At 36.5% G+C, this 144,179-nt stretch overlaps 3 protein-coding genes across 3 annotated transcripts in view; all 3 read left to right on the plus strand.

The window, feature by feature from the left end:
- The first annotated feature begins 1,342 nt into the window (after positions 1-1,342).
- On the plus strand, positions 1,343-82,187 carry LOC121425285. The gene is made up of 11 exons (XM_041621311.1): positions 1,343-1,675; positions 2,592-2,690; positions 3,937-4,278; positions 6,048-6,146; positions 16,473-16,817; positions 32,229-32,327; positions 57,879-58,247; positions 65,426-65,524; positions 66,920-67,261; positions 72,148-72,246; positions 82,105-82,187. Exons 1-11 carry the CDS (start codon positions 1,345-1,347, stop codon positions 82,185-82,187), a joined length of 2,307 nt encoding a protein of 768 aa, XP_041477245.1. The 5' UTR covers positions 1,343-1,344.
- A 7,161-nt stretch (positions 82,188-89,348) lies between these two features.
- On the plus strand, positions 89,349-130,935 carry LOC121425286 (mucin-like protein). The gene is made up of 24 exons (XM_041621312.1): positions 89,349-89,474; positions 92,365-92,541; positions 94,103-94,288; positions 97,236-97,460; positions 98,179-98,452; positions 99,913-100,122; positions 106,426-106,542; positions 107,010-107,215; positions 109,378-109,462; positions 112,063-112,278; positions 113,644-113,757; positions 114,124-114,372; positions 116,998-117,189; positions 118,472-118,656; positions 118,998-119,184; positions 120,439-120,561; positions 120,979-121,074; positions 121,527-121,655; positions 122,722-122,850; positions 124,027-124,139; positions 124,614-124,833; positions 125,850-125,975; positions 129,966-130,085; positions 130,784-130,935. The coding sequence occupies exons 2-24, from the start codon at positions 92,380-92,382 to the stop codon at positions 130,933-130,935; spliced, it is 3,816 nt and encodes a 1,271-aa protein (XP_041477246.1). The 5' UTR covers positions 89,349-89,474; positions 92,365-92,379.
- Positions 130,936-132,025: 1,090 nt separating this feature from the next.
- The window catches only part of LOC121424726 (neurogenic locus notch homolog protein 1-like), a 15,646-nt gene continuing 3,492 nt past the window's right edge, over positions 132,026-144,179 (plus strand). Inside the window, exons 1-7 of the mRNA XM_041620477.1 lie at positions 132,026-132,117; positions 132,987-133,120; positions 133,806-134,019; positions 134,950-135,063; positions 139,838-139,951; positions 140,945-141,095; positions 141,653-141,767. Of these exons, the coding sequence (XP_041476411.1) occupies positions 133,097-133,120; positions 133,806-134,019; positions 134,950-135,063; positions 139,838-139,951; positions 140,945-141,095; positions 141,653-141,767 (732 nt within the window). The 5' untranslated portion in view covers positions 132,026-132,117; positions 132,987-133,096. The remainder of the gene's footprint in view (positions 132,118-132,986; positions 133,121-133,805; positions 134,020-134,949; positions 135,064-139,837; positions 139,952-140,944; positions 141,096-141,652; positions 141,768-144,179) is intronic.

A 144,179-nucleotide genomic window follows, 5' to 3' on the forward strand; every position in this document is an offset into this window, starting at 1 on the left:
ACTTAACCAAATTTGCATTTTTGAAAGAGAAACTGAAAGTTTCATGCACATTTTCAGTGGATATAAAAGTTTTCAGTAAAATTACATTTAAAAACAAATTCCGGGGGGGGGGGCAACTGCTGCATAGACCATGCTTTTGAACATTTTTGGGGCCGGGATTATATCGTCCCAAGCTGGCCCCCATGTATATTTTCCTTTAATACATTATTGGGGCCGTGGCAAAAAACACCCGACCCCCCCCTGCAGTGCCTGTGTACTATACATGCAATTTTAGCCTGAATGATGAATCGAACATCTTCAAGTCAAGAAATTGAAGCCTATAAATACCACTTAAAACCAAGCTACACACCATCATGACCATGGAAAATAAATATATTTATTTAAAAAAAGTAGAAGGGCAGATCATACGATGTAAAGCTTCATCTAATTTTGTCTGAAGGAGAGCAGCAATAGACATTCTTCTTTGATCGATGAATTAACAGGCTTAGTCCTACAAGTCGTTGGAGTAAACTAAACTCAGCCAAGCTCGGCTCTTTGACTGTACATGCACACTTCCATTGGGGATATCTTCGGGTCTGAAGCGCCCCGGCAGCTACGGGGGCCGAGCTACTAATATTGCGATGAAAAGCACCCGAATCTTTAATCCGTTTTTCGCTACTCACGATCAGAGAGAAAGTTGACAAACCTCAACAAATCAGGCATCTACACTAAGTTTTACTCTTTCTATGAAGAAATTGAGTTGAGGGAATACAAGAGAGTCTATCTTCTGCGACAAAAGTGAAGAAAATAAATTATGATCACAAAATTAAGTCAGTTGTTGAGCGGGGTCCCGGGGCCGAGTCGATCACCAAATACAGTACAGCAGCTAATACATCTGTACCTGGGAATCGCAAGATAATAAGTAGCTAGAAGCGCATAAAATTACACCTTTTTAATTTTTTTATATTTAAACGAAAGAAAGTTGTAGTAATTGAAGAATCAGACCGTATTGCCAGTGCTAGCTGTAGAATGTAAGTTTTCAATGAAACTGAGCATGCTCAGTACGCGCTAAAAAGGGGAAGTCCTGGTTTTAGGTAAAACCCACGGTTTAAACCATGGTTTCATTTGAGTCCACTGTTGAAACCATGGTTTCATTTGAGACCACTGTTGAAACCGTGGGTTTTAGAAACCATCGTTTGTGAATACCAAATTTTGGAAACCATGGTTTTTCAAAAACCATGGTTTCTAAAACCCACGGTTTCTAAAAACCATGGTTTCAAACGAAACCACCTTTGTGAATTCGGGCCATCGAGTCTTTAACAGGTTATTGTTTGTGTTTTTCTCTGCATCTTCTTAGATTATTCAATGACATATCTGCAACCTGGTGAATCCTATTCATTCGACATACCATACAACTACATCAGACGATCTTACCACGCAACCTTGCTACAAACAAATGATACGAATGGATTTCGAATCGTGTTCCAATATTTCTCTCTCGGTTATAGTGATGAAATCCAAATTGGGACAGGTACTGATCCATCTGATCTACAGTCTGTCACCACAACTATCAATGGATCTAGATACCACGCTGATGTCTACGTAGTTACCAATGAGATGTGGATGGCTGCCATAGGAGGACCGGATTACGCCTATTATTACATTAATGCGAACATCGTTGCTATCGACCTTTCAAGTAAGTATGATATTATTACTAAAAATTTCACAGATTTTTTTTGTATATGCAACACTGCTTACGGTTTGAAAGTTACAATAATTTTTAACAGTTTAAAAAACCATGCTGAATTTTTTGAAAAAAAAAAATTAAACCTTGTTGTTAAAGATTAAAATAATGTCCTTAATGGAGCACACCCGTTCGATATTGGGCTAAAGCAGGTACTCGCACCTCCTGACATGCCTGATAGATTACGGGGAAAGCACTCCTCCTGAGAACTGAAGACCTTTCCAAGGTTAGACTTTATCCACTTGAGCACCGGAGAAATGTTCCGTCTCTGGAGCTTCTACTGTCACTTCTTCCTGAAACCATCCCTTGAGTTGTCTGGAACTCCACTTGGCCCCAATGTCTATCTGACACGCTCTACTGCAGCTGCCCACCACTACAAATTCATTGTCCCAGAGTCAAACACTTTTCTTCATCAATATATCAAGGACGGCTCGGCTGAGGAATTCTCTTCCTCCCAACATATTCAGCTCATAACATGGACAGATTTAAGAATAGTATAAATTCATATTTAATTGGCTCGATGTAAAAGTTTGTACTATTAATTTGATTATGGCTTTTAATGTGGCAGTTGTGGGGGCACTAGTCCCAAAGAACAAATTAATATAAAAAAGAAAACTTCTTTAAACAACTATTGTTAAGTTCTTATTGTAAAGGGCGTTGTTACGTTTATATGATGTATAGAATAACAAGGGCTTCCAACTCTCATTTAAAAAATATAAAACCTGTGAGAATAAAGCCTTTCCACGGAGGTATGAGGTTACAGAAAACAAACATGTAGATGCAAGTAGATGTAGTATAATGCAATGTCCGAGTTCTTGTGTTCATATAGCCCTACGATTTTCCTCCTCTCTTTTCTCCTCCCTATCAGCCCTGTTTAATTGCCCAGTGAGCAATAAGAAAGTGTTATCAGATGTCCTGTGTGATGGAGTGTACCATTGCGATCACTATGAAGATGAATCAGCATGCAGTAAGTCAAATAAAGAAGCATTTCTGTCTCTTGTGCACTTTTAATTTTAATTTATTTCTATTTATGTAACAATGATTCAGCAATATTTTGAGTGGCAGATATAGTTGTCATCCGAGATAACATACTAAACAACCACAATGTTTGGTTGCAAACTGCTAATTACCATCATCTGGTAATTTAGAGCCTGACACATATTGTGCATGAGAGCATGGACCTATCGTAGTAGGTCCATGGTGAGAGCAACGTATATAAGACCATCGCTCTGGCTTCTTTCAGCCGGATGTGCAAAATATTGGTTATAATTACAATAGGCAAATACCTACAAATATCAGAAAGGTAAACTCTACTCCGATTATGACACTTGCGTCCTTTGTTTATTTAAATTTTCAACTCTCCACCCAGGTGTAGAAGATGGGTACCCGGTTGAAGATATTCCTTGTATGCTCAAGCACACAATTAGGGTAGCCTTGCTAAATTCGGGGTAATGGTATGCAGAAATTAGAGGCATTTTTGAACGCTATATGAATATAGCACATTATTATTATCATTATCATCATCATCATCATCAACATGATCATCATGACGGTGAAGCAGTTCCGACTCTCGCCTTGTAATCAGAGGGGTCGTGTGTTCGAATCCCACCATGGCCTAGCTCCTTTTGGCAAGGCGTCAATCCACGCATTGCCACTCTCACCCAGGTGCTATTAAAAGTGGTTGGTTTAGCAAGTGTGTGCCTAATAGGCTGCTTGAAATGCTATGAATCCAGTGACCGGTTAATAATAATTGTGAAGCGCTTTGAATAGTCCTAGATTGATAAAGCGCTATATAACTGCCAATTAATATTATTGTCATTATTCATACATGTAACATAAATAATAATAGTAGCTGTGAGTGAGAGGGAAAAAAAACCGGATGAGTGTCCTTTGTAATCGCGTTCTATTTATTTGTGTACAGACATGGTAGACCGGAATCTAGTCTCACAGAATTGCGAAACATTTAAATCAAACTGACATTGCGTTTGATAAAATCACTTCCCTTAATTTCACAGATACTGTATATAACAAAATTTTTAATAAGATGTTAATTTTACTTACAACTACTTGCAAGAGACAATTATTAGCATGTGGTAATAAAAAAATGGCGCGGTCAATAGACGACCAGGCAAACATAAAAAAATAAGAATGAATGTCAGTCGTATCGAGTCTTTAACAGGTTATTGTTTGTGCTTTTCTCTGCATCTTCTTAGATTATTCAATGACATATCTGCAACCTGGTGAATCCTATTCATTCGACATACCATACTACAACATCAGACGATTTTACAACGCAACCTTGCTTCAAACAAATGAAACAAATGGATTTCGAATCGTGTTGCAAGATTTATATATCGGTTATAGTGATGAAATCAAAATAGGGACAGGTACTGATCCATCTGATCTACAGTCTGTCATTACAACTATCTATGGATATAGATACTACGCTCATGATGTCTACGTAGAGACCAACGAGATGTGGATGGCTGCCATAGGAGAACCGGATCAAAACTATCGTGGCGCTTATGCGAACATCGTTGCTTTCGACCTTTCAAGTTAGTATTTTTTTTGAAGAGCAGTCTTATGCAGCAAAAACTCTTTATTACAAAGCTGTTTACGATGCGATCTATACACTAATTACTTACAGTTCAAATAACCATGCTTAACTTATAGATTGAACTTTGTTGGTGAAGGTTCGAAAAACTAAACTATTTAAACAAGTACTACAGGTGTTAAAAACAACATGGTATAATTTCTTTAATCTTTTCACTATTTATATCAAGTATAGAGTAGGGCCTTCCTAGTGTTGTAAAATTCCTGGGAATTCTCGTGGTAAAAATAAACAGGAATTTTGTGGAATATTTGGGAATCGTCAAGAATTTTCAAGATATGTTGGGAATAATAAAAAAAGTCTGAATTTTAGGATTACTGTACATGATTTGGAAAGGATTGACCAGGCGGATAATGCTCTGTTGTGATTTGCCAGCCAGTTTAAAAACATAGTGAAAAGAAAAAAAAGGTAGAAAATGCTGAATTGTAAAAGGATTCCGTGTAAAATTTTATATCAAAAGAAAGAATTATATGGCTTAATGGTTAGTGTGAGTGGAGTTGGTCGCAAGTGTGGAGCTACTTGGTCGCACAGGGAGGAGTGGGGCGATCCACGTAAATCTGTGCTAAGTAGTCCTGTGCAAGTTGTTTATTTGTGTGTATGGTTTGCTGGCGGAGGGGGTCTAGAATTATGGAGCATTGTGGTACAGTGGATAGATTCCAGACTTTGAAATGTAGGGTCGGGGTTTCAAATCCCAGCCAAGTGTAATTTCAATTAATCCATTAATGTGCTACACTCAACCCATGTGAGGTAAATCCGTACCGGTATAGTATAGAAAATAATTCCTTAAAAAGCTGTGAGTACCGGAATTGGTAAACTAGCTTATCCTGGATAATACAAGAGTGCATTGAAGACCTAAAAAAGTGGATATGTGTGCTGTTGAAATGCCAAAAAAATGATTATAGCTATTTTTGTTATGAACTTAATTATTTGTGCAGATTTTATTCCAAACCTGAAAATACAGCTCTCCTCACCATTGTATAATTATACCATCTCTGTTGATTTTTTGCTTGTAAATTGAACATTTTCAGCCTGCGAGCTGTCTGTTTGATTTTTTTTCAATAAACCATACCAATTCAATTCAATTAAATTCCTCCCGTCTCCTAATAATCTTAATGGAAATGATTGGCCAGAAAACTGCTTAACAAAGCCTCATGAAAGACCCTGCACTGTTGCCTCGAAAAGGTGCATTAATTTGACTCTTTTCCCTCACACCACCTTTTCGGGATAGCCCCTTATGTAAACCAATTGACATTTACAAAAACTAAGAAAATGATCATGGATGTGATTGGTTTATTTCATGTTGAATTGTACAAATGTACATGCATTATATAGAATACAGTTTGTTTCTTGGCTCTTTAGCATTTAATGCATGAAGAATAATTGTTCACACGTTGAAAGTATTATTTAGAACAATAGTAATGGTAATTTTGTATTGAAAAAAATATCAGCAGTTCCTATTAAAAAAACAAAATTCCCCAAATTTCGGACAGCTGAAAATTCCCGAAAAATATCCTGAAAGTTTACAGCCCTTTGCAACCCTGGGCTTACTGATTATCATTTAAAACTATAAAATCTTGTCCAATGAGGTAAGAGTAATAACTATATTTAAAAAAAAACAAACAAGACACCAGTAGACCTAGAATAATACTATGTCTGAATTTTTAGCTAATTTAGCCATAAGATTTTCCTTCCAACCTTTCTCTTCCCTATCAGCCCTGTTTAATTGCCCGACGAGCAATAAGAGCGTGTTATTAGATGTTCCGTGTGATGGAGTGTACCATTGCGATCACTATGAAGATGAATCGACATGCAGTAAGTCAATAAAGAAGCATTCCTGACTCTTTTATTTCATTTATATCTATTTAAGTTACAATGATGAAAGTATGATAATTATATTGGTACCTGTAGTTTGATTGCTAGATGTAGTTGTCATCCGAGGTAGCATATTAAACGACCACGATGTCTTGGTTGCAAACCATCACTGATCAGTCTAGTATGTAGAGCTTGACACTTGTCACCTTTCGCAATTCTCACGGACGCTAATATTAGGGTCCCCTAACACAAAAGTTAACGCTTAATCATACACTTGATTTTTAAGATTGATTGTACATTATAGTCAATAGAATCAAACGTAGAAAACTGCTCTACAATCAATGCTAAGATTTGTGTTACAGGGGGGTTACATGCCCTACAGATCTGCTTTTCGTGTCCAAAATTCCTTCCCGTGACACCCGCACCATACATGCATGTATTAGGGCTGATAGTTGGAGATATTCGAAATGCAGGACCTAAAATAGAATATGACATGGATAAGAAAGTGTTTTTTTCAAACAAACCGAGTACATATTGAGTGAGGAAAAACTTAGTGAATTAAGGCTTAGATGTAGATCATTATTCAGTCCATCGAATTGATATTGCATTTAATTAGTCCAGTCATTTTAACTTTTCACTTGGAACAAATTGCAACAGAATTTATTCCAATGCAGAACATTTATTTGAGGTCCAAAGAAGACTATACTAAAAGTCCCAGAAATCCGAAAAGGGGAATGTGTTCTAATTTGCATAAACATAATGGGTAATTTTGGTCATATTTGCTCATTAAGTTTACGTAGAAGACGACGCTAGTGTATACTATGTACTCAGACCCGATTACAAATCATATCAATTCCGGCCTCGATATACTATAAACATTGGCTCCTTCAAACTATTGTTATATCACAAATATCAGTAAGCAAAGATTTTTACTACAAGAAAATTGTTACTATTAACATTGAATGCACACATTCGATTCTGTTTAGACTGTATTAATTGTTTAACATGTAAGGGCCTAGGAATGGAAACTATCATATGCTAGTCACGTGACGTTGTACACCAAAATAATGACATTTGCTGCTTGCTCGATATCAGAGTTCAAGAGAAAAATAAGTTGTAGCTATTAGACCTGCCACATCCTATTGTACTATACTATTTAACTATATACCGAAGTCACACCTTTTCCGTATTTTGCCAATTTATGGGAAAATCTGTGAATTTGGAACCCCTAAAGAGGGAAGGGGACGATGCGTTGATAGACTAAACCTACTCATCTTTAAGTTTAAATAATAAAAGTGACATAACCATATAGCAGAATTCCCTTTTGCTTGAATAGGGGGGGGGGTCAAAAACTGCGATTCGTTTTAAGAAAGAGGGAAAATAAGCAAAAAAGGGTGGAGAGACTTCGGGAACCCCTGAGGGGGTAGGCTTTGCTCGGCCAGCACTTCTTTACTGTAGTTTTTTTAATCTCCAAGTGCCTAGGAAACAATGAAAGAGGTTTGCTATAGAGCAGAAAGAACGTTTTGCCTCAATAGGGACTCAAAATTGGCAGATTTTCCCATAAATTATAAATAAAATAAGGAGGGTAAAATAGGCAAAATGGGTGCGGAGACTTATGGAACCCCTGAGGGGGTAGACTTTGCTGAGCCATCACTTCTTTATATGTAGCTGATAAAAGAAAATCTTCTTTTTATCTCCAAGTGGTTACGAAACAATAAAAGTGGTTTGATATATATATAAAAAACATTTTTGCATCAATGAGGGCTCCGAATTGATAGATTTTTCCATAAATAGGCAAAATATGGAAAGGGGATGGGTGACTTCGCCAAACCCCTGAGAGGTAGGGTTTGTTGTGCCAGCACTTCTTTTTACGTAGCTGATAGAGGAAAATCTAATATTGTTATCTCCAAGTGGTTACAAAGAACAAAAGTGATCTACTGCAAAGGGAAACGCCTTTTACCTCAATGGGGCTCCACAATTTTACAAGAAATGGGCAAAATACGCAAAAGGGGTGTGGTGGTTTTAGCAGCCCCCTAAATGATGTAGGATTGATTTGCCAGCATTTCTTTATACGTAGCAGATAGAGGAAAGGCTACTCTTTTGTTTCCAAGTGGTTTTAAAACAATAAAAGTGGCAGTAGTAGAAACATCTTTTTGCCTCAATGAGGGCTCCGGATTTATCGATTTTTCCATAAATTGGCAAAATATGGAAAAGGGGTGATTGAATTTAGCAAACCCCGTAGTTTATAGATTTTGCTTTGCCAGCACTTATTTAAATTTAGCTGATAGAAGAAAATCTATTTTTTCATCCTCAAGTGCTTAAGAAACAATTAAATCGGTTTACTGCAGAGGAGAAACGCCTATTGCCTCAATCAGAGGCATCGATCCTGGGGGGGGGGGGGGGGGTGGCGATCGCCCCACCAATGAAAATATTGGGGGGAAAACATATCATTTTGCCCCCCCCCCCCCAATAATTCCGGATATGGCAAAAAAAAAAATTGTAATGTTCAGCAAGCGAGAATGAGATACACAACTCGTTCTTAATTTAAAATCGTGCTCAAAATGCCTGCTTTTCTGATTGGAATATGAAAATTTTCAGCTCGCGCTTTGCGCTCGCATCATTTCTGTAGCAAAAACCCATACTTCTCATGATTAAATAGGTGAATGCAAATGTCCCGTTTTCATTTTAAAGCCTCAAAGGAACTACTTCGATTTGCATTCATCTTTTCTTGGATATATATCTTGTTCTTTATTTAAAAAAAGGCCATTAAACTGTCATTTTTTCAGATTGAAAAATCAAAATTTTCAGCTCGCGCTTCGCGCTCGCATCTATTCTTCTTTTAGATACCAATCTTAATCATTGGTACCAAAAATGCTTAGAATATCAAGCTTTCAGATCAGAATATAAAGAAATTTTAGCTCACTCTCTGCACTCGTACTATCTGTGTAATGAGATATGTATCCTCCTCATGAGTTACTACAAACAGTTCTAAACAGGCTGCCAGTATACTAAATAAAAATCAGCTCGCGCTTCGCGCTCGCATTAATTTGTTGGTGAAATAAGTGTCTGTGTCTCATGAGTCATATATATATATATATATATATATATATATATATATATATATATATATATATGTATATATATATGCATGTGATAAATTACTGCTCCAATGGAAGGGACCGTTTAGTGTAGTTCATAAATTAAGTGATCAGGACTATAGGCTAGATGTAAATGGAACAATGAAGACGTTCCATGCCAATATGTTAAAGAAATACATAGAAAGAGAAGTAGATGTAAGTCAGGAAAGGTCTCAGTCAAATATTGAGTGCAATCTAGAAGAAATTGGTGCTCAGGCTACCATTGTAGATGAAAGTGAATTTAGAGTAGGATCAGGACAGGAAATGTCTCATGTCGTAGACTCTGAACCAATATCCCATAAACTCGGTATCCAACTTCCGGTCGTTGAACCTACAGAAACAATTAAGGATGTTTCGTTAAGTGCCGATTTGAATAGGGAAAAATTAGGACAGGTAAAGTCCCTTCTGACTAGCTTTCAAGATGTTCTGACCGATGTCCCAGGGAGGACAAACTTAGGAGAGCATTCGGTGAAGCTCACCTCTCCTGACCAAATTAGGCAGAGACCATATCCTGTGCCTCATTCCATGAAAAATGTAATTTAGGAAGAAACACAAAAAAATGATCAGAATGTGTGTTATAGAACCATCAGACTCGCCCTATTCATCCCCCATAGTTCTAGTTAGGAAGTCTGATGGAAGTAATCGGTTTTGTATTGACTTTCGCCTACTTAACCGTATTACAGTCTTTGATGCTGAACCATTACCAAATCCAGATGAGATATTTGCTAATCTCTCAGGATCGAAGTTCTTCTCCAAGCTGGATTTGTCAAAGGTCTATTGGCAAATACCACTTTCGCAAGAGGCGAAGGAGAAGACTGCATTTCGAAGTCCAAATGGACTTTATCAATTCCGTGTTATGCCATTCGGGCTAGTGAACGCTCCCGCGACTTTTAGTAGGGTCATGCGTGCGCTTTTGCAAGGGATGTCCAATGTTCATAACTATCTTGATGATGTACTTATTCACACAAGTACTTGGGAAGAGCATCTGCAAGTTCTGCATGAACTATTTGCTAGGCTAAGGATTGCAGGTCTTACAGCTAGACCTAGCAAATGTCAGATAGGTTGTAAACAAGTAGAATTTCTGGGACATGTAGTAGAAGAGGCCAAGTTGAAACCTCAACAAGACAAGGTAGAGAAAATTCTTACTGCCCCTAGACCCGAAACCAATAAGGAAATTAGATCCTTCATTGGACTTGCAAGCTACTACCGCAAGTTCATACCTGCGTTTGCATCTATTGCAGCTCCGCTCACAAATCTGACCAAAAATCGTAAGCCAAACCAGCTTACTTGGGGAGAACAGGAGGAAGAAGCCTTCCAGAAGTTAAAGGCGTGCCTTAGTTCAGCCCCTATCCTTAATTTGCCAGATCTAGATAAACCTTTCATTTTGCGTACAGACGCATCATCAACCGGAGTAGGTGCAGTGTTGCTACAAGAATATGATAATGATAAGTAGGGGAAGGCGGGGTAAGTTGAGCATAGGGGCAAGTTGAGCCACCAGCCCCAGGCCAATAATGAATGAGTCAGACATTGTGGTGGTGTCATGTATCGATGACCCATAGCATAACCCCTAACCCCACCATATTGTTTTCAACTTTGAAACAAAAAGTAGTTTTTTAGAGGGAAAAATATGAATTTCAGCCAAAAAAGTAAAAAAGAGTGTGAAATAGATAAGTGCTTTATAAACCCACATGTCTTTAAATATAATAAAGACATGATAATATTATTAGTACAGGTATGGATCTTCTTTCTTGTCATAGTCTTTTATACGATGGATGTATAATAAATGTGTGGATACAAAATTATCGCACTAAGTTCGGACTGGGGTAAGTTGAGCCAAACAGCATGGGGCAAGTTGAGCCATGGTAATTCCTATGGTAATGTATCTTAAAAAAAACAAACAAAACCATAAAAATTGATTGAAATGCTGGCTGAAAGGAGCAAATTTACATGACTGCTCTTTTCCCTTTAAAGGATGTTAGTATTTATAGAGAATTAGCAAGTGAAAAGACTTTAAACAAAAAATTGAAATGCTGGTTCCCCCCTCATACACTTTGTACATAGTTTTTGTGGCTCAACTTACCCCAGAAGGTGGCTCAAACTTACCCCATATATGGGGCAAGTTGAGCCATTTGACATCGTTTTTTTTTCAAAGGTCACGATGACTTTCAGTGTGGGGATAGAAAGTTATATATAGGTGGAAAATATTTCAGAAGAGTTAAATTTCAAGGCAAGGTACTTTTTTCGTCAAGATTATTAATCATATTAATTCTAACATGCAAAAAGCAAAAACTGTCACAACTTACCCCGCCTTCCCCTACCCTCTAGCCTACGAGAGTAGAAAGCTTTTACCCCGTGAACAGGCATATTTTACCATTGAGAGGGAATGTTTAGCTTTAGTTTGGGGAATTGGCAAATTCCAAGTGTATTTAGAAGGCAAGGAGTTTCTTATAGAGACTGATCATCGTCCACTCTCTTATCTCAACCAGGCTAAGTGTACAAATAGTCGAGTAATGAGGTGGGCCTTGTCACTTCAACCATTTAGGTTTAGGATCGAAGCAATCCGAGGCTCAGAAAATGTAGGAGCTGATTTTCTAAGCAGAATAGCCAGATAAATTAAACTGGACAGGCGAAATTTTTTATTTCGTTAGAATTTTCTATCCATATAGGATATATGTAATTTTCTCAACAAGGTGTCGAGAATATATGCTTTAACATGTTTAATGTTCGACTTAATTGGATTGAAAATTATCAAAACTTTAGGCATATATACTGTATAGTAGGTTTTGATTTCTTTAGATAGAAATGACTGTAATTTTGAGAAGAAAAATATGAAATATTTTCTAGAAAGTGGGGGGTCGTGTTACAAGTCATGCCTATCTATGCCAGTGACCCAAATATTTTGTCTTGGTCATGAATCTTTCCCTTTTGTCCATAGCTATGCAGTGCAGTTGGCACATTTTCATTTGTGTGTTTCATACCTTGCATAACTCAGTGTAAGGTAGCTTTAAATAGACTCTCTTCCAAGTTTTAAATTTTAATCCCTATTCACTGCTAGGATGGTTCAGATAGTTTTCTTGCAAGGGTTTTGTTTGTAAGCAGGTGAATGCAATATTTAAGTAGTTTGGGTTTAGATTGGAATTCTTGTATGGGAGGAACCCTACTTAGAATTGATAGTTGTCACTTGAAGCTTAGGAATCGGAGAGGCAAGACCTCTGAGTTCTCTCTAAGAGCAGCCGCAGCAGCTAGCCTGCTAGGGTTTGGTAGCATCAGCTAGGCCGACAGGGTCGGGCGACGACGGCATGTTTAGGCTGTACATCTAGAAACAAGGCGTGGCAGTTTCTTAGTTTTTTAGCTATGTTGCACCACATTTGTCTGTACTGGACATGGGCTGCTCCGGTCTTCCAAGCTTTCTTGTCACCAGTTAAACTGTAAGTGAATTTGGATTGTTACTTCTTTGTAATAGTTTTATTCGGCAAATTGTTGAGATATATTTATGAAGAAGGAAATCAAAGTTTTGGCTACATTACAATCATTCAAATCATTAATGATTGATTCGCATTTGTAGTATTACATAGGTATGCTTTCCAGTGGAATCAAGAGATTATAGATAACTAAAAGGTAATTTAACTTGAAGCTGAGGTATATTATTGTAAACATTTTAAAGAATATATTCTTTTAAGTTCAATTATTATCCCTAATTGTCAAAAATATTAATTGTTCTTTTACACAATGGACGTTGCTTAGTATTAACATTTGCTTGTCATGTTACTAGAAATCAGGAGTTATATGGAAATAGCATGAGGCTGAATATTCTTGATTGTTCCTGCGATTTTAGATATTTTAGTATAAAGGTGAAGCTTATGTCTTGTTAGGGATAGGTAGTTTTTATGCCTTGGTATTTTATTATCTGTAGATGGCGTTAACCCCGTTGATGTTAACCCGTAGACGTTGACCATGTTGACGTTGATGTCGACAGTTTAAGGACGACGTTATGATGTCCAGTGAGTGAAGGCGTTTCTCAAGCACAGAGGTGTAAACCCGATGTAAACTACAGTATGATGTAAAGTCTACACTAGTCAAGTTGAGTCAGTCAGTCAAGGCGAATGTCGGAGGACTTCGGCCATGTTAGACGGTCAGCGATTCAATTCCAATATTCCAAAGAAGTTCTTCAGATCAGGTTCCATAATATAACGAAATTAAGATATAGAAATAAAAGAACTTTTGGACTTTAAGCAGTAACAAAGTAAACCGTTTGGTCATACTTGGATATATTGATCATTTATATGAATTGATCAGGAATAGCTAATTGTTGCATTGCTGGATTGTATTGCAAGGTATGATCTCTGTTGAGTTCGATGATTGCTTTATATCGAATTCTTTACTTTTCCATATTTTATGTTTTGAAGTAACGTAGTTGTTCCAGGAACACTTGAACTTGAAGATTGAAATTAGATTAAATTTAATTTCCTTAAAATATTGTCTCCATTGTTACTTTGTCTGAGTTCTATATTTAAGAAGTTGCCACTGGACCAACAAGTCAATCACACCCTCCCCATGGCTGTGACACTGACACTGGTCGTGATCTTTTTTTTTTTTTGGGGGGGGGCTTTCACAATCTTCTTGTTGCACAATCAATCTCTTGGTGACTGAGCACTCGCAGTTTTTGTAGATGATCCCACGAACTCGAGGTGGTCGCGACTGGTCGCATATGAACCTTGAACATGTTCAAAATCAAAACGCGATCAAATACGATCGAGTCACTCGCATCAGATCGTACCATCGGTCGGGCGATCATCGTGTGAGTGTTGTTCAACGTTGTACGACTTGATGCAAGAGGTGGCACAATTAAGTAGTCGCATTTAGTCGACTGGAGGTCGTACAACACTTGCACAGGTGCTAGCTACCTACAGAGACCAGTCTTGCGACTGGGTGCGATAATATATAGGCCGTAAGACCGTTTTCCAAGACCGATCGCAACACGGCTTACAACATTGCTTTACCGTTGCATTCGCATGTATGCGACCGTTCCTCGGTGTTACAAAATAGGAGTTAAGAATTAATAAAAGAGACGGCAGAAAATATAATGTTATATGCAATATGATCTGCTCGAAATGAAAAGGGCAAAATAAGTTCATAATTATTTTTGTCTTTTAAAACAAAGATAAATCTTTTCCGAAATAAAACGTACTCGTACATTATTTGCTCAAAGAACAATTGTATTCGAAGGACCAAGGCTTTGGAATAATCTTCCAAACGGAATAACTAGCTGTTTATGTAACTAGAAACTAGAATGTTTGAATGTAAACTGAAATAATTTCCTTTGTTCAGTTATGGACACCGTTAAGACACACTGGCTGAATATATATAATGTATTTGATTTGTACCTTTTTAAAGGTATTCTGTGATATAGTTTTTTTTTCATTCTTCGCTCATTCCCCTGCTATACTTCACATTGTCCATTTTTCCTCTAATTCTTAACCCCATTGTTTTGCGCTAATCTATGGCTTTTCCTTTGTAGTCTGATTTTTCTTTAGTGTCCGATCTCCTTACGAACTTCATAATTACTTTAAGGAACCTGCAGACATTACAAGCTATACTTTTTATGCAGGTTCCTTCATATTTCACTTTATTTACTGCCATTATATTTGTATTTTCTATGTAATAAAATGTATTTCTTGTATTATGTTATTATTTTGTTATCTTGTGAAGTATGAGAATAAATTCAATTCAATTCAAAATAGGGTTGAGGGCATTCCTCCTTCAACATATAAGCCCGTATACTGAATACGGATTTAAATCAAATTCTTCGAAGGTTGGATAGCTAATCGTTACATAAATCTGTAATGATTCAGGTTGAATTCATTAGCTCGTTCAAACAAAAGGATATGTAGGCCTACATATGCCACTTAGCTCATTGCAGATTGGCTGACAGCACATTGGAAGCCCCAAGCAATGGCGGCTATATTACATTCCTCTGAGTTCGAATTGGTCTATATACCTCACATCAATCACACGAACACTCGCACTGGTTTCATTCAAACGTACGAGCAATCGCATTGTCTCACGTCGAATCTCAGGACCATACAATCAGTCGTGCAACTATTGAGGCTGTTATGAATCCATTTTCAATCACTTGGGCAACACTCGCATGTGATCACAATACGAGCATATGCGATTTACTCATGCAACAGGGTTGACTCGTTGCTTTTGTTGTACGACAGCTGTTGCATTTGTGAAATCCTCTGTGCGATCTTATGAGATGAATAGCAATAAATACCTGTTGCAGCCTGTAGCGCAGCCAAAAAATCGAAAATGGTCGTACGTCAATTGTGAAAGGCGCTTCAGGTACCAGTGACTTTAAGAACGATTGGTGATCCTTGTGGTAAATGGTATATTTTATTGGCGATGATTTAGTGCGTAAGAAAGGATGACCAGTCGTTCTTAGAGTCACTCCTAACTTGGGAACAGCTTTTTGAAACAACCCCAGAACCTGTAGTCTTACAAAGAGTTGCGAAACATTAAATCAAACTGAAATAGACCAGTTCGTAGTTACTTCATGGGCAATTTTGGTCAAATGACCTTTCATTTCTTTCATCATGATAGGCAGATTTCAAAGCAAGATATTACGTAAGCTTGCCTTACATAGCAGGATGAAGAAATTGAATAGACCAGGTGACTAGAATAGCACACCAATGAACACTGTATGAAGGTATTTGTTGCATTCCTACTTACATGTAGGAATGCATAACTTAGCATGTTGCACAGTGTACTTGACAAACTGTGAAATACCAGTCGTTCGTGGAAGCATTGTTGTTTTTTGTGGATGTAAATGAAAACGACAATTCAAAAGAATGTATGAATAATCAAGACATCAAAGTTGGTGCTTATCTCATCGGATTTTAAAGCACCATGTCACTTTAGTACAAATGACCTTCTTCTGATCATGCGTATAATCTTTTGATTATAGAAAGGAACTACGAACTGGCTATTTGTGTTTGATAAAAATTACTCGCTCAATTTCTTAGATATAAATCAACATTTTGCAATATAAGATTGATAGATACTACAACTCCTTGTAAGTGCTAGCTGGGAATCCATAATGACACAATGGCGTTGATAAATAAGAATGAATGTTAGTCGTAATGAGTCTTTAACAGTTTGTTTGTGTTTTTCCTGTACATCTTCTTAGATTATTCAACGACATATCTGCAATCTGGTGAATCCTATTCATTCTACATATCAAACAACTACATCAGACGATTTTACAACGCAACCTTGCTACAAACAAATACGAATGGATTTCGAATCGTGTTCCAATATCTATATATGGAATATGGTGATGAAATCCAAATAGGGACAGGTAGTGATCCATCTGATCTACAGTCTATCATCAAAACTATCTATGGATATTACTACTACGAATTATACGATGATATCTACATAGAGACCAATGAGATGTGGATTGCTGTCGTAGACAGACCAACTTACACTTATCTCAATATTGATGTGGACATTTTTGTTTTCGACATTTCAAGTGAGTATGATATTATTACTCAAAGTTTTAGGTAGTCTATTTTAACGCCGATTTTGTGAACCTAACAGCAGTTCTTACAGTTTAATTTTTGAATTTATTGAAAGTAAAATACTAAGAATTAAATTTTCTTTTCAAAGATTAAAAGAAAAAACTTATTTGAACAACAAGTGTAAGATTTGTATTGTAAACAGCGTTTTTACTTCTCGAAGTGTTGAAAAATAAGGGCCCACCAACTCTCATTTAAAATACAAGTGGAACGCCTCTGGCAGTCTCGCTTGCATTATGCAATTCCTTAGCAGCATTGATGGCTTTAGAAACGACTACAGAATAATTCATAAAAATCACCATTCATATAGAAATACAATACTATGTAGTATCCCTAAATTAGACCCCAAAATAGCCAATCTGGAAGAAAATTATTGGAAATGGTTTTTCAACTGATTTGAGGAGGTATGGGTGTCAACATTTACCCCCCAAAAAAGTTAGGAGAAATACGGGTTTAATAAGGAAAGTGTTTTTTCAAGGTCATGGTTAATGACATTTTCATGTATACTGTATAATGGTATCTCCGAGATGGAAAGGCGCAAGTTGGTGATAATGGTGTCAAAATGCACAAATTCTTACTCGAATATCAAATCCAATAAAATTAAGTACCTTGAATGCACATTCACCGATAAAATTCAAGGTCAAAGCCTTTCAAAGGTCAATGACCTTTTCACATTATATACCATACTGTATAATGGTATCTCTGAGATGATAGGTACAGGTTATTGATCATGGTGTCAAAATGCACAGATTCTTACAGGAAGATCAAATGAAATAAAATTAAGTACCTAGAATGCACATTCACTTATAAAATTTATGGCCAAAGGTCGATGACCTTTTATACATTTATATACCATATATCATATAATGGTATCTCTGAGATAAAACGGTGCATGTTGGTGTTCTTGGTGTCAAAATACACAGATTCTTAAAATTAAGCATCAAGAATGCACATTCAACCATAAAATTCAAGAAGGACAAAGGTCAATGTCCTTTTTAACATAAGATAATAATAATGGTATCTCTTGAGATAAAACACCGCAGGTTGGTGATCTTGGTGCCAAAATGCAACGATTTGTACAAGAAGATTAAACAACACCAAAATAAGTATAAAGAATAAACTTTCACCCTTGAAATCCAAGATCAGAGGATATTTAAATATATATGCTGCATGAGTTTTATGTCACATTACCAAGATCAAAGGTCATTTAGGGTCAATGAACTTTGGCCGAAGTGGGGGTATCTGTTGAATTCCCATCATAACTTTGAAAGTTTATGGATCTGATTCATGAAACTTGGACATAATAGCAATTAAGCATCACTGAACATTTTTTGCAAGTTTCAGGTCTCATGATTAAGGTTAAAGGTCATTTAGGGTCAATGATTTTTGGCCGAATCGGGGGTATCTGTTGAACTACCATCATAACTTTGAAAGTTTATGGATCTGATTCATGAAACTTGGACATAAGAGTAATCAAGTATCACTGAACATCCTGTGCGAGTTTCAGGTCACATGATCAAGGTCAAAGGTCATGTAAGGTCAATGAACTTTGGCCATGTTGGGGTTTTTTGTTGAATAACCATCATATGTCTGTAAGTTTATTGGTCTAGTTCATAAAAAAGTTATCGACCTACATGTATTTGCTTGAATTCCCTGACGTTATTGACATAGTTGATTGACCTCTACCCCCTAAATATATTTTTCATAGCCATTATTTATCCTTATTTCATAGTGAAATTATTAAATATTCAAGTTTTCATTACAAATAGCTATCTTTCTATTGTTAACAAATAAAATGTGAATATAATGGATTATTTTTATTCGGGGAATCATGCATGGATATATCAATATTTATTAACTTTTGACCTTTGACATTGGATATCAAATGTGAAGGATTATTTTTTACGATTATTTTGTGCCTTTTTATCTTCTTGCAAAAATTGCTTTTTGACACCAAAATCACCAACATGCAGCGTTTCATCTCAGAGATACTATTATACAGTATGATACATAATGTAAAAAAGTTCATAGACCTTTGAAAGGCTTTGACCGTGAATGTTATTGTTTAATGTGCATTCTGGGTACTTAATTTTATTTTATATGATCTTCCTGTAAGAACCTCTGCATTTTGACACCGAGATCACCAACCTGCGCCTTTTTTATCTCAGAGATACCATTATACCGTATACGGTATATAATGTAAAATAGGTCATTGACCTTTGAAAGGCTTTGACCTTGAATTTCATGGATGAATGAGCATTGTAGGTACTTGATTTGATTTGATCTTCCTGTTAGAATTTGTGCATTTTGACACCCTGATCACCAACCTGTAATATTTTAAATGGGAGATAACATGATACAGTATATTAAAAAAAGGTCAATGACCTTTGACCTTGAAAAAAAAACCCACTTTCCCCAACCTGTATTCCTCCTAACTTTTTTTGGTAAATGTTGACACCCATACCTACTCAAATCAGTCAAAAAACTATTTCCTATAATTTTATTCCAGATGGTTACTAATTATGGGATAGTATTGGTAATTGACCCTAAATGAAATTTGACCTTGATCATGCGAATGCGACCGAAGACTTATGCAAGACGATCTGTTGGCGATCCCTGTTTTTGGCTTAATCCAGTCTTGTTATATATGTGAGTTTTGAGTGATTCATCTGGACTAGACTGTGGTGGGCCTTTCTCAACTTGTTCTGGACACAATACTGCCGGGAAGTTTGGAAACCAAGTTTCTTCAGATTTTAGTTGCTGTCATTCCGTCATTTACCTCTTGTCCCGCATTACCTATGTTCGTGTAGGCTCCATCTACACTCTTGACCTACGCAAACATCAAGGTGGTGTACTCGCTTTGATACTTCGAGTGACAAAGGTAGAATTTTATGGGGGGATATAGAACTCATGCATCAACACGATTTTAAAAAGAGAACAAAACTTATCTTCCTACTTTTAATTCTAATTTCGTTCCACATCCATCCTCCGGCTCGTTTAAAAAAATTTGTGATTTAGGGATTTAGAGCCAGTATCGGGTTCCTCTCACGTATCAATTTACTGCCGATTCCAAAACATCGCAAACGCATAGTTATGCTCGAAATCGCACCTCTGATAATTATGAATATTCATGATTTTTTTCTGTCATATAAAGATTTTAATCCATATCAAACACGAAAGTTATTCAATTTACAGAAAAATCATGAAGCGAGCATGTTTACAACATCTGTACATGCGTACTATTCAGTGGTGTACCTGGCATATTTCGTCAGGGGGGGGGGGGGCAAGCGACAAAAATGAGCAAGGGGGGGGTAGTAGGCATGGACGCATAGGCACAATATTTCAAGAGGGGCTGATAATCATTACCCAAATATCAACTTTTTAATTTTCGAGCGAGTGAAGCGAGCGAACATTTGTTTTCAATTTTTATTTAGCCTTTTACATGATATGAAATTGCAGAAATTGTACATCAAATTACCAATACACGATGATATTTGGGCACCTCGTAGTCCTCGTTGCCCTGCATTTTGTAGCCCCCCCCCCCATACACGTTTGGATGTGTAGGTCTGGAAGTGGCACTGAAGGTGGGAAAGGTTACCCAGGGGATGCCTAATAAAACAGTCGGGATCTTGATACTACTGATATTTGCTATCGGGCGATTGCACTTTATTGTCGAAATTATTATTTTTTTTGTATATCATTCCAGAAATCAAATGTATTGGATCGTGATCGATATATTTCTAATCAAGTTGTTATTGCAATGTTTATATTAAAATACTTCTTTTATTCCACTTTGAAGGTGTTTACATTATGTTCCCATTTCTGCTCATTGGAGACGTTATAAAAGAGGTATTTGACATTGAAATCAGTTGTATTCATGTATTGATTTCCATTTGTTTTATTTTCATAAACATAGTTAAAACAAAAAGAAATGCATCCATTCACTCATAAAAAATAGATATGAACGTGAAAATATATGCGACAGTAACATGATATATCACTAGATATGGGGAAAATCACTCACTTACTGGCAGGATCGTCAGAAGGTTGAGGGAATTGAAATTGGAAAAGATAGATAGGCGGACGGAGGGATCAGGTACATAGGTTAGAAGGGGGGGGGGGGACGGTAATAACCAGAGGAATGTGTAAGCAGGGGTATAGCTAGGCCTTTACCAGACAGATATCTACCGACTACTGACGTCCGACGAACAGCACTCATCTATATCCAACCCAGGGGAAGATCCAGGATTTTCAAGGGGGATATTTTGTTTACAAAAATTTGACAAGCCCCACCCCCAAATAGTCTTCCCTTTCAATTGCACGTGACTAACAATTTACACTAAAATTCGTCAATCCGAAAACGAATACTTAACTATGAATAGGATGGGTATCTTCCTTCATAAATTATGCGAGCGCGAAGTGCGAGCTAAAAATTTTGATATTCCTAACTGGACACTAGACATTCTAAGCAGTTTTATCAGATGGAAATCTAAACAGTCGTGGGGGAGCAGAGCGCGAGCTAAAATGTTTGATGTTTGTTCACCCCAATTATGCCATTGAAAAGTTTATATTGAGAGTAGTGGAGTTTTGTTGAAAAAAGGCATTTAAAGGGAATCATATACAATCTATTCAAATTATTTACTGGTTCAATTAAAATGGATGGCCATTTTGTTTGCGAAGTCGGGGACTTTAAGATATTATCAACAGAAATTCTATGGATAAACTTGCATACCTTAAAAACGTTATTTAAATTATACAACAAATCTTTAGTTATTCTACTCTCAACAAGATGTTGACGGAAGTTTTTTCATTCATTGGGCATATATTGCAGAAATCAATAAATATTCAAGAAAATTACGAGTATTTTTTTTGTATAAAAGTTGTATGTGAGAGAAAATTGTCTTGTTCATCCATTAAATGTTTAATACGGATGATCCTATTTTTAAGCCAAAGTCCTTGATTTATAACTTTCCTATCTACCTTGATCAATGGGTCATTCCATAATGCATCGTTCACACAGAGCCAAGCAAGGTTTCAACTTTGGCAAGTTGGAGTTGCGAGTCGTACGCGAGCTGCGCGAGCTCTAATATGGAAGCAGGAGACCGTCAAAAACACGGATATACGTCGTGTCGTAATTCAATTTACTACACGACGTAAATAATTACGTAGTGTAGCAATTCGAATTACTACACGACGTAAATAATTACGTAGTGTAGTAATTCGAATTACTACACGACGCAATTCCGAATTACTGCCCAACGATTTAATGTCATGACGTTAAATGAATTAGTGTCGCTACATCAAATAATTAAGGTCGTGTAGTAATTCGAATTACTACACTACGCAAATAATTACGTAGTGTAGTAATTCCAATTACTACACTACCTAAATAATTACGTCGTGTAGTAAATAATTACTACACGACGTAATTCCGAATTACTGCTCAACGATTTAACGTCATGACGTTAAATGAATTAGTGTAGTGACGTTAAATCAACCAATGAGACCGTTCGTTATATGAGCGCAATGCGAAGAGCTGAGACTACAGAGTATTGTACAGGAACGTACCGGCAGGAAGTTAGTTGGATGTTCGACATTTGTCGAACATCCAACTAAGGCGTTTGAATATCGAACCTGAATATCAAACCAACTTCACAGTTTGAATATCAAATGTCGAACATCCAACTAACTTAGCCGGTACGTACCTGTACAATACTCTGTAGTCTCAGCTCTTCGCATTGCGCTCATATAACGAACGGTCTCATTGGTTGATTTAACGTCACTACACTAATTCATTTAACGTCATGACGTTAAATCGTTGAGCAGTAATTCGGAATTACGTCGTGTAGTAATTATTTACTACACGACGTAATTATTTAGGTCCTGTAGTAAATTGAATTACGACACGACGTATATCCGTGTTTTTGACGGTCTCCTGCTTCCATACTCTAAAGGCCACCGCAAACCTTACGACCCGACTGGTCGGCGACTGGCTTGCGACTGAGTGAGGGGAGATGTGACGTCACAGCTCTTGTCAACTTGATAGTCGCAGACCGGTCAGAGACAAGTCGCAAGGAAAATCGTAAGGATTCGACATGTCGAATCCTTATGACTGAATCGCAAGCTCAATCCAACCTGCAGCCAATCAGACAGCAAAGTTGCACGACGCGTATATGATAAACAACGTGCATACGCAGTAGTAAGTGCATTTTCTCAGTTGCTATGGCAAAAAAAACAAAAAGCACATGCATGAGTCGCAGACAGCGTGGTAGTCGGATCCGGTCGGATCGCAAGGTGTGCGGTGTCGAGGTTTATAACCGCCTTGCGACTCATCTCCCCTCACTCAGTCGTGAGCCAGTCGCAGACCAGTCTGGTCGTAAAGCAAGGTTTCCACTTTGGCGAGTTGAAGTTGCGAGTCATACGCGAGCTGTGCGAGCTCTAACTCGCCTTAGCTCGCACAAGCTCGCGTGAAATTTACATTTTTTCCCTGGAATTTGCTTCAGTGACAAAAGACTCAACATCGAGTTCAATACGCTCGCTGTACGAGTAAACCGAGCGCGAAACGGGTCAGGCTGAGCTTAGTATGAGTTGCGGTGACTTTTATACGACTTAAAGCGAGCTATGAACGAGTTATCAAGATTTTGTTACGAGTGATAAGTTTCATACGACCAAGGGGCGGGATATGCACATTTTTGGCACTCAGAGGTGGATGCCGGCGGCGTCGGCATCAACACCAAATCTTAACCGAAGGTTACGTTTTAAAATGGCATCATAACTTAGAAGGCTTCTGGACCTAGTTCATGAAACTTAGCCGTAAGGACTATCAAGCATTACTAAACATCCTTCTTACGTTTCAGGTCACAAGATCAAGGTCAGAGGTCATTTATGGTCAATGAACTTAGACCATGTTGGGAGATCAAAATCTTAACCATGTTGGGGGAATTTGTTGAATTACCATCATAACTTTGAAACCTTATGGATATGATTTATCAAATTGGATATAAGAGTAATAAAGTGTCACTGAACATCCTGTGCCAGTTTCAGGTCACATGACCAAAGTCAAACGTCATTTACATGTATGGTTATTGAAGTTTGGCCATTTTGGAGATCAATACTATACTGCTGTCATAACTTTCAAAGTTTAGATATAGTTTATAAAATGTGGATATATAGGGGTAATCAAGTATCACGGACAAATCTTTGGTCGCATGATCAAGGTCAAATGTCATGTTTTTTGTCAATGAACGTAGTATTGTATCATTTTATGATTTTTTTTAAATAATTATTTTATAGTAGTTTTCAAAGTCAGCACCTCTGCTATATTGGATAGCGTGATGCAGGTGAGACTGTCACAGGCGCTCCACTTGGACCTTGTCTAGTTTGATGTCTAGTTCTTTTAACTTGGCTCTGCTCGTCATTGACCTCCTCTTCTTTTGGAAACAGTACAGTCCACTGTCTGGTGTATTGTCTTTCGGTTCAATTGTCTCTTCCTGCACTTCTTCTACTTCTACCCTTGTTTGAATGACATCTTCTTTCGCTGTTTCCCTACCTGAATGGCCACAACTCTTGGATCTTTTGGATCGAAGCATATTGCTCTCCTTATTTGTTGAAAGTTGTAATAATGCAGTGGCAATAACTATAGCCTTTTTATAAGTACGTGTACATTGCGTGGGTCAGTTAAAATGTGCTCTCACGTTAAAATAAACTCCACAAAAAAGTTTGGAAATCTGACTTTGATCAAAAATCCCTCCTTGGTTTTAGTAAATTTCAATTGTTATTAATATCAATGAATAGATCACTTAATTTTCTTTAGAATGATACCCTACATGATATGATTATGGTTCACACAGAGGTGCAGTGCCTTGAAATCGCATACATTCGTTATTCCGAAGCTTGGTAATTCCGAAGGTTCGGTTATTCCGAAGGTTCGTATTTCCGAAGGTTCGTAATTCCGAAGGTTCGTAATTCCGAAGGTTCGTCAATCCGAAAACGAAATAAGGTTCGTAATTCCGAAGGTTCGTCAATCCGAAAACGAAATAAGGTTCGTAATTCCGAAGGTTCGTTAATCCGAAAACGAAATAAGGTTCGTAATTCTGAAGGTTCGTTAATCCGAAAACAAAATGAGGTTCGTAATTCCGAAGGTTGGTCAATCCGAAAACGAAATAAGGTTCGTTAATCCGAAAACGAAATAAGGTTCGTTAATCCGAAAATTAAATAAGGTTCGTAATTCCGAAGGTTCGTTTATCCGAAAACGAAATAAGGTTCGTTAATCCGAAAATTAAATAAGGTTCGTATTTCCGAAAATGAAAAATTATTCATTTTGGTAACAAAAACGGTGTTGTCATTACAAGATTACACGATATTATGCAATGACGATCGATGATACATGCATGTGTTGTGGCCAAAAGCATGTATTTCATTAAGAATAGGCGACCTGATCAAGCATAGGCTAATGTCGATTTTATCTGAGAATTGCTGCCTAACCAAAGATGGAGGGGATCAAGTGTGTTGGTCGCGTGCGATTAACCTCTAGATAATAGGATTTGTATTGGAGGGGATGTCATTTTTAATAACAGCTTCTGCTGGTAATAAAAATAAAAATAATGCTATAATAATGATCCATGTGAGATGTTGAAAGCGCGAATCGCAAGCTCAAACTAGTAGACATTTCATGTAACAAGACGCGAACTTAAACATTCTGAGCAGTTTTTTTTTTAATCGTGAGAAAGATGTGTATCTTTCTAAAGAATTAACTCGAGGGCGAGCTGTAATTTGTTTATATACTGACCTGGGGCCCGTTGCATGAAACTTTTTACCTAATAGAATATATATCTCACGAACTAAATAATGAGAGCGCGAACCGCAAGCTTAAAATTTGTGATATTCCACCTGAAAACTGGACATTTTATATTTTTTTGTAACCACGGATAGAATGAGTTCCTCAATAAACAATACCTGATGCGAGCAAGAAACGTGAGCTAAAATTTTCCGATTTTCCAACCTGAAAACTGGACATTTTAAGCATTCTTGTAAAAAAAATAATAGCTGGGAGAACAGTTTTCAAAACTGAAGTGGCTTCCCTGGGTAAATAATATCTATATCATTATTATCATTCTAGGCCTACATGAAATTTCCAAAAGTTTGAGCACGTGATTCGCTCGCAACATCTCACAAGGATGCCCTTTTAACAGTAATTGACCAAAAAGGCGAATTTTACATCTTCAGATTTGATTTCTTCCCCCAAACCGCTTGCTCGCTACGCTCGCAGAAATGAAACGTAAATATATAATTTATCAATCAGTGATCACTTATTTTTTTTGCTCAATTCAATTACTATTACACACAACCTCTTTACACAGATAATAATCTCATGGTGAAAATATACGTTTGCACCAAATTGCCCCTATTGGCCCCTTTTTTGGCTTTGCCCCCCCCAAGGAAAATATATTCCGCCGACACTGGTTGAAACACGCATCGTCTTCATGGCTAACTGCAAAAAGTTCTTTAAATGTCCCCTTTAGATCAGGCCAGAGCTTATATATTTAAAATTTCTGTTTGCGATCTTGCTCGCAGTTATTATCTAAATTTAGTAACATAGGCATTTCGTTTTGAGGATCACAAACATATTGCCCATCATATTAAAAAAAATATATATAGCTCGCGCTCGCATTATTTATGTTATTACATATTTACTTTATTTTATAAGTATAAAGCTAATTATTGACTGTTAGGACTACCCTTTCAAAGAAACAATCAAAAAATGAACTTTAAGCTGCCGATCGAGGAAAATGTGACTGAAAAAAATACCCCCCCCATTTAACGAAAGTTGGATCCGCCGGGGGGGGGGAGGCAGGGGGCACTTGCACCCCAAAAATGAAATAAAAAGCAGGGAAATGAATATTTTCCAAAATGGGAAAGTTCCTTTTTCAAAAATAAATATGCCGTTTTTCGTGTTTTTCGAAATAAAATACTCTTTTTAAAGTATACAAGTTAAGTTTTTTCAGGCTGGAATATTGCAAATTTTCAGCTTGCGCTTCGCACTCTCATTCGATTGGTGACATATGCATCCGAAAGAGGTCACTAAATGCTTTCTTTAACAGGTTCGTTTTCTGGTCAGTATGTTTAAGCTGCGTTTTGCGCTCGTGTTAATTTTTTTAGTTAGATGCACATCTTTTTAATGCAGCAGAAATCTGCTCGGATTTTTAAAAACTTATTTCCATTTTTTATTGAAATACCCTAAAGTTTTAGCTTGTGATCACGCTCGCAACACCCCGCAATTATGCCATTTTAAGAATAATTGACCCCCAAAAACGTTTTACAACTTCACCTTTGAATTCGTTTTACCAAGCCGCTCGCTCATTACACTCTCTCCCGAAAAATAAAGCCTAAATATACGTTTTGCCATAATAAGAAATCACTTCAAAAAAGGTTTTTCTCTACTTAATCACTATCAAACACACAATGACTTCAAGCAGATGATAATCTTAAGGGGGAAATATCACCAAAGTGTCTATTTTGACGTATGAGTTTCATTTTTTGGCTTTACCCCCCAAACGAAAATTCGTTCGGCCGCCCTTCGGAACAACGAACCTCATTTCGTTTTCGGATTATCGAACCTTCGGAACAACGAAACTTATTTCGTTTTCGGATTATCGAACCTTCGGAATAACGCCACAAATGTTCGGATTAACGAACCCTTTTTCGTTTTCAGATTAACGAACATCGAGGTATAGGCAATTTACGTGTTTCGGAAATACGAACCTTCGGAATAAAGAACCTTCGGAATTACGAAGTGTAACCGGTTGAGCTTTTGAAATGTCATCATAACTTAGAAATATGAACTCAGTTCATGAAACTTGGACATAAGGTTATTAAAGTATTACTGAGCATCCTGCTTGAGTTTCAAGTCACATGACCAAGGTCAAAGGTCATTTAAGGTCAATGGGCTTTGGCCAATTGGGGTATTTGTTGAATGCCATTATAACTTTGAAAGTTTATGAATCTGATTCATATAAACTTGGACATAAGAGTGATCAGGTATCACTGAACATCTCCTGCGAGTGTCAGGTCACATGACCAAAATCAAGGGTCATTTAAGGTCAATGAAATTTCGCCATTTTGGAGATTATTATCAGATTGCTGTCACAACTTTCAAAATTTAGAAACAGTTTCAAAAATTTAGATATATGGGTAATCAGGTATAACTGACAAGTCTCATAGGTCACATGATCAAGGTCAAATTCGAAAGTTGCAAAATGACACAATATTGAAAGTCACTGTTCTTTTTTTCCGTGGTGATGAGTGTGTTTCTCAGCGGTTTCTTTTAATTGTTTTCATGCACCTTAACATCAACATTAACATGGAATCAAACAAACCTCTGCACAAGGAAACACATAACAAAAAATCACTACATAAACCACAACAAAACAATAAAAAATGAAGAAGCAGGGGCTTTGGATTTTCATCTCTATTGACACAGACAAAAGAATAATGTTCTGTATTGACCCCTCATGACTATTTCTGCTCAATTTGAAGCTTTCCAATTCAGATTTCATCCAACACTTTGAATCCTTTTCTTTTCGTGATGGCATGATCATAACAAGCATTGTATCATTGTAAAGAGAAATAAATTATCTTTTAATAAACGCTTTTTGGCCTCAATGTTGGGTAAAAAAATTGTGAATTTTCAAATAAATTGGCAATATTAAGCAAAAGCTCCCCCCCCCCCCCGAGAGGGGTAGGCTTCGATGTACCACTTCTTTAGATTTAGCAGGTAGAACAAAGCCTACTCTTTCCCCTCCAAGTGGTTTCAAAGAGATCAAAGTGGCTGTACTTTATAACAGAAATGCCTGTTTTTGCCTCCATGAGTGCTCCAAAAACAGTTATTTTTCTAACAAATAGGCAATATACAACATGTACAATAACATGATATAACAAAGGGCGGGGGGGGGGGGGTGACTTCGAAACCCCCATCCCCATGAGAGGGTCAGGCCTTGATGTGCTGTGCCAACATTTTTTTATGTAGCTGATAAAGAAAAGCCTACTCTTAACTCTACAAGTGGTTTAAAAGCGGAGATAATTGCATTTAATTTTTAACTTACCGGTAAACATTATACATCCATGTATTATACATGTAATACACGTATTAGTCTATGGAAATGCATACAAAAGCAACATTTCTGATATTGAAGAATTCAAGTTTGACACCTTATAAATTCGCTAAACAAAATGATACAGACCTGGAATTTCATACACGTGATAATAGTATATCAGTAAAGTTTTCTGGAACATTTCAAGGTAATTGATTTATTTTTCTTAGAATTATGTAAATTTATGTATTTGCAATATTTTCAATTTTTGGGAAAAAATTACAAAAAATTGAGTTTTCTACTTAAAATCTCAGCCAAATGACCTACTTATCCCCCATAAATAGTATCAAATCGTAGGAAATTTAATTGGCTTTCATATGACACTAATTTCATGGCAATTGGATGCTTGTGTCAAAATCTATGGACGAATATTCAAATTTTATGAAAATCTGGCGGCCATTTTGAAAAAAGTGCCCTCACAGGTTAATTTTCAGGATACAGCCTATTTACCTCATATATTCAATATTCAGCGTAGAAAACTGGTCTAGAGGCACTATATGAAAATTTCTCCTTCTCCAAGTGGCACCTTGCTCAGTTATAACCCGGACTATAAAGATTAACCAGAGCGCAGTACGAGTCACGTAGAGTTATCAACGAGTAGTACCAAGCAATAATAATAAGAATAATATAGGGTATTTATATTGCGCACAAATCCACCTTGTTTAAGGAAAGAATGTTAAACGACTCCGAGCAATTTAAAATTTTTCGAATGAATTGATTTTTTATTTGTAATATTTTGGGATCATCTTATTTTGAATTACATGTCCAAAACAATTATCCAAAGGTGACCATTTTGTGTTCGAAAAAAAAACATTTCCATTTTCCTTTATTTTCTGTGCTCATATAACGTTTGTTTAACCCATGCAATTTTCAAGCCAGAAATTACATAAGGTGCATGTAAATGTAACATTTTCAATCAACCCCGACTTCAGTCTCCAATAAGAGTGGGACAACTGATTTTCTCCGGTTTTTCTTCCAAATTAAGGAGTAAATTAAATGTTCTAATTCTTTCAAAAAATCTTCTGGAGGTTTTGGTAATACAGACAAAAGAAATATAATTTGAGAAAGGCCGAGTGACTTCAAGTAGCGTAGTCCCTATTGGAGTTAAATTTCTCATTTTCCATACTCTTAAAACACATTTTATTTCCTTAAGCTTTGGAATAAAATTTAATTCAAATATTTCATTCATGTCAGGTGAAAAATATACTCCTGAATGGGCCATTAGAAAATCTTAATCTGGAAAAGGATATGTCTGGAGGATGTGCTTTATAATAACAATTTCAGATTTATTTCGATGAATGCAAAGCCCTAAAAATATTAAATTCATCCAAGATATACACAATGATTTTTTGAGACTTGACGTCATTTATATAAAATGTTGTGTCATCTGCATAAGATTTCAGCTTAATTTCTATTCCATTCACTGTTATATCTTTAATATCACTGTTTCCTCCCCCCTTATCCATTAACACATAATTTCATTACAAATGATATAAAGAAAGGGACTCAAGCGCAGCCTTGCCTTGCTCCACATGAAATTTGAAAAAAATTCTGAAGCATGTCCATTACACGGGTCGTGTGGTCCAGTGGTTAGAGCATTGGACTCATAATCGTAAGGTTGTGAGTTCGAATCCCAACTCTGCCATTGTCTCCACTTTGATAAAAAGGCCCGAGAGTGATATCTGTCGTCTATAACGTCAGCCACTATCATGACTATGACTGATTAACCTAGAGTAAAATGTTTCATAGGTAATTGGTTTTATACCAGCTTGGCGTTTACCAGCAAAATGCTGTCCTGCCGAGTTCCTACGGGAGTTACCACAAACAGAAACAGAAACAATTATTCAAAATACAAGAATGTATATCGTTGTACATAACTCTAGTCCATGATATCAAATCTTCCCCGAAATTGAAATATCTCAAAGCTTGAAGTAATAAAGACAATTTTAATTAATCAAATGCCTTTTCTATGTTGGCCATTAACATAAAACCTAGAATATCATGTTCATTTGTAAATCAATCAAATCTCAGGCTAACCGAATATTTTCACCAATATACCGACCATGTAAAAATCCTGTCTGGTCATTATTGATAGTACTACATAACACCTTTTGCAATCTCAAAGCTAATCATTTTGCAAGAAGTTTATAGTCTGTGTTTGAAATAGAGATAGGCCTCTATTTAAAATCAAATGATTTTGGTCCTTTTTAGGATTATCATTTTGTAATTTAGTTATGACTTTCTTTCGTTGATTTTTTTTGCAAGATTTATATAACGTGTACTTCTTTCACCATTTTCGATCAAATTAGCTCTTTCTCTTAATTGCACCTGCTGTCTTTCTCTGACATAATATCTTAAAATCCTGTTTACAAGATATTATCTCATTTCCAACCGATTCAGATTGATTCTGGGAGTAAGTGACTCAAGGGACTTGCGTCTAGCTATATTTTTTTATCGAGCTCTACCTTCCCTGGCTTTCTCTACTGATTAGCCAGTCGTCAATGATCTAATTTGACATTTGAGAAAATCCCAAAACGTATTAGGATTAAAGTTATTCCAAAAATATTCTTGTTTTCTTATACAGTCACGAACCAATATGGTGTATGTTTCATCTTGCAATAATGAAGTATTATATTTCCAAAAACCTCTCCCCCTAGTTTTATTTAGAAAATATAAATTACAAAGTATCGCCGAATGGTCGGTTTTGAAACCAGGTAAGATATCACAATTATCAATTTGTGTAATCAAGTTGTGCGATACTAAGACCTCTAAGCGACAGAATACATTTCTTAAATGCCAAGTAAACTTCTGGACATCAGCATTGTGAAAGCGCCAAATACCTACCAAATTATATTCATCCATTATATCAATTGAATCTAACAATTGCAAATGTGTGGTTTGGCGGCAAACCTTTGTTTACCTTTATTTACATCCAAAACCAGATTAAAATCCCCACCCCAAAGAACTGATTGGCAATCAAATTCTTCTAACTTATGAAGTATTTCATAAAAAAAATATAATTATCATCGTTAGGACCACACATATTTATCAGCGTGATGTTTTGTTGATTTAAATGGTATCTTATATTACAAAACGACCAAACTCATCGTGATATTCTCTTTTAACCATGCCAGTAATTCTATTATAATACAATGTCTGAATTTTGTGCTCATACAGCTGTACGATTTTTCTCCTCTCCTTTCTCCTCCCTATCAGCATTGTTTAATTGCCCAATGAGCAATATGAGCGTGTCATCAGATGTTCTGTGTGATGGAGTGCACCATTGCGATCATTATGAAGATGAATCGGCATGCAGTAAGTCAAATAAAGAATCATTCCTGTTTCTTGTGTACTTTTTATTACATTTCATTTCTATTTAAGTTACAATGACAAAAGTGTAACAATTTCCATATCAATGTTCTTAGTGGTAGGTATAGTTGTCATCCGGAGTAACAAAATGAACGACCGCGACATTTCAGATGCAAACTGGTAGTAAGTTCATCCAGATAAGTAGACATGGTACAGCTTGATGTTTATGATACATGAGTGCTTTTTATATGACTGGCCGTTAAATGTCGTAAGCTGTCAATCATACACTCACTCCAGTGAGTTTCCTTTGTAATGTTTCCTTTATTTGTGTTCTGACACTGGTAGACTGCAACCTAGTCTTACCATGGAACCATCACAGATGGACACTCATCAATCAGTTAATGAATTCACTAACAAGTGTGACCATCATTGTGCTCTGAATAACATTCTCTTCATATTTTTCCACTTTGATCCTACGGTGTTACGCCGTCAATTAGGCCATGAGTTGAAAAAAGCAGTTCATGATTAAACATTGCTTTTGCACAAATTCTATGCGCAGAAGATGATAAATTACTTAAATCATGGAAATTCGATGTGCAGTTCTGGTTTACCTTTGATGATCTTAGTTCCTTGTCTTTTATTTGGGAAAATGTATGCATATTTTAAGATAGAGGCAATATTGTGAGTTATTGTCTTTTATTTATAATCCATTTTTCCAATTTTTCTCCAAATATTCCATGTTGGCTTATATCGTGAAGAGAGCGCTCGTCTCTTGATGTTATTAAGGTCATTATGTGCATGCGAAAGTGTGCGGATCAAATAATTACATATTGTATGCTAACAAATCGTCTGATTCTCAATTTTGCTGCTCCAAATCTAGACTCACGAACTGATTCAAAAGCATGTTCGAACACAGGGCATCAGCCAACAAAACCAAAACCAGGAAAGCTGTGCCATTGCAAATAATCAGATAAGCCTTTATGTCGCTATAAGATTGTCAAACACCTGTATGTTCTCTTATATACGATGCACAAAATCACTAGGCGGCTGATCTCGTCTCGTTTAATCAAAGAAATGATAACGTTGAATGTCCGGAAAGTCCATGGTTCAAAGAGTTGTGAAACATTAAAATCAAACTGAAGTTGCGTTTGATAAAACCCACTTCTCGTATTATCACAAATATAAATCAGTATTTCAATTTCCTAATCGATCTCACTTAAAACTGCACTCGGGGCGAATTCCCGGGGGGGGGGGGGATGCACCCACAAAGGTCTGGAAAAAAGACTTTGGACTTATATTATAATTTCTTAATTAACTGCTTATGGAAAAAAAAGACTTTGCACTTTTGTGCTACATGAAAAACATACTATAGGGTTTTAGTTTTTAGTTTTAAGTAACCAGGTCTGGGGAAAAGGCTATGCTTGATTCTCGATTTACTTTTAGCGCTTATATTCACAATACGCGCATTATAAGTAAAAACAACAAATACATTAATTCTACCAGTTTTAATTAACTGGGTTTCGAGAAAAGACTAAGCTCGATTCTCATTTTATTCCTTGGGAATATCATTATAGTATCTTACTTTGGACTTGTATTATAATATTTGAAATAACCGGGTCTGGAAAAAAAGACTTTGGACTGATATTATAATTTTTGAAACAACCGGGTCTGGGAAAAGGACTTTGGACTTATTATTTTGTAATTAACCGGGTCTGGAAAAAGACTTTGCACTTTTGCGCTATATGAACGTATTACTATAGGATTTTAGTTTAGAACGGATTCGCCAAAAATCCCTTCAAATTTATTACATTTGTGGGTAAAGTCATTATTACATTTGTGGGTGAAATTATTACATTTGTGGGTAAATTGAATTATTACATTTGTGGGTGAAATTATTACATTTGTGGGTAAAGTGTTAATACATTTGTGGGCGTTATTACATTTGTGGGCAAAGTGTTAATACATTTGTGGGCGTTATTACATTTGTAGGTAAAGTGTTATTACATTTGTAGGCGTTGTTACGTTTGTGGGCGATTTTTACATTTGTGGGTGTAACGGGGGGGGGGGGGCATTTCCATTGACGAGTGGATACCATGCGCGACCATGGGGTCTCGAAAAGCACCCTAAACAAGTATTCTGAAAAGGCACCCCTTAACAAGTATTGGCGTGTGAAACCCTACCCTTAACAAGTATTGGAAACAAAACGATACCCTTGGTATAAAAAGTATTCCCTAAATTGAACCCCTAAAGAAGTACAGCTATATTTTAATTCAGTTTTACCTTTACTTACATCATTTGGTTTAGTACGGCCCCAGACCTGGGCCCCACTTCCCACACCTCGTGCAAATCGGACTCCAAACACGTAGTGTTGACTGGGGCAAAAAGTACATCCTTTATAAAGTATTTTATTTTTTCATACCCTCCCAATGTTGACCCTTAACACGTAGCTTTCCTAGCAAAATAGATAACCTTTTTCATTATTTTAGGGTTTTTGCTCCCTTCACTCTAAAAAATGAAGTGCTAATTTAGCTCTTAAAAAGCGTGTATAGTGACTGCACTTCGGAGTGCTGATTTGTCTAGTTCAAATACACTTCATTTTTCAGAGTGTTATTACGTTACGCACGTAACGTGCCCTATCTTGAAAAAAGACGTCCTTTTTACGTATTTTTTTTTTTTTTTTGGGGGGGGGTCGTGCATGGTATCCACTCGTCAATGTAAGTGGCCCCCGGGGGCTAATTACATTAAGCTTTCCTATTCTCGTTGTAGGCCATCGTGATTTAAGGGGCCTTTTTTTCTCAATAGGGTTTTTTTTTTAATATGCTCTATTCGCGTTCCGGTTCTACCCTCGAAAACACCACCCTTTTCCACGTTTTCTTTGTCGCGGATGATCGATGCTGTCCACCGTCCAAGCGGCAGTGACCCCTTCGCCGGGCGTAGAAATTACTTTTCTCACCACAGGTCTGCAAGTCAATATGAAAATTCATGATATGCGTCTTCGTAAGAGTACGCATGCGCGCGGACTTTGGTCGTTAGCATTCACGTTGCCACGAATGAATCAGCACTCTCAAATTACCGGTACCCTAATCGTTTCGTGCAACCCTTGAGGGTGAGTTGCAGGCAGATATTTTGCAGCATGCAACAAATTTTCACAAGTTCTGCGTGTGGGATGCGTACAATCTACTGTCGACTGGCGTGCGTTGCGTGTGACTTGCGGATGTGGTACGTGCAAGCTACGGTTTCAGTTGCGGGCGACATACGTGCCCTGCGTGTTATCTACTTCCAACCTGCGTGTTATTTACCACCATCCTGCGTGTTATCTACCACCATTCAGTGCGTTACTTGCATGTAAGATGCGTGCCTGGAGCAAGCATTGGGCAATCACCATTTCTCAAGTAATTCCTATGCGTTAACATGCCTCTTGCTGAGACCAGTGGCGTAGCTACGGGGGGGACGTGTCCCCCATGTGCCCCCCCCCCTGAAAAAAAATTGGCGGAGCAAAAAAAAAAGAAAGAAAAAAGAGAAAGAAGGGGAAAGACAGAAGGAAAAAAAGGAGAGGAAATAAGAGGACGAAGACGAATGAATAAAATAGAAACAGCTGCAGTACAGTTCCGCATCTATCTGCGAATGGAAAGTTATGAGTGTTCAATAGAACTAGTCTGGAGGTCTTCTCTGCCTTATTGGATAGCGTGAAGGGTTGACGTCTGAGTCACTAGAATCGTCAGGTAATGGAATTCCTGGTTCTACTGTAGTCTCAGTAGAAGCCTGAGTAGGTTTTCCATCATTCAAAACATTTGGTTCACGATCGGTTGTCACTTCGTCTGTTAGGTCGGCTGGCTGAGTCCTCCAGGCCTCCGGTTCATCAGATCATCAGATCTATTGTAGAGCTTCAGACAGTCAAAGTGAACCACTCTCAGTTTGCTCCTGGGGGATCTCTGGATGCGGTATGTCACGTCGGAAAGTCTAGACACCACTTGGTAGGGACCTTGCCATTTGGGTGCCAATTTGGGGCTGACTCCCTTCTTTCTGGCATTGTTGCGGAGCCAAAAAAAACTGTCCAGCTTTATAGAGTTTCCCCATCTGATTTCCGATCATAGCTCCTCTTCTGGTGTCGCAGTTCAACACAGTTACGTTCCTGGGCCCTCTGGTACGGCTCTTCTATTATTTTCCTCAGCTGCCGAGCATAGTCCGTCCACTCAATTCCATCCTGTTGGAGAACTGCAAATCGATAGGCAGTGAAACCTTGCGGCCAAACATCATCATATTTGGAGTCTCCTTGATTGTATCGTGCGTGGAGCTTCTGTATGCAGCTGTGTCGTAGGGTATATACTTGTCCCAGTCCCGTTGGTGTTTCTCTGGATCCAGTAGGGTATCAAGAATGTTAATCAGAGTCCGGTTGAATCTTTCAATCATTCCATCACTCTTTGGGTTGTACGGTGCCGTCCTTGTCAGCTTCCGTGCCACCGTTTCAGCTCTTTCATCTGGTATTGCATATGCCTCGACATACTTGGTATAGTAGTCAGCTACCACAGGAATGTACTCATCAGTAACTGGCAAGGGTCCCATGATGTCCAGGGTGATCCTCTTCATCGGATATCCACTCTGCCTCTGCTGTAGCGGAGCTCTTTTCCATGGTCCTGCCTTCTGTCGGCGAGGACAGTCTGGACATTGCCTAATGAAAGATCTGACATCTTCCTTCATTCCTACCCAGTAGAGACGTTCAGTGGCGTAACTACTGGGGACATGGGGGCGTGCGCCCCCATCGGCTTGCAAAAGAAAAGGGAGGGGGAAGGAGAAAAAAGAGGGAGAGACGTAGCGGGAAAGAAGAAATCATTGTTCATTATAATGATAATTATGTTATGTTATATTACATAAGAAATATTTTTTTTCATAACTTTATGAACCATAATTTGCTCAGGGCCCATGTTTTCATTGTTCCTGGTGCTCGCATTGTCTGTTTAACGAGATATATATTACTGTTGTACTAAGACCTTCCGTTTTCAAGTCAATATACAACAATTTCCTCGCACATCGAGATAAAATTGTTTTATGTAGTGACGTATGATTCTTTTTTATGACTACTTAAAGTGATTGCCCCATTTTAAGGTCTTAACATAAAACATTTCCTGTCAGTACTTACATTTACATTAGTGGATTGGTGATATAATTATGTCTGCTCTTCAAGAATTCATAAAATCAGTCCTTAAAATGTCGCTTTTTCTAATCTGAATATCAAATATTTTCAGCTCGCGCTACGCGCTCGCATTATTTGGTTTATTAAAAACGTATGGTCTTCGCAAATTCCTACAGACAAGCCATAGAATGTCCCTCTTCATATCTGAATTCCCTAAACTTCTAGCTCGCGCTTCGTTCTCGCAATATTTCATTGGTGAAATGTGTATAATAATGATGACTACAATGACTACAAAAAGTGCATCATGTGTTTAGATGTAATTCTAACAAAATCAGTAAGCGCTTGGCACTCGCATTAGATGACTATGATAAGATATGTAGAATCCTAATGGGTTTCTAAAATATATTCCTTAAAATGTCCTTGTTTGGAGTCAATTTATACGAAAATTTCAGCTCGCATTGTATGTTTTAGATAGGTACGTATCATGATTAAAAAATTTGCCTGTAATGTCCCTTTTTAGGTCTGAATTTCAGCTTGCGCTTTGCGCTCGCATTATTTGATCAGTGGCATAAATATCCGTTTAATGGCACTACCCTTATAACTTCTCTATTTCCGCATGCTTATTTTAAGCTGTCAAATAAAAAAACAAACCATAACTTTTAATCATTATTATAAAAACTAAAATATTTTATTTCATAAATCGGCAAAAGGAATTACGACAGGAAGTAATTCATCATAAAGCTGTGATCACAGAAATCGGTAGACCAGCTTTGCTGGAGTAATATAGGAGCCCCTTGAACACCTAAAAATGTGGATACATGCGCCATACACATGTAAATCCTATGTCATTATTATTATTTTTATATCCAATATAATTATTTAAATGGATGGTCCGGGATGAAAGTATTTATAGCTTAATATATAGAGTAGACTTCACTGAACTAAATGCCGAAAATTTCATAAAAAACGGATAACAACAAACTTTAAAATTTAGCAATATTTTGTGAAAACAGTCGTCATGAATATTCATTAGATGGGCTGATGATGTCACATCCCCACTTGTTATTTTGTATTTTAACATATGAAATAAATAGTCATGACAATTGTTTTCACAAAATATTGCTAAACTTTAAAATTCAATAACTGTATGATTTGTTATCCGATTTTGATGAAATTTTCAGCATTTTGCTCAATGAATTCTACTCTATGTATTTAAATATAAATATTTTCAGCCCGGACCATCCCTTTAGGAATGAATGTGTCTAATTCTATTTGAAATTATCGACTTAAATTCAATTTGATTTATTTTTCACTGCATGCTTGTTGGTATTGAGCAGATATCCGTGGGCAGTCTGCGGTCTTCATGGGGGTTAACTGCGAGTGAACTGCGGCCGCTATGGGCCTCCTACTGGTGTTCTTAATCACCCGCAACTCACCCGTAAAAGGTTTTGAGCATTTTCAAAACATTTCTGTGGGAAACTCAGACTCGCGTGCGCTTCTGCAACATCAGTGAGAGATACTTGCGAGATACTGCCAATGCGGCGGGCGATCTGCGGGTAGCAAAAATTGTTACTCGTAAGTCGCCAGCAATTAAGGCTTGCACGGAACGATGTGACAGGGCCTTTACATTTGTTACATAGGCCTTATAGGTTGGATCTATATCTAGATCCAATTTGTAAACACTATCAAACTGTCGTTAATGACAAGACAAAATGTTAGGCTAGGGCTATTTTTATAGCCCTTAGGCTACTGCTTAGGCTAGCGCATTAACTTTCTTTCAAATCTGGACCGGTTAATTCCGAACATTACGTTTATTTAGGTTAGACCAATTAATTTGGTAACCATGGTTTAATAGGTCTAGTCCGTATACAGAACTAGTCCTAGATCTAAATGAATTTTTCCTAGATCTAGTCAAGTCTCTAGATCTTGATAGACTCTGATCTTCGCTGTATCAGCATATGTCAGGCATAAATTGACGTGAGCAGAACATGCACGTAAACTGTCTATGTTTAACGCACACGGCTTGCAGAGTAAGCTCTCGTTCTTGATCCCTGGCCGTCTTGATCAACAAAATATAATAGATCGATCTGCATTTTCTTTACCAATTATTAAGTTTTTAAATTAAGTAATTTGTAATTGTGTTACTAATTCTAAATACTGACTAGACCTATTAAACCAAGGCGACCGAGCTCATTGGTCTAACGTAAGTAAACGTAAAGTTCGGATTCTAAGTTAACCAGATAGTCAGCCGCAGGCATATGTAGACATGCAGGTCCAGATTTGAGATAAAGTTAATGCGCTGGCCTAGGTTAGCCAAAACCATAGCCTAGCATTTTTTCCCGCATTAATGGCAAGTTAAGTGGATCTAGATCTAAGCCAATATTAGGCCAATATAAGGGCACCAGCAAATTTCCATACGCTTGCGTACTCTTATTCCGAAGACGCAAGTCAAGAATATTCAAATTGGCCCGATGGGAAAAATAATTTCGCCCCCCAGGCAGTCATGGATTCAGAGAGATTTCCAAAACATGTCAAAGATTTTATTCTGTATTACTATTCCTTTTGTAATTATTGTTAAAGAAATCATGGGTGTGAGAGTTCAGATTTTTTGTTTTGATTTTCAGCTTAATTTCAGCTTATTTTTGGCCTTCCTCTGTACAAAAAGTATGGGAGCTCTTTCTATTTCAGTCTTTTTCAATACTCTTCAGCTTTTTTCAGATCTTTTTATTTGTGACCACTCACACCCCTGAGAAATATGTACAGATTGATTCGAAGTTTACTTTTGGAATAATCAATTCAAATTGTCTTCTTCTTCATCTGGAAACAGTACAGTCCACCGTCTGGTGTATTGTCGTACTGGTGAAGTGCAGCGTGCAAGTTTATGTACACTATCTGATAAAAAAATTGCTTACAACGTCCAAGTTAAAACAACCACCGTTATTAACGGAGCTGGGTCCTTAGTACCTCTTGTTTAAAGATGTGTAGAGAGGTACAATTAACTTCGCTTTGGGGAAGGGAGTTCCAAAGTCTTATCGAATCTAGGAAGAAGCTCCTCTGGTAGACAAGTGTTCTGCCAAAGGTAACAAAGATCTTCTGAGAATAACCTCTATGCATGAACGTGGATAGAGTGAGGAAAGTAGGTGGGATGTCAATGAGTGAGTTGGTGATACAGTGGATCATCACCACCTTGGCCCTTGCCCTACGCTCTTGTAAAGTTGGCCATTTGAGCTGGTTCAGCCTGGCTGCTACGCTGCTTGCTCTACGGTGATCATTACTGACAACGCGTGCATAGCGTCGCTGCACCATTTCAAGCTTTTTTTTATTTGCTTGCGTGTGAGGGTCCCAAATTATGTTGGCATACCCTATAATTGGTTGCAGGAGAGCTTTGTAGCACAGTTCATTGACCTTTCTTGGCCATGGCCGTATATTTCTCTGGAGGAAGGCACGTGTGGAGTTGGCCTTTTTGGTTACAGCATTTATATGTTGATTCCAGCTGAGGCTCCTCTGCAGCTCAACTCCAAGATACTTTGCTATACTTTTATCAGATATAGTCTGTCCATGGATGAAGTAAGGCTTGATGATAGGTTTGCGCTTATTTGTGACATGGAATACTTGACACTTCTGTGGATTGAATTCCATCAGCTAATCATGCTCCCATCGTTGCACGGAGTCAAGGTCCTCTTGGAGACGAATGGTATCTTCCTCTGTCTTGATGTTGGCATAAACCATTCAATCGTCAGCAAAGATCCTTACCGTTGAGTTGTTGGAGAGATACTCTGGCAGGTCATTGAAGAAGATGAGAAAGAGCATCGGCCCGAGTACACTGCCTTGCGGAACGCCTGATGTTACTTGGCTGGTGTTGGAGATAGATCCGTCCAGTACAATGCGTTGGGTTCTATTACTTAGAAAGTAAGCTATCCAATGGTGAGTGTGATCTCGGATTCCATAAAATTGAAGCTTGTGTAACAGGCGTCCATCCGGTAGTTTGCCAAATGCTTTAGAGAAGTCAAGGAGTATCATATCCAGTTGACCCTTGTCATCAATGGTTCTAGCAAGATCTTGGACGGCAAAACTCAGCTGAGAAACACAGGATCGTTTCTTGCGAAAACCGTGTTGAGCATCAGACAATACATTGTGGTCTTCCAGGTGGGTCATTACGTTACTAAGAACGATGTGCTCTAGAATCTTACAGGTCACAGATGTCAGAGAAATAGGCCTGTAGTTCTCTGGTTTACTATGGTCGCCTTTCTTGAAGATGGGGACAACGTTAGCCGTCTTCCATTCAACAGGGATGATACCTCGATCTAGGGAGGCTTGAAAGAATATGGATAATATTGGTGTCAATTCGTTGGCAACTCCCCTCAAAATTCTGGCAGGAATTTCGTCAGGACCAGATGCCTTATGGATATCAAGCTCAGACAGTATCTTATGGACCCCTGGGGGAGAGATGATTATATGATCCATTGATGGGTAAGGACTAGGCCAGCCATTCTCAATTACATTTTTTGAAGCGCCACATTTCTTGTTGAGAATCTGTAATTCTCCACTATCCATTACGCAAACCAGCATTGTATCAGCGGAGGGGGTCCAGAGGCCCCTTGGTGGCCGGGGGTCGAGGGGGCAGAGTCCCTAGAAGTTTTGGAATATTAGGCCATTTACATTGCCCAGAGGGGGCCGGGCTATAATCAATATCAACAGAAGAAAAACAAATGCCAACAAACTACACAATATTAATATTAAAAGAAAAATGACCAGTGACTTTTGATACCACTAGTTCACACTGTTCTGCAGCAGATCTATTGGCTGAAACAAAAATCTATATTTTGACATAATTAAGAAAGTATACAATGCTCCACTATTTCGCTTTCAATTTTTTTCTTGACCATGAAACACTTGGGGGTCTCCAACCCCCACCCCCATCTGTACGCCAGTGGCTGAAGTTACGTTCCCCAATTTTGCAAGGGCTGAAAATTAGGCGTTGCATTGTACTATCGCCCCAAACTGCCCCCCCCCCCCCTCTCTCTCTACAACTCACATGCGGTATCATTCATTTAGTTCGTGTTAAGCAAGAGTGCATGCAGCTAATACATCTGAGCATGCATGTGTTCCACTTTTACAACTTCGGATTTTAATCGGCTCCCGAAACAAAGTTTCTTCTTGTTATTTCCTAAATTCGTAATCTTTTATGGTCAGGATGTTCTTTGAATATCATATTATTTGATGTTTAACACTTAACGAAAACGTATACTCTGGAAATGCAAAATTTCTCGCCGTTGAAATAGAAATCCTACAAACGGGGTTTTCATATCACTTGTGTGGCACATAAACTTTGTACAGCATAGAATAAATATAAAGGAGAACAGCATCGATCTTCCATAATAGGGGTTATCGAATGCTAAATTGGACAAAATTTTAGGAAATCAATAAGCAAGTAAGTGTAAAGTAAAGAGTTTCTGTTTTCTCTTTGTATCAAAATGATCACCAAATTCTTTTTTTCAAGTTACTGGTAGATTTTTTTTCTCCCCAATTTTTCCTTATTTTACTTTTTTATACCGGTTCCCAAGCGCCACTCCCCAAGGCTCGTTGCGCCACAAGTGGCCCGTGCGCTACCATTTGAGAACCCCTGATCTAGTTGGTGACATCTTTGAAGGTGCATGTACATGCTTATCCAGCAGCTTTGTCAGAGTTGTTTTTATGACAAGCCACATGTCTTGTGCAGAGCTAGAAGTACAGTATTGACCAGTAGAGCTCTTCTGGAATACAAGGCAATCCTTCTTCAGGTTCTCTGAGTCTGCCTGCTTCCAAAGGTAGATCTTTCTCTTCACATGTTAGCGTCTGCTAGCTTTAATAGAGGACACCACAGACATAATATAGTGATCAACAATTCCAGGAAGGGGAGAACAATTGTCATCAAGGGTAGGTCTATTCGTAAGGAAGAGGTAAAGAAAGCAGTTCTGCCTTGCTGAAAAATCTACAATTTGTTCAAGCCAACAGTTATGAAGCATGTCCAAGAATCTCATGTTGACAGCATTTTGATATTGGTTCCTGTCAATATATAGGGTGGTCCAATTGATGTCAGGGAGATTTAAATCTCCTCCAAGCCACAAATTAGCGTTGCGGTGCTCAGCGTTAATATCTTCTATCACTTCACAAAGGTCATTCATGTAAACAGTCGAACTGGATGGTGGGCGATACATAGCACAGATAAGGAAGGAATGTCAAAATGCTGTTCGAACTGGGGGCAGAATTGATGTTTGAACGGGGGGGGGGGGCTAATTAATGTTCGACGTAGGGGCGCCAAATTGATACTCGAGCTAGGGGGGCGAAATTGCATTCGAACTAGGGGCGCCAAATTGATGTTGGACCTACATGTAGGGGCGCCGAATCGATATTCGAACTAGGAGGGCGCCGAAATGATGTTCGAAGGGATGCCAAAATGAGGTTAGAACTCGGGGCCGAATTGATGTTCGAACGGGGGGGGGGGCGAAGTGATGATCGACCTACATGTAGGGGCGCCGAACTGATATTCGAACTAGGAGGGCGCCGAAATGATGTTCGAAGGGATGTTAAAATGATGTTCGAACTGGGGGCGCCAAATCAGTACTCGATCTGGGGAGGGGGGCCGAAACGATGTCCGAGGGCGCAAGATTAATACTCGATCTAGGGGGGGGGGGGGGTGATATTCGAACTAGGGAAGGCAAATTGAATTCGAAGGGATGCCAAAATGATGTTCGAACTTGGGAGGGGGGCCGAATCGATGTTCGAGGTAGAGGGCGCCAAATTGATACTCAAACTAGGGGGCGCCGAATTGATGTTCTAACTAGGGGGGCGCAAAATTAATACTCGAGCTAGGGGGGCGAAATGATATTCTAACTAAGGAAGGCAAATTGAGTTCGAAGGGATGCCAAAATGATGTTCGAAGGGGGGGGGGGCAAATTGATGATCGACCTAGATGTAGGGGCGCCGAACTGATATTCGAACTAGGAGGGCGCCGAACTGATGTTCGAAGTGGGGGCGCCAAATTGATACTCGATCTGGGGAGGGGGGCCGAATCGATGTTCGAGCTAGGGGGGCGCCTATGATACTCAAACTAGGGGGGCGCCGAATTAATGTTCGAACTAGGGGGGCGCAAAATTGATACTCGAGCTGGGGGGGATGATATTCGAACTAGGGAAGGCAAATTGAATTCGAGGGGATGCCAAAATAATGTTCGAACTAGGGGCCGAATTTATGTTCGAACGGGGGGGAGGCGAATTGATGACCGACCTACATGTAGGGGCGCCGAATTGATATTCGAACTAGGAGGGCGCCGAAATGATGTTCGAAGTGGGGGCGCCAAATTGATACTCGAACTAGGGAGAGGGGCCAAATCGATGTTCGAGGTAGGGGGGCGCAAAATTGACACTCGAGCTGGGGGGGGGGATGATATTCGAACTAGGGAAGGCAAATTGAGTTCGAAGGAATGCCGAAATGATGTTCGAACTGGGAACCGAATTGATGTTCGAACGGGGGAGGGGGGCAAATTGATGATCGACCTACATGTAGGGGCGCTGAACTGATATTCGAACTCGGAGGGCGCCGAAATGATGTTCGAAGTGGGGGCGCCAAATTGATACTTGAACTAGGGAGGGGGCCGAATCGATGTTCGAGGTAGGGGGCGCCAAATTGATACTCAAACTAGGGGGCGCCGAATTTATGTTCTAACTAGGGGGGCGAAAAATTGATACTCGAGCTAGGGGGGCGAAATGATATTCGAATAAAGGAAGGCAAATTGAGTTCGAAGGGATGCCAACTACAACACTGATGGACATATTGATAGATATTATTTACAGAAATTTTGAAGTTTACTTGCAAGCACTAAGAAATAAATGTTCAGAATTGAACCCCGAAAGGTTGATGCAAAATCAGCACCCTATGGGTTAAAAAAATTGAACCCTGCGGTTGGGGTTCATTTTTGCACCCTGCAGGTTCAAAATTGCACCCCTGGGGTTCAATTTGAATTTTAGGGGTGCAGTTTGGAACACGCAGTGTGCAAAAATGAACCCCGACCGCAGGGTTCAATTTTTAACCCCAAATCAGGGGTTCAATTTTTGAACCCATAGGGTGCTGATTTTGCAAGAACCTTTCGGGGTTCAATTTTGAACCTTTATTTTTTAGTGTGCAATATGTAAAAGAATAAATGATACTTTCATTGTAATGGTGAAAGTTTCGGATGCGTTTTTTATTTTTTGACGATTCGTCAAATACTCAAATAACTGAAATAACTCTATGGTTTATATCGTTCCTATATTTTTTGTTTCATGCAAACATGTTTGCAAATGAACCTAATCCACAACAAAGAGCTGACGAATTAAACGCATTCTTCGCCCGTTTCGAGAATGAAAACTTCCGTCATATCGCTGATGAACAAGTTGAACGGTTGCGCGCGTCGGATGACAACCCAATTGTCATTGAAGAGCACGAAGTTCGGAGACGTTTAAAGTTGATCAACCCTAGAAAAGCGACTGGGCCCGATGGTGTTAGTGGGCGTGTCCTACGGACATGCGCATCTGAACTCACTGCTCCGTACTGTATGTTATTTCAAAGGTCAATAAATGAGCATATCGTACCAAAATGCTGGAAAGCATCAGTCATTACACCAGTGCCTAAAAATAATCGTCCTAGGTTGAATAATGATTTTAGACCAGTAGCATTAAGTCCTGTTGTCATGAAATGTTTTGAAAGAATTATTTTGGAAAAAGTACTTGTATCAATCCGTCACAAAATTGATCTAAACCAATTTGCATATCAGTCTAAGAGGTCTGTCATAGATGCAGTACTCATGTTAACCCATTCACTCTACCAGCATTTAGATTCTGTTAGTTCTTATGCAAGAGCTACATTTGTGGATTTTTCCTCCGCATTTAATACCATCCAGCCATATAAGTTAATAGAAAAATTAAGCTTCTTGGATGTGAAACCGTCACTGGTTCTCTGGATCTATGACTTCTTACACGGTAGAACCCAGAGGGTTAAGGTTAATGATGTACTCTCCAATGTACTCACAACGAACACAGGGTCTCCTCAGGGGTGTGTTCTCTCACCTGTTCTCTATATATTATATACTAATGACTGTATTTCCAATATTCCGTCGGTTCGTATTTTGAAATATGCCGATGATACTGTCATTGTAGGCCTGATAAAAGAGAGTGAGTTAGAATATAGGGAGAGTATATCCTCTTTTGGTAGGTGGTGCACTGAAAACCATCTGGTGTTGAATTCTAACAAAACTAAAGAAATCATCTTTGACTTCAGGAAGAAGAAATCTTTTGATCCTGTAGAATTCCCTATTCACATCGATGGTCATCCAATTGAAATTGTCCATAGTTATAGGTATCTAGGCACTATTGTTGATGACAAACTTGATTGGTCCGAGCAGACTAAAGCTACCACACTCAAGTGCAACCACAGATTGTTTTTTCTTCGGAAGATGAAACAATTTCATGTAAACGAGAAAATATTGTATTTGTTTTATACATCAGTTATTCAGAGTATCATCACCCATGACTGTGTTGCCTGGTATCACAGTGCCAGACAGAAGGATAAGGATAAATTGTATAGAGTCGTGAAACGGGCTAGTAGGATTACGAAGTGTGTTGTAGATTTGGATAGGATATGTCAAGGAAAGGTAGTTGACAAAGCCCAAGCAATAGTCAGTGATCACTCCCATCCATTAAATAAGAAATACAAACTACTTCGTAGTGGAAGAAGGTGGGAATCAGTTAAGGCCAGAACGAGCCGTTACGGAAATTCTTTTATTCCTTTCTCAATTCGTCTTCTCAACCATTAAATAGAAAACAAGTCACCTTATTGCAGAATTACTCTTACCCTTCAATATTGCCATCTATGTCTCCTCTTTAATACAATACAAAACTGCCACAAATGTAAAGAGTAATGATAGTAGTACTAATAGTAATAATAGTAATGATAATAATGATAATAATAATAATAATAACTGCAACTATAATGATTACAATAATAGTATCGACATCATGGTCAATGTAGAGTTGTGGATTTTTTATATGTGAATTATGCTTCAAGTAATAAATAAATAAATAAAATAAAATGACCCGATACTTTTACTTATTTAACAGTTTTAGAATGATGGTAATGATAATTACACCGAATATGCCTTCTTGTTGTTCTTATTTCAGCAATGATCTCGTTATACTCTTTTAATCGTCTTATGTATAAGAACGAATGTATTACGTGCATGCCAGTATTTTGTATTAATTTTGTCTCTCCTTGATTATGTATATTTGTAATTTGTATGTTTGCATGTAAACAAAATGAATTTCCATTTAGTTGGACAATAAAACATAAAAAAAAACATTAGATATTGAATGTAGTAATGCGTAAAATACAGCTATATACAGTTGATGATACGACACCTTTTCGTTTCCAACCTACAGTGGGAAATCACGTTTTATTTTTTCTTAACGAATTCCACTGAAAATATTACGTGGATTTACTCAGGCCTAAACTGCATTGCTATCATTTACATTTATTGTTACATCTTGAAATAGTTGATGTATACAAGATACATGGGACCTTGGAATTCATGTTTCACTAGTATTGTATGAAAGAGAGAGATAAGAACTTATCGTCCAAAATGATGCGAACTTAAGAGCATTGTTTTCATATTTATAAAGACACTGACAATAAAGTATATTTTTACAGTAATTTATCTTTAGTATCTTATATTCTTTTTATATACACCGTTTACACGCATTTTGTTTCTTTTGAAAATCTATTTGGAGTATATAAAATTTGAGCAAGATTATAAGATGCATAAGCTTTTGATACTTTATATGATTGTTGCAAGAGCGGAAGAGCCAATGTTTGCTGATTAGGATTGACAAGACAACTCACTGTTTTGAATGGAATTCAAGCGAATAACAAAAGATTATATAATATATCCAAACACTTACAGATCAAAGTAGGCAGTGCACTCCCAATCAGTAAATGCTGAGTGCTGACTACTGAATCTACCTCACCTATATAATAAAAAGCATGTAAATTTATATCTTTTTCAAGAATATCTTACCCAAAATAAAATATTAATTTTCTTTCATGCAGAATATACAATTTAGTTATTGCACAACCAGTTTTCATACGCGGCGATACAGGGGCGTCATCCCCGTAAGATTTTTCAACCCCTGAAGCAAAAAGTAGAAAAGAAAAAAATAATGGGAGTACCCATAAGAACGAAGAATGCCTACAATGCAAGAGAGGTTTCTGTGAGAAGTAACTGAACCAGACATTACCCATTCGGCAATGGGAGTCAATATTTCGGAACGATTATTGACTTGATATTAGGACCCCCTAAGAAATCCTGGATCCCGCTCACATAATTCTAGCAGGGCCTACTCTGATGAGAAGTTAAACGAATTGAAAGCATCAAATGGTTAAAATAGAAATCGCTCGAGTTTCCCGCTCGCATCGATTATTTTTTAAAGTGATATTACATTTATTCATGAACACATCATTATAAAACCATTATTCAATTGCCTCTTCTTCATGCATAGGCGGATCCAGGTGGGGACCCGATGGGCCTGGACTCCCTATTGGTAGAGCAAAAAAGGGGGGGGGGAGAAAGAAAAAAGGAAGGAAAAGAAAAGGAGGAAGACGAATGAATAAAATAAGAAGAGAGGAAGACTTGGAAAAAATATTTTATGTCACTATATAAAATTTTCGCTCGCGCTTCGCGCTCGCATTGCCTGTAAAGTGATCCACATATCTTGTTCAACTCGGAGCTTAAATATCAAGTTTAGAAGTCAGTATACAAAACATATTTCTCTTTGGAAATCGAACTTTCATTAATTTTTGTGATTTACATATTGATTTTTAAAAAGTGCTCTGTAAAAATGTCAGTTTTATGGTCTGGATATTAACATTTTCCAATTGCGCTGCGCGTTCCCGAATTTGATTTATCAGGTACCTATTATTTTCATGTATTCCATTAAGTTTTTAAAATAGCCCTTTTCAGGTCTGTTTGTCAAAACGCATCAGCTAGCGCTGCTATGCTTGCATTTTTGATTGGCAGGTTATGTATGTCTCAATATTGATTGTATAACAAACTACTTAAAATCCCCTTTTCATGACAGTTTATCAAAAATTTCGGCTCGCGATTTGCGCTCGCATTAATGGTTAAAAATATGTCAACTAATTAATGATGCATCCTATTCATGAATAAAAAGGTGCTTGAAATGTTCAGTGTTTAGGCCATAATATCATCAGATTCCGCGCCCGCATTATGCATTAATACTAAGATATCAATTTAATAATCAAATTGTCACTTTTGTTTTATCTCGCGCTTAGCAAGATGAATAGGAAGATATATAGTCATCATATTCATATGATAACATGTCCTAAGGATGTCAAGGTCCTATGTCACAAAATTAAAGCAATAATGAAACATATCAGCTCTTTATCAAGTGCGATTTATATCCACCTTACAAGTTTCCTACAAAGTGTTTGAAATATCAGATCGGAATATCAAATGTTTTAAGCTCGCGCTTCGCGCTCGCTTTTATTTTCATGATAAAAGATTGTTTAGAATGCCTAGATTCTAGGTGTAAATCTGAAACACGCGCGCGCATTTTCATTCAGTTATCCAGTTTCAGATCACAATATCAAAAAATTCTGCTCGTCCTTTGTGCTCGTATTAGGAAGATCCCCTTTCTCATCCCTTTCATGATTTACAAAACACGAATAGAGTTGCCCGTTCAAGGTCGAAATCTCGATTTTTTACGCTCGCACTACGCGCTCGGATAATTTGATCGTGAAATATGTAATGTCTTCATGGCTAAATGCAAGCAGTCCTTAACCCTAAATAGACTGGGCTATTTCGACACCTAAAAAGACTGGGGGGGGGGGGGCTGATTCAGCCCCCCCCCCCCTTATGATCTCGGCTGTTGATCGCGCGATCGCAACAAAAATTGGCACACGCGTTACCCATGGCATTATCTACAAAACTATAACATCAAATTTGGCAAAAAATCTCATGTCTCATTAATTATGCTAATTTATGCATGAAATCATAAGTTTGCTCTAATTAATAAAATAATGCCCCTGAAATGCTAATTTTTGTTTCACATACTCTAGATAGGCATCTGATCAAATTGATTTAAAAAAATTTTCAAAATCAAATTTATTTTCTTATGTATTCTATTGTTTTCTAAATTTCTTATGTATTTCTTTGTTTTTCGACTTTTTGTTTTTTATTGTTTTTTCAATGGAAATTGTCGGGGACTTTATTTTGACCATAAACAAGATAAAATTAATTGATTTTGAGCAGTAAAAGGAAAAATAATGATACATTTATGAATTTTGGCTAAGAACACTATTTGCATTGGATTTGTATACAAATTCACGTTTTTGAGTAATTTGGAGTCTGCATGCACTTACGAAATGTTGCGTTATTTTGAAACCGCGTACCCGGGGGTCACAATTTTGGTCTCAAAAGTTGCGCGAGACTTGAAAGTAAAAAGTCAGCGAGCGACGCGGTCAAAAAAATTTACGCTGCGGATTTATCGCGAAAAACGTCGAGGGGGGGGGCTGATTCAGCCCCCCCCCTCGACATTTCAGTCTTTTTAGGGTTAAAAGGCACTTTTCGATCAGTTCAAAACGCACTTCGCGCTCTCTTCAATTGTTTAGTTATATAGCTATCTTGTTGATGATTACAAAAACTGATTAAAGTTTTCCATTCTTTTTGTACAAGTGTCAAAAATTTTGAGCTCGCGCTTCGCGCACGTATTTATTTGATTGTGAAATATGTAATGTCTTCATGGCAAAATGCAAGCAGTCCTTAAAAGGCACTTTTCGATCAATTCAAAACGATCGATCAGTTCAAAAACAAGCATTTTCTGCTTGTAGGAAGATCCCCTCTTACTCATCTTTTTCATGATTTAGGAAACATGAATATAGAGTGTCCCGTTCTAGGTCTAAATCTAGAATTTTTCCGCTCGCACTTCGCGCTCGCATCAATTGATTTGATTTGATTTATTGTTTTCTTCTGCATCCATAACATTCGTATAATACATTTTTCACAACATAAAAAACAAAATATGTTAGCACTTTTGGCATGAATCATAAATAATGAGTACTAAAAAAATAATTCCAGGCAAAAATGATTAACTATATGATATTCACAATTTGCAGGAGGATTGTCATCATAAGCAGATTGCTTGAAAAAATGACAATCCCAAACTTATACTAATTGAATTAATACATTTATAAAGCAGAATTGGCATATATTTTCAAATACGAAACATGAATTCATGCAATATTATAGTATGAAGATGAAAATGATAAAGCTGAGGGTGACGGTGATATGATGATGATGTTGATGATGATTATGATGATGATGGCCATGGCGATGATGGTGGTCATGATGAAGATATTGGTAATGACTAAATCAAAGGAGGAATAAATTCACGATAAAAAGGATATGACACAAAAATTTTACTTCAAATATTCTGATAATAACATAAATTTAACGTTTGCCTTAAATGAGTGAAGAGACGAAGATTGTTTTACAGACTCTGCTGGTAGAGTTACACAAATCTGGACCATGGTGTCTTATGGATTTCTGCGCAATAAGCAGTTTGGGGTTGATTAAATGGAAATTTGAGTTACGGGTAGGGTATGAATGAATAAATGTATTCAAAAAAGAAAAAAAATGTGGAATGAAGGTAGGTGGGGGCATGTTATTTACGTACTTAAACATAAGTAGTAAACTTTGAAGTGTATTTATGTCAAATACTGTTAGAGTCTTTAGTTTATGGAATAATGGATTTGTGTGTGATAAATATTGGGAATCAGTACAGATTCGAATTGTTTTTTCTGTAATTAGGTAAATTGTATTAAAGTTTTCCATTCTTTATGTAGAAATGTCAAAAATGTTCAGCTCGCGCTTCGCGCTCACATTGTTTAATTGATGAAATACGTAATGTCTTCATGGCTAAATGCAAGCAGTACTTAAAAGGCACTTTTCGATCAGTTCAAAACGTATACAAACATTTTCTGCTCGCGCTTTGCACTCGCATTACTCATCTTTTTCATGATTTAGGAAACATGAATAGTGTCCCGTTCTAGGTCTAAAACTAGAATTTTCCGCTCGCACTTCGCGCTCGCATCAATTGTTTAGTTATACTGTATAGCTATCCTGTTCATGATTACAAAAACTGATTATTGATTTTTCCATTCTTTATGTAGAAATGTCAAAAATTTTCAGCTCGCGCTTCGCGCTCGCATTATTTGATTGTTGAAATATATAACGTCTTCATGGCTAACTGTATGCAGTCTTTAACAGGACTGGTAGGCCTACCTTTCCAATCAGTTCAAAAAGTTTACAAACATTTTCTGCTCGCGCTTTGCACTCGCATTACTCATCTTTTTCATGATTTAGGAAACATGAATAGAGTGTCCCGTTCTGGGTCTAAGACTATAATTTTTCCGCTCGCACTTCGCGCTCGCATCAATTGTTTAGTTATACTGTATAGCTATCCTGTTCATGATTACAAAAACTTATTAGAGTTTTCCATTCTTTATGTAGAAATGTCAAAAATTTTCAGCTCGCGCTTCGCGCTCGCATTATTTGATTAATGAAATATGTAATGTCTTCATGTCTAAATGCAAGCAGTCCTTAAAAGGCACTTTTCGATCAGTTCAAAACGTATACAAACATTTTCTGCTCGCGCTTTGCGCTCGCATTATTAATGTAGGAAGATCCCCTCTTACTCATCTTTTTCATGATTTAGGAAACATGAATAGAGTGTCCCGTTCTAGGTCTAAATCTAGAATTTTTCCGCTCGCACTTCGCGCTCGCATCAATTGTTTAGTTATACTGTATAGCTATCCTGTTCATGATTACAAAAACTTATTAAAGTTTTCCATTCTTTATGTAGAAATGTCAAAAATTTTCAGCTCGCGCTTCGCGCTCGCATTATTTGATTGTTGAAATATATAACGTCTTCATGGCTAACTGTATGCAGTCTTTAACAGGACTGGTAGGCCTACCTTTCCAATCAGTTCAAAACGTTTATCAAAAAATTATACTCGCGCTTCGCGTTCGCAGTATTGCAGGCACATCTTTTTTTCAGAATGTTCAAATTTTAGGAAAAAATACATACAATTTCAAAAAAATGCTCGCGCTTCGCGCAGTCATTATAAAAGAAGGATTATGATATTATACATTTATGTTGAATTAAAGAACAAAGCTAAGAGGTGACTTATAGGACTACCCCCTTCAAAGAAACAAACGAAAAAAAACATCTTCGAGCGGCCGATCGGGGAAAATGTGGCTGAAAAAATATTTCCGGGCCCCTTTATTGGCGAAGGCTGAATCCGCCCGTGATTCATGTGCCTATGAAATGATTGCCTGGGGGAGGGAGGGGCCGCCATTGGCGGCGGAAGCCAAAAAATTTAGGGGGTGTGCACCTAAATTTTTGGGATGGACACAGGTAAAACATTGGACAAGCGCCCCAAAAAAAGGTTATCAACCTAAATTTTAGGAGTTGCTAAACCAACAATTTTTGACAAGAAAAAAAAAGGCCATCAACTTAGGGGGGGGGGGGATGTTACACCCACAAATGTAATAATCGCCCACAAATGTAATAACGCCCACAAATGTAATAACACTTTACCCACAAATGTAATAATTTTTGATCGCCCACAAATGTAATAACACTTTACCCACAAATGTAATAATGCACTTTACCCACAAATGTGATAATGACTTTACCTACAAATGTAATAAATTTGAAGTGATTTTTGGCGAATTCGTTCTAAACTAATATCCTATATAGTAATGCGTTCATATAGCACAAAAGTTCAAAGTCTTTTTTCCAGACCCGGTTAATGAAATATTACAGTACAAGTCCAAGTCTTTTTCCAGACCCGGTTTTTCAAAATTATAATATACGTCCAAAGTCTTTTTACCAGACCCGGTTGTTTCAAAATTATAATATACGTCCAAAGTCTTTTTTCCAGACCCGGTTAATTCAAAAATTATAATGCAAGTCCAAAGTCTTTTTTTCAGACCCGGTCGTTTCAAAAGTTATAATATACGTCGGTGAGGGGTAAAGACAACACTCTAAGCCCAAGCATTTTAAGTGGGTTTAATTTTGAAGATTGGTCTCAGCTGTCATTTTTTTCAATATTTCTTTATCTTTTAAAAAACCGGGTCCAGACGAAAGACTAAGCATAATACTCGTGTTATTCCACAAGAATAAGAATATGAGTCTTTTGTTGTTAGGATTGTTTAAATCATTTTTAAATCACCGGGTCTGGAATAAAGACAACGCTCTAAACATGTGCTTTTCTACATGAAGGTTTTAATTTGGAGGATTGTTGGTTCTTAGATTCGTTGTTGGGGTTGAGTTTTATTGATTTTTCATTCCTGAAATAATTGTGTCTGGAGGAAAGTCGATCTTCGACAATCGGTATTCATGTTGTTCCACAGTAATTAGATTACTGGGTATTCGCTTTAGAATATTTGTAAAAACTATTTTATTTTTCAAATAGGAACCAAGTCTGGAGAAAGGATGTCTGCTTTACCCACGCGTTATTACAATGTTTTGTAGGGGTAGTAGTATTATTAAAAAAAGACATATTTTTACTGGGTGAAACTTTGGAAATTTGGTCTTAGATTCGAAGTTTTTCAGTTACTTTTTTTAAATAGCCGGGTCTGGAGGAAAGAGTACGTTTTAAAACTCGTGTTATTCCACGAGAATAAGAATAAAAGGTCTTATGTTAGAAGATTTTTTTTCGTAACTGTTTTAGGTCTGGAATAAAGACAACACTCTAAACCTCTTTTAAAACAGGTTCTTAGGTTGAAGGTTTGTTTGGTCTTAGACTTTGATTTTTTTAATTCTTACTATTAGCGTTTTTTTTTGAAGAAAAAATGGTCGGGCTGAAAGACTACGCTATATCCAGCATTAATAAGATTATGGGGTCTTTATACTGTTTTTGAACTGTTATTCATAATGTTTAAATAACAGGTAACCGGGTCTGGAGAAAAGACTACGCTTGATTCTCAATTTACTCGTAGTGCATATATTCACAATATACACCGTATAAGTTGAAACAACAACAAAGACATTAATTCCACCAGTTTTAATTAACTGCGTCTGGAGAAAAGACTAAGCTCCATTCCCATTTTTTCCACAGGAATATCATTATCGTATATTAGTTTGGACTTATATTATAAATTTTGAAAAAACTAGGTCAGGAAGAAGACTTTGGACTTATTAAAATTCTTGAAACAACCGGGTCTGGAAAAAAGACTTTGGATTTATATTATAATTTTTGAAGCAACCGGGTCTGGAAAAAAAGACTTTCGACTTATATCACATTTTTTTAAACAACCGGGTCTGGAAAAAAGACTTTGGATTTATATTATAATTTTGAAACAACCGGGTCTGGAAGAAAGACTTTGGACTTGTACTTTGATGTTTTATTAACCCAGACTGAAAAAACACTGGACTTTTGTGCAATATGAACGCATTACTATAGGATTTTAGTTTAGAACGGATTCGCCGAAAATCCCTTCAAATTTATTACATTTGTGGGTAAAGTCATTATTACATTTGTGGGTAAAGTGTTATTACATTTGTGGGCGTTATTACATTTGTGGGTAAAGTGTTATTACATTTGTGGGTGTTATTACATTTGTGGGTGCAACAGGGGACAACACACGTTTCAGGGGGAGTCCACGTGAATTTAGGGGGAACCAGGAAAACAAATTGCCCAGCCCCCCCCCACAAAAAAAAAAGTTTATCAGAAACAAATTTAGGGGGGACCGTCCCCCCACCTAAAATTTAGGAGGGGACACGTCCCCCCGCTTCCGCCGCCTATGGGGGCCGCCATTTTTCCGAAAAGTACACAGGGGCGCCAAAATCAGGTCGAATTTGGGCCCCCCTTCCTTCGAAATCCTGGATCCGCGCCTGATTACATCTGCATGTGAAAAAATGCCTAGAAAACCTCCCTGATGATTGGATAATTGATGAGTATGCCACATGTAACTGAATGATGAGGTTTCAAACATGTGTGGGAGAAACTGTTGGGCTATGATGTTTATTACGGAAGAGAGCAGAATGAACAAACACATTTGTTGAACATACATGGTGATGGTCAGTGGTGGTAATGACTCAGCAAAATTACATATTCTAGTTCCTAGCATAAATAAATAATGACAGAAATCCTCATAACTGCAGTAGATCTACAGCAAATACTCACTAAAGAAACTGTTGAAGAAATGATGCACAACTTGAAGAAAAAATGCAAGCTAGGCTCCTAACAATGCTCAAGAAAGGAAGGTACTAACTTACTACTGTAACATGTAGGTTGTAGATTGTAGAATGCAGCACAGAAGTTCACATATGGGACTGAGCTGAGTTGCTGAGTTAAAAACAAGATGACAGCTGGTGAATTTATTCCTCAGAATTATATTGTTATTGCCCACAATTACTATATTAATTATTATTGGCATATGAATGTCAATATTTTTTACTTGAAATTTGCCGGGACCGGCAGGTGCAATACACCGGGTGAACACAGGACCAGCATTTGCATCCTTTCCGATGGACGGAGTGTTTTCCAACTGCATTCACTTCTGCACTAAATACAGTGGTGAGGCACACTAACACACAACGCTATGGTATGATATATATATATATATATATATATATGTATATATATATATATATATATATATATATATATATATATATATATATATATATATATATATATATTGTTAGATGCGTTTCGGCATGAGCGGGACTCGAACCCTTAGGCTAGCCTTCACGTTGAGATCTACGTGAAATCTTATCCGAAACATGCGCTCTAACCGACCGAGCTAAGTTGCCTCCTCCTTATGTATCAATTCTGATTCAATGATATTATCGATTTCATGTTATTCATTAATCAAAGGTAATATACAAAAAAAACACAAATGAATGTATTATATTATTACTATTAATAATTACTATCATTATTTTACTATCATAATCATAGTATTAGAAGTCGTGCATTTGGGAAAGTGGATAAACCGGATGAGTGTGCTTTGTAACTTTAACGTTTCCTTTATAGGTGTACTGACACTGGTATGCCGGAACCTAGCCTGACAAAGAGTCGCGAATCATTGAAATTGCGTGTGAAATTAAGCCCGGAGCAATTGTATCACCAATCAAAATCACTTTTCTCAATTTCTTAGATATAAATCAACATTTCCAGTTTAAGATTGATGAGAATTACAACTCCTTGTAAGGGCTAGCTGGGAAGCCGTAATCTCACAATGGCATTGATAGATAAGAATGAATGTTAGTCGTAACGAGTCTTTAACGGGTTATTGTTTGTGTTTTTTCTGTACATCTTCTTAGATTATTCAACGACATATCTGCAATCTGGTGAATCCTATTCATTCTACATACCACGCAACTACATCAGACGATTTGACCACGCAGACCACGCAATCTTGCTACAAACAAATGATACGAATGGATTTCGAATCGTGTTCCAATACTATATCCGAAATCATGATTATCAAATCCAAATAGGGACAGGTAGTGATCCATCTGATCCACAGTCTATCATCACAACTATCCATAGACATATCTATGAATATTACTACTACGAATCATACGATGATATCTACGTAGAGACCAATGAGATGTGGATTGCTGTCGTAGGCAGACCAACTTACACTTATCTCAATATTAATATGGACATCGTTGCTTTTGCCATTTCAAGTGAGTATGATATTGTAATCAAAGTTTTAGACAGTATCTTCTTTAAATGCACCGCTGGTTTTGTGTGTGAACCTAACATCAGTTGTTAACAGTTTAATCAACCCTTCTAAATTTATTGAAAATAAAATGTTAAGAATTAAATTTTCTTTTCAAAGATTGAAAGAAAACTTGTTTAAACAACTTATGTAACATTTGTATTGTAAACAACGTTGTATAAAATATTGTTAAAAGAGTTTTTACTTCTTGAAGTATATTGAATAACAAGGACCCACCAACTCTCATTTAAAATACAAGTGGAACGCCTCTGGCAGTCTCGCTTGCATTACGCAATTCAATATAGACGCAGTGTTGGCTTTGGAAACGATTACAGAATAATTATTAATAAACAACACCATTCATATAGAAATGCAATACTATGGTAATTGACCCTAAATGAGGTTTGACCTTGATCATGCGACCGAAGACTTATGCAAGACGATCTGTTGACGACCCCTGTTTTTGCCTTAATACAGTCTTGTTGTATATGTGAGTTTTGAGTGATTCATCCGGACTTGACTGTGGAGGAACTTTTTCAACTTGTTCTGGAAATTATACTGCCAGGAAGTTTGGAAACCAAGTTTCTTCAGATTTCAGTTGCTGTCAGTCCGTCATTTCCCTCTTGTCCCACATTACCTCAAGTGATGTTTGTGTAGGCTCCACTACACTACGCTACACTACGCTACACCTACCCGAACATCAAGGTGGTGAACTCGCTCTGATACTTCAAGTGACAAAGGTGCGATTAAAACCTCATGCACCAACACGATTTTGAAAAGAATAAAAAACTTATCTTCCTACTTTTATTTCTAATTTCATTCCATATCCATCCTCCGGTTCGTCTAAAAAAGGGGATTTAGCGCCAGTATCGGGTTCTTCTCGCGTATTAATTCACTGCCGATTCCAAAACATCGCAAACGCGTATATGCACGAAATCGCACCTCTAATTATTATGAATATTCATGAGTTTGTTTCTTTCATAGAAAGACTTTATTCAAAATCAGACACGAAAGTAATTCAATTTACAGAAAAATCATGAAGCGAACATGTTTACAACTGTACCTGTGTACTAATATCTAATGATAAAACAAAATTATGTTTTTGACTGAGAACCCTTTTAATTGCACAATAGCGTTTCAATACGTTCTTAAAACATCTAAAACACAACCGATCACCTAAAAAACGTGTCGAAAAAATATATATTTAGCGTAAAGAATACAACGGTTTACAGTAGAGTATTGAGCGTTAGGGCAACCAAACAAAAATAAATTCTTATTCAAATACGCATCATAGATTCAGACAAGCCAGTATTGTAAAGATGTTTGTTCACCCCAATTATCCGATTGAAAAGTTTATATTCAAAGTAGCGGAGCTTTGTTGAAAGACAGCAATTAAACGGAATCATATAAAATCTATTCCAATTATTAACCGGTTCATTTAAAATGGATGCCCATTTTGTTTGCGAAGTTAGGGACTTTAAGGTTTTATCAACAAAAAATTTATAGATAAACTTGCATACCTCAAAACATTTAAATTATACTACAAATCTTCTTGAGTTCTACTCTCAAACAAGATGTTGATGAAATTATTTCAATTCATTGGGTGTTGCAGAAATCAAGAAACAATTATGTATTTTTGTATAAAAGTTGTATGTGAGAAAAAATTGTTTTGTTCATCCATTAAATGTTCAATACTGATGATCCATTTTTAAGCCGAAGTTCTTTAAATATACCTTTCCCAATTACTTTGATCAATGAGTCATTCCATAATACTTGATTCTTTATATTCAAATCAGATAAATTAGGAGAGAATGTTAAACAACTCCAAGCAATAAGCATTTCTCGAATGAATTGATTTTTTATTTGTAATATTTTGGGATCATCGTTTTTTAAATTACATGTTCAAAACGATTCTCCCACAAAGATGACCAAGTTGTGTTCGAAAAAAATCATTTCCATTTTGCTTTATTTTCTGTGCTCATATAACGTTTAATCCACGCAATTCTCAAGCCAGAAATTACATAAGGTAAATTTAACATTTTGAATTCACCTTGAGTATAGTTTCCAATAATTAGGACAACTGATTTTATCCGGTTTTTATATCCAAATAAAGGAGTAAATAAAATGTTCCAATTTTTTCAAAAAATCTTCTGGAGGTTTTGGTAATACAGACAAAATAAATATACTTTTTTGAGAAAGGCCGAGTCACTTCAAAATAGTTATTTTCCCTATTGGAGTTGAATTTATCATTTTCCATACTCTTAAAACATTCTTTATTTTCTTAAACTTTGGAATAAAATTCATTTCAAATATGTCATTCATGTCAGGTGAAAAATATACTCCCGTCAATCTAAATTGGTGGTGATTTTTTACCTGATTGCTAAGAAAGTATGAATACTTGTAAGGAAGCAACCAGAGGACCGACGGCTTAAGGTCCTCTCCGAATGACCTCGTATTGAGGATTAATGCCTTACCAAAGGGCACTAGCGCACCAAGTGGGAATCGAACTTGGGTCACCAGAATACGAATCCCCGCTCTACCGACTGAGCTATCGCGCCTCCTCAAAATGGGATATGTCTGGAGGATGTCCTTTATAATAACAATTTCAGATTTATTTCGATTCATACAAAGCCCTGAAAAAACCTTAAATTCATCCAATTTACACAATGATTTTAAGAGATTTGACGTCATTTATATAAAATGTTGTTTCATCTGCATAAGAGTTCAGCTTAATTTCTATTCCATTCACTGTTTATCTTTAATATCACTGTTTCCCCTTATCCATAAACACATAATTTCATTACAAATGACATAAAGAAGGGGACTCAAGGACAGCCTTGCCTTACTCCACATGAAATTTGAAAAAAAAATACTGAAGCATGTCCATTACACGGGTCGTGTGGTCCAGTGGTTAGAGCATCCCAACTCTGCCATTGTCTCCACTTTGATAAAAAGGCCCGAGAGTGATATCTGTCGTCTATAACGTCAGCCACTATGACTGATTAACCTAGAGTAAAATGTTTCATAGGTAATTGGTTTTATACCAGCTTGGCGTTTACCAGCAAAATGCTGTCCTGCCGAGTTCCTACGGGAATTACCACAAACAGAAACAGAAACAATTATTCAAAATACAACAATGTATATCATTGTACATAACTCTAATCCATGATATCAAATCTTTCCCGAAATTGAAATATCTCAAAGCTCGAAGTAATAAAGACCATTTTAATTTATCAAATGCCTTTTATATGTTGACCATTAACATAAAACCTAGAATATCATGTTCATTTGTAAATCCAATCATACCTAATTAAGGCAAACCAAATATTTTCACCAATATACCGACCATGTTAAAATCCTGTCTGGTCATTATTAATAATAGTACATAACACCTTTCGCAATTTCAAACCTTAACATTTTGCAAGATGTTTATAGTCGGTGTTTAGAGATAGGCCTCTGTGTAGGTTAGTCAGCTGCGGCGCTCGTATTGGCTGCGTAGAATGGTGCTAAGTCATGTAAGTTGCACGCCCTTGTCGCCATTTTCCGGCAGAGAAATGTTACTTCCTGAACGGAACGCCGCGTTTACTTCATGCATTTATTTTTCTCTTCTTTCTTTTCGTTAGATAATCTATGATAAACATTCTTTCCCTCTCTAACTTTTTTCTCTGCTGCGAAACACTATACCTTATGTATGCAACAACATTTTACCAGTAGATGACGTGGTAGGTTCTTCACTTGAGGGCCGTCCCGATGGGCTCGTTCTATCTGTGGCTGTTCCATACCAAAATACTCAGGAAGAAAATTACTTACAACTTCCATGGGGTTCTCATTGGGATGAAATGGTACTCCAACGATTCTAAAGTTATTTCTCCTTAAGAAACGCTCCAACTTGTTTTCGGCTAGCACTGCCATCTCAAGACGGGATGCATGGGTCGAAATGTGTGATTCTAAATCCTTCACTTTCTTCCCAAGAGGACTAACCTTCTCCATTACCGTTGTTTGAGCATCATGAAAAGCTAGAGACTCCTCAAAACTAGAAAGCATTGCTCCAAATGCCAGAAATCCCTTTTTTAACAAAGTTTTCAAAGTCGGAAGGGGGGGGATTTGGTTGTATCTCGGAAGCTAAATCTTGACGTGGCGCTGCCCCAGCGGGCCGCTACGAAAATTGATAGGCATGGTTTTGCTTTCCATTACTATTACTTAGCATGCGAAAACGAGAGCTCTCAAAATCACGTCACTTCTCGGCGAACATTACAAACAAGAAAATATTCATGATCGGACCACAGATCAAGATCTGTGCAAACGCGAAAAACGATCCTGATTTATAGTCCTATCATGAATATTCATAAATTGAGCTGCAACTTCCGCACATGCGCGAATTGCGTTTGCGATGATTTGGAATAGGCAGTGAATTGATACGTGTGAGGAACACGATACCGGCTCTCTAAATCACCAATTATGAGACTAACCGGAGGATGGATGTTGAATGAAATTAAAATGAAAAGTAGGACGATTACTTTTTTATTCTTTTCATAATCGTGTTGGTGCATGAGTTTTATATCCGCCCCAGATAATCGCACCTTTGTCACTCGGAGTATCAGAGCGAGTTCACCACCTTGATGTTCGTCTAGGTTTCAATTTCAATTTTATTTATTTCATTTCCATCAAACAAAAACAAGTTGTATACCAAAAAAATATATAAACATAAGTATTTGTATCCGTTGCAAAGAAACAAAAATGATACACATGTTGTGAAAAAACACACAATTTGGGCAACAAATTGGAGGTTTTAAATAAGTATACTATTTTCCAATAGAAACTAAATTAAGATGGAAATGGAGGGACCCACTAAAAAGCAATGCTTGTACAATGTGGGCCCCTCAAAAAATAGATAACACAACCAATAACAAAGTACAAAGACAGATATATGTAATCAAATGAGAAAAAATGAATAAATGATAAATAATACTCACAAAATAAATACGAAGTTATCAAAAAAATATAGTTTGTATAGGACAAAACAACCCGTCCTAAAATATCCACACCCTTCCCAAAAGAAAAAAGGGGAGAATGCCCTGATAGGATGGATGGGTGCTGCTGAACGTAGATAAGACACATGCAATCGTGCACTCAAGCAAAGTGGATTCAATGATGTGTATAAAAGGAGAAAAAATATATGACATGACCTGGAAAGAATATAATGCGCAAAAAATGTGATTGATGCCGTAAATAAGTAATTGGTATAGGAAGGCGGATAAGGACAGGGGAGAAAGAGAAAAATAGAGGAGAGGATAGACACAATAATGTACGAGGTTCGATACCGAGCACAACTGAGAAGGACTTGTATCAGATTTGTTTTTCTATTAAAAAAAGATGATTAATTTATGTTTTAATTATAGTCTTCATAGTAATACTGATGACTTGACAGAGAGGATGAATTAGATCTAATTTGAGGGTACATTATAAGATTTTAATAGAGATAGTTTGAATTTAGTCTTAATAGAGTTCAAAGATTTTGCAGTTCTTAAATCATTATGAAGTGAGTTCCATAACTTTTGTCCATCATATATAAATGTGTTCTGAGCCAGCAAAGTTCTTAAAAGTGGTAAATTGAATTCACCCAATCGTCTTGTTGGATAGTTATGAATGGATTGATTTTTTTGAAACATTGAATTGAATACATTTGGGAGGTTGTTGTTATAATTATACATAAACTGACCGAGATTAAACAAATATAAGTCTTTAATTTTCAATAATTTATGTTAAAAATGGGTCCGTATGAGACAAATATGCTGTGTGACATATGATACGAAGAGACTTCTTTTGTAAATAGGAGTAATTTGTCTAAGAGTGTTTGATGTGTGTTGCCCCACGCTAAAATTCCATAATTTAAATAAGGCAATATAAGGGATGAATATAATGTAAGCAGGGACGATAATGGTAAATAAGATTTAAGCTTGTTGATTATACCGATATTGCGTGAAAAAGTTTTACATATGTTATCTTTGTGGAATTTCCATGAGAGCTTATTATCGACTGTTATTCCAAGAAACTTAATATGGGATACATTTTCCAAGGGAGTTCCATCCAAAATAATATCGACAGGAAGTGTATTAATAGAGTTGCTAAACAACATTTATTTTGTTTTTTGAAGATTTATTGACAATTTATTTGCTCTTATCCATTGGGTGACATTTTTTAATTCATAGTTTATTTTATTACCAAGGTGAAGAGGATTTTTATGTGAAAAAAATAAGTTAGAGTCGTCCGCAAAGAGAATGAAAGAAAGCACATCTGATGATCTCCAAAATCATTCATATAAACTATAAACAAAATCGGGCCTAAAAGACTACCCTGTGGAACTCCACAATTATTTTTTTTCATTTGAGAATTGCATCCGTTTAAAAAGACATATTGCTTCCTATTCAAGAGGTAGCTCCTGAACCACTCCAAGGCCTTCCCACGCACTCCATAATGATGTAATTTGTTTAGTAAAATGTCATGATTAATGGTTTCGAAGGCCTTGGAGAAGTCCAGGAACAAACCAATTAAATAAGAAGATTTATCGATTGAATGTGCCGCTTTTTCAATTAAACTCAATAATGCGTGTGTAGTGCTGTGCTTTTCCCTAAATCCAAATTGGGAATTTGAAATTATATTATTTGATTTGAGAAAACTTATAGTTCTTTTATAAATAATCTTTTCTAGTATTTTCGACAATGTAGATAACAAAGAAATTGGGCGGTAATTATTAACATCTAATTGTCACCCTTTTTAAACAAAGGAATGACTTTTGCTATTTCCATGCTCTCGGGAACAATGCGGGAACAAATAGGTGTAGCGTCAAATTATATCGTGGACGAACTACCCTTATTCTTTTGTTAACCCCCCCCCCCCCCTCTGTTTTTGCTTGTCCAATTTTTATTCGGGAAAATGTGCCTCCCCTTTTGGAAAATCCTGGATCCGCTCCAGCCTTAGGTTAAGATTTCAATGTTAACGACGGCCACCGCCGCCAGAAAAGCGGCGACTCTGTCTCGCTCTGCTATCCCTGCGAGACAATAAAACTGTTGAGAATGGTTCTTTTTCCAATGTAGTATGAGGAATATAGCTAAAAAAAAATGATGCCATTCTCCTCCCTATCAGCCCTGTTTAACTGCACAATGAGCAATATGAGCGTGTCATCAGATGTTCTGTGTGATGGAGTGTACCATTGCGATCACTATGAAGATGAATCAGCATGCAGTAAGTCAAATAAAGAAGCATTCCTGTTTCTTGTGTACTTTTTATTTCATTTCATTTCATTTCATTTCTATTTAAGTTACAATGACAAAAGTATAATGATAATAACAATTTCCATGTCATTGTTCTTAGTGGTAGGTGTAGTTGTCATCCGGAGTAGCAAAATGAACGACCGCGATATTTCAGATGCAAACTGGTAGTAAGTTTATCCAGATAAGTAGACATGGTACAGCTTGATGTTTATGATACATGAGTGCTTTTTATATGACTGGCCGTTAAATACCGTAAGCTGTCAATCATATACATTCACTCCAGTGAGTTTCCTTTGTAATGATGTTTCCTTTATTTGTGTTCTGGCACTGGTAGACTCCCGGGGGGGCAACCTAGTCTTACAAACAGTTGCGAAACATTAAAATCAAACTGAAGTTGCGTTTAATAAAACTCGCTTCTTTTAAAATCACAAATCAGTATATTCTAAATCAATCTCACAAACAACTACTTTCAAGGGCCGATTTGCAAGCGGTAGTGAAATCGCACGCGGGGCAAATTACATTAAATTTCTCTATTTCGTTGTAGGCTATCGTGATTTAACAGCCTTCCTTTCTCTCATTACGGGCGTTTTTGACGCTCTATTCCGGTTCTACCCGCGAAAAACACCCCCCTTTTCCGCGTTTTATTTGTCGCGGATGATCGATGCTGTCCACCGTCCAATGGCAGTGACCCCGCGCCGGGCGGGCGTGAACTTATTTCAGAGAGTTTTCCAAAACATGTAAAATATTTTATTCCGTATTATAATTCTTTTTGTAATTATGAATTGTTATGTGCAGATTGACTCTAAGTTTACTTTTGGAATAATGAATTCAAATTGTTCATGCATGAATTCTGATTCAATTATGTTGTCGATTTCATGTTATTCAACAAAAGTAATGCAGGGCTTATAAACATTTTAACGCAATATGAATGTAGCATATTATTATTTTACTATTAAAATTATTATCTTTAATCATGCTAGTATTATAATCACAGTATTAGAAGCTGTAGGGAAGTGGATAAAACGGATATGCTTTGTAATAACGTTTCCTTTATTTGCGCACTGACACTGGTATGCCGGAATCTAGTGACAAAGAGTCGCGAATCATTGAAATGAAACTGAAATTGCGTGTGAAATTAGGCCCAGAGCAACTGTGTCACCAACCAAAAACACTTTTCTTAATTTCACCGAGATAAATCAATATATCAAATTTAAGATTGATTTAACTACTTGAAAAGGCTAATATGCAAACATTAATGAAACATTTGCGTGGTCAATAAACAACCTTATAAAAAATTAGTAGCAAAATTAGTCGTAACGAGTCTTTAACATGTTATTGTTTGCGTTTTTTCTGTGCATCTTCTTAGATCATTCAACGACATATCTGCAATCTGGTCAATCATATTCACTCTACACATCACACAACCACATCAGACGATTTTACAACGTGACCTTGCTTCAAACAAATGAAACGAATGGATTTCGAATCGTGTTCCAATATTTATATATGGTATATGGTGATAAAATCCAAATTGGGACAGGTACTGATCCATCTGATTCACAGTCTGTCATCACAACTATCTATGGATATAGAGACTACGCTGATGATGTCTACGTAGAGACCAATGAGATGTGGATGGCTGTTATAGGAAGGCCGCAAAACACCTATCTTGACATTAGTGCAAACATCGTTGCTTTCGACCTTTCAAGTTAGTATGATTTTTGTTCATAAACAGTTTTATACAGTAAAAACTCTGTTTACTCTTTTATACAAGGCTGTTTACAATGCGATCTTTTGAGCAATTATTTACAGTTCAAACAAACATGCTTAATTGAGAATTAAATATTATAGATTGAACTTTGTTGTTAAAGATTTTTAAAACTAGTACGAGAAGGTGCGTATGGTAAACAACATGGTATAAATATTGTAAACAGTGTTTTTACTATTTATATCAACTATAGAGTGGGGTATACCTATTGTTGCAAAATTCCTGAGAATTTTCGTGGTGGAAATAAAATGGTATTTTGGAGGGATAGTCGGGAATTGTCTGGAATTTTCAAGAACTGTTGGGAATATTAAAAAAGTCACATTATTATTACTGTCCATGGTTCGGAAAGGAGTAGGCCTATACCGAGCTGGATAGTGCTGTATTGAGCTTTACCAGCCAATTTAAAGTCATATTGTCTCCAAAACAGTCAGAACATGCATAAAGGATTCCATGTAAGTTGTAAAATGAGTTCTATGTCTTAATGGTTATTGTGATGGCAGTGTTCTTTACACAGAGTTCAGTTGGTCGCAAGTTTGAAGCTCTTTGGTCGCACGGGGGGGGGGGCGATCCATGTAAGGCTGTGCTGAGTAGTCATGTACAAGTTGTGTGTATAAGTTTGCGGGGGCATTTAGTATGGAGCGTTGTGGCCCAGTGGATTTAAATTCCAGACTCTGGAACTGAGGGTTGAGGGTTAAAATCCTAGCAATTTGTGATTTCAATTGATCCATTAATGTGCTGCACTCAACCCATGTGAGGAAAATGGGTACCGGTAGTATAGGAAATAATTCCTCAAAAGGCCGTAAGTACTGAAATAGGTAGACTAGCTTAGCCTGGATAATACAAGAATGCATTGAAGACCTAAAATGGTGTGGATATGTGTGCTATCAAAATGCCAAATAGGATTGTTAGAGCTATTAATGTTATGAACTTCATTATTTATGCAGATTTTATCCAAAACCTCCTTTAGCCTCATAATAATTTTCATAGAAATGATTGGCCAGACTACTGCTTGACAAAGCCTTTAGTGAAAATCCCTCCATTGTCGCCTCAAAAAGGTGGATTAATTTGACTCCTTTCCCTCTCACCACCTCGGAATAGCCCCTTATGTAAACCCCTTGACATTTACAAAAACTAAGAAGATTATCATTTGAATTTATGTTCATACTTCACATGATAGCATAATAATAACATAATACAAGAAATACATTTGATTACATACAAAATACAAAATAGAATGGCAGTAAATAAGGTGAAATATGAAGGAACCTGCGTAAAAAGCAGAGCTTGTAATGTCTGCAGGTTCCTTAGAGTATATGAAATGAGTAATCAAGGAGATCGGACACTAAAGAAAAAAAATAGACTACCAAGGAAATGCCAAATATTAGCGTATATATATTCAGCCAGTGTGTCTTAACGGGGTCCATAAATGGACAAAAGAAATGATTTCAGTTTACATTTAAGTTTACAATTCAGTTCAGTTTACGTTTCAGTTTACATCATGGATGTCATTGGTTTAGTTCATATTGAATTGTGCAAATGTACTTGCATTATTCAGTGCGTATCAAAAAAAAAAACGGGACAGATTTGAAAAGTCTATAAAATTTTTGTTTCAGCTTATGATGTCTATATTTTGGTGTTAATAGGTGCTCTAAGGTCTTATCTTTGAAATGCAATTAAAATAAAATAATTTTGTTCATGCTTGAGTGAACACGGTACGTTTTTATTGGGGGTTCAAAAAGAGGCTTGCGCCAGAATTGCATAATATGAGTAATATGATGATCAGAATTCTTGCTAATCAGGAGACCTCCTCTTGACCTTTTCATTGTGCCACAAATTTCGAATTATGCTGTCAAATTTTATTTACAAATTTATTTATTTATTTACTTGAATTATTTGTTTTTGTCATTTAAATTTCACTTACCTTTTAATTTTCCTTCATAAGTAACTGAGAAAAGAAGATTTTTTTGTCAACCCAAGCAAGAAGAATTGCATTATTAATTGGGAAAACTTGTGATTATTCAAATGCTTATGTACCTTTAAAAGACATGAATCTATTTTTAAGGGGTCATTAATTCCTTGACAGGAAACACAGGAAGGGATTCATGTCTTTCAATGACAATGGTTTATTGAGTCAATTTGAGGCAGATCGGGTAAAATGTATGAAAAAAGTTGTGAGCGAGAGAAGCGAGCACGCAAATATTCACACTTTTGTACTACAATATCAATTTTTGTGATAGATTTAGACATAATATTCAGAAAATGATATCATAATTTACTTACTATATTTCCTTTTATTTCCTGTCCATTTTTGTCTCACCTGCATAGCAGAGTGAGACTATATAGGCGCCGCTTTTCCGACGGTGGCGGCGTCAACATCAAATCTTAACCTGAGGTTAAGGTTTAGAAATGACATCATAACTTAGAAAGTATATAGACCCAGTTCACATGAAACTTAGCCATAAGGTTAATCAAGTATTACTGAACATCCTTTTTGAGTTTCATGTCACATGAATAAGGTCATAGGTCATTTAGGGTCAATGAACTTAGACCATGTTGGAGGAATCAACATCGAAATCTTAACCTGAGGTTAAGTTTTTGAAATGTCATGATAACTTAGAAAAAATATGGACCTAGTTCAGGAAACTTAAACATGAGGTTAATCAATTATCACTAAATATCCTTCGTGAGTTTTATGTCACATGACCAAGGTCAAAGGTCATTTAGGGTCAATGAACTTTGGCCGAATTTGGATTGAATCTGTTGAATTCCCATCATAACTTTGAAAGTTTATGGATCTGATTCATGAAACATGGACATAATAGTAATCAAGTATCACTGAACATTGTGTGCAAGTTTCAGGTCTCATGGTTAGGGTCAAAGGTCATTTAGGGTCAATGGACTTTGGCCGAATTGGGGGTATCTGTTGAATTACCATCATAACTTTGAAAGTTTATTTGTCTAGTTCGTTAAACTTGGACATTAGAGTAATCAAGTATCACTGAACATCCTGTGCGCATTTCAGGTCACATGACCAAGGTCAAAGGTCAATGAACTTTGGCCGAATTGGGGGTATCTGTTGAATTCCCATCATAACTTTGAAAGTTTATGGATCTGATTCATGAAACATGGACATAATAGTAATCAAGTATCACTGAACATTGTGTGCAAGTTTCAGCTCTCATGATTAAGGTCAAAGGTCATTTAGGGTCAATGAACTTTGGCCGAATTGGGGGTATCTGTTGAATTACCATCATAACTTTGAAAGTTTATGGATCTGATTCATGAAACATGGACATAATAGTAATCAAGCATCACTGAACATTTTGTGCAAGTTTCAGGTCTCATGATTAAGGTCAAAGGTCATTTAGGGTCAATGGACTTTGGCCGAATTGGGGGTATCTGTTGAATTACCATCATAACTTTGAAAGTTTATTTGTCTAGTTCGTTAAACTTGGACATTAGAGTAATCAAGTATCACTGAACATCCTGTGCGCATTTCAGGTCACATGACCAAGGTCAAAGGTCAATGAACTTTGGCCGAATTGGGGGTATCTGTTGAATTCCCATCATAACTTTGAAAGTTTATGGATCTGATTCATGAAACATGGACATAATAGTAATCAAGTATCACTGAACATTGTGTGCAAGTTTCAAGTCACATGATTAAGGTCAAAGGTCATGTAAGGACAATGAACTTTGGCCATGTTGGGTTTTTTGTTGAATAACCATCATGTCTCTGTAAGTTTATTGGTCTAGTTCATAAAAAGTGGACATAAGAGTAACCATGTATCACTGAACATCTTGTGCGAGTTAGAGTAGTTTTCAAAGTCAGCACTGCTGCTATATCGAACCGCGTGATGCAGGTGAGACGGCCAGAGGCATTCCACTTGTTTTTTCTTGGTCATGATTTTTTTAAATGAGGGGGGGGGGCATCCCGAGACCCCGCCCATCTGTGTGGCACTGTTCAAAAGGCACCATAACCTTTGTAGCACACAATGAAAAAGGAATTTTTTTAAATCCACGCTCTCCCGTACTTTGGTTGAAACAAAATTGTTTTAGCTTGAAGAAGGAATATTCAAAGCTACCAGAGAGCATATTAAAAAGAAACAACAGAACAATTCAAGCAAATAAATGGATCTGAAAATGATTTTTGACCGCATCATTTGAAATATATGGCAAAGATAATGAAAAGATTAAGAGGAAGTCTGCTAATTAGTAAGAAGTCCGATCATCATATTTATAATTGTATGTCGTGTTGGCGCAAGCCTCCTTTTTAACCCCAGACAAAAACATTCCGTGTTCGCTTAAGCATGAACAAAACTAATTTTTTTAAATAGTAATTGAAAGAAAAGGTCTTAGAGCATCTACTTACACCAAAATATAGACATCATCATTTGAAACAAAAATTTTACAGATTTTTCAAATCTGTCCCGTTTTTTTTATACGCTCTGTATAGGGTACAGTTTGTTTCTTTGCTCTTTACCATTTAATGCATGAAGAATAACTGTTCACACATGGAACGTATTATTTAGGACAATAGTAATGGTAATTTTGTATTGAAAAAACAATCAGCAGTTCCTATGAAATAACCCCCGAAAATCTCCAAATTTCGGACAGCTGAAAATTCCCGAAAAATATCCTGAAAGTTTACAACCCTTTCAACTGTAGGCTTACCAACTATTATTTAAAACTATTAAATCTTTTCCAATAAGGTATGGGGAATATTAACTAAAACAAACAGATTCCAGTATATATAATTTAATTCAATGTCTGAATTTTGTGCTCATTTAGCCGTACGATTTTCCTCCTTTCCTTCTCCCTATCAGCCCTGTTTAATTGCTCAATGAGCAATATGAGCGTGTCATCAGATGTTCTGTGTGATGGAGTGTACCATTGCGATCACTATGAAGATGAATCAGCTTGCAGTAAGTCAAATAAAGAAGCATTCCTGTCTCTTATGTACTTGTTATTTCATTTTATTTATATTTAAGTTACAAAGATACAAGTATAGTAGTATAATAATATTCATATCAGTATATAGAGTCATTTGTAAATATAGTTGTCATCCGAGGTATCGTACTGAACGACCGCGATATTTTGGTTGAACAATACCGCGGTCACATTTGCTCTAAAACAGCCGTTTTATGCATTTTTATTCAAACCACCTGTGTATAGCTGGTACAAAAATGTTAAAACGGCTGTTTTCGACACTCTGTACGGCCGTCTTATAGTAAATGTGACAGAGGTATTATTGAGAGTGAGAGAAAGTGAAGACCGTAGCTCTGGTTGCTTTCACCCGGATGTGCAAAACATTGGTTATCATTATACTAGGCCCGGGAGTGATTAAAAAAAAATATTTACCTACTGCTGCTCGACACCAAAATAAGGAACACGTAGTTATTAAGATATTATTAAATTTCTTCAATCTTTCTGTTGTTTCCTTTTTATCTGTTCTGCAGAGTTGTACATGAAATATACATGAATATTGATAACAAATAAAATATAACTTGGTCCATAAATTGAATTGAGCCCCCATCATCTCTTTCGGCTTGACATGCCCCACTCGGCCTCTGACCTCCGCAGCTTGCGATGCCTCCGCAGACAGTGTTGCCCCTTGATGAGTAGCCTCCAGATCAGAGAGATGTGGCTTCGACGAACTAGTGGACGAGATCGAGCCACCAATGATGACATGAATTTTGACAATGTCGGTGGAGAACCCGGACCCGGGGGGGGGGGTACTCGACCAAAAACTGGTAGGTATGTGCCGCGGGCGGGACAAAAAAGGGGGCCTTTGAGCGGGCTTATGTAAAAAGGAGGGTCCTCGGAATAGGCTTCGGAACTACAAATGGCTGTGAAAACGGAGGTCCTTGGAACGGGTCGCCTGCGACTGAGTGCTCTGACTCTGAATGGCTCGTGAGGTGGGATCTGCTGGTTTGCGAAGCAATCCAGCCTGAAAGGGCGAGCGAAGCAGCCTCAGTAGACCTAGTCTGCTATGCAGACTCGTTGAATCAGCTGAGGTACACACACTGCAGATGTGGGTCTACATTTGTAGCATACGTGCATGCAGTTGGTCCGGCGGCACAGGCGCCGGGTGCGCTCGTGAAGAGGCGATGGTCGGACATCGCTCTACGGCCGCATTTCACCATAATTGCAGCTCATTTTAGAGTATCAATGCGGCCGGAACGGCGTAACGAAAAATATGCGAAGCATTGGAACGGATTTTTTTCTTTTTTACCTCGATAAGAAGAAATTGCTATGTTTTGGAGCGGCTTTCTCTGTTCTTTTTCTCAATAAGATAAAAAATGCTATGCCTTGGAACGGAAATTTGAGTGTAAAAATTGGGATCCCCTCTGTGGCACATACCCACCACGCATTATACACTGAGTGCCCCCCCCCCCGGCTGGATAACCGGCGGCAGCTTCGGTCGTTATCTCGTCACTCACGTATAGTCCCTCATTTTGAACTTCGACTACCTACACTAATATCTGTGGTCTATTCTAGCTTAGGTGGTTCTCCCTGAGTTACTGAAATTAACCTCCTAATATGCACTACCGTTACTAGGACTAACTGTAAAATTTGTATACAGTAATTCAAAGAATTTCAATAACAGATGAGTGCATAAAGCAACACATTCTTATTAACCAAAAAAATCCTGTGCACTTGCACAAATCTATTTATTGAAGAGAACTGTATGAACTATTTAAAACACAAACAAACAAAATATCAACCTGATACGCTCAAATATATCGAGGGGGGAGGGTTTATTTAACATTTCCAACGCTTGCATACTCTAACTTTAAATATAAATATTCCAAACATGTGTATAAGTATAAACCTTAACCTGAGTCTGATGAATATTTCAAACCCATGTTTAATTCTTGATCTGAAACGCGCCTACAATTAATTGTATTAAATTTCTATCCTGACTGCTATATATATACTGTATGTATATCACAAATGTATGACACTCACGTCCTTTGGTACGGCATTTATTGTCTCACCTGCATAGCCCGGGGGGGCACTTACATTGACAAGTGGATACCATGCGCGACCCCAAACACACGTAAAAAGGGTGTCTTTTTCAAGATAGGGCACGTTACGTACGTAACGTAATAAGGGTGTTAAAACACTAATTAATGAAAAAAGGGTATCTATTTTCGCTAGAAGAGCTACGTGTTTAGGGTCAAATTTGCGAGGGTGTAGAAAACTAGGACTAAAATGTTTGATAAAGGATGTACTTTTTGCCCCAACAGTCAACACTACGTGTTTAGAGTACGATTTACGCGAGGCGTGGGAGGTGGGGCCGTACTAAACCCAGTGATGTAGTTAAAGGTAAAACCGACGACCCGCGTCCGTGACATGACAATCCCGACCTTTCGTTTGAGGACGCGGACGCTTATTTACAACGGTCGTTGACTTTGGAAGGGACTTTTTGGGCCCGTCATCATGGTCGTAAAACTCAGTCCTGCAATGCAAATTGTGTGACATGAGATTTTTTTTTCGTTTCGCATCTGCGACGGAAACATTCAATATGCGTTTCGTGTGCAAAATTCTGGTTGCTACTATGGTAACAGCGATTTATCCGATTGAGGACGACTTTCCAAAGCCACATTTGACTCCTCCTAGAGCTCGAGAGGCCGCCCGGGGGGCCCACTTCCATTGATTAGTGGATACCAGTAGCGACCACCCGTAAAAGGGGACAGAGTGCATGGGCAGGTACGTTACGTATATAGGCCTATGTAACGTTATAAGGGTGTCAAAACGATGTTTAAAATGCTGAAATAAGGGATATATATTCAATACTTGTAGGGTTTCACAAGCCAAATACTTGTTAAGAGATGCATTTTCATAATCTGGAAAAGAATTGCTTCCCTTGTTTAGCATGTTTAGGGTACTTTTCGAAACCCCATGGTCGTGCCTGGTATCCACTCATCAATGGAAGTGGTCCCCCCGGAATTTGAATCTAATCCCATTTCTTGGGAATGTAAAACATAATGCCCCTCACATCGTGTGCGAGAGGCATATCGTTTGTGTATAAGGAGTAAACAAAAGAAACAAAGAAACAAAACAAAAGGAAACGAGTTCAAAGGTATCGCATATGATGTGTACATATCAACGCATGCGAAATGTTCGGCTGGAGAGGTTGATCTTATCCATGAAATCAATTGCCAGTGATCCACCAACAATCCACGTTAAATGTAATATCGATTCGATGGACTGTAATGATCTATATTTAAGCCTTCATTCAGTAAGTTTTTCCTCACTCAATATGTTCTCGATTTGTTTGAAAAACCACTTTCTTCTCCATGTCATAAATCTATTTTAGGTCCTGCATTTTGAATATCTCCAGCCATCAGTCGTAATATACATGCATGTATGCGGTACGGGTGTCGCGGAAAGGGATTTTGCACACGAAAAGCAGATTTGTAGGGCCTGTAACCCCCCTGTTACACAAAGCTTAGCATTGATCGTAGAGCAGTTTTCTGCGTTTGATTCTATTGACTGTAATGCACAATCAATCTTAAAAATCAAGTGTATGATTAAGCGTTAACTTTTGTGCTAGGGGACCCTAATACTAGCGTCCGTGATGATTGCGAAAGGTCCCAAGTAGCTACCTTTCGCAATCCTCACGGACGCTAATATTAGGGTCCCTAACACAAAAGTTAACGCTTAATCATACACTTGATTTTTAAGATTGATTGTACATTATAGTCAATAGAATCAAACGTAGAAAACTGCTCTACAATCAATGCTAAGTTTTGTGTTACAGGCATAGGCGGCGGAAACGGGGGGGGGGGGGGGGTTGAGAACCTTTTTTTTTTAGTTGTCCCCTCCTAAAATTTTTGCCTTCCGCCGCCAATGGTTACAGGGGGGGTTACAGGCCCTACAGATCTGCTTTTCGTGAGCAAAATTCTTTCCCGCGACACCCGCACAATACATGCATGTACCTTACAGCTGATAGCTGGAGACATTCAAAATGCAGATCCTACATGTACAATAGATTATGACATGGATAAGAAAGTGGTTTTCGAACAAATCGAGTACATATTGAGTGAGGACAAAGTAATTTAATGTGGATCTCTGGCAATTGATTCCATGGGTCAAATCACCTCTCCAGCCGAAACAATTTTGCATGCGTTGATTATGTACACAGCATGTATACGTCTGAACATGGACCTATTATAGGTCCATGGTCTGAACACGTACCAGCCGAACATTGCGGGTTTTTTTTCTTTTGTTTACTCCTACACAAACGATATGCCTCCAGCACACAATGTAACGGTCATTATGTTTTACTTTCCCCAGAAATGGGGATTAGATTCGAATTCCCGGGGGACCATTTCCATTGATGAGTGCATACTAGGCACGACCATGCGGTTTCGAAAAGCACCCTTAACAAGGGAAGCAAGGCTTTTCCAGATTATGAAAATGCATCCCTTAAAGGTCAAGTCCACCTCAGAAAAATGTTGATTTGAATCAATAGAGAAAATCAGACATACACAATGCTGAAAATTTCATCAAAATCAGATGTAAAATAAGAAAGTTATGACATTTCAAAGTTTCGCTTATTTTCAACAAAATAGTTATTTGAACGAGCCAGTTACATCCAAATGAGAGAGTCGATGATGTCACTCACTCACTATTTCTTTTGTTTTTTATTGTTTGAATTATATAATATTTCAATTTTTAAGAATTTGACAATTAGGACTTCCTTGCCTGAAGCACAAAATGTTAAAATAATGGAATTCCAGGTGTTTAGGGAGGAATGAAACTTCATTTTACAAGACAATGACGAGAAAATCAAAATATTTTATATATCATATAATAAAATACAAAAGAAATATTGAGTGAGTGATGCCATCAACTCTCTCATTTGGATGTAACTGGCTCGTTCATATAACTATTTTGTTGAAAATAAGCGAAACTTTAAAATGCCATAACTTTCTTATTTTACATCCGATTTTGATGACATTTTCAGTGTTGTGCTTGTTAAATTTTTCTCTTTTTATTCAAATCAAGTTTTTGTTGGAATGGACTTGTCCTTAAACAAGAGTTTAGCTTGTGAACCCTACAAGTATTTAAAACATATCCTCCTTTTCAGTACTTCAAAGATTGTTTTTTACACCCTTATAACGTTACATAGGCGTATACGTAACGTACTTGCCCACTCTTTCCCTTTTTACGCGTGGTCGCGCCTGGTATCGAATCTTCAATGGAGTGGGCCCCTTGGCAGCCTCTCAAGCTCTGGGAGGAACCAAATGTGGCTTTGGAAAGTCGTCCTAAATCGGATATATCGTTGTTACCGTAGAAGCAACCAGAATTTTGCACACGAAACGCAGATTGAATGTTTCCTTTCCAGATGCGAAACGAAAAAAATCTCATGACACATGATTTGGATTGAAGGACATAGTTTTACGACCATGACGACGGGCCCAAAAGTCTCTTCCAAAATCAACTACCGTCGCAAATAAGCGTTCGCGTTCTCCAACGAAAGGTTGGGATTTAAAATATCCCTTTACTTGTTTAGGTGTTAAATTCAGAATATGCTCGCCAAGATTATCGTTTTGTTTCCACTTGTTAAGGGTAGGGTGTCAGGCGCCAATACTTGTTAAGGGGTGCATTTTCAGAGTATGGAAAATACGTGTTAAAGGTTGCTTTTTGAGACCCCATGGTCGCACATGGTATCCAATTGTCAATGGAAGTGCCCCCCCCCTGGGCTGCATAGCAGAGTGACACTATAGGCGCCGCTTTTCTGACGGCGGCGGTGACGGCGGCGTCAACACCGACGTCAACACCAAATCTTAACAGAAGGTTATGGTTTTGAAATGTCACCATAACTTAGAAAATATACGGACCTAGTTCATGAAACTTGAACGTACCATTAATCACACATTACTAAACATCCTGCTTGAGTTTCACGTCACATGACCAAGGTCAAAGGTCATTTAGGGTCAGTGAAATTTGGCAAAATTGGAGGTATCTGTTGAACTACATCATAACTTTGAAAGTTTATAGATCTAATTTATGAAACTTAGACATAAGTAATCAAGTATCCCTAAACATCCTGTGCGAGTTTCAGGTCACATGATCAAGGTCAAAGGTCATGTACGGTCATTGAACTTTGGCCAAGTTGGAAGGTATTTGTTGAATTACCATCATAAACTTTGAAAGTTCATTGGTCTAGTTCATAAAACTTGGAGTCATCAAGAGTAATCAAGTATCACTGAACATCCTTTGCGAATTTCAGGTCACATGACTAACGTCAAAGGTCGATGAACTTTGAACATGTGGAGGTATCTGTTGAATTACCATCATAACTTTGAAAGTATATGAATCTGTTTCATGAAACTTCGATATATGAGAAACCAAGTATTACTGATCATCTTGTGCGAGTGTCAGGTCACATGACCTTTCAAAGTTTATCGATATAGTGTATAAAATGTGGATATAGGGGTAATCAAGTATTACTGACAAGTTTTAGGTCACATGATCAAGGTCAAATGTCAATGAACGTAGTATTTTATCATTATATAAAATGGTGTTTTTTGTGAATAATTATTTTATAGTAGTTTTTGTCTCACCTGCGAAGCAAGTGAGACTATAGGCGCCGCTTTTACGACGGCGACGGCGGCGGCGGCGGCGTCAACATCAAATCTTAACCTGAGGTTAAGTTTTTGAAATGACATCATAACTTAGAAAGTATATGGACCTAGTTAATAAAACTTGGCCATAAGGTTAATCAAGTATTACTGAACATCCTATCAGAGTTTCATGTCACATGACCAAGGTCAAAGGTCATTTAGGGTCAATGAACTTAGACCATGTTGGAGGAATCAACATCGCAATCTTAACCTGAGGTTAAGTTTTTGAAATGCATCATAACTTAGAAAATATATGGACCTAGTTCATGAAACTTGGACATAAGGTTAATCAAGTATCAATGAACATCCTGCATGAGTTTCACGTCACATGACCAAGGTCAAAGGTCATTTAGGGTCAATGAACTTTGGACGAATTGGGTGTATCTGTTGAATTACATCATAACTTTGAAAGTTTATGGATCTGATTCATGAAACTTGTACATAAGAGTAATCAAGTATCACTGAACATCCTGTTCCAGTTTCAGGTCACATGATCAAGGTCAAAGGTCATGTAAGGTCAATGAACTTTGGCCATGTTGGGGTTTTTTGTTGAATAACCATCATATCTCTGTAAGTTTATTGGTCTAGTTCATAAAAAGAGGACATAAGAGTAACCATGTATCACTGAACATCTTGTGCGAGTCAGAGTAGTATGCAAAGTCAGCACTGCTGCTATATTGAACCGCGTGATGCAGGTGAGACGGCCAGAGGCATTCCACTTGTTTAAAGTCAGCACTGCTGCTATATTCAATTGCGTGATGCAGGTGAGACCGCCAGAGGCATTCCACGTGATTACATTTTTAACTCTCCACCCAGGTGTTGCGAATGAGTACCCGGTTGAAGAAATTAATTGTTTGCTTGAGCTCCTGATAAGTGTAACCGCGCTAAAGCCTGACTGATATACAGTATACAGCGCTTAGAAACATTTTTTTTAATCAATGCATAGATGTAGCATTTTTATCATTATTATTGTAATTATTATCATTATGCATACATGTAATAGAAGCATAATATCATGAGTGTCCCTTGTATTAAAATTTCTTATGTGTGTACTGTCACTGGTAGACCGGACCCTAGTTTACAAAGACTTCGACATTTTTTACAAAATCAACAAGTGACTATTTTTCACTATAATCCGAATTTTAATTGTGGAATACTCGCTTGGGGTAGTGCCTACCAAAATCTCACTAACAAAGTACTTATTCTACAAAAGAAGGTTATAAGGATTAAACACAAAACTCCTATTCATTGTCATACGGATGGTTTGTTCTACAAGTCGAATTTCTTCAAATTTCCGTATTTATGTAATTCATGCACAAATTTGACATAAACGAAGCAGGGTCCTGGGAACGATTTTTTCAGTGGGGGTGCTGAAATCTTTCCTCAAAGGTGGGAGGGGGGCACAATCGAGTTGTCCATTGTTCTTTTATATACACACACACACAGACCCTTCCACACACACACGCCCTAATACGTTTCCACACTCACACACACACACACATATATATATATATATATATATATATAAATATTTATTACTTCTAAGCTTTTTTCTCAGGAAAGAACACAGATATATAATTAAATAATTCAAGTGCGAAGCGCGAGCTAACTTCTTTTTTGAAATTTCATGTATTTTATCCTGAAAATTGAACATTTTGAGCAATGTTTCTGGTCCTAAACAAGACGCGTGAAACAAATTGCGAGCGCGATCAGCACAAGCAGATATTTTAATATATACGCTCTGGCCTGATCGAAAGGAACCTGTTATAAGGGATGTTTGCAGTTACCCATGTAGACGATACATATATCAACAATCAAATAATGGAAGCGCGAGCCGAGCTGAAAAAATTGACATTCCGACCTAAATACTGAACATTCCAAGCACTTTTTGTAATCATCGACAGGATAGGTATATTTCAGACCTAAAAACGAGACACTCTAAGCACTTTTCTTATCATGAACATGATAGTTATACTAACTATACAATTGATGCGAGCGCGAAGCGCGAGCGGAATTAAAAATGAGATTAAGACCTAAAAATGGGACATCTTAAGCACTTTTCTAATCATGAACAGGATAGGTATATAACTATACAATTGATGCGAGAGCAAAGAAAAAGATTTCAGATCTAAAAACGGGACATTCTATTCATGTTTTGTAAATCAAGAAAATTATGGGTAATAATGGGTAATTGGATATCTTCCTACATTAATCATGTGAGTGCGAAGGGCGAGCAGAAAATTTTTGATATTCTGATCTGAAACTTTATAATTGAAGCACGTTTAAAGGAGTACTCCAGACTGAATGCAATGGTTTGGATAGATAAAGAAAATTCAGACGATCAAAAGAATGACTATTTGATCAAAATCAGACAAGGAATATCAAAGTTATTGCATCAGTATTATTGCTGTGAAACAGTTTTAGGCATGTCTTCATTGATATTCAATGAGCAAACTGATGATGTCATATCCCCACTTGTTCTTTAATATATATTATATAAAATTAGGTTTATTCAATATTTTCTCTTCAAGGACCAAAATAATTGAATTTGAAACCTGATTTAGTTCATTGAATATTCTTTGCTGCAACTTATTTCAATAGAAAGGAGACATTATCATTCACACTGGTATGAAAAAATGAAACAATTTTGATTCCATGTAATAACATTAGATAAAGGATAGTGGGGATGTGACATCATCAACCCATCTATTACATATTCGTGACGACATGCATATCGCAATTTTTACAAAATATTGCTAAACTTCAAAATCAAATGACTTAACTATTTGTTATCAGCTGATTTTGATGAAATTTGTTTATTTTGAAAAAATTGTATTGATAAAATGTATTTGATATATTTTCAGTACCCCCAAAACAAGCTTCGTCTCTGAACAAACATGCGTGTTTAGATTTAGACCTAGTATATCTGGCCATTCTAAATACATTTTTTTTTTCATAAAATCAAAAATGCGAGCGCGAAGCGAGAGCAGAAAATATTTGCTATTCCGATTAGAAAAAGGGTGAATATAAGCACTATTTCAAGTACCGTGTCTGAAAATTCTGAAGTGGGGGGGGGGGGGAGAGTTCCGACAAAAAGTCATTCATTTTCATTACATTTCTGTCATTTATCATTCCTTCCAGATTTCCAGGAGGTGCTGCCTATGGAAGATAATACACGCAGCACCCCCGTTTCCCAGGTCCATGAAACGAACTGCCAAACATAAAAAAAATCGCTTCAGGAAACCAGCTTGGAAGATCACTTTGCTAGCGTTGTCATTTGATCACCCGAAAGTGGTTTTCAAAATCACCTCACGTAAAGCAATCTTAACGGAAACACTCTCAGTGGGGTGACACGTTTCGCTCGAAATTTGAAACCGCAGCATAGACATTCTACACAGACATGACAGAGTGTGTGGAGTAGAGCGCTCAAAATGTGCAAAGATCTCTTCCCGAAGAACGGTAGTGTCCTCACGCTAAAACCCAGGCGGGACCCACATGGGCCCATATTTCCCATATAAATCCCACAAATAAAACACATGAGTGGGGGCCCATGTGGACAAAACCATAAGGGACCCATGTTGATTTTAACTTTGACCATACACTGTATATCCCAGTTGGGTTACAGATGGTTATTTCAAGATCAAGATGGTTATACGCATAATGGGACCCATGTTGGTTTATCTGTGCTATCCCAGCTGGGTTTATGAGTATGGGCTCAAGATGGCTATATGCATATGGGACCAATGTGGATTTTAACTGTGCCCTTATATCAAGTTGGGTTATAAGTGGGTATTTTTAAATCAGATCAAGTTGGTGATATGCATATGGGACCCATGTGGGAAGATAGATATCCCAGATGGATTTCAGATGGGTATTTCTTAATGGAATCAAGATGGAACTGCACATAATTATGGGACCCATGTGGATTTCATCGGTCACATATATCCCAGCTAGGTTATAGATGTGTATTTCTAAATGGGATCAGGATGGTAGGGACTTCATCGCTTGGTTTGGGAATGGTTGGATCACAGTATATTTAGGAATTATGTTTTATCGGCATCGATATAGCAAGGTCATGATTTTTTTACTGCCTCATACCGCCGATACTGCTGCGCAATTTGCTATCTACTGACAAACTTATTTTGGCCATCTGTTTTCAGTATTTGTTTTAAAAAAGTCATATTGGCGCGTTGCACATAATTCTAAATGTGTGCCAATAAACTGGGTTAAACCCAATTATCTTTTCATAGAGTCGGGCCACACAGAGGCCGCAGAAGCGCAGGAGTGGGGGGGGGGGGCAAAGGGGAGCATTTTAAATGAAAAGTACCCCCTTTTCAAGATGAATTGTGCCTTTTTTCAAAATTATGTACTTTTCTGAACAGATTTTAGGTAAGAAAACCAAAACATTTTGGCTCACGATTCGCATCAAGTGTTTAAGAAGATTATATTATACATATCACACAAAGTGCTAAGAATGCCCAGTTTCCAGATAGGAATATCAACAATTTTCATCATGCGCTTCGCGCTAGCACTAAAACTAAAAGAAGTCATCAAACTGAGATGCCTTTTCAGGTCATTGCGTAGGTATTTTTCATGATAATAAAAACTGCTCAGAATTAGTATGTTTATATAAATTTTAATTTGCCATGTCTAAATACTAGTACATGAAATGTAAAAAAATGATATCAAGCTTAATTTTAATTTGTTCTACCAATACCTATGATATATGTTTGTAAGAAAAAAATAAGATATACTTAAAACTTAAGTCTTTACATGCAGTTTAGGCGGTGGGACTGGCCTTAAAAACAAACAACAATCCACCTTTTAGTGGCCGATCGGGGAAAATTTTTTTCTGCCTGCTCCCCCCCCCCCTTGACAAAAGCTACATCTACCTCCGCATGGTTTATGTTCTCCTAAAGTGATAAAAGAAGTGTCGCCGGTTACTATCTATTAAATCAATCACTTCAAGGGTAATGATGCCCTATTCTCAGTAATTAGCGACAAAAATGTCCACAAAGCGAGATTTGCATCTTTTAAGGTCAAGTCCACCTCAGAAAAATGTTGATTTGATACAATAGAGAAAAATCAGACAAGCACAATGCTGAAGATTTCATCAAAATCGCATGTAAAATAAGAAAGTTTTGACATTTCAAAGTTTCGCTTATTTCAACTACATATTTATATGAACGAGCCAATTCCATCCAACTATGAGAGTCTGTGATGTCACTCACTACTTCTTTTGTTTTTTATTGTTTGAATTATACAATATTTCAATTTTTACGAATTTGACGATTAGGACGTCTTGCCTGAAGCACAAAATGTTAAAATAATGGAATTCCACGTGTTCAGGAGCCATTTCGGTCCCAGATGGGTTTCATATCCCTAAATCTGGACTTCACTCATGAATATTCATTACAAAAATTAATGACTAAAATCTTAGCTCATGTAGCTATAATAATTAAAATAAAAAAATATATATATCGGAAAACTATGTAGTTTATTAATGACATTTTATTGACTATGAATGTTTTAGGGTTAAATAACGAAAACTGTTAACCAATAGATATTTGTCAGGTATATTATTGATGGATAGATGTAGGATAGGATTCGGATTTATTATTAGAATGTATGATTTAAGGACAGAATAAGATGATATGGCTTAGAGTATAGAGTTGTAAAAATGTGCTTCGCGCACCTGAATGACACTAATGATTTTATTTTTTAAATGAACCCACGTGGGGCCCATTTGGGATCTACACAGAACCCATATGTAAACATATACTTGAACCATATATGGGCAGCCCGTATGGTTCCATGCACATGAGCCCAATTTTTGTTTCCATATGACTGATATGGATAAGTTTTTTTTTTTAAATATCATATTCCAGTACTTGTCGTAGTTTATACTATTTGTTACATGTTTACATGCATACTAACTATAGGACCCCATTGGAAATAAGCCTTTCGGCTTTCATGTGCTATCCTGTCAAGGTATTCTTCAATTTCATTGTAATATCCTGTGATATTCTTGACGAATTAAACCAATCAATCAATCAAACCTGCATCTACCCCATATGGGCCCCATATAGTTCATGTGGGGAAGTTGTTGGGTTGATAAAACCCGCTTGGCCAATAGGACCCCCACACGGGGCCTACGGTAAAAGAATATAGGGCACACAAATTATGGGCCATGTAGGGCACATATGGGGCCAATATTTGTGCCCAGAAGAACCCACATGTATGTTGCTGTATGGATAAGGACATTGTATATGCGACCAATGACCAGTTTAAATCCAATTAATGATGTCATTACGACCAAGTCTGCAGTCATGAAATTTATTTCTCTCATCCCCAGACACCGTTGAACAGAAAACAACGACAGCTGCAACCACAACCAATCAACTGTCAATCACTGGTAAGATTGTGAAGAATTACCACAGGGGGGGGGGTACTGCCAGGGAGCTGGACACCATGCTCGTCCAAAAAACAACATCACAGTGCAAAGTACAGTACAGAGGTTGTTTATCATAGCCGGACGATGAACGCGCGTAAATTAATATTTTAAACACTGGATATATTAAAAGTGTGTATTTTTCACCCTATCATGCAAATAAAATATCTAAGACGCTATTATCGGTAGGGAAATACTTGTTACGGGTACTCTGAGATTGACGGAGACTCTTTTATGTAAGGAAGGTGCACGTGTTTTTTCAGGGATGATCCATTCTGAAAATACGTAGGACAAACATGGTGTCCAGCTTCTGATACACGCCACCCCTTCCCCAGCCCCTATAAACTCTAAAAAAATATAAGTATGCCACTCGGGAGCATGTGTGACTATTCTTCATCGGCTGTAAAGAACAAAGTGTGACGAAATGTTATTTAAGTATATGTGGACAATGAGAAAATGTGATCACACTGTCAAATACTCAAATCCATACCCCTAAAGATGATTTTACAGCGTTTTCCAAACTGTGAACACTCTCTGTGAGATATGCTCTATATTTTCCAGCAGGGCGGTAATAGAAGATATTAAACCTTTTCAAAATTCTTCTGAAGGGGAAACTAGCACCGTGCGTGCCTGGGAAAACACATCCTTATAACTTTGATATGTTAAAAATACCCTGATTTTACAAAAAAAAAAGAAAGAAGATTTTGCAAAAAGCAATGACAGAATCATTCCGTAAATTAATAAAACAGGAAACTTTCTGCAATTTAACAGAACAGGTCTGTTTAAAAAGGGGAAAATGGTGTTTTATAAAAGGTAATTTGTAAGGTTCCATACACCAAATACTAATTTCCTGTAAGATTACGCAATCTGGTAAGATTACAGGTGTTCTCGAGACTCTGCTGCAGGAACTTTTTTTATTTTAAGGATAAATTTTCTAACAGTGATATTTACACACATCCATTCTCTGATGTACATGTCTTCCTAGCATCCCTATTTCTTTTTGTTGTTGTATTTTTTTCGATGCTGCTATTGTTTAGAATTGGAATGAACCTTGTTCTTATTTGTTTTTGAACGACCGATCATGCATGTTATAGTACCAGATCCCGGGCATTATTTATCCTGCCATTTGATTTTTCAATGATAACTCGGATTGCTAAATTTAGAGAATATTCAAGATTCCTTGCTTCTATGGTTGAGCAAGATGGAAGCGAATCTCCAACATGTTCAAAGTAGCCTGATTGACAAGTGGGATGTACAACTGTTCAAAGTTATATGGGAGTCATTTTTCATGTGGAATGGACTAATACTTGATGACCCTAGAATTTGTTGACTAGATATTATTGAAAATGCCTGTAATAAATACTTCTTTGGGAAAAAAACTTGGTGTACCAGCAAGAAACTGTGGCTCGTTCATGCTCAGTAAGACCGAACGTCAAAGCCCTGAAATACGAGTCACAGATTTTGGTAGTGAACGAGAGGGCTCTTTGCATATTATTTCATGCATGCACAGAGCTCGGCCTCCAAGAGCCACTGATATCGTACATCGAGTTGAAGCGACGTACGAGTAAATCCAAACTTCCCTGTTTTTCAGCCAAGCTCGGGTCTTCCTCTGGCAGCTGTAAGGCCAGGGAAAGTGACATAGACAATTGCTATTGACACTACATAACGTCTGTTGGTCATAAAACTTCCACACTTAGTGTGACTGGCATCCCAATGGTTTCCTATTTCCCATAAATAATTGACGCCCATATGACTTTAAATGCAACCCCGTAAAAATCAAGAAAGAACCTTTACGTAGATCTAAAGAACTACCTTCATATATCGGCGTTTGATGATACAAATACCTTTTCAACAGTCTCGCTGAATAAAACTAATCTTTGTATTTCATGAAAAATGCAATATTGTATTGATATTTATTTCAAAATCAGACCTGAACGAGTGTGCATCAGGGAGTCATGAGTGTGACATCAACGCATGGTGTATAAACACGGTGGGAAGTTACAGATGTGAATGCCGAGATGGGTTTGAAGGTGATGGGTTCGCCTGTTACGGTAAGCATCAGCTATAAAATCTTAACCCTATTTCGACTCCTAAGCAAACTGGGGGGGGGGCGAATTAGGCCGTCAATTGCGTTGATTGCGAAGAAAATTGGCACATTTGATGCCCATGGCATAATCTACAAAACTGTATGCTAGGCCATTTTTTTTTCGCAAAATCTAACTTCTAATTAATTTTATGCATAAAATCAAAAGTTTGCTCTAATTCACTAAGGCCTATAAAATGTTAATTATTGGTTCACAGACTCTTTATAAAATTATGATTCTAATTAAATTCTAATTAAAAAAAATCAATATCACATTTTCTTGTTTTGTTTGCTTTCTAAATATATTATATATGTCCTTGTTTTTCAACTTTCTGTTTTTTTTAATGGATATTGAAATAAATCGAGTTTTATCAGTAAAAGGAGAAATAATGATACATTTTTAATTGGGCTAAAACACTATTTGCATTGGATTTGTACACGATTTTTTAAAAATGTTTTTGAGCAATTTTTGGTCTGCATGCACTACAAATGTTGATCTTGTTTAATGGGGAGCATTTCAGGAAAGGACTTGTCGGCCGATTAATCTGACAAGTCCTCTTTCATCCGACAGTTACCATAATAATAGTGCTTCTCAGCCAACGAAAATCAGGGACAATCGTCAGATCTGATAGAATTGTTTATAAAATGTTCCCCTGATCTCGAGATAATGAGATCTAAGATCATGTCACTCACCTCTTCTAAAGTAAATAGACATGATAAAATCTGAGACCCTATCGTCTGATAATCTCTTCAGCAGAATGATAAACTGTACCTCTAGAGGAGGAATTTTCATTATTTTCTTAACCAATTCATTTACTAATTTATTTATTTCTCTCTATCACTTTTTAGGCCAAGTTAAAAAATATCGGGACAACGAAATATATCATAGTTTTTCACTTTTTAGTAATTAAGACATTGGTCAACGTTACACGTCGTTCTAATTTCGGGAAATCATGTAGTTTGATGTGTGTTGTGTTTAATATATTTCATTATGGATGAAATACACCAAGGGGGAATCACATTCATGACAAAAATTCAAGGTACCTATGAGTAAACATGATTATTCATTGTTCAATATTCCGGAGAAAAACATGTCCATGATAGTAAAAAAAATAATCCAGTGTATTTATTTTTCAGATTTTTTTAAGCTTTAGACATTTTTCTCGGGTGGATTTTTTCTTCAGGGCTTCAGTTTTACAGCATATCACAGACACAAGTGACAAATAGGATCTTGCACAAATGTTCTCTTTATGTTAAATTAATTGTTAGGGATTTATGTTAAGCGATTAACGGAGGGTGATTTAAGAACAGAGTACACTCTAAAAATGAAGTGCTTATTTAGCTCTTAAAGAGCGTGTATAGTGACTACACTTCGGAGCGCTGATTTGTCTAGTTCAAATTTGAACTAGACAAATCAGCACTCGTAAAGTGCAGTCACTATACACGCTCTTTGAGAGCTAAATTAGCACTTCATTTCTTAGAGTGTAATTGTAAATGTAAACGAGTGAACTGGAACAGCAGTTTTGTTTTTATTTCAAAGCAGCGGAAACAATCCAAATCTGTCATTTATCCAGAATAGATTAAGGACTAAAATGATTATTCGATTCACCTGTTTTCAACAAGGACATCTTTGCTGTGTTTTTGTCATGGCGAGCATTTTACAATACATCTTCCCCGTTCTGGAATCTTCCGTACGTCGCTGAGCAAAATAACTCTGTGTTATAACCAGTGGATCATCCCATGGATATCAATTTAAGAGATTGGTCTGCTATTTAGCAGAAAATTGTTTTTAAACATGTAAAATTGATGATCTAGATGTTTCATCTATTACACTGTTTAGAACGAATCTACATCTTCTATGGTCCTGATATCGATGATGTATTGGAATACTATCAATACGGCTTCCTTGCTTGGTATACGATCAGACTTGAAACCGGTTTCCCTGTCGGATTTAATAAGCTGTATACCTACATCACGGTGAGTGTTAAAATGTGGATGCTGGGGCCTGGGAACAATTATGAAGAAGGGGTGCTGCTTTCAAAAACATAAAATGAGAAGGCAAACAGCTTTTGCTCCAAATGAAGCTGATTTTTGTCAAATTTCTACATTTTAGCATGCCAACCTGATTTCGAGGGGTTGCTGTGGGCAGCAAAAAAAAAACAGCAAGAAAAATCTAAGGGGATGCCTCAGCACCCCGCTTCCCAGTGCCATGTACTGGGAGGTGTATTTTATTTGATTATTTGATTATTTTTTTTTTTTTTTGGGGGGGGGGCACTGCCATAAACAAGTCTTACACCGTGCATGCCCGTTTGCAATAGTATGCAACGGTTGTTTGTCACGGCTGGCCGGTATATGTGCATACAATTAAAATGTATAAAAAGAAAACTTATTCAGAATCTTATAATAATAATATTAATAATATATGTGATTTGTAATGCGCCAAATCCACTCGGCAGAATGCCCAAGGCGCAGTGAAAGAAGAAAGAAATAACGAAAGAGAACAGGTACAAATATAATAGTAATAGATCCAGGAACAATTAAGAGTAAGAGGCATTGAATAGACGAGTCTTAAGGTAACGTTTTAAAGTATCAATGGACGTGCATTCACGGATTGTCAGGGGAAGACCGTTCCATAGAACAGGGCCAGCATGCGCAAAAGCTCGAGCCCCCGAGTCGATTAACGGATTTAGGAATAACGAGGGAACCAGAGTTTGATGAACGTAGGGACCTGACTGGAGTGTATTTGCTGATTAGATTAATATTGTACTGTGGAGCAGACTCGTTAATTGCATGGAATACAAGGAGAAGGATTTTGAAGATGATGCGATCGTTGACCTTTAACCAATATGCTTCCCTACCATGAACACTATGTACGAGAAGCTAGTTGAGAAAACATGACAAAATTCTTGTTTCGGGTCCTCTGATATGTAAAAACTCATTACTCGTTTATTCTTTAATTTTGAAAATCCATGCACGAGACATTATCATATAAAAACAGGAGTAACATATGATATTTTCGAATTGCGTCTTCTTATTCTCTTTGCTCTCTAAGATTTGTGGGTATGATAATAATTCTTATTTACAAAAGGTAGACACTTAAGCTCTGTTCTCTCAGCGGGCTCTGAGACAAGAAGGCAGAATATCCCTTTTTAACCTTAAATTGGTATTACTCGACCGTGGATCGAACCCACGAACTGCCGTTCATGATGCCAGCACTCTACTACTGAGCCACCATCTTCGGGGATGAAGCAACATTACAATGGTTGATAACCAATAGGCCTTGCAATAGATGATAACAAAATGCAAATGTGAAATGATATTACTAGTAGTGGTTCTCTTAAAAACCTATTCAGTTAAAAACGTCAAATGTTATTCTAACGGTACCATGCTTACCTTGCAGATCAGGTTGGTTTCCTTTTTGGGAAATGTAGAGGAAGTCTTTACCATAGCTGCCTCCCAATGGAAAAACGCAATATCTACATTTTGCACAAGTTGAAATATTCAGCATTTTATACTTTCTTCAAAGCCGCTCAAAACTATTTTTTAATTCTCAGTATCCTGTTATCATTAAATATAAGAGTATAAACATGTATATGATTTTTTGAAGGTCCCCAAAATATTGTGGTTGTTGTTGCTGTTTTTGAGATATTGAAGAAAATGTAAATACTTTGGATGTGCGGTTTCCCCCATGCAAAAACGCAGTATCAACAAATGAAAGAGAATTCCATTCAGTTTTATCATCACTTACTCTATCTATGTTGCTTCATTACCATAAAGTAATGTATCACAATATAATTGGAGGGGAAAATATTTTTTAGAAAAAGAGGGCACCCTCTGTGTTTAAGGCTTCAAAACGTAAAAAAAATACAACAAACATACGTTGTAATAAACAATTCTCCCGACTTGCTGTTTTTGTCCATTTTAACTCTTTGAGTTTGTAGTTCATTTGGATGCAATACTAGCTCAGAAACACTTGGACGACCTCTACAAACTATGGCACCCTCTCTAGTAAAATTCCAAATTTCATGAACTTGGGACTTTACCACAGAGGATGCCCTTGTTGGTAGAGGGCGCCCTGCATTTTTCAAAAGCTATCATTTCCCTTTGAATTACACATTGATAATTTTCTCTTGTTAGTGAAGCAACATTGACCGAGTAAATTATAAAAAATAAAATTAACATGTTCTTGATCTATAGATACTGCATTTTTCCATGCGGAAACTAAGTATTCGCTTTAAATCAACGATTATTTCAATATTTCAAAATACAACAACAACATTTGTGAGGGCTGAATTAGGCATATATATAATGTAAAGTTTGATGGTAAAGGAATACTTGATAAATGAAATAGTTTCGATCGACTTTGAATAAATAAAATAAAATGCTTCATATCTCAACCAGTGCAAAGTGCAGATACTGCGTTTTTCTATACGTTCAGTGTAGATACTGCGTTTTATGGTTAATGAAAAGTGGCTTTCCCAAGATGTGTTATGTGAAAAGGCTGGTTTACTGGCTTCTCTTCTGAAAAAAGTGGGGGGAAAAAATGTCAGATACTGTGTTTTTCTGTAGGGGGCAGATAGATTTGTACATGGGAGCTCAAGTTAATGTATGCATAAGTTGGATGAAAATGTGTTAATAGTACCTGTGGCCTACAAACCAAGTTTAAGCAGGGGACAGCCTTGTGAGTTTGTTCTGATTACCGAATTTGTATGTAATTATATGCAAGGATATAACAAGACATTCTCGAGTATGGGGCGTTTTACGTATTCGTTTTTATCTTCTATTTTGAGTACTCGATTTCATGAAGTTTGTAGTTCAATTATGGCACGATTTCTGATACAATGTTTTATTTTCTCCGATTCTACAGTTTACATCAACTGGAATGATCCACTTTTCAAACTACTATCCTCATTACTATCATCTATATAAATACATCAACCCATCAACGTTTAGATTCACGGACCAGCTCTACAGAGACCCCGCCATTGCGGTATTTGGTGCACCGGTCGATCTCTACAGAGGTAGCCCAAGCATCTTCTTTCAGGTGAATATTTAGGTTTATTTCATGTGGGGTCATCCCACGAGACCGAAGGGGTCTAGGGCCGAGGATCACATGACAAACGAAATACAGACTTGTGGACCAGACCTACGCAGTTGGTCTACTTCTTATATATACCTAATAACACATGGACTAAGTTCTTTAAACTTCTATCAATTTAATCCGATTCCGTTTGGTCTAAACAGTAAAAACGCTGTTGAATCCTGTACATGCTATTTACTATATGAACTTAACAATACTTGTTTAAAAGTTTAAAGGAGTGTTTAAAATCTTAAAGTTTTTTCTTAATACTTAATCTACAATAGGGCGTACATTAAAGGTCAAGTCCACCCCAGAAATGTTGATTTGAATAAAGATAGAAAATCAAAATAGCAGTTTTCTTTTTCCTTTTATTAAAATCAACTTGTTTGTTAGGGTTGACTGTCCTTTAAGGGTTGATGCTTCAAATGGTTAGCCAATAATTGTAAAGTTTTTTTTTGGTTTTGTATGTACAAAACATTTTCCACTGTGTGCACATGGTATAATAACTAGTTCCAATCCATGCTGATTTTGTCTAATTCTCACTCTGTATACTTATTTTTATGTATGTACCCATTTTTCAAACTGTCAAAGAAAATTAAGTTCATAACAGTTCATCTTTAAGTAAATTAAGTGGTAAATTTGTCAAGTGTCTGCCACCCGAAACCAGCAATGAGTCTGGATAAATAACCTAAGCTTTAAAAAACGGTATATGCATTGTCCAAATTAAAAGAAAATAAATCTAAACAACTACCATCATGTCTAGAGGTGATTTAGTTAGAGCTTCAACAGTTTAGAGAATTAGAAGGAAACAAGGTTTGAAATTTCGGGTTTCCAGAAGCATGGGGTGAAACACACTGTGCAATCTCGGTTAAACTTGGCAATCCTGAAAAAAGTTTTGGTCAATAAAAGACTCTTGTGTCACAGTGTCATTAAACATCAACATTTAAATTTCGACTGTTCGAAGAAGTGCGATAATGAAGACCTATATTTGAAATAGCATAATTTTTGTTTTACGTTTTGAAGAACAAATTACTGTTTTGGGCTATTTACAAAGAGCCTGTCCTAGACATTTATTGTTGGTTTTCGAGTGGCTGGTGACAATATAGTAAACGTTTATTTTGGTTCTAGGGCACTAGGATTAGAGCTGTGATGAAATGAAACTGAAAGTAGACAAAGGAGTAAAGCAATAAAAACCTATAATATTTTCTTTATGCAAATCGCTACATCTAACCCAATATTGCCTTCAAATACATGTATTTCGGGATTAAAATGTTTCTTACACCATTAAGTTATGTCTTGTTTTTCATCAAGTTTCTCTTTACACTGAACAGGTGACTGAAAGTGTAGAGATTTAGGGATCAATATTACTGAAAATGCAACTAATACACGAATATCACAAGAACCTTGTCAATTCTACAATATAATAGGAATATCTAGTTTTATAAAAGTTTTTAAAAGCAAATACATATCTGACTAATGACAACCATGTTTTTTCTCAAAATTAAATGATTCTTTTCATCGACAGGTATACGACATTAACAAGTCATATGGAAACTCTGAGTCCCAGCTCTCAGTGCTTAAACAAAAAATCTATGAGTCCCGGTCACTGCCGTCAGGGATAAATTCTCATCATTTCATTGAAGGGATCAACTTCTTTTTTAAGATTACTTGGTATAGGGTCCAGCCTCAAGGATCTATTCCTGGTGTAGAGGTAAGTTGTAGAAGAAATATAATGATATTAGTAGGTATACTACGTGTTGGCACGACATTTGTATATGCGACAATTGCCCCAGGCTTTATTTTGTCTAAGACATAGGGTTAGAGTTGCAATAGGGTTTTATTTTATCTAGGGTTAGGTTTTTTGATAGGATAGAGTATACTGTTAAATCCAGCGTTGAAATTTGTCATTCCTTTAGTGTGTGGGATAAACAGCAGAGCAATTGTTGCTGGAGAAAATGGAATCACATTTCTCATATATCTACTTTGTTAGGTACCCAAGGAGCTGCTATATCTAATAAGCTAATCTACTCTTTCCGATGCTCATATCTTTTGAAGGGTAGGGAAAGACGGGGTAAGCTGTGACACTTGTTGCATGTTAGAATTGATATGACTAATAATCTTGTAGAAATAAGTACCGTGCCTTTAGATACGGTTCTTGAAAATATTTTTCACCTATATATAACTTTCCGGTTACTAGAATACTCAATATATCTTTTAGACAAGGAATAGTACCTTCACAGTGGAAATTCGGTCAAGTAACTCCCATTCCAAAATCTCATCCACCGTGCATTAATAATTTACGTCCTATATCTTTAACTTCACATTTTGCTAAGCTCGCCGAATCTTTTATGGCTCAATGGTTATTGAAAGACATTGAGAAACAAATTGATATGCATCAGTTCGGTAACAGACCAGGATTGTCTACATCACATTATCTTGTTGGTCTATTACATCATCTCTATGACAATGCAGAAAACAAAAAATCTGTGTCCACTGTTGTATGTACAGATTTTAAAAAGGCGTTTGATCGCCTGGATCACAATATTCTAATTAAAAAATGATTAATATGCACATAAAACCATGGATCATAAATTGGATTGTAAGTTTTTTTTAACATCGTAAGCAATGTACGTTATATCATGGAATCTTTTCTGATATCAAAGTTAATCATGCCGGTGTGCCCCAAGGGACACGACTTGGCCCGATCCTTTTTTTAATTATGGTAAATGATTTATGTGAAAATATTCCTATACATTATTTTAATATGTTGGTGATTTGTCTTTAGTACAATGTCGTAAATCAACCGACAATTCGCAATTACAGTCAGCAGTACTCAATTCAGTGCAATCCTGGTCACAATCAAATAATATGTCACTCAATCCCTCAAAGTGTTTTACTTTACATATTACTTTTATGAAAAACCCCATCACTCCTGAGGTTCTTGCCATTAATAACTCTGTCTTATGTAATGTAGAAAGTATCAAATTTCTTGGAGTTATTATACAATCTGATTTGAAATGGAATTTACATGTCGATGACTTGGTTAAGAGGTGCAATAGAAAATTATATATGTTAAGGAAGCAGTCTTACATCAAAACAAAATAATACTATTGAAAGAATACAACGGAGAGTATGTAAAATTATCTTAGGACATAATTACATTACATACTCAAATGCATGTCAGGTATGTAATTTACCAACACTTGAGGAGAGAAGACTGACACTAAGTAAAAAATTTGCAAAATCTCTTTCAACTCATCCATTGTGTAAGACATGGCTACCTCGAAAAAACATACAAACATATCTCTTCGTCGTACAAACAACTATCAACAGTTTCCAATAAGAACAACAAGATTTAAAAACAGTCCATTGCCTTTTTTGGTAGACATACCCAACAAAAGATGAGTGTGTAGACTAGGAAATGCAATGCAAATGGTCATCCTCACCCCATTATAAAATTATTTTTGTCATTTAAATAAGTGTCAGTCTCCTCTCCTTCAAGTCTGCCATTATCATATTACATTCACTCGTTCATCATGTTCATTGCCTTTTATGCCTTATTTAAAATGTATTTACTTTTAAATGTATAACCGTTTTTAATGCATTTTACTATGTATTTAATAATGTGCCAAAACCAACTTGTAAGCATGATCTTTCCAGCTTTTGCTGTTTTTTCATGTATGATTGTTAACACGTTTGATTATCAATAAAGACCATTTTTGAATTGAATTTGAAATCTACCCCCACACTGAACGTTATTGTCACCTTTGTGAAAAACGATGTCAAATGTGGGGTAAGTTGTGCCACCTTTTGGGGTAAGTTAAACCACATAAACTATCAACACTATCTACAAAATGTATGCGGGAAACCACCTTGTCAATTTTTTAATTGAAGTCTTTTCACTTGCTAATTCTCTCTAAATACTAACATTATCTAAAAGTGAAAGAACTGTTATGTAAATTTGCACATTTCTGCCTGCATATCGATGGATTTTTTAAAGGTTTGTTCGTTTTTGTCTCACCTGCATAGCAGTGTGAGACTATAGGCGCCGCTTTTCCGGCGGCGGCGTCAAAACCAAATCTTAAACGAAGATTAAGTTTTTGAAATGACAGCATAACATAGAAAGTTTATGAACCTAGTTCATGAAACTTGGCCATAAGATTAATCAAGTATCACTGAACATCCTGCATGAGTTTCACGTCACATGACTAATGTCAAAGGTCATTTAGGGCCAATGAACTTTGGCCACATTGGGGGTATTTGTTGAATTTCCTTCATAACTTTGAAAGTATATTGGTCTAGCTCATTAAACTTGGACATAAGAGTGAGTAATCAAGTATCACTGAACCTCCTGTGCGCATTTTAGGTCACATGACCAAGGTCAAAGGTTACATGTAGGTCCGAGTTTTCTCAAACTTGCCAGAACAATTGTCATTCTTAGCGACTTCAGATTATTGTTTGCATCCGGGCACTCTACTGGGGGATTCTTATCATAAGTTTTAAAAGGGGGCAGTTTCTATTGAGATTAAAGTTAAACTCTGTAAGTGTTCGAAATATATTTCAAAAAGCGGTAGAGAGTCTGGAGTTGTGGGGGGTTAAAGATTCTGCCAAATTTGTTGCAACTCAGATTTTCTTTCGAACACTTTTTCTTCCTACAGACGAATACCTATCAAGCCGTTCTTTTCACTGACGGCAGGAGAAGTGGTATCTTGAATATGTATCAAGAAGGCAGTTTCCGATGGGACCCACCCTCTAAGTCGATACCGGCGAGGATTGGATGGAACATCAAGCATAATCGGTATAATAGATACGAAGGCTACACCCAAGATATACGGTACGAAAGCTATCGCCCCGATCTAAGAAATGGCAGCACCGGTCTACTGGTAAGGAACACTATGATAACGAACAGAGAGGGCGTCAAAACTTTAGAGTGTCTCTGCCGCTGATATCATCTATGTCCGGTGCACTATACTCTGCCTTATATTTGGCACACATGAGTAATGCAGACCCAAACCATGTACTCATGTGTTAAATCACAGCTCATCAAAAATCATCAAAGTCAATCCCTCGATAGATTTCGCTTCAAATCACTGACATTCATCACAGTGTTAAAAATACATGTAGCTATACCAGTGTACGTCAATCGCACTTGTCCGTCTAAATAAATGATAAATGGCCCGAAGAAAGACTAACCATAATTTCTGTCAGTGTAAGGCGAGAAAAAAATGGAACTGCATTACCAGGAAATGATGATTAAGATGAAATCCAAACTTAGAGTCTAGCTTCCTTCTGAGCTCGTCAGAAACAACAAAGTATTTCGTGACGTCCAGAGCTTCTTGTTGATATTTGTCCGATGGCTGACGGGTGGCGTAATAAATTAATGTCTTTTTAAAAGAAACGGAACTGGTAGTTGATTTCCGTCACATTTGTATTTTGGGGCAGGAAGCAAATAGAAAATAATATGCAAAATGTTTTAGAAAATTAAGGAAAACTGCTATGCCTTAAACCTGAGTCGAACACCCCCCAAACCGATCTCCCCGATTCCCCTGGCATTGTCGCCTATGCTCGCAGTTATATCTAAGCCCTTTTTTTAAACAACAGGGTAGAGACATTTACCGTCTTGATGACAATCCTGACTCGTATATCAATGCACGCCGATACTGTCAAGACTGGTATGGCAAGGATCTTTCTTTTGGCCAAGGATCTGTCCTAAGGGCGTGGTCTGCAGAGCCATGCCCTTGCACCCGATGGCAGGCCCAGATAGATCAGAGGTTTACCCCTTGCAACAACCCTTTGTACGGTTATGGCTCCGGTTACGGTTACGGATATGGCTATGGATATGGTTACAATTACGGACTTCCCAACTACTATTATGGTGAGTATAAAATGCTATCTAACCCTCTCTATCCTCGCTCTAGTTTGTGGCATTAACACAATTCTAGTTTGTGTCATTAACACAATTTTTAAAAGTAATTTTGGGTACCAACATGTCAGCAATGAATAGCGCCATGCTACCAGAAACTGGGCGATTTCCACTTTAAAAGATTATCGGCTTCTGGCACTACATGACAAACCCCCTACGAATACTTAGTTAATAAAAAATTTTGAAGATCAAAATACTAACATAAGTTAAAGCAATAACATTACATCGTTTGTTAAGCACATTAAGTTTCTCGCATGTATGGGAAAACCAAAATACCTTCTCCATTGATAGATTAAAGAAAGCTGTACACACCAAACTACGGGACAGATACATTGAATTTAATATGGAAAGATGCTTTCTTCAATGAACAAAACACTCTGCTAAACTGCAAACATATAAAACCTTTAAACTAGAATATACAAAATGAAAAATTGCTCATCACAAGACACATAAATTCAAATATAACTAAGTTCACTAAACTCAGAATAAGTAATAGTAAGTAATAATAACCTTCTGATTGAAGAAGGACGATACAAGATCCTGAAACTAGAATAAATAATATGTCCTCTATGCAAGTCTGGTATAGAGGATGAACTTCCCCTGCTCATGTTTGAATGATCCCAGGCTGAAATTATACCGTAAGTTACATGATACTTCCCGATTTCCAAAGATTAAACAGCAATGAGAAATTAAGACTAATATTGTCAAGCTCCGAAGTAGACTTAAAAGTAATAATAATAAAGGGAATAAGTGCAAAGTTTAATAGACGTCTAGACTTTTGGAAAATGATAACTAATGACTTCATAATCACCCTTACCCATACTTTTCCACCTGAATAGGAAAAAGAGATAAAAATTAAACCTTCAGCAAATTTTGTCGTTAGTCCGCTAAATGCTTTCATTCTTACAATTGTTACTATTCTCTCCAAGCTCCACATGGTATCACTCTTTCTTTAAATGTCACATTCTGAAATTATACTACTTAATTTTGTTCCTGTTTTTATATTAATCGTCAAATTTTTGTTATTTTGAATTATATCATAAGAGAGTGAACTAGTTTTATTATCGATTTGGTATTACTACACTTCATAATTCTTGTTATTGCGAATCTAAAAGTTGAAAAATATTTGTCATTTGCAACCTTTATTTTATTTTAGGGATGGGGTTGGGTTCTTGCACTGCAGGCTCTTACTCCACCCAGCCGTGTTAATTATCCTCCTTTTGGTAGTCTGTTTATCGAATCATAATTAGGTTGATTTGAGCTTAGTATAATTTAAAAATTACAATTTAAAAATCGTGCCAAGAAACTTTCAAATGCAGCCGATATCAGAAGAAGGGGGAGAGGATTGTCACAGGGGCTTTAAACATATCATTGTAAACATTCTGTGATCTTTTGTTCTTTGATATCAACAGATAGATGGGGGACTACCTGTTACCAACCTCGAAGGCCCCGCTTTGGTGGAGGATATAGATGTACCTATTATTCAGATTGGTGGTCCTCTTCTTTGATCAGAGGTTATAGAAGTCTCTGGAGATCCAGTCACTACCAAGCCGTCATGCCAACCAACGCTAGATTCCTCTCGTTTTTCTATTATTCCTTGAATTACTATTACGCCTGGATCGGTGAGAATATCTTGTCACTTGCAGTGCTTATAGTAGTATCTGTGTTTTGATTAAATAGTATAGAGTGCGTCCCACAAAAAACTAAAACCGAGGTTTATGGATGATTTATCACACTTGTCTGAAATAACGTAGAATATTCGTATTTGATGCATGAATGAGCAAAATCAATTCGAATAAAGGAAACTAAGAAGTCACTAAGGCGGTATCTGGGTTTTAGAAAGAAAATCACTTTTCAAGATATTCAATATTTGCTCTTTGATTTGATACCTCTATCACAATAAGAAATAGCAAAGCTTTGTTCATTTGAAATAATTCTTGAATTACAATAATTTTTTTTGAAATGAACAGGTTTTACAGGCTAGCTGTCAAACGTACTCGACACTCCGTTTAGTTGATGATCTGCCATGCATAAAATCTTTTGTTAACCATGAGAAAGTTTCTGTAGAAAACTGGTGAAAACACGTTTGTTTAATACATTTATGGAAATAAAAACATTGCTTCGAAAGAACAGAACTTTGTTAATTCAAAACAAGTCTTTCTGAGAAGGGAATTCGTCTTTGGAAAATTTGATTGCACGATGTAAAGGAGGATATCTGCGAAAAAAACACATGAAAACACGTGGAGCGTTGTGGCCCAGTGGATTAGTCTTCGGACTTTGAAACAGAGGGTCGTGGGTTCGAATCCCAGCCATGGCGTAATTTCCTTCAGCAAGAAACTGATCCACAATGTGCTGCACTCAACCCAGGTGAGGTAAATGGGTACCGGTATGAAGTAATTCCTTAAAAAGCTGTGTGCGCTATGAACGCCTAGCTTAGCCGGGTAATATAGGAGCGCCTTGAGCACCTAACAAGGTGAATATGTGCGCAATATAAATATCCTATATTATTATTATTATTATTATGAAAAGTATAGTAGTAAGCAAATGTTGTAGTTGATAAAGAGGTTAAAGGGTAGAGGGTCTAGACATCTCCCTTGGGGCATGCCTGAAGATACATTTACCCAGGTGGAGGAGAAACCGTAAAAATCACTCGTCTTTTTATTTGTAAAAAAGGGTTTGATCCATTTCCAACGTAGCCCTGTAATTTTGAATTGGGAAGACAGTTCTGACAGCAACAGGTTGTAGAGCATTTCATCAAATTCCATGACATGTTAATGAAGGTTGCAGAGGATCAGAGGAGGATTTCTGTCAAGTGTCATAGACCAGTCATGGATATTATTCATGAGTTGAGCGACACATGAACGTACTTGTGTAAATCGATGCTAGTTCGGATCAAACCATACATTTGAATGTGTTCATTGATTGATGTAATAACTTTTTGCTCAAGACGTTTGCAAATAATTGAGGCGTGATTGATCCTTGATATTCAGAACCCATTGAGGTTTTGTCATATCCTCCAAAATCTGATGGAGACCTAACTCATTGGTGACATCGAGTAGTCTTTTCCGTGTCGAAGAGTTGGTTATCTGAGGATTCATGTCCACGTTGAAATCACCTAATAACAGAAAACCATTGTAGTGCCCCAATTGTATCGATGAAAGGTTTTAATGAAGGCAATCCCAAAACGAGAAATAACTAGGTGGTTGACGATATAGGAGACAAAGAATCGATGATTCTTGGCTTGTCTTCATAGACATCCACATCAATTCAATATTCTCAGGATCAAGCTCAACAAGTCTGGTTTGATTCAATGATGCATGGATTCAGACACATGCACCATCACCACGTACTTGAGCTCTATCACTACGAAATACGATATAATCATCTGGAAGCGCAAGTGCAGAATCATCATCAAGGTCTGTTAATGAGTTCTAAGTCACACGGATGGCATCAGGGTTTTTGGTGGCCAACTATGTCTCTATTTTAGATGTCTTGTTCTTTAAGCTCATTGTATTGAATAGAACACAAATTTGCATGTTTCGTTTTGTTACTGGGTGTAATTGTATCATGATTTACTGGAACTGGATTACTTTCAACATAACCAGCAAGAATGGAAAAGGTCATAGAGGTCTCGGTATGATGCTGACTTCAAAGAGCTCAATTTGAAAGCAAGCTATACTTTTTCCATATTATTATGAGACCCTTGATTTCAGGTATTTTCCATGAATAAACCTGTACTGACCATGGTAATCCTGAGTATAATGTCCTTCTCATCATTCACTTGACAATGAGTCAATCCATATTATACAGGGTGGTATGTTCCAGCTGTAAAATGGCACCCAAACATCTGTTTTCTCGTGAATATGTTCATCTTGTCCAGATGAAAGGGCTTAACTGTTTTGGTTCGTTACAAAATGCAAAAGGGAAAATGCAGAATCTACACTCTAGTTTAGAATAATGAGCAAAATGTCATTAAAGACTAACTAATACCCTTGCTACCATGATTTCAACATGAATTATGCAGAAGACACAAAAAGGGCAGGACGTATTCAGATCGCCATTTGGGTGATTCCATACATGTCGTACGGGAAATTTAGATGTCATTGACAGGTTTTTGACAAGAAAAACAAGATATATTCCAGTAACTAAAGGTGATCATCAAGTACTACCAGAGTGTTAGAAAACCCTAGACTTACCATGACTTGAAATGACATCCTGTATAAGACAGATTTGAAATAGTAATGTGTCTTACGGACGCAGAAAAGGTGGCTTTTTTCGAAACCTCAAGTTTGTACTCTAAAGTCTGTGAGTTGGACGGATAATTTTCATAGAAACTGAACTGAAATTGATATTCAATTACCCAAGAACAGACACATGTATGAAAGAAAACAAAACAAGCATTCATGAATAAATAAAGCAAATTACAATTTTCAAGAACATTGTGTCTTACGGGACATCTCTAAATTTATGCCAAACATTCTTTCTTTATGTCTGTTTGACTTCTTCAATCACTTTATTTGATTGATTGATAACGAATTTATTCATTCCACAATTTTAACAAAGTTACAAAGTAAAGCAAAATATAATATAACATTTTGAAATGAAATAGGAACCTTCTGGAAAGCAAAGCTTGTGATCGAAGGTTTCCTTCAATAAATAAGTCATATTAATGCAAAAAACAATATATATCTATATATAATATACAAATCATATCGTTCTTGTTGAAGTTCAAAATATATATAATATACAAGTCATCATATCTTTCTTGTAAAAATTATATGTAAGTCCTTGTTAAATATGTATATTTTTTACATATTCTTTCAAGTAGAAGATAAACAAGGCTGGATTATATTACAAGATATGAAGAAAAGTGAAAAGGACACACAAGACCAAAACGTAGCGAAAACAGGACGTGACAGAACGGTACAAGAACAAGACATGACAAAAAGCTAGACCAAAACAAGACAGACGAAATATTACAACAGACAAATAAAAAAAGACAACAACAACAAAGGACAATAACGAGTAAAAGAAAAACAAAAAACAAATCTGCACAGGTAGAGCGAATGAAAAGAGACAGGAAAAGAAGCGAAATAAAGGCAAGGGGTGGGGGGACAGAAGATCCATAAGATATCCTAAGTATGATGAATAATGTGAGTGTTATAGTTATTGGTTAGGTTTTTTTTAAGTGCTCTATTGAAACTATGAATGGTTGGCTTATTTTGTAAGGTTTGCGGAAGTGAATTCCAAAGTTTGATACCAGAAGATATGAACAGTTTGTTTGTTAATAATGTCCTTGTTTTAGGTAAATGGAAAAGTCCAGCAGATCTTGTAGGGTAGTGATGTACATTGATATTTCGTGTGAACATAGAATAAAATACGTCTGGTAGTTCATCTTTACTAAGGTTGAACATAAAAGATCCAAGATTATAATAGTAAAGATCATGTATCTTAAGAATTCCATGAGTTTTAAAAAGCACATTCGTATGTGCCCGATAATGAGAATGGCAAATAACGCGCAAAGCTTTTTTCTGAAGTAGTAAAAGTCTATTCAAATGAAAATCAGCACAACTCCCCCATGCAATAATACAAAAGTTCAAATGCGGGAGTATCAGCGTAGAGTATAAGTTTAATAATATACGAGTCGGGAAATAGAATTTAACTTTATTTATAATTCCAATATTTCTTGAAATTATTTTGCATGTGTTATCTATATGTTCTTTCCATGACAGTCTGTCGTCTATAGTTACTCCTAGAAATTTCGTACTTAATACTCTTTGAATATTAATATTATCAAAAGTAATGTTACCTGGGAGTTCATCAATGATATTGCTGAAGAGCATGTAATTTGTTTTAGTGAGATTAAGCGATAATTTGTTGGTTTTGATCCACTCTGAGACTAGTTTTAATTCTTTATTGAGTGTGTCAATAAAGAAATTTTTTTATTTGACTGATGATAATGATAATCCTATCAAACTAAAGACGTTCATTATGTTAGAAATCGCTATTGTCTGAATACTTCTGTCAATATATCATAAGCAAAATAATGTGTCGTACGGGACACTTGTGTGTCGTACAGGACACTTGTGTGTCGTACGGGACACTTTTGTATCGTATGGGACACTTGTGTGTTGAACAGGCACTTGCGTGTTGTACTGGGCAGCCTGAATAAAACAATGAACTTTTTATTAATCAGAAGGGGAGCATTGCCCCTAAATTCTTCCTTTTTAAGGAAAAGTCTTTAATAAGTAGTCATTCAGGACAATGTAATTAGGTAATCTCAATATACACAATCGGGAGCAATATATTATCATTTTTTTCATGATGGGAAATGTAAAAGGGTTCACAGCATTTTTAAGAGCTGAAAATCTTGAGGTTTTGTGTGAAGTTATATTTCAGTGCATGAATTGATGATTTCCAATACACTATTTCTAAACAATGAATGATTGAGACTGTATGAGGCTAAAATGTTATAATTTTTCATATAAAATGTATATACATGATATATGTCACAACTGTCACTGGTAATTCCACAAAATATTTTTTCTAAAGAAATGCGGTTCTACTTTTTCAAACCTTTCTGCATTTCATGAAACCATATGGTTTGTCTTATTCTCCAGATTTTTTTGGAACAACATGGTTTGTCTTATTTTCAAGATTTTTTTTTACAACTTGAAAAAAGTAAGGAGTTTTAATATTGTTTATTAAAAAAATAGTGATCATCAATGTAAGTCCAAAAAGTTTATTGATATAATAATTACACATTAGCATGCAGGAGGAAGTCATCTTCCAGACAAGGGTGAATTAATTTAAAAGGTTTTCTTTTCATGCTCAATGACAACGAAATTAACCTGCTCTGACCAGTGAAAATCAACAGTTTAGCTGAAGGGATTCACAAAATCATACACCTACATGAAATCAATTAAAATGGTTAGAATCACCTATGTCATGTTCTGTGGAGATAACAAAGATATTTTTTAGTTCTTTTTATGTCAAATCTATTACTTGAATTAAAATAGACATACTATTCATAGTTTCTGAATCCAAATCCTGCAAATAAACGCATTTTATATTGTTTGTCGTACGGGACATGTCCCATACGACACACAATGTGTCGTACGGGACAACTTTTAATAGGACAATTATTGAAAAATGAAAGGCAGTGATTAGATCCTTATGGGATAAATCGATCACCCATGGGTAAAAAAAAAGAAAAACCGATATTTTGAAATTCCATCATCGAAAATAAAATTGTAGGAAAAACTTTGCATTTTCATGTGTCGTACGGGACATTGCCAAAAATGGGTTTGGAAAAATCAGGGCTGTCCCTATTATGGATCATGAAAATGTTGTAGATATTATTTGGAACCATCAATGATCCATTATTTCATTGACCTGCAATATTTTCAATCTTCTCGTGCTTTGCCAATAATTTTTTTTTTCAGGCAGTGTTTGTACTTGAATATTTAATTAGCAAAATTATTGAAAATTCCATTGTTCCCCATAGAAAAACTATATCTGACTACACTTTTGGTTAAAACTCATAATTTTCATTAAATTTAGGTGTCATAATAAAACATTACACTTCTTATGAAAGCATGTTGAAATTTATGATATTTTTGAAGTTCTAGTGTGGAATCGCCCATTTATGAAGTACAAATATAACGTATTGTGTTCTGATGTCACAATGAATGAATGTATTTTCTCTCACACTTTAGTCATGCATAATTCTTCCTATGTCAGTATTGACATTTCCTATTTTGTAATGCTGCGGTTTGGATGATATTACAATAATCTGTCGTGATGAGATTATTTAGAGAACAATCTAGTGCGCTTCTTTAATTAGATGATGTACTAACTCTTATTGTCTGAATGTTCTCAAACACACATTAATATTTACAATACCTTCTTCCTGAATTATGAAGAGCGTGATGTCTTTGCTCGCTTTTACTGCTGCGGATCAGCCGGAGGAAGATACTGCAACCTTTATGAGAGTCGTCGGCCACAGGCTCACTGCTGGGGATACATACCTCCGAGGTTTGGTAAGAACTACACTGACTTTCAAATGGGTGGCTCGGGGTTAGCCTCCCCCCTAACAAGAAAAGATGAAACAAGAGTGACACAACCAAGAAAATGAACAAAGAAAAGAACGAAAGTTAGATAATAAGATATATTTATATTATCATAGCATTATTAAACATCAAGATTTTTTGAATGCCAAATACGTTGATTCATGGATATCAATCATTGGTCAATGTTTCTTTAATGAAATTCACATCGTATTGTAACTTAGTTCAAACATGCTCTTTTACCACTTCCATAGCAGTGTCTTCGGCAAACCTTTGTTTAGCTCATTCAAGATCGTTCTATGACATATTCTTTTCCCGCCATAGATTTGGCAAACCATAGTTCTTCTCTGTCCCCAAGATGCCAGTTCCCATTGTATTCACATCTCATGCTCCTGACTCATAGACCATGACAGTACAAGCTTTGGTTTGTATTCTTGCAGGATGGTTCTGGGGCGATCCTCATATCAGTAGCATCGATGGCAAGAAGTACACTTTTAATGGACTTGGTGAATACCTGTTGATGTCTTACAGTCATGGAGATCCGTTCGTTTTACAATCAAGAACTGGCAAGGCCTATAACAACAGCAAGCCTGTTGAACATGGAACAGTATTCACAGGATTCGCTGCAACACAAAGTATCACCAAGGTGGGTCGTTTTTCAAGTTGTCATTTTTTAGTAATAGGGCGTTTTCGATTGCACGACACACAAAGGATTCAAGAATATAGAAACAGTATTGCAAATAACCGTCTAACGGCGATGAACCGCTGGGATGGCGAAAATTGCTGAAGTACACAGCAGTTTAGTCCTAGGTTTCGGAGCTGACGAAAAATTGCAAATTTACCGTTTGTCCTAAGTCCAGGGCGAAACGGCTGTTTAATTCGCTGCACATATCTAGTGCAAACAAGCAACCCGAGAGAAATTAAGATGAAAAGGAGCTAGTACTTTATTAAAGTGGTTTCGTTTTCTGTGACAAATTATTTCGATGTACGAGATTAATGAATATTGGGAGCTCTGCGCATGCGCGAAGTAATCTGCAACAAGCCCTCTCGTTCACTGGCCAAATCTGTGGCTCGTATTTGAGGGTTTTGACATTCGGTGTCATAGTGCTCGCGACTGGTGCTAGTTGATACATGATGACGTCACGCAAGCTTAGCAAAAAAGAATGAAACCGCATCAACATTCGAGTTTCAGTGATTCAGAAGGGTAATTGGTAAACAGTAGTATCACGTATAAGTCATAGAAAATCGAAAGCTCTTTGATATGCGTTCAATATCAAACTCGCTTGTACAGACGGACCAGGGCTAAGCTTTAACATTTTGAGTGTATTAACAATAGCAGAACCACATCCCAGCCAAAATTCCTCTCACGGACAAACGTAATAATACAGAAAACTCCCGTTCTGTATATATCTCTGTATATGTTCAGTTACCATGATAGTTATCCCTTAGGTTCGCGAGTTTTGAATTGGTGATCGCAAAAGTAGCACCTCTCTGCTATACCTTGTGAGTAAAAAAAACCCTGACACCTCACAAATTCATAGTTTTTATAGAAAATAAATCATTATTACATTGCAGGACAGTCTTACGACGGGCCCAAAAGTCTCTTCCAAAATCAATTACCCTCGTAAAGGTCCGTTCCCGTCGTCCTGCGAAAAGTCTGGCCTGAATGCTTGTGCGGACAATTCTAGTGCGAGCCTTGTGCGGAGCAAAACTATTGATTTACTCTGAGCGGTATGAAATGGTCCACTGACCAGGATAGACTCATGACTTTTTTCCTGATAGACTGCAGCGTTACACTCATTTACTGCTACCACCGAATGATTTAATTAAAATAGATTCTAGACTAACTGACTGTTATTATTTACCTCGAAACGTTCTTATTCCTGGAACTGTATTTCTCGGAGTCAAAATGTGATATGCCACAAACTTGACAAACCGCTGAATTTAACAAATTATTAATTAGGGTAGTATATGTTATTTATTTTTGAATTGGTTGATTTGATTTCATTTTTATTTATGTATAAATGTTAAATAGAAATAGTCTGTCTTGGCATATGGAATAAAATAATCATAAATGGTATAGTAAATGCCGTAGAAATAAAATCATAGATTTCAAAAGGAGCATAGCTCTCAAAAATGAAAGGTAAAGTCACACTCTTCGCCAGTGCCCATGATGTATATGTATATATGATACATATGTAAATGTATATATACATCATTTTCAGCATTGCATAATATTCGTATTAGTATAATCGTTGATATCTAATATAGACATGAGTGGAGCATCATAAGCTCTATGAGCTTAAGAACGATGTTCCAAGAGATAGAGCGAGGGGTGAAAAACAGAGTGGGAAAGAGAGAACTGAATAGAGAGATAGAAACATGAAGAGAGTACTAACAATATATAAAATACAAGACATCATGTTTTGATATACCAAGATTGACTTATCTTTCAATTTTTTATTCTCGAATCCACAATCCGAGTTCAAAGATAGCTTTCCGACTTCGCGTTATGAAAGTCACCGTTGTACTAGTATAAAAAAAGATGAAACACACACTCTTACCACCTTTTCTAGGGTCAGTTATTCTGAACATAAACATATTTTCTCTCAGCAGCCATCTTTAGTTTAATTTGTACTACAGAATGTCTAATTCTTTACTTCGTCCTTTATCTCTGTAACTCGTAAATTTCTCTCTGGTAGCATTTATGCTTCAAGCTCACATTTAAGTTATTTGAGTAAGCAGAAATGAATTAATCGAACTGAGCAGTACACAACTTCAAATTGTCACATGATTTTATTCTTATAGGTTGAATTCCAGCTGAATGACAACAGAACAGAAATGAATATTCTTGTTAATGGTTCCTCCATTAATATGACGGCCTTCTTGGAAGGTGAGAATACTGTTGGTAGTGGGTGTGTCTGTTTATGGACAAGTGAGTGGATAGGTAGTTGTTGCGTGAAGGTGAGTGTGAAGATAGGTAGGTGTGTGCTTAGGTGAGTGTGTGGATAGGTAGTTATGTGCGTGTATTTGAGTGTGTGGATAGCTTGTTGTGTGCGTGTAGGTGAGTGTGTGGATAGCTTGTTGTGTGCGTGTAGGTGAGTGTGTGGATACGTAGTTGTGTGCGTGTAGGTGAGTGTGGATAGGTAGTTGTGTGCGTGTAGATGAGTGTGTGAATAGGTAGTTTTGTGCGTGTAGGTGAGTGTGTGGATACGTAGTTGTGTGCGTGTAGGTGAGTGTGGATAGGTAGTTATGTGCGTGTAGGTGAGTGTGTGGATAGGTAGTTGCGTGCGTGTAGGTGAGTGTGTGGATACGTAGTTGTGTGCGTGTAGGTGAGTGTGAATAGGTAGGTGTGTGCGTGCATGTGAGTGTGTGTGGAAAAGTAGTTGTGTGCGTAGGGGGTGGATAGGTAGTTGTGTGCGTGTAGGTGAGTGTGTGGATAGCTTGTTGTGTGCGTGTAGGTGAGTGTGTGGATACGTAGTTGTGTGCGTGTAGGTGAGTGTGGATAGGTAGTTGTGTGCGTGTAGATGAGTGTGTGAATAGGTAGTTGTGTGCGTGTAGGTGAGTGTGTGGATACGTAGTTGTGTGCGTGTAGGTGAGTGTGGATAGGTAGTTGCGTGCGTGTAGGTGAGTGTGTGGATACGTAGTTGTGTGTGCGTGTAGGTGAGTGTGTGAATAGGTAGTTGTGTGCGTGTAGGTGAGTGTGTGGATACGTAGTTGTGTGCGTGTAGGTGAGTGTGGATAGGTAGTTGTGTGCGTGTAGGTGAGTGTGTGGATAGATAGGTTGCAAAGCAGAGTGAGACTATAGGCGCCGCTTTTCTTACGGCAGTGGCGTCAACACTATACTAAATCTTAAATGAAGGTTAAATTGTTGAAATGACAGCATAACTTAGAAGGTATATGGACCTAATTCATGAAACCTTTTCCATAAGGTTGATCAATTATTACTAAACATCCTGCCTGAGTTTCAGGTCACATGACTAAGATCAAAAGTCATTTACGGTCGATGAACTTTGACCTTGTAGGGAATCAACATCAAAATCATAACCCGAGGTTAAGTTTTTAAAATTTCGTCATAACTTCGAAAATATATGAACCTAGTTCATAAAACTTGGGCACAAGGTTAATCAAGTATTACTAAACATTTTGCCGGAGTTTCAAGTCACATGATCAAGGTCAAAGTTCATTTAGTGTCAATGAACTTTGGCCAAGTTGGTGGTATCTGTTTGATTACCAACATAACTTTAAAAAGTTTATGAATCTGATTCATGAAACTTGAACATAAGAGTAATCAAGTATCACTGAACATCCTGTACGAGTTTCAGATCATATCATTAAGGTCAAAGGTTATTTAAGGTCAATGAACTTTGGGCAAGTTGGAGGTATTTGTTGAATTACCATCATGAATTTGAAAGTTTATGGATTTGATTTGGTTACACTTCGTAATTCCGAAGGTTTGTAATTCCGAAACACGTGAATTGCCTATACCTCGATGTTAGTTAATCCGAAAACGATATAAGGTTCGATGCTCCGAAGGTTCGTTAGTCCGAAAACGAAATAAGGTTCGTTGTTCCAAAGGTTCGTTAATCCGAAAACGAAATAAGTTTTGTTATTCCGAAGGTTCGTAAGTCCAAAAACGAAATAAGGTTCGTTAATCATTACGTTTTCGGGCTAATGAACCGTCTAAATTACGAACCTTATTTCGTTTTCGGATTAAGAAAGCTTCGGAATTACGAATCTCATTTCCTTTTCGGATTGACGAACCTTCGGAATTACGAACCTTATTTCGTTTTTGGAATTACGAACCTTCGGAATAACCGAACTTTGGATAAACGAAACTTCGGAATTACGACTGTATGCGATCTGATTCATGAAACTTGGACATAAGAGTAATCAAATATCTTTGAACATCCCGACCGAGTTTCAGGTCACATGACCAAGATCAAATTATTTAAGGTCAATAAACTCTGGCCTTGTTGTAGATATTTGTTGAATTACAATCTCTTTAATTGTATTGGTTTAGTTAGTTCATAAAACGTAGACATAAGAATAACCAAGTATCACTGAACATTTCATGCGAGTTGCGGGTCACATGATCAAAGTCAAAGGTCATTTAAGGCCATTAAAGGTAATTTAGCATGCTATCAGAACGTCCAAAGTTTATAGATATAGTTTTTAAAAATGTGGATATAGGGGTGAACACTGACAAGTTTTTGGTCACATGATCAAGGTCAAATGTCTATGAACGTAGTATTGTATCATTATATGTGTATAATTATTTCATAGTAGATTTCAAAGTCAGCACTGCTGCTATATTGAATCTCGTGATGCAGGTGAGACCGCCAGAGGCACCCCACTTGTTTAATTTCAAGAATCCTGAGATTTATCTAGTTTGGGGTCTGACCGTTAAAACATTTAAGGAAAAACACTAGGATCTTGAATGTGATTTTATCTACACCGAATTACTTTAAACCTTTATATCATAATATTTAGATGGATTTGATTCTCTGGACCAGACGTTTATCTTATCCTCAGAAGGCTCAGATAATGAGACCGAATCTGAGGATGAGATCAAGGTCACAGCTCTCTTTCAACCAGACGGTTATCCGAGTACGTCCTTCACTGTGACCTTCAAGAATGCGATCTTGGATATAGGTGTCATGGTGCCATCTGAGTATGCAGAGCGTGGGACCGGCAGGGGTCTGCTTGGTAAGGCATTAATCATTATGCTAAAGTATTGCAAACCGAATCGACTCCTACTCAACCGCCCATGGCTATTCGAAATAACGTGTTTTGTATGGAGTTTGGTTGGTTTAGCTACTCTGCCTTTCTCCAGGAAGGAATGATCGGTTTTCAATGATATCCCTGTTGGAACACCAAAGTATCAAACAGTGCGTTCAAAGTAAAAATCCAAATTCAAAACACATGTATTTGATTAATAATAAGCATTTTAGGAGTTATATACATGTATAGCGCAGTAGAATATATTATGTAAATTGTTTTTGTGCTCTATAAATCTATATATTAATAGTAGTTGTAGTAGTCGTCGTCGTAGTAATAGTAGTGATGGTCGTGTGTTCACATTGTGGACTACATGACGAAAACCTCCATTTGAGAACACTATACCTCAATATCCCTCAATCAATTCTCTTCTCCAAGTAGGACAAACCCACCGCCCCAAGCATGGACCTATCCATTCCCCAAGCAAGCAATAATATTTAAGTATCAAAACACCTGTTTCTTCACATTGGTCCCAAGATAACATACATCAAGATCGCGGTCCCTTTAAAGCATGCCTTCATTTTATTTACTTTCCTTATTTCGAGGTCGATTTTATTCGTTCGAAGTTGAAAATGGACTAACATTGGATTTCTGAATACAATATGCCTTTGGAAACGTGATGGAAATGTTATTGAGATTTCAAATGAAAATTGTGGTCTAGAACCGCACTTTGCAATCTGAACTGCGGTCTTTCTCCAAACGGGATTTTGACGTAATGTATGCGGAGATTCGATTCATAATGTTAAAATGCTCAAATTTAACATTGTTGAAATTATCTCAGCTAGTCCATGGATTTATCTCAGCTAGTGTGCAGAAGAAAAATGACTTCTGGTCAGACTGTGTGAACAGTACATGTATGTTCACTTAGTAGAATACTGAAGATATGACCACCCTGTTAAAACACTTATATAAAAATGCAGTGTGTTCACATAGTTGAATATGACTGTGTTACGCACTGTTAAAACATTCGGGCACATTGTGGAATAGTGTTCCACAATGAATATACCACCAGCTCGATAAAGATAATAATTATTTAAAAAGCGATTATTAATCGTAAGGTTTGTTAAAATGACAGAATTACGAAAATAAGAATAAGTTCATGAAACCATTGTTCGGTCCCGGGAGTTTCAAGGAGGTCAAGAATAACCCTGGTTGCCATACTCAGTGATGTGTGACTCGAGTACGGTGTCTCGGTGCATAATTTGTGAATTTTTAAATTCTGCCGTTTGAAGTAGATGTATTGGATACAATCTTGTGACTTATTATTTTTTTGTAATTTGTGTTAATGTCCAGGAAATGTTAATGGGAACAAATCAGATGATTTCCTGCTCAGGAATGGAACAATATTGATGGACCCGCCTGGAAGAAATTTGACAGACAGAGAGATATTCCAATTTGGACAGTCTTGTAAGTTTCCCAAGCACTGCACCGGCGTATGCTGCAAAAGCGGACGCATCTAGGCCTATCTTGTGGCGCACACAATGAAGGCAAATGAAACATTGACAGAAAAAAGGAGACTGCATATTAAAGAAAGTATTGATGCTAAATCAGTTGTCTGCATTACCTGGATAGTTAATTCTTTTCATTATTCTAAAAAGAATTGCGCCTTGACGTTTTCTGACTAGTCAGTTACCAAATCTTCCTGTCTCTTTATTTTTTCTTTTTTGACATAGGCCTTTATAATAAGAAAATTTGAGATAATTACTTCTTTTTCTCCATAAACATGTACTTTCCATTTTCGATCTGCTTTCATTTTATCCTTTTCATTTCAAGGGCAAATTAGTGAAGATGAATCGCTCTTTGAGTATGGCGACAGAGATTGGAGTTCCTACAATCCTAGCAACTACACACCAATCTTCCAAGACGATCTGCTTGCTCTTGATCCCGTGCGAACCGCAGCGGCCCGTGAAGCTTGCGGGGAGAACGAAGCTTGCGTCTTCGACTACCTCGCCGTAAACCCTGATATGGGTCAACAGACGATGAGCACTGAAGACCAACTCGACAATGATCTCCAAAGCCTTGGTAAGATTATCCTAGGAAAGCATCGTACGTTTCGTTTTTCAAGAGAAAAAACGGGCCATGTAAAAATGTACATTCACTCATGTTTAATTGTTACATCGTTTTCATGCTCACTGACCTGGGTCTGTGGTTCAAGAGGCCGATTTTTGTGCCCAAGTTCCGCACTTCTGGTTTCCCTCGGGTTTAAATATCTCAGAAGGTATAGGGGTGTTCAGAGTGAGGATTGTAATTTGTTTTTTTACTCAGATTTATGTAACAAAATTGTGGAGCCTCTATTTAGTTTTGGAAGTTAGATTTTATGTTTGCTCTGACGTGCAAATTTTTCATCGGAGCTATTGTCACCGGAGCAAATGTTGTGGAACCTCTAATTGCTCTTTAATATCAAGGATATTTCCTTTGCTGCCAGGTCATACCTTATTAGTATAGGATACAATTTCGTGGGACTTTTTTCATATCAGGAGGTGGGAGACAACCCTCTCCTTTAGGTAAGTGTACAACAATTGAAGATAGGGGCCATAATCTTGTCCCCCTTGGATCGCTTACATGGCTGCTTTGACTTTGACTAATCTGTGACTTTATCCTAGATTACACTATTGAACTATATAACTGCTAAATGCAAGTTTTTGTCTCACCTGCATAGCAGGCGCCGCTTTTCCAACGACGGCGGCGGCGGTGGCGTCAACATCAAATCTTAGCCTGAGGTTAAGTTTTTGAAATGACATCATAAGTTAGAAAGTATATGGACCTAGTTCCTTGGCCATAAAGTTAATCAAGTATTACTGAACATCCTATTAGAGTTTCATGTCTCATGACCAAGGTCAAAGGTCATTTAGGGTCAATGAACTTAGACCATGTTGGAGGAATCAACATCAAAATCTTAACCTGAGGTTAAGTTTTTGAAATGTCATCATAACTTAGAAAATATATGGACCTAGTTCATGAAACTTGGACATAAGGTTAATCAAGTATCACTGAACATCCTGCATGAGTTTCACGTCACATGACCAAGGTGAAAGGTCATTTAGGGTCAATGAACTTTGGCCGAATTGGGGGTATCTGTTGAATTACCATCATAACTTTGAAAGTTTATTGGTCTAGTTAGTTAAACTTGGACATTAGAGTAATCAAGTATCACTGAACATCCTGTGCGCATTTCAGGTTACATGACCAAGGTCAAAGGTCAATGAACTTTGGCCGAATTGGGTGTATCTGTTGAATTACCATCATAACTTTGAAAGTTTATGGATCTGATTCATGAAACTTGTACATAAGAGTAATCAAGTATCACTGAACATCCTGTGCGAGTTTCAGGTCACATGATCAAGGTCAAAGGTCATGTAAGGTCAATGAACTTTGGCCATGTTGGGTTTTTTGTTGAATTCCCATCATATCTCTGTAAGTTTATTGGTCTAGTTCATAAAAAGTGGACATAAGAGTAATCAAGTATCACTGAACATCCTGTGCGCGTTTCAGGTCACATGGCCAAGGTCAAAGGTCAATGAACTTTGGCCGAATTGGGTGTATCTGTTGAATTACCATCATAACTTTGAAAGTTTATGGATCTGATTCATGAAACTTGTACATAAGAGTAATCAAGTATCACTGAACATCCTGTGCGAGTTTCAGGTCACATGATCAAGGTCAAAGGTCATGTAAGGTCAATGAACTTTGGCCATGTTGGGTTTTTTGTTGAATAACCATCATATCTCTGTAAGTTTATTGGTCTAGTTCATAAAAAGTGGACATAAGAGTAATCAAGTATCACTGAACATCCTGTGCGCGTTTCAGGTCACATGGCCAAGGTCAAAGGTCAATGAACTTTGGCCGAATTGGGTGTATCTGTTGAATTACCATCATAACTTTGAAAGTTTATGGATCTGATTCATGAAACTTGTACATAAGAGTAATCAAGTATCACTGAACATTCTGTGCGAGTTTCAGGTCACATGATCAAGGTCAAAGGTCATGTAAGGTCAATGAACTTTGGCCACGTTGGGTTGTTTTGTTGAATAACCATCATATCTCTGTAAGTTTATTGGTCTAGTTCATAAAAAGTGGACATAAGAGTAACCATGTATTACTGAACATCTTGTGCGAGTTAGAGTAGTTTTCAAAGTCAGCACTGCTGCTATATTGAACCGCGTGATGCAGTTGAGACGGCCAGAGGCATTCCATTTATTTTTTAATCTCTTCTGATTGGTTGTGATTCCTTTATTTTGGGGTGTAAAGGGGGCATTGTATTTGGTTCTGCAGCCGTTCCTGATCTGCGTACACATCAGGGCATTGAAGTGTGATCTTTCAGTGCAGACTAGTCTCTTTATAGTTTTTCTTTTATGCTATTACCTTCTACACATACACGGAATCACATTTGTGGCAATTCTAATATGTTAACCTTTTGACTACTGAACTATATAATTTCTATAGACTTTGTACAGGAATCACGCACCAGTTTCCAGTGGGCAATGGGTTAATAAAATTGTTTGTGAATAAATAAAAACAAGCTTCGACATGACTTTCAATGAAAAGTTGCATTACAATGGGGTTTTTTCAATATGATTGATGTAATTCCTTACAACATCTCATTGCCAATTATCTCCTTTCGTGTTTGTTTTGATGTGAATATCATAGATAACTTCCCACCAAACATTACTAGCGTGACAGAGATTACCGATACCGATGCTTTACAAGGCGATGATGTTCTCTTTATGCAAGTGGATGTGAACGTTACCTTGAAAATCATCGCCGACGACCCTAACGAAGGAGATGTAGTAGATTTTATTTTCAACAGTACAGCACCAGATGGCGCCAGTATTAACTCGGGTATGAACGCAATATATCAATTTTGTTTTCATAAATCAAAATATTTTATGAAATTGAAATAGCTAACTCGGTAGAGTGGGGGTTTCGGATTCCGGTCTTTGAAAAGGCATTAATCCTCAATACCAGGTCCCTTAGAGAGGACCATAAGCCGTCGGTACGCTTGTTGCTTCCTTACAAGCATTCATGCTTTCTTAGCAATCAGGTAAAAAATCACTACTACCATATTAAATTATTGTGTTTACTTCTACGATCTGCCCCTTGATGCAATGGCTTTATAAACACTGTAAATGACACTGTAGGCTTACATATTCAACTTGATTTAGGAATTCCCTTCCTCTGAATCTGAGAGAAAGCTTAAGCTGAAGTACATTTAAACTTAAAAGTCTAAAAATTACTAATTGCACTTACAACAAACCCCCTTGAGTATTTGGCCACCATACAGATCCCACGTCTGACCACTCCCTTTCCCCTTACACTTTTTCTTGTTTGGTTGTTTTTCCCCCCTTATCATTCTGTTGCATCTCCTTCCTTCTTTGTTAAGCCCTCACCCTCACACTTCATTGTTCAGTTATTTTCATCATTCATGACCACGCATTTATTTCCCCTCCTGATACCCACTCTCTGCGTTTGCCCCACCCCCCCTTACTCCTGTGTAATTCAATATATACATACATTCTTTACAAGTAATATACTTCTACATTCTCAAGAGACCAGCCACATACAAGGATGGTTTCCTACCTGGCTTCCTTTTTCATTTCTATTATTTCTATTAGCATGCATTTAACTGTTTTTACTTCTAATGTGTTTAAAATTCTTCATTTGTTTTAGGAAATGGTGTATACTTATTGTATTTTGTTTATTTTTGATACTGCACATTTTCTACTCTACGATCCTTTAATATTTTATTCTTTGTTCATAAGTGCTTTGTATTCATGTATTTTCTTCTATTTGCATGTTGAAAAATAGATATGAAAATGAAGTAAAGTTACGAATTCACATTCAAATATTGATGTTTAAAGCATCTTTGTATGGGCTAATTGTAATCCTTTTGTTTGTCTTATTTCATTCATAATATTCCTCTTTTTTGTGCATTTGTATGTTTGTATCAAACTTTTTATATCATTTTCTGTTTCTCGCACACCTTTACTCTTCACACACACACGCACACCCACACACCCTATCTTTCTGTGCCTATTTTTTGTTCTTTCTCTCTCTTCCCTTCTCCCCCACTCTCCCTTCTTTTCTTTCTACCCCCCCTCTCTCCTTGATGCCGATCCTGAAGATGGTATCTTTACATGGATACCCCCTAACCTAAACGTAACCTCCATTGAGATCATTGCGACGGATAACCGGAATGCACAGACATCTATCCAATACAAGGTTCTTGTCTGTGAATGCCAGAACAATGGTGTATGCGACTTCGAAGACCAAGCCGAGGGCCAAGACCTGAATGCCAATGGCTTCGCGGTGAGCAGGTCAATGGTACTTTGTACCAAGGAGGGCGCCACTAGAGTGTCCGGGGCTCTGGGGAGCATTTCATTAAGGGACTTGTTGGAAGTTTTACTATTGTAACTGTTCTGATCCAATCAAACTCGAGACAGATCATCCGTTTCGACAACTTTCAGACAAAAAGGCTGATGAAATGTTCCCCTGAAGCTAACTTTTTCTTAGGCATGACAAATAATGGGAGGGAACATTAGATCAGAACCAAATTTACAATAACAATAGAGCACAATGCGTTGTCGGTATTAACGATTCCAATGTCAATTAGTGACCATGTTTACATTAATTTACTACATATATTACAGGTGGTCACGTGCAATTGCACTGATGGGTGGTCAGGTGACCACTGTGACGTGGACTACGATGCATGTGAGGGCAGCGGGCCCTGTTATGAGGGGGTTATCTGCTACGACGAGCCTCCATCTGCGGATGAAGAATATAGATGCGGACCCTGCCCTCCCCAGCTGACAGGCAACGGGAGCAACTGCTTTGGTGAGAAAACAATATCTTTATTGTAAATATCTTTTTTTCAATACACCACGTCCAAGAAAAACGAAACAGAGCATTATCGATGTGCCGATATAGCTTAATCATAAAAATGATGCATTCATTAATCACTTTTTTCTGACTAAATTATGATAAAACATCAGTAATTCTCGGTTCGTTTTTTTTTGGGGGGGGGGGGGGGGGGGGGCGCACAGAACTGCCTATCAGTCTACCCCAAGTAGTAGTACTGGTAGGAAAGATATTCATGGGTAATTGAATAACATATCAGTCTTTCTTTCATCCCAGCCACATTTCTCAGTCAGTACAGACATGCTTATAAACCGTTTTGTATTGCACGTAGGCCTACCTTCGTTATCAAATAACGAATATCCCGAGCAAGTTTTTTTTTAATTTAATATAAATAAATGCATTATTACTTGCAATTAAGGAAATAAATACTTAATAGATTTAAATCATTAATGAACAAGACAAAGTTTTATGAATAGATCGAAAGAGTTTATTTCAATTTCATTGAATCAACCAACCAAAAACATTAAAGTCACATAAATCTGTTTACTTGTCTAGAGTTGTCAAAACATGTTTACTTTGTAAGGTATGTTTAAAATTCAATGATAAGTGCATATTATAGATTTTTCCTTTACCTTGACAATACTTACGACCTTATAAACCAATGATAAGCCAATGACATTTTTTTCAATTTCATTTCTATCACATATAGCATGTAGTTTTTCTTTTAAAATAATTATATCGCATTACTCTCACTGTACAACACTATATCATGATGTATTTTCTTTTCCTTTTATTTATGTATTTATTGGTATAAATCGATGTCAAATCAATCAAAATATTTACACGTGATCCATAATTGGAAACAATCATATACATGTACATATATTATACAAAAAAAAGGAGATGGTTGTGGCAGAATAAACGAAGCATTACAAAATAGTTATTGTTCAGGCATGAAGGACATCAAGACATACAGTAAAATATATAATGAAGGGTAGGGGATAAGCATACAAGTACATGTTACATTCTAATATGATCAAAAGATGGTCCTATAGAATTACAAGGGGGTTCATGATGTTTTTTTTATATATAGACCTATCAGGGCTCTCTTTGAGAATTGTTTTTTCTGTACAGACTAGCCTTAAAAAAAAACAGGAATAAAAAGATATACAGTGTCAGTATGGATATTGATTGATGGATGCCATCTGTTATGATCCCTTGTACCTTCAGACTTTAATGAGTGCGATGGAGATACCAATGATTGCAAGCAGAATTGTGAAAACATTCTGGGATCTTACACCTGCTCGTGCGACCCTGGTTTTGTTCTTAACCTTGATCAGCGATCGTGTGACGGTAAGTTCATCCGTGGTCATAGAAGGCAGATGCACTATTGATTGTTCTCAACCCCCCCCCCCCCACCCCCTTTCATTGATCTGGGAGATTTCTTGTCCCCCCTTTTTTTTTTATTTGTGATGCAGTATACAAATTTGGTTCGAAAAGAAGTGGACTTGGCCTAAAATGATCTGAAGGTTAGAGCTGTAAATACATGGATATCCCAATTTATTTCGAATGAATGTGGGTGTTCTCAGTGGGTGTGTTTTCTGAGGGTGTATGCATTTGTGAAAATGTATGTTAAGTAATTTGTTTATCCTATTTCTTTTCATTTTCATTTAATACAATATTGGCTATGGAAAGTACATATGACTATCATGAATGGCATAAAAAGATAGATACGGCAAAGTAATCGATTTCAATCAATTTTATTCACAGAATTAAGTGAGTGTGACGAAGCCCTGATGAATTCTTCTGGCTCTAAAAACTGCACCTGTGATTATGGCTTCCAACTTGTAAATGGGACTTGTTCAGGTAAATATGCTAAAATCAGCAAGAAAGATCTAAAGAGGGCGGCACCAAGAGGTTAATGGTGGCATATGCACCCCACCCCCAGGAATTTTGAAAAGCAATAAGCAAGCAATGTAATGTGTTAGCAGTCGGTATACGCTGTCACAAGCACCATAGCTTAGAATGCTCTAACATACCTCGAAAAATTAGACAAATTGTCATATTTCTTTCGATATCGTCCTATTGTATTCTAGTTGTAAAGAAAACAAGAACTAGTGAGTGAAGTTTATTCCAAAGAGAGATGAAAGATGATCATGGTATGGAAATGCTTAAAAATGAAAGCGGGAATAAAGATATAATGAAAGTTAATTAGATTTTGAGATAATAATTGATGACAATGATTATACTGATAGAAGACAGTCATGAAAATTACACGTCGATTTTTACTAAAATTGCTTATAAATTTTTATCTTTAGATTTTGATGAATGTGATGCGGGTGTTGACGAATGTCAATCAGGAATATCCACATGCAACAACCTCCCTGGAGATTATAACTGCGCCTGTCTTCCAGGATATGAAAGCATATCACCCAAAGAGTGTAAAGGTATGTCCTGTGTGGGAAGGGGGGGGGAGGGCTCTCACTTCCTTAATTTTGCATGATGAAATATTAATCAATACATATATTTAAATTGATACCTCACGAATCCCAAAGTTAAGCGGAAAATAGTCAGGATCACGTAATTATTGTATATGGCCTGAAAGAGTACGTTCTCCCAAATAGGGGGCGTGATAGCGCTGTCGGTAGAGCGGGGGTTTCGGATTCCGGCTACCTGGGTTCGATTTCCACTTGTTGTGCTAGTGCCCTTGATAAGGCATTCATCCTCATTACAAGATCCCTCGGAGAGGACCTTAAACCGTCAGTCCTCTGGTTGCTTACAAACATTCATAGCAATCGGGTAGAAAAAAAATCCACCAAATAATTTGATACCATATTAGTGTGGTAGGCTTTAATCAGTAAGTATTCTTTGAAGTGATGTGAATATTGATTTCGGCCAATTTGAGACATGACTGCAATGAATGAATCCAGATATCAGTGTCATAAACCTACAAGGGTTGAATCAAAGTCCCATTTCAATAATTTACATGATGATTGTTCCGTAAACATTTTTCACTATCGATCCTCAAGGTAATTTCACTGAAAGGGGGATTTGCACAAATGTTTACTAACTCATGTAGGATAATGACATCAATGGCATCTGGATTCATTCATTTCAGTCATGCCTTAGTTTGAAAAATCAAAATTTTCATGACTTCAAAGAATTCCTACTGATTATCCAATCGTGATGACAAACCACATAAATAAAGGACAGGGGAAAAAGAATATAAAAGAAGAAGATGAAGGGAAAGGAGAAAGAGAGGAAGAACAAGAAAATAGAAGAAAAGGAAAAAACAGGAATATGTCTTGAGGAGACACAAGGAAAAGTAAGAAAAATAAGACCGAAAATAAAGAAGGAAGAATAGAAAATAAAAACTACTGTAATAATAACTACAATAACTGATAATTACTATGTAGAAGCTAATCAATCAAAGGTTCTTTGTATTTATTATAATGTCGTTGCTCTTATAATTCCTTCTTTTTAATTATTTTCTCCCGGGCCCACTTCTTACAGATATCGACGAGTGTGACCTCATGATGGATGACTGCAACACAGCAAACAATTTGGTCTGTATGAATACCCAGGGTAACTTTTCCTGTGTCTGCAGAGAGAATACGTTCAATATCGGTGGAACTTGCGAAAGTACGAATCGTTTTGGAGTTTTTTCCCATGAACTTAATTATACAATTTGGTGATCTATTTTGCTGTATTGAATTCACTCTAATCTGAAATAAAGGATGATAGAATTGAAAGACATACCTTTAATAATGGTAGTATTTACAAGAATCAAAATATTTATTTAAAAAATCTGATCCCGATTCTTTTTAATTTATTTATATCTCCTTGGTAATATATCTTTTATAATTATATATTTATATTTTTGTCTTGCCTGCAAAGCAGAGCGAGGCTATAAGCGCCGCTTTTTTGACGACGTCGGCAGCGTAGTCAACATGATTTAACCATGGTTAAATTTTTGAAATTTCATCATAACTTAACAAGTAAATGGACCAAGTTCATTAAACTTAGACATAAGGGTAATCAAGTATTACTAAATATCCTATCTGAGATTCAGGTCACATGACTTAGGTCAAAGGTCATTTATGGTCAATGAACTTTGGCCGTTTTGGGGTATTTGTTGAATTGCATCATTTATGGATCTAGTTCATGAAACGTAGACGTAATGGTAATCAAGTATGAATGATTGTTTTGCACGCGTCTTATCTCGGACACGCTGTATATATACATAAAATATGATGAATATATTTATGTATATAAACAGTGTGTCCCACAAAAAAATGAAACCCGTTTTCAGAGATAAATTTCACGATTATCAAACGAAAATTTGCTATGAATTTGATATTGATGGTAAGAATGGAATCTGATCTTTGATTTGAGACCAACAGCTTAACAAATCATTCCACATGGCAGGTAAGAAGCAATGAATATTGAGGCTTATCAGAAACGATCTGCTATGAATTTGATATTGATGGTAAGAGAGGAATCTCATCTTTGATTTAAGCAATGCAAAATTGGAATTAGAATACGAATATCAGAACTCAATCTCATTCTCAATCTAATCTTGGATTGGTCTCCCCCACAAGCTAATAGATTGATTTTCAATCTTAGGAATATAGAGTCTACCAGCAGGAGCTAAAGCCGGAGTAAATACGTATAACAGTTAATAGGCAACTAGAAAATCGACTCCTCATGAATGCTCCAAATGATTATTATCGATAAGACAGAAACCATTTCATTCTGTCTTGCCATATCGAATTAACTTTGCATTACTATTTTATGTTTTATTTTTGTATCAAATAGATGCGCTGACGTTATCTCTTGGTATTGGATTTACTTTTATCAGCGGTTTTGGAATCGAATTAAACCCGGAAGTAATTGAATCAGAAGAGACTCAGAGTGAACTGGCTCAAGATGTAAGTTGAGGGAAATAAACATTCACGCACACTCGCGCACCCTTAGCAACGCACTCTTATAGGGGTACTCCAGGCTGAAATTTTTTTTTTGTAAATAAATCGAGTAAAGTTCTTAGCAGACTTCTGAAAATTTCATCACATTTTGATAACATATAATGAAGTTATTAAATTACAAAGTTAAGCAATACTTTGTGAAAACAGTTATATGCAAATCGTCATGAAGTTATTAAGTTCACAATTTTCGAAGATTCCTTATCTTAATCAACGGATGACGAATCATCAACCTAAACTTGTTAGACCCCCCAAAAATGAAAGCTTGAATTTTGTAATTTCTACCTAATTTCAATTTATCTAGCAGACTACTTACGTTGAAAATATGTATCATATATATATGTGTATGTGGGTGTGTGCGTGTTAATTCCTAGTTCACTTATCTTTTTTTTCTGAATATTTTGTCTTTAATCTTTTCTAAAGGTGTTCCTATACCTTAATGCATCATCGCACCTAAGTGATGGCACGCTGCTGGCCTTGTCTGTGCAGAACTATAGTTTACCCGGAAGTTATGCCCTGGTCTTCTTCCGGGTTGATCTAAGCGATGGCACGCCCTTGAATAGCTCGAGTCTGGAGAAGATTTTCGTGGAATTACTCCCGGATTCACGACTTATTGAACCATCTCATATTGTCAGACCAGAAGGTAACATAGCCTGGGTCTCGTAATGCTGACACTAAGCTTAGGTTTGATCGTAGGGCAAATTTTCATTTTTTGTATTCTATTGATCGTAATGTCCAATCAGGCACAATATCAACAGGATGATCAAGCGCTAAACTTTGTTGCAGGACCTAAGTCAATTCAAGAATATCCAAATTGACTTTCATCAGCTTCTTGATGAAGTCAATTCCATATGAACTTTATGAAATTAATAAGGTAGTCTTAATCCTTGCAAAAATAAATAACTTTTTTTTTCATAATTATTTTCCAAACTTTAACATCAAATCAATTGTTAATCATAATTATTATCCTAAATATATACATTACACCTCTCCTAAACATAATCGTGACAACTGTCCTGATCGTTACTCTAATCTGGTCCCAAAGCGATGCTCGTTTATCTAACGGGCAATATTATTATGCATACCACTTTGTTACATGTTCAAAAATATAATATTGTCGTTAATTCATTTTTTTGTCTTTGTCGGGAGACTGTGGCTAATAAGTTATCTAACCTTCTCTAATGTCCTTTGTAGATCCAGAATACAAGATACAGCGTGGTTCTATACATTTTATGGTTACATGGTTGAGAAATAAAATTGAACACTGAATTTGAACTTTGGCAAAATGCTGAAGATACGGACCACATGGACATCCCAGGGAGAGAAGATGTAAATGTCATCATGTGATTTTTTTCTCGAATCTGAAAGAGCTGGTCATTAAAAATTAGAAACTGCAGATTGAGTATGACTTGTTAAGGGAATAATACCCGGACCCATCACGTCCTTTCCATGTGGTTACAGTCCTATCCTCTTAACCACATTCTATTAAAAAAGTTTAACACCCTCAAAGATTGATAATCAGACAACATTGAATATCAGACAATCGTTATTGATTTAAACAATTATGTCGACGTCACTCTGTTGCCAAATCTTGATGATGGTCAAGAAATTAAAGTCATTGAACTTTTAAAATAAAAAAATACCCTTCCTTCTTTCCAGATATCAACGAATGTGAGTTGTCTGAAGATGCCTGCCGCAATGGAGAGTGTACGAATACTGATGGGGGCTTCTATTGTACCTGTGACGAAGGGTTCTATCTTGGAATGGGAAACGACTCTTGCTTAGGTATGAAGAGAATGCGACTGCTTCCAGGGGCGGATCTAGCTTTCGCCAATGGGGGGGGGGGGCGAAAATATTATCATCAACATTGGCCGCTATAATCTGATTTTTTTTGTTGGTTTTTCAGGGGTAGTCCTAACTAAAGAGTGAAGTTTTTAAGTACGTGTTATAAAAAAAGATAAGGTATTTGATGTGGTCTTAATATATACACAACAAAAAAGTAATTCCCCTAAACAAACATCAATAATTTCCGAACCAATGCGAGTTTTTGATATATTTTTACATGAATGTGTAGGTAATTTTATAAGCTACCCTCTGAGTAATACTGTGGACATATCTTGCGTCATGCTTCAGTGAGCACCGTCAGAAGGCAAAAATGTCACTTTTCAAAAGTCACAAGCAAAATATCATGAATTTGATTCCATGTTATTGGAACTAATTCCACATTCTCATCATGAAAAATAGTCAGAAGGCTTGTAAAAGGTACTTTCTAAAAGACGATACAACTTTTTTGCTTAATTTCACGGTTGAATAAACTCAAGTCCAAATTTGCTATAATTGGATTTTGACACATTTCTATCAATAAAAATGCCAGAATATGATGACAGTTATTTGGGAAAGACTATCTTCAACAATATTCATCGTTTCACGGTTCAATGAACATTTATTGGAAACAAAAAATGCAATTTTCAAATATCGTAGGCAAGTATTGCTTCATTTTGGTAACTGAAAATTATATTTTCTCAACTTTTTTTGTTATGTTCATGACCAATTAACATGCTTCAATGATTCAAATGTGTCACATCAAACATTTACGCTTGAATGAACACATGGAATGTGATTAGCTCTTTTTTACGTTATTGGAAAAAGTGCAATTTGTAACTATGGATATCTGTCACAAAACTCCTTGTACAGTTCATTTGATTTGATTTTTATGAAAATCCAGATGTTTAATGCATTAGTGAACACACAATATTCGAAAATTATGTAAATGAGAAGAAAGTTCAAGGCCTTGACCCCAGTCTGTACCTTATCGAATGGTTATTTTGGTGTGCGCACCTTTTGGATAGTGTTACTCTGAAGCCATGTGCAAAGTTTCATGAAATAACTGTCGGCAGAAGTAACAAAAACCGTTCATGAAGCAAACTCTCATTTCATATTTGTTAAAATTTTGATTCCTCTCTCATAGACTTGTGTACATTATGGGTACATATGTTTAAGCATATGTAACCCCTTATTCAATATGGTGGAACTTTTTTTTCAAGGCTGTCTTTAGCAATGTCGTTTGGCAGTAATGTTTATCAACCTGTGGGCAGAATTCTGTGCAAAATAAAATTTGTTTATTTATGGATGAGTGAGCACGGATCAAAATGGGAAAATTGGTAATTTCAATGTCACAGACTCATTTTAAAGGGTAATAAAGTGAATATTGGAGGCAAATTTTGTTTCAAATGCTGTTGTTTTTATCATCCATCATTTCTATCACCAAACACTTTCCGAACTTTAACCATTTTTATGGTTGAGCGAGCACATTCGAAAACTTAGGAATGAATACTCTTTATACTGCATAAATGTATTCTTTTCCTAACAATTTCTCAGGATCAGTTGAATGTATGGACAGATCAGTTAAGGATCCAGAATGTTAAATGGGGGAGGGGCCTATAATCGGGGGAGCCATCAACATTTTCAAATTTTAACATGATCTTACAAGTTGTAGAAGACAGTACCAAAAAATCCCCTATAATGATACGTCACAATACAGGGGCCGCAGAGCAGTTTTCAAAGTGGGGGGGGGGGTTCAAAGCGGCTGACCATGCCAAAAATCACAATCGTATTACAATTTTATACTTGCTTATGGAAAAAAAAGGTGGGGGCTGAAGCCCCCCAGCCCCCCCCCCCCCCCCATCCCCGCTTCTGCGGCCCCTGCAATACATCGTGCTCACTCAACCATGAACATACGTTATCAAAATTTGGTCTGAAGTGGCTAAATGATGGATAGTAAAACAGCATAACACCATAAAATTCACCTAAAAACAATTTTTTTTGCCCAACTTTGTATTGCACAATCTGAAAAACGACTCTTGTGACTTTCAAAAATGGTCATTTTTAATTCAATCTTTAATCACTTATGCATGACTCAACTGATCAATCTCATTTTTCCCCAGGAGTTGCTTAATAAGTATAGAAAACCACCCATGAAATATCATATCTCAAAATAATTCGGTTCAAAAGTTACAGCAATTTGATTTAGGGGGGACTTACTTTTTTTGTTGTGTATATAATGCAAGCGCGAGCTCAAATGCTTTAATATTTTATGTTCTTATACCTGAAGATTCTGAGGAGATTTTATAATCATGAAAAAAATAAGTATCCAACTAAGCAATGCAAGCGCGAGCAAAAATTTTATTATGGTAACGTGAAAAGGGACTCAATTAGGACTGTTTTTTTTAGGAATTAATGAAGAGGATCCAGTTTAACCAATTGAATAATGAAAGTGCTAAGCGCGAGCTCAAAACTTTTGATATTCCGACCTGAAAAATAGACAGTCTAAGCCCTTTTTTATTTAAAGAACAAGCTGTGTGTCTCAAAAATTTGAATGCGAGCACGAAGCACGAGCTAATCATTTTATACTGACATGATAGAGGAGCACCTTTTTCTTGTTTCTTTTCGGGCCGTTACGAGGCTGTAAATAACACATCATGGGTATGATACCCTTTCTTACTTTTCTTCCTGTTTTTCATAGTTTCTGTCGAGTTAAAGAGTACACTTTTTTGCAGGTTGTCAAAATATAGGGGGGGGGCGGGGCCGGCTCGGGCCCCTCCTGGATCTGCGCCTGGCTTCAGTGCCTGTTGTTGAAGTAACTCCCGTAGAAACTTGAAAGAGGCAGCTTTTCAATGCCAAGCTGGTATAAACAATTACATGGGAACGTTTTACCTCTAACAGTCACTTTACTCCGGTGTTTAACATTTACTTTTAGATCGACACATAGCTACAACATCTCCATTTCATTCTTTGTAATGTTCGGCATTATGTTCAATGTATTTTCACACCTCAAGGAGTGACCATTTAGGGACATCGGTGTCAGTTTTCTCACACCAATTTTCACAGTCCAAAATCAAAGGAATGAACAGATTGATAGAAACAAAGAATGAAACGGACGCTACACGACGAATTATGATTAACTGTCAACTTTAGCCCTAAAAGAGCCAGGTTATTTTGACCCCTCTCGTAGCCGGGGTGGGGGGGGGGGTATACGCCTCCCCTGTAATTGGTGGTAAAATCTACAAGGCTGTATGATTAATTTCTTTGGAATTTTATCATTTGTCTTTTTATTTAAAAAAATGCTACTTTTTTATTCACAGACTCTTTGTAGGATCCTGATCAAAATTGGTATTGCAATATTTTAATGTATTTAATTGTATTGAAATTTCTTATGTCTTTCTCTGTTATTCGACTTTTATTTATATTTTTTTCAATGGAAATTTTTGCAGACCTAATTCTGATCATAAAACATGCGAAATTAAATTAGTTTAATTTGTCAGAATAGAAATGATGATATATTTATGAATTTTGGCTCATTACAAAATTCGCATTGGATTTGTACATGAATTTACATTTTGGGGCAGTTTTGGGTCTGACATGCACTTACGTAATTTCGTAATCGCTTACCCGGGCATCAAAAGTTTGGTCTCAAAAGTTGTTCGAGATTTGAAAGTAAAAGTCAGCGAGCGGCACGGTTAAAAACATTTTGCGGGGCGGATTTGTCCTGGAAATTGTAAAGGGGAATCGCCCGGGGCTTTTAGGGTTAATAAGCATACCTTTTCCTATATTGCTATATCCTGTATTTCATATTATGCAATTCGATCATTATTCAACATTTTGTTTATTTTGAAATGATGTTCACGTGTAAATATCAGTTTTACACACTTTTATATAAATTTCGCTATTGAGCATGTTGAATAACTTCTAGGAATAATTTGGTTGAATTTCTTTCAGATATTAACGAATGCCTGGGAGTTCACGATTGTGACCAAACCTGTGTCAACTCACCCGGAAATTATTCCTGTTCCTGTCAACCAGGCTTTGTACTTCTCGATGACAGGGTTTCATGCAGCGGTGTGTTCTATGTACTTGATAACAATTCATTAATAAAATAATAAAGATAACATAATGTTGTTGTTATGCGAATGTGAAAAAACAATTACCCCTAAATATCGAAAGCAAAACATACAAAAAGGAGAATGTTGACTCTGATCTATTATTTTTCATTTCCCCTACACACACTAAACAATTTTAACAATGCAGAACCTTGTGGAATGCAAAACGGTAATCGTAAACTAAAGTACCAAAATACAATGATATACTGAATCACTACAGAAATATATGCGAGGCTTTCCATGAAGGTTAAGAAAACCTAAGGTCGGATACACAATGTGGAAAGGGTCAACATAATTAAGTCGGTATTAGCAATCAAAACAAAATATTCTTGCACCCTAAGTGACGATTGAGGCCAAAATTACACATTTTTCTTGTTTGCGTACGAAAATGTATGTGTGCACTCCTAAGTCATATGACATCGTTCTTTCCTTTCATTGCACTATTATACTTTCGTCGTCAGTGACGGAGAGAGTAAGAGAGAACAGAGCATAATCGGGAACTTTTCAAATTCCTCGTTTACTATTTCTACCCCCACCTTCTTCAGTGCTTTCTTCCCCATCACCTTGCGCTCATGTCCCTTCCTCTTAGCCTCGAATAATGTATCCGATTCGTGTCTGTCACTATGTATAATCCACGTTCTATCTCTGTGCATGTAGAAATCAATGAATGCGCGTCCGATCCTTGTCAAAACGGAGCGACCTGCAGGGATGAGATCAACATGTATACGTGTACCTGTGCTCTTGGCTACAATGGAACCAACTGCGAAACCGGTGATTCTACAAAATTCTCTTTGGATACTAAATTTTAATTTGTTAAAAACGATGTAGTAACCTTATCCTCGTTACAAAATTGGTCACAGCATATTTTAAATCATTCAGAAATCTATTTGTTTGTCTCAGTTAGTTTTCTGTTTATTTGCAATAAATAATAATAACTACATGGACTTTCCAAATAGATAAGTAACAAGTTATAAGAGAACTGAAATTGCAATAAGTGATTACCTAAACTTTAATCTACCTGGAGGGCTGGGATTTTCAGCCCCCCCCCCCCTTTACATGGTTTTTACGGTATATCCGGCTAACTTTCTTTTTGAGCGTGCAGCTCGCCGACTTTTTTTACCTTTAAATCTCGCGTAATTTTTATCACCAATATTGTGATGCCGGGGCACGCGGTTACAAAATTATGCAATATTATGTTAGTGCAGGCCAGACCAAAATATATCATGGACATGATTCAGGTCAATGATACAAAATCTGTTTCATCTAAAATTCATAATTGAATGATTATTATCATTTTTATTGACAACAGTCATTTGATTTGATGCTATTTATGACTGCGAGAAAAAAACCAAAGAAATTCATTAAAAAATGGAATACATAAATTGATTTTGTCTTTATTTGATACTTGTTAGGAATGGCAAAAAGAATAATTTTTTTCTAAAATTTGCTTTTTAGGAGCTGAATAAGAGCAAAAAATATGACTGCATGACTAAATTAGCATAATTTAATTCATATAAAAAGATATGTGATATGGTGGCAACTTTCATGTACCTATGCAATGTAGATTATGTAATTTTATACCTTTTATGCAAATTTCCGCCACGATCGCGCGATCGAGGGCCGAGATCTTAGCCCCCCGCCCGAACTTAATCTCGCAAAATAGCCCATGTAAGTTAGGGTTAATTATTTTCTGATTCAAACCGATTCACTCTATAGGCATCAGAAAATCCTGTCGATATTTCAATATTAGTTTAAAAAAAAATGGTTCACCTTACCTGAGCTATAAACTCCAGAAACCTGCATATTCTTTGCAACAAAGTTTTTAATAATTTTCCACTTTTTTTCATTTGGGGAATATTTTGGTCCATATTTTGCCATCATCAACTGAACTATAACATCCAAATGAATTGCCACAACAAATGACGGTTCAACTACTATAAAAGCTGTAGTCACGGTGGAAGAGGAACCTACCACACGCGTGGCCCCAGGTGGTAAGTAAAATCTGAAACAAGTGATCATGCTACAATGGTCTTTTTGACGAATGTGCTATTTTCACATCAGTACTTGGTATTATTTCAATTTAGTGTCCTTCTGTTTTTTTATGCTTAAATTTCAGTCAATTTTAGACTGACGTAGAAATATAATTCATCGTAAATCAGGATCCAAAAATGAAAAGATGAACCAAAGTTGTTACACCTATCACCAACTTTTCCCCCTACCTGTTTTCCGTTTATACTGTTAGTGAAATTTGGTGTAATGAATAGTGTTGTATATTTCCATCATTTGATTTGGCTTTAGAATTTCAATGAACTTTATTTCACAAAATAAGATAAAATGATAATAATATTAATAAAGATCTATTTACCCAGGGTAGCCACTTCAGTTAGGAAACTGCTCTTCGAGCTGGCCCTGCATAACATAGTAATGTTATTATTACCCTTCTCCAATCTAAATACTGAGCGCCTAGCAAGAAGGCAGAAGGTCCCATTTGATAAGTCCTTGGTATGACTCGACAGAGGATTGAACCCACGACCTCCCGTTCATGAGGCAGACGCTCTACCACTGAGACACTGATACAAACCATCAGTAATATATCCGTATATACAAAGTCAAATGTGAAGGACTTTATGACATTTATGAAAACATATATGGTTGGAGCGACCAATATAAATGCTCTATCAATTCAAGATATTAAACACACTCACACACACACACACCTAGATTACAACGTACTAGATGAACGAATAAGTTAAGCTTCATCAGTTTTCATTTGTCATTTTAGTAAAAAAAATCCTGTGATAATGTATTGCTATACTGTACTTACTATTCTATTTCTGTAAAAAAAAAAAACGATAAACAGAAACGTTCAGGAGCATCGTAAGGGTCGAACTGACGGTGAGCAGCGTGGGTGGTGTTCCTATTGTGTTCACCATTGAACTAGAAAACGATACATCGGCTGCTTTTCATGATATGGAACAAACATTTTGTGGAGAGGTAGCAAAAACTTGTTGATTTCCAATTATAGCATATCTTGTGATAGAAGTTTTAAGTTAGTAGGCGTAGTAAAGAAGTACAAGCAGAAGTTGTCATAGTAATGGTAGCATGCATTAGTAGTAGTAGTAGTAGTAGTAGTAGTAGTAGAAGTAGTAGTAGTAGTAGTAGTAGTAGTAGTAACCATAGTAGAAGAATTAACAGAAGTAGTATTACCCCTTTAGTAGCAGTAGAAGTAGTAGCAGTAGGAGTAGGAGTAATAGTGGTAATAGTAGTAGTAGTAGTAGTAGTAGTAAGAAATAATAGTAGTAATAGTACTAGTAGTAGTTGTAGTGGTAGTAGTAGTAGTAGTAGTAGAAAGAAGAAGTAATAGTAGTAGTACATGTAGTAGTAGTAGTAAGTACATGTAGTAGTAAGAAAAAGAAGTAATAGTATTAGTAGTATTACTAGTAGTAACAGTAGTAGTACATGTAGTAGTAGGAGTAATAGTGGTAGGAGTAGTAGTTCTTGATGTAGAAATAGTAGTTGGTGTTGAAGAAGTTTGACATGAAATGAATTGTTACAGAGAAAACGGAACTTTAAATCAACATCAGATACAAAGTTCTTGGTATTGATTATATCACAACAGTTTATGCCGTATATCCAACTTAAACACTTTGTTTTTTTTCTTAAATATCATTTTGCACAGACTACGAACTTTTTGAGGTCAAACTTGAGTTCAGCTGAAAACATTTCGTGTGATGCCGTCTCCTTCCGGAGGGGTAGCGTGATCGGTGATCTAGAGATCACTCTCTTGGCTTCATCGCAGTCATTGGCTGATAGTCTTAGCAGTTCGGTTGCGGGTCTGAACCTGGAAAACGCAAACTTGGGATCGCTTTATGTCATATCTTTCAGTGTGGATAGTGAGTGTTAATTCATTCTTTACGATTTGTTTCATTGTTTTTCCTTTTGTTGTGAGTGAGTTGCCGCCACAAAACCAACAATAAATCACCCCAAATGAGTTCTGATATTTTCATGAAGCTTGAAAAAGCATATCCTACATTTTAAACATGATATACATGTATAACTTGTCAAAACTTGTTCAGCAGTAATATATTATAGTACGTGACTGAAAAAAGAAGAAATTAGGAGAAAACAAAGTTTGAGGTTCTTGGTTCACTCAAGCGTGATATTGTGCTCCCTCTACAATACAATATCAATGAAAAATCTAAGCAGTTCCGAAAAAAAAACGATGTCCAAGAAATCTTATATCATTTTTATGTTACACCTTCAAATTTTTACAACACGAAGATTAAGAATTATTATTTCAACTAATTCAATTCATGAAATTTACACTATAAAAAACGAAGAGGTAATTTAGCTCTTAAAGAGCGTGTACAGTGACTGCACTTAGGAGTGCTGATTTGTCTAGTTCAAATTTGATCGACAAAAATCAGCACTCCGAAGTGCAGTCACTATACATGCTCTTTGAGAGCTAAATTACCTGTTTTTTTTAGAGTGTACGTTTTTGAAGACCAAAGGTCTGTATTGGCTTTTTACAGAGAACCTTGCGAAAAAAGTGGCCTGTCAAAGTTTTGTACACGATTAAGGCCCATATTCTGAACTGTGTTGTATTTTATGCAGTGGTCTAATGTTGTGGTTTGAATATTGGTAGGTAAAACAGATATGAAATATTTTAAATGATACCGATTACCTGAACTCATGTATTTATCGTTCGTATTATATCTTTGCTTTGTTTGTCTAGATATCGGTGATAGCTAAGGTGCCAGTTCTCATGTCATCACATGTATTATTTGTTCATTTTGTTTTTGTTTTGTTTTTTGTTGTTCTAGATAGGGATAGCTGTCAGAGCGATACTTGCAGAAATGGAGGAACCTGTACGGACGGATTTAATGATTTCTCCTGCGCATGCGCAGAAGATTACAGTGGGAAGGACTGCTCAACATGTAAGTCTGTCACAAATAAAATTTGAAAAAAGAAACAGGGAGAGTGAGAGTGGGGGGAATGGGAGAGAACTTGCGCACGATTCCCGCAGAGAGAGCCCAGTTTGCAGCTCCAGGGGCCCGTTCATACAATTTGTTACAATTGAAAAAAAAAATACAAAACCAGTCATAAGATTCCCAATCATTCAATCTGATTAGCTTATGGTACATTTGTTGATATTATAAAAATTCTTATGAACCAGGATTGAGATGACGCGGGATTTGCAAAGAAATTGTGGAGACTTTTGTTTTGGTTTTTCTTTCTTGATTGTGTTTTGAAAATCCTATATTTTCAATTCAATTCAATTTCAATTTATTTCATTCAAAATTAAAAACAATTACAAGGTAAAAATATGTATAAATAAAATAGAATGTGGAGACAGCTGGGAAGAACATTGAAGTCTTATAAAATGCTGCCACCAATAATACAAACAATTAAAACCAAGTAATATACAAACAAAAGAAAAGAGAGCATATTTCAAATGAATAACAAAATGATACATATTTTATATGATACATATAAAATAAATTAAGCAGTTTACAAAACCTAAACGTAACCCTAAACGTAACAAAAGACACAAAGATAAAAATGAGCCTGATAATTTACATGTTATTTTGTAATAGTAGTTTCTTATAATTCTTTTTAAAAACATTTAACGAAGGGCTTAATTTCATTTCTTCTGACAGAGCATTCCAAATTTTTGGTCCTTTATAAAAAACTGAATTTATGCCAACATTTGTTTTAAAAAGAGGTAAATAAAAATTTAACTGGTTTCGCATATCATAAGAAGTTATTTCAGAAATCAGAGTGAACTTATACATGAGAGATATAGGTACAACATTTTTAGATATTAAATACATTAAAATAGCTGTATTTAAAATATTCAAATCGTATATATTCAACAATTTTAATTCATGAAAAATAGGTGATGTATGGGCAAGAAAACTGGCATGAAAGACAATACGAACTGCTTTTTTCTGCAAACGAAATAATCTTAACATCGAGTAATTGGTGGAAGATGCCCAAGCAACATTGCAATAATTTAGGTGCGGAGTAACAATAGCATTATATATCATGAATAAAATGTTTCTAGGAAAAAATCTTAATTTATATAAAACACCTAAACATTTTGAAACTTTATTACAGACCTCACTAATATGTTCATGCCAATTTAATTTAGAATCAATAAGTACACCAAGAAATTTTAGAGATTGTACAACTTTTATATTTTCATTGTTCATCTTAATATTCAAATCGTTATAATCAATTTTCTTATTCGTAAAAATCATACACTGTGTTTTCTTTACATTTAAAATCAATTTATTAAAGATAAGCCATTTACTGATTTTCTGCAATTCAATACTAAAATTCAAACAAAGTATTAATATTATCATGGCTCATGAAAGCACTAGTGTCATCGGCATATAGAATAAACTGTAACTTATCTGAGACATTACAAATATCATTCATATAAATAAGAAAAAGAAGTGGACCCAGAATAAATCCCTGAGGCACTCCACATCCGATTTTCCTCAATTCAGACTTAGTGTTATTTACAGTTACAAATTGTTTTCGATCAGCCAAATAACTTTCAAACATTTTTAACAAAATTCCACGAATACCATAACTTTCTAACTTAACTAACAAAATAGAGTGATCAAGCGTATCGAAAGCTTTACTTAAGTCTAAAAACAAACCAAATAAAAAGAATCGAGAATTAAAAGCATGAGAAACCTTATAAACCAAATCAATTAGAGCATGGGATGTGGAATGCCCCGGACGAAATCCATACTGGGACGGTGTCATTACATTATGTTTATCTAAAAAATCAGAAAGGCGATTATATATACATTTTTCAATAATTTTAGAAAATGCTGGCAAGATTGATATAGGTCTGTAATTAGATTATTCTGACTTTGATCCATTTTTAAAAATTGGAACAACACGTGCTATTTTAAGATTATCAGGGAATATTCCAGTAGTTAAAATAGAATTAAAAATATTGCACAAGGGATAACAGAGAATGTGAATTGCTTTCTTAATGACTAACATACTAATTTCATCATACCCAGCAGCAGAATTACTATCAAAATATACACAATTTTAATAATTTCATCAGGAGTGATGGGATTAAAAAAAGCAGTGTTATTGTTTCTGTTCAAATATTGCACAAAATCATTCTGCCTAGTACAGGTAGTTGACTGCAAACTATTTGAAAGAGTTGAACCGATATTAACAAAATGATCATTAAATGCTTGAGCGATATCACAATCTCCAACTACTTTATCATTGTTAACATTTATACTTTCAATAACAATTTTATTGTTCACTCTACCCATTGCTGTATTAATAATATTCCAAGATTTTTTAAGATTGTATTTGGCATCCAAAAATAACTTTCTATAATACTCATTTTTTATACATTTTATTTTATAGTTCACTCTATTACGATAAGACTTGTATTTATTTTTTCTATATGTAGTAGGATTTTTGATAAATTTCTTGTATAACAAATATCTGTTATTGCACATAATTCTCAAGTCATCATTGAACCATGGTTTATCTTTACGGCGTTTACATTTGACATTAGTTTTACAAAAACATTCATCATATAAATTTGAGAATTGATTTAAAAAAGTATTGTACATAATGTTTGGATCACTACTATCAAAATTCCATACAATCCTTTCTAATTTCATAATAAAATCATCTATATTAACATTTATTTTGCGCCTCGTAGATACTGTATTTTTTTGCTGATATAATGACCATGAATACAATACACAGGGAAATGGTCACTTACATCAACTAAAAAAATACCAGAACAGATATTGTTTATATCATTTGTAAATATATTGTCTATTAAAGTAGTAGATTGTCTGGATACTCGAGTTGGAATATGAATGACTGGATAAATCGATCTGGTTATAAATACATCTAAAAATTCACTAACCTGTGGGCAAGAATCGGCATTTAATAAATTAAGGTTAAAATCACCACAAACATACAATAATTTATTTTCTTTGGAAACTTTATTTAGTACTGTAGTAAGAGATTCTAAAAAAATGAGCAATGATGAATTTGGCGGTCTATGAATTACGCTAAATATTACATTTTTAAAAGATGATTTAATTTCAATAAAAATACATTCCATAAATTCCAAAAAAAAATCTAGATCACACCTATGTACAAAGTAAAAATCATTTCTGATGAAAACTCCTACACCACCACCCCGGCGATTCTGGCGGGAGTTACCAATGAAATTGTATCCATTAATATTATAACAAGGATCATTACATTTTAGCCATGTCTCTGTTACACCTATTGCACAGAAATTAAAGTCGAGACCATGTAAAAAGGTAACAAGATTATCAATGTTCTTCTTTATACTTCTACAATTAACATGTAGACAAGAAAATCCTTTTCGCAAATCAATGTTAGATTGTTCTTCATGCAGAAACGTGTTAAATTCATTTGGCATAAAACAATTTAGTTGGGGACCATAAGAATTATGTTCATCATTATCAATTGGAGATAAAAACTTGGATATATGAATAAAATTATCATTACTCATTGCTTGTCTATATAACTCAACATCAGGCATATTTAAAACATTTACAAAACAGAATACACACAAAAAATAAGCAAAAACAAGGATAACAAGGAGAGTGTACAGAGAGTACAGTTTAAAAGAACCACCAGGAGTTTATTATTAATAACAAGTTTGACAATCTGAAAAATAGAAGGTAAAGTCTACTTCATATATGTAAAAAAAAAACAAATGAAGGCTCTGTATCCATAATATGTAATTCCAATAAATTGGATCTAAAATATATAGAATAACAAAAGGAGTCAAAAGCAAGGAGCCATATATAACAGATAAATGACATATTTGTCAGCACGAATCCATGCATTTAGTAATATGTCTTTAAACAGTTAATGTATATACAGTCTGGCGAATACACAAGCTGTTATATTTCAAGTCTGATAGTTTTTTGACGAGTTTAATTCTTTGCAGTGCGTCCATCCTCATTTTTTATAATTTTTTTTATATTATTATTTTTGTTGCAAACAGCCACTTTTTTATTGCACCACTTTTTCTTCTTTTTTATATAGTTTATTGACACATTTGTCATACAACTTTAGTCCATCAAGTAATTTTACAACCGTCATATGAATCTCGATTGAGAGGTAATTTTTTTAGGAGGTGACAAAATACATTTCATGAGCTATTTATTCATTTCAAAACAAATTAATCACTTATCATAAATCGAGCTTGTAGTTCTTATCATGGATTTGATGGTCACTGACTCAATGTTCAGCTTTCGCAACCACTACACAGACGTTTTCTGGAATGTAGAGAATCTACTGTCAAAAGCCAATCATGGCAAAGCATCCTTTGTCAAAAATCCTTGAATCAAAAGAGCATTGTCGTATTGGACTCTAGACGACCGACACATTTGCGTTTTTTGTCAAAGTTTTGTACACGATTAAGGCCCACATTCTGAAATGTGCTGTATTTTATGCAGTGGTCTAATGTTTTGGTTTGAATATTGGTAGGTAAAACTGATATAAGGTTTTTAAAAGATACCGATTACCTGAACTCATGTATTTATCGTTCGTATTATATCTTTGCTTTGTTTGTCTAGATATCGGTGATAGCTAAGGTGCCAGTTCTCATGTCATCACATGTATTATTTGTTCATTTTGTTTTTGTTTTGTTTTTTGTTGTTCTAGATAGGGATAGCTGTCAGAGCGATACTTGCAGAAATGGAGGAACCTGTACGGACGGATTTAATGATTTCTCCTGCGCATGCGCAGAAGATTACAGTGGGAAGGACTGCTCAACATGTAAGTCTGTCACAAATTAAATTTAAAAAAAGAAACAGAGAGAGTGAGAGTGGGGGGAATGGGAGAGAACTTGTGCACGATTCCCGCAGAGAGAGCCCAGTTAGCAGCTCCAGGGGCCCGTTTCATACAATTTGTTACAATTGAAAAAAAAAACACAAAACCAGTCATAAGATTCCCAATCATTCAATCTGATTAGCTTATGGTACATTTGTTGATATTATAAAAACTCTTATGACCCAGGGTTCATATGACGCGGGATTTGCAAAGAAATTGCGGAGACTTGTTGTTTTTCTTTTATGATTCTGTTTTGAAAATTCTACATATATTTTTTTATAAGTTTTGTTAAACTATTGTTATTAGTGTTGCAAACAACCACTTTATATTGCACAACTCCTTTTTTGGAATTTTTTTTACACATTCATCTTACAACTTTAGTCCATCAAGTCATTTTATAATCTTTATATGATTCTCGATAGAGAGGCAGTTATAGGTGGTGACAAACATCATTCCATTAATAATTCATTTTAACACTAAATTAATCACTTATCATAAATCGAGCTTCTGGTTCTTTTCATGGGTTCGATGGTCACTGATTCAATGTTCAGCTTTCGCAACCACTACACAGACGTTTTCTGGAATGTAGAGAATCTATTGTCAAAAGCCAATCATGGCAAAGCATCCTTTGTCAAAAATTCCTTGTATCAAAACAGCATTGTCGTCTTGGAATCTGGACGAACGACACATTTGCATCTTTCGTCAGCTCCAAATCTTAGGACGATCTGCTGTCCTGGCTCACTAATTACCGACAAAGACCTCTAAGCTGTCCATTGTGATTTTGACGGGCATTTTTTAAATATATTTACTATGTTGTAGTATCTGTCCCCTTTGTAATTGTGATAACTTGCTATTTGCAAAATGTGTCAATTTTTGCCAAATTTCATGTATTGGGACCTTTTGTTGAGAATGATCCTTATATCTTATTTGATACAACAGACAATGGTAGTGGAGGCCTTCTGAAGGGTGCTAAAATAGGCATCGTTCTTGGGTCTGTGGCAGGAGTCCTTTTGATAGTAGTTATCATCGTTTGTGTAGTCATGGTGAAAAAGAATAAGAAGAGTGGTCGAGGAAATAAGGCTATGGTGACGTAAGTATTTTTATATAATGAAAATAATAATAATCATAATGATAATAATAAATAACAATACTAGTACTAGTAGAATGGGTACCCGGTAGGATTTATTCCTTGAATGCTTTAGCGCCTATGCGGGGGCTCAGCTACCGCCGGGGGTAATATTATGATACCAAGTATGACGAAGAGTAGAGTATATGCAAGTGGCGCTATACAAATGGAATATTATTATTATTATTACTATAATAATATCATTGATGATAAAAACAATAATAACTGTATTGATAATGATAATTATAATACTAACAATTATTATAAGAATTAGGGAAAAATATTAATAATAGCTCTCACACATTTGTTGAGAGGATTTCTTGGGGTCAATATTAACGAGTGAAAAGATGCTTCCCAAAATCTGATTTGCTGATTTCGGCTCACATTTCGCAATTAATTCCCATGTGATATTTCTTTCTGTTCAGAAAGTGTTTGATTACCCAAGAGCTTGTTGTAAATAACATGAAATAAGTGAAATGAAATAAATGGTCCCCATAATGCTTTTGTGTGCTTGCTTGAAGCGGAAGCAGGAATCGGGTGGGCCCATCGTCCAGACAATCGGAGGAATGGCAAACTGAAGATCAAGTTATGCTGGCCATTGAAGACAGACGATACCAAGGAAACAGAAAATCACCAGTAAGATGATCACAGACCATGTTCGGAGATGTATTTTTCGTCTTCCTTGAATACTCTTTCGTTTTTGTTTCTTTTTTTAGTTATTTCATTTTTCGCTTTTTTTTCATTTCCTTTTTGTCTAACCTTCATAGCAGAGCGAGACTACAGTGGGTATAATAAACGGGACAGTTTTGAAAAGTGTATAAATATCTATATTTTGATGTTAATAGATGCTGTGAAATCTTATCTTTGAAATGCCATTCAAATATATCAATTTTGTTCATGCTTGAGCGAACATGGGACTTTTTGTCGGGGGTTCAAAAACAGGCTTGCGCCAGAATGGCAGAAATTAGTAATTTGATAACCAGACTTCTTGCTAATCACTAGACTTCCTCTAAACCTTTTCATTATCTTTGCCATGATTTTTTAATTATGCTGTCAAATTTCATTTACAAATTTCTTAATTAACTTGAATTATTTTGTTTTTTTTCATTAAAACTTCTTTAAAGGTCAAGTCCACCTCAGAGAAATGTTGATTTGAATCAATAGAGAAAAATCAGACAAGCACAATGCTGAAAACTTCATCAAAATCGGATGTAAAATAAGAAAGTTATGACATTTCAAAGTTTCGCTTATTTTCAACAAAATAGTTTTATGAACGAGCCAGTTACATCCAAATGAGAGAGTCGATGATGTCACTTACTCACTATTTCTTTTGTTTTTATTGTTTGAAATATGCAATATTTCAATTTTTACGACTTTGATGATTAGGAATTCCTTGTCTGAAGCACAACATGTTAAAATAATGGAATTCCACGTGTTCAGGGAGGAATGAAACTTCATTTCATATGACAGTGATGAGAAAATCAAAATATTTCACATTTCAAATAATAAAATACAAAAGAAATAGTGAGTGAGTGATGTCATCAGTCCCCTCATTTGCATACCGACCGAGATGTGCATATAATTGTTTTGTGAAATGAAGCGAAATTTTAAAATGTCATAACTTTCTTATTTTACATCCGATTTTGATGAAATTTTCAGTGTTATGCTTTTTCTCTTTTTATTCAAATCAAGTTTTTGTTGGGGTGGACTTGTCCTTTAACCTTTGAATTTTCCTTCATAAGTAAGAAAAGAAGACTTTTTGTCCGCCCAAATAAGAAGATTTGCATTATCAATTGGGAGAACTTGTGATTATTCAAATCGTATTTTATTATGTGAAACAAATTATTTTATGGTACCTTTAATAAAATAAGAATCTTATTTTCAAGGGGTTATTGATTCCTTGACAAGGTTTACGTATGTGCTTGACAGGACAAACAGGAAATGATTCATGTCTTTCAATGGCAATGGTGTATTGAGTCAATTTTGAAGGAGCTCGATATGGCAGATCTGTTAAAAGGTATTCAAAAGGTTGTGAGCGAGCGAAGAGAGGAAGCAAAAATTTCCACTTTTTTTATTAAATTATCAAATTTTGTGATAGATTTCGACATATTAAGAAAATAAATCACATCATTTTCTATCTTTCCTATTTATCCTTTTCACTTTTCTTTTTTTTCTTGGGGGGAAGGGGAACACTCCGAGCCCCTGCCCATCTGTATGCCACTATTTAAAAGCACCATAACCCTTGTAGCACACAGTGGAAGGATTTGAAAAAAAATACACGCTCTCCAATACTTAGGGTAAAAAAGTTTGTTTTTGCTTAAAGAAGGAATATTGAAAGCTAGAAAGCTAAAAGAAAGCATATAAAAGAGAAACAACAAGAGAACAATTCAAGCATATAAACAGATCTGAAAAGGAATTTTGACCGAATAACTTGAACATTATGGCAAAGATAATGAAAAGGTTAAGAGGAAGTCTGCTGATTAGCAAGATGTCCGATCATCATACCAGTTTATGCTATTTTGGCGCTTATATCCACCTAGTTAGGTGCTCAAGGAGCTCCTATATATACCTATATATAGAAAGAGAGAAGGAAGTTTAGCAAAAAACTGAAGTATATGTATAGTTCACAGTAGACTTTACACAGTTGAAAGGCTTCACATGCGAAGGGAAAGGCTATTTAATAAAAAATAGGTTTTTAACATGGATGTGAATTTCTCTGTTGAATCTGCTCGTTTTATACTTTGTGGTAGATTGTTCCAGAGATGAGGGGATGCGGAATAAAAAGATCGTGAAATTTGAGGATTTGTCATCATAACTTTAGGGATCTAGTTCATGAAACTTATTTTGACATAAGAGCAACCACGTATCCCTAAATATTACGTATATTTATTTTTATTATTTATTTATTTATTTTGTTTTATTTATGTTATAATGCAGGGTAGGCCTGTACAGTTCTTAAAACTGCTTTACAAAGGCGCCCTGCAGTTTAAAATACATGTCAAGATAACTATAAAATATATCATAAAAAAAACAATCAACGTCAAAAAT

This window comes from Lytechinus variegatus, chromosome 12 (genome assembly GCF_018143015.1).
Source record: "Lytechinus variegatus isolate NC3 chromosome 12, Lvar_3.0, whole genome shotgun sequence".
Lineage (NCBI taxonomy): Eukaryota > Metazoa > Echinodermata > Echinoidea > Temnopleuroida > Toxopneustidae > Lytechinus > Lytechinus variegatus.

What these genes read in the sequence shown, in the direction of transcription:
- LOC121425285 (XM_041621311.1), top strand. Translation starts at nt 1,345, where the DNA reads ATGACATATCTGCAACCTGGTGAATCCTATTCATTCGACATACCATAC. An exon ending in TGAAGATGAATCGGCATGCA is followed by an intron (nt 32,328 to 57,878) that starts GTAAGTCAAATA and finishes ACATCTTCTTAG; the next exon opens with ATTATTCAACGACATATCTG. An exon ending in TGAAGATGAATCAGCATGCA is followed by an intron (nt 65,525 to 66,919) that starts GTAAGTCAAATA and finishes GCATCTTCTTAG; the next exon opens with ATCATTCAACGACATATCTG.
- LOC121425286 (XM_041621312.1), top strand. Translation starts at nt 92,380, where the DNA reads ATGATCCACTTTTCAAACTACTATCCTCATTACTATCATCTATATAAA. An exon ending in ATGGCAGCACCGGTCTACTG is followed by an intron (nt 97,461 to 98,178) that starts GTAAGGAACACT and finishes TTTAAACAACAG; the next exon opens with GGTAGAGACATTTACCGTCT. An exon ending in TATGACGGCCTTCTTGGAAG is followed by an intron (nt 109,463 to 112,062) that starts GTGAGAATACTG and finishes CATAATATTTAG; the next exon opens with ATGGATTTGATTCTCTGGAC.